Raw genomic sequence first — 121,896 nt, forward strand, 5'->3', positions numbered from 1 at the left:
AAATAAAAATTAGAAGATAAAACAGCAATATAATGGCTAAACAATTAGAAAATAATCTGAAGAGAATGGAAAAGAGGAATATAGCAATTGAAAGTTGGCAAAGAGATGGGCAATTCAGGGTTAGTAAAATATTCAGAAAGGGTTCTTTTCTATCATCAGTTCATGAAGATAAACTGCAAATGAGCCAAAATTTAGAAATTAAGGTAAATACATATGCAAAATACTAACTGTCTGATAAAATATACACTATATTAAACAAGAAAAGCTAAGAGTGATCTAACTCCTGCTCATCAAGTACATGAACTATTCTACCTTTGTACTAAACCAACACGTTATATTTTGATCTGCTGCACCCCAGGAAGAAACCTGATACAAATATAGGAATGATCCTGTTTGAATATTTTATCACTGCAATATGAACCTTTGGGGGGCTTTCCATTACATTCACTTCCGAATCTTAATTTAGAATTTATTCTGGCTTTGATTCAAGTGCAGTGCCAGAGCACTTGAAAAATTATCACATGGGAGCAACGACAGGGCTTCTGCCTACTGCTAAGGAAAATTCCCAGTCTGACCACTCAGGAGACTCCCTGGCAGCCACACTCCCAAGGACAGAGACTTTCACTGCTGGGACTGAAGCCTCTTCACAGCAGCGGCTCCAGTGGTCGGAGGGGTCCCCACTTGCCTCCCTACACACCCCACTCACACAGCCCAGGTTTCCTTACTGGCTCAAGTTTAGTTACATTGATAAGCAGGACGTGGAGTTTCTTGAATGCTTTTCTTTTTTACGTGGCTCTGGTCTTCATCTTTCCAGGCACGGATGGCCTGGCTCCATCTTTCACACACATTTATGAGATCCACCAAGCCACCTCTTCTCCAGAACAACAGTCCCAGCTCCCTCAGCCTTTCCTCATAGGAGCAGTGCTCCAGTCCCTTTCTTGTCTTTGTTGCCCTTTGCTGGCACTCTCTCCAGGACTTCTGTCTCCCTGGCGCTGGAGAGCCCTGCACCGGACACAGTACTTTGGGTGTGGCCTCACCAGTGCTGAGCAGAAGGGAAAGACCACCTTCCTACACCTGCTGACACCACTACTCCAAATGCAGCCCAGGATACCCTTAGTCCTCTATACCATAAGGGTACATTCCTGGTTCAGGTTCAGCTTGGCCCACCAAGGGCCTTTTCTGCCAAGCTGCCTTCCAGCTGCTCAGCCCCCAGCACATAATGAAAGTGGAAGTAGCTGTTCCCAGGATTTGCCTGGAGGTTATGACTGTTTAAAATTTAAGTCAATTTTCAGAGTCCTAAGTGTCAGATCTGAGAGGAAAGGTTTAATATTTTCAAAGCTTTTGTGTGTAAACTGAATTTGCCATTTAAAGCCAAGATCTTTTCTAGAGCTTCGTAATTAGAGAACTATATACACCCTAGACCTGTAACAAATGTGGATAGAGCCTTCCCAAATCTTCGTTCGTGAAGCCTAGCCATGATGACACCCTAGAAGAGTTAATAAGAACAGGCAGTATTATTTAGGATCCAGTTTCAAGTCTCTCCAGTCCTTACCACAGACTTTTGACCTTTTGGATCTTTTACTGCCCAGGTGAAAGCCCTGATCACAGGAGTTCTGGTCATTCTATCTGACCTTTTCCCCCAACACAAGCAAACCCTCTTACAAACTGAATCAAACTCAAGGAACCCGCTCAAAGGTCCATGAAACCCAACACGTTCTTACAGATGACACATTCTCCCAACCCACTCTAACCAGCATCACTGAGGATCCTGTCTGATAATCAACATTAGTTACCATAACTACACAGTAGAAATTACTCAACAAAGAAAAAAAAAATCCCCAATTGCAAATTACATTAAAACACAATAAAATCCCCTATCAAAGTAATTATCTGAACCACTGATGCAGTCAAGTGCAAGAGGCATCTGATCTGTAAAAAGAATTTGTTTATCCAGCAGAATTTCAAGCCTTTAAGAAAACAGCATCAGCAAGAACAGCCTGACAATTTAAACCCGGACACAGAAGAATCTCAGATCTTAAGTAAACATTTTGCCAACAATTTAGTTAAATTTGAAGAGGCGGGAATACAGAATGCGTAGAACTCTTAACTGTTGTACTGCCTCTTATAGCACAGAAGGCTTTTCAAAGAGTTTTTTCATTGCACTAATTTCAATCAAGTCTTTTAATAGTTTAATTTTGACAGGGCCCATGAATGTACAGTTCCCATTCTCTCCTTTGCCAGTCAAAGCAGTGCCAGATTTCACTGCAGAGCTTTCTGAAGCACTGAGGAGCACAGAGGAAAACATGCTCAGCTTAAAAAGATAAATGTTTGTCAAAAGCAACTGCATTTCCTTCCCATTGTTTCCCCCCCATTCATTAAACTTATTGCCCTCATTTTTTCAAAATAGAAATTCTGTCACTGCAAACATAGTCCTAAAGTCTACAGTTACCAGATGTGAAAATGTCTCATCAATATATTAAACACATGTGTACACAATGCACTAAGAAACTCCTGCCAAGCCACCAGGTTTTGTATTTCTTTACTCATTCTTTCTCTGAAAAAAATGTGCTCTAGAAAATTGAAGTGCAAATGAGAACGTGCAGTTACCAATACCACTAGAAATTTACGATAAGTAGCAAAAATGAGAGGTTCTCTTCACATTTGCATCCTGCAGAATTAACCAAATAAGAGGAAATCCATTTTATTCCTAACAGATCAGGTGCAGTCACAGGCAGGTCTGTTCACGGATATTTGCATCGTATAATGATTTAAAAAAAAAAAACCAACCACAGAAGAGTACCTGGGTTTATGAGTTTGATTAAATTGCAATGGAAAGCACCTTTTTTAAATACCTCAGTACTTCTAAATTAGAAACTCATATATTTACACTGAAGATGGATTAATTTTCCAGAAGTCTGTGTTGCCTTAGGTAATTACTTATTTACCAGAATGAGAAGCAGATAAACCATTGCACACATCTCCATGAAACCAATCAATGAAGTCTCTCCATTGACTTCAGTTAACTTGGGTTTAAAGTTAACCAGTGTTGGATGCATTTCTGTGTAGAGCACAGAATTCTCCGCCTGTCTCAAAAGCCTGAAGATGAGCGTTTCAGCATCAGTTTGGCATGCTTTCCAATTCAGGGTTGCTGAAGAAAGTTAATACACTCACTGGGAAAATTTCAAACCCATTTTCAGCTTTGAACTGAAACATTTTGGTCTTGGTTTTTTTCAAGTAAAAAATAACAATTGAAATGTATTTGCCCAAGTGGTTCCCTTTTCTCGGGGGAACAGACATTATCTGTGGCCAATGAAAAGGGGGGTGATGTTACAAGAGTTAGGTGGAGGCCTGTGGTTTTGTCAGGTTTCAGGCAAGGCAGTCAATCAGGAAAGTCTACACTTACAACACAGTTGTCTACAGCAGCAGGTGTGGTATCTCATTCTTTCAAGTTATAACTTCCCCTCACATTTTTCAAAGTGAGTAAAAAGAAAGTGAGTATTTTATTGATGTAACACATGAGATAACCATCTGAGAAATCCAATATGCTATTGAAAGATGACTATTACTGAAGATCGCAGCAGTTCAACTAGAGCCTTTTCAGAAGTGAATCTTGAAATTTCCCAACCTGTCCCTTTGTTCTGTAAGCGCCCATTGATTGAGACTATGACGTACATCCTCAAGCACTAAGGGTTAATTACTGTGTATCACTTTTACTTAAAATAATTTCACTAGAAAAGGCAGCTGTAATAGCCTATTGTGTACTTACCTTCGAGGAGTCCGAGCACATTTTCTTCAGAAACCATAGCAATTTTAATGTTCCTGGCAAACAAAGAAATAATTACCCTTGCAGTCACTGGAATCAACTATGTGCACACGATGAAAAAAACAACTAGAAAGAAAAATGTCCATTTCAGCCTACTCAGACTGCAATAAATTATCCAAACTTAAGGTATAGTCAACTTCAGCAACGAAACTTGACAACCTTTTCTCTCGCTCCCTCTCTTTCTTTCATTTTATTCATTGTTTGCTAAAATATGACTAAAATTTCTGTGAAAAAGCAAGGCTTTTTAAGGACATACAGGCATTTTAAAAGCTACCTCTCTGTGTATTCTGTGAGTCAGAGGTAAAGGAAAACACAAAAGGAAGATAGAAAAAAAAATAGAGAAAATGGAGGAAAATTGAAAGAGTAAAGTCTTCTGACAAAAGCCTCTCCACTGCACTTTCTATAAAATGTCTGGGTAGCTTGGAAAGCATTCCTGGTTGTCCATAGAAATGAGAAACTCCCCTAAATGTGGGATCAATTGTAATGAAATTCATAAATCCCACAGAGCAGTTCAGGGAAGACAGGGACACACTATCCCTGTGGTAGGACAAATGTTTGCAGAGTCTGGAAAACAATGATAAAAGTCATAGCAATAAATTATAGTCATTCCCAGGTTTTCTTGGGTTTATTCTTCTGCTCTGCAAACTTAGAAATACTGAAGACAAACGCTTAGCTCTTCATTAATTCATTTGCAGTGATTCCTCCAACCAAATCACAAAATATAAACTGAGGAGACAGTGAACATCATTGTCTCACAGAAATGCCAACAGCACAGAGAACTTGGTATGGACTATTGAAATCTAATGGAAATCCAGGCTTCTCCTACCACTGCAAAACTTCTGTTCACCCAATGTCCCTCTAAGGTGAGAATTTTCCCCAGTTTTACCCCAAATGGCCTTCTTGTCTGAGATGGAAGAAGAACCATTCTGCCATGTTAGCAAAAACTGCCCTGCTTAATGCTGATGTGCAGCATTCAAATCCAACACATACACAAGGCTTGTTACACAAAGGAGAAAGGGATTTGAAGAAATTATCAGTAAGAATAGAAACAATTTATTTTCTTAGGGGAAGCAATTGTGTGCAAATGATCTCCCTTGTATAATTAAACTTTTTTTTTTCTTAGCATGCTAATAAATGTAAAAGGATGGACATCCTAACAAAATGGTTAGCAGAGGGAATGGAGAATAATACAGCTTATTGTGTTTCAGATTAGCTATGCTTTCACAAAAAGACTGCTCCAGAAGGCTGAACAGAACACCATTCCCTTGTGGGTTAGAGAGGAGAAATTACCTTTTCAGGTTTTTAATTTTTAGCTTAAATTTATGAAACGCTAATCCACGATCCATTAAAGATAGAATTTACCAGTACAGCCAGCAAAGCAGGAATGCTTACAAGCTTTCAGAAGCATATTTTTAAAGGAGAAAAAACACTGAAGTCAGCCTTTTCCATTGTTCACGTACTTCCCTCTTTGGCAACACTTCAAAAAGGAATTGGCATATGAAGCTGTACAATCTGTTCTCCTTAAACAAGCCAAAGATTTTGCTTTTCTTTCCTATTCTTTGATATATAGGGACTTTTTGCAAAGGGAAGGGACAAAGCAGAAGACACTTTGCTTCTTTTCTTTCTTTTTTAATGTACAGGCAGAGGTAACCATAGACCAGACGAAAGAGCTCCCATGTCAGGCAACCCAGCCCAGTCTGTCTGATATATCACAGAGAAACTATACAGGCAGGACAAATGTAGTGTTATTTCCCTGAAGTACCCTTTCAGTCTCCAGCAAATTGCAGTTTGGAGATTTCTGGAGCCAGAAGCAATGTCTTGATATTTCCAAGTCCTCAGAGGAATTGTCCCACTGCTTTTCTGAGCTCTTGTAAACTCACAGCATGCAGAATATTCTGCAAGCTGTGTAATCTACTGCTGCTTTTTACCAGTGCTGAACTGATCACCTGCTGATTTCATTTGATATCCCTTAATTTTTCTATTGGAGAAGGAAAAAAAAAATTAACTAACTTTTCCCTGTCTCTGTCTCTCCATTATATTCTCTCTCAGACACCTGTTTTCTGACCTAAAAATCTTCCTCTGTATCACTGACTGTGCAGAACTTTCAGTTCCTCCTTAACACCTTCTTATGCAAGTTATTTCAAGTTATACCCAGAAGCCTACTGAGCAGGGAGAACCAGGGACAGGCACAGGATTCTGGATGGTTTTGATTCGCTCTATTTCTTCCACAATATACCCAGCATATTATTTGCTTTTTAGGAGACTACCGAGAATTGAGCTAATATTTTCACCACACCATCCATCGGGGTGCTAAAATCTGATTGCTAATTGAAAGAGACAGCTCAGAACCCATCATTTTGTATGTACAGATAGGATTTTTTTTTTTCACTTTGCATTTATCTACACAGAGTTTCATCTGCCATTTCTTTCACCCAATGACTTCAGCTCATATGATTTCATTTGAAGTTGGTCTCTGTCATTAATACCTTGGCATTCTTAGGACTGTCAATAACTATCATCTGTCTATTCACTCAATTTCCAGAATTATTTTGACCATGATCATTTTGAAGATTATATGGTGATCAGCACTGGCTCAAATGCAAGTTTCTCTCTAACAACACCAATACTTCTCAACTTTGAAATCTGATCATCCATTTCTGTGTTATTTTTTTTCCATGCAATGACAAGGATATGCAACTTATGGCAACTCAATGGGCATGTTCATTCTTGAAGTCCCTTTAGTGAAGGTTAACTGTCAAGCACCTCTTCAATACTAAGGTAATCTGCATCCCTGGGAATGCCCTTATCCACTTGTTTTCCAGCTACTCAAAAAAAAAATTGATAAATCTGTGAGACATAACTGCCCTTCACAAAAATGATGCTATTTCTCCCTCCTATTGAACCCATTTCTGGAGAGAGATCTCCTGTAGAGCCTTTTCAGTGGTCTCCTGGTCACAGGGTCAATGGCTGATATGCACTGGTACAGGTTCTGTTTGCCCATGAGACCCCAGCTAAAAAGCCACAGAACTAGGAAAGAGAAAACACTGCAAGCACTTAAAGGGAAAAAAAAAACCAACCCAAACCAAAACCAAACAGCAATTACAGAGTCTTTCAAATGTGATAAAATGAAAGGAAAAAAAGAAAGGTAAATCAATAATGTTTTGTCTTTGTACTATAACTTATACCCACCTCCACTTCTGTGTACGACACATTCATTAGTCATGACAAATCTTTGTTCTCAACCAACAGACAAAGGCAGACCAGTAGAGTATTTAAAGGACCCAGCTGGCTTCCCTGTAGTAGTGGGGATGGCACTTGTCCCTCTATTCCCACAGAAACTGAGCCAACAGCAATAATACTTGCGAAGAGTATCTCACCCGATTACAGTGTATGTTACCAAAAATCAATATTTGCAAAATATCTGAATATGAAAATCAATCTGGACAATTTCACAGGAACAAGAGATCGGAGAAATTTACTCCTCCCACACTGATACTTTAATGACCATAGTTAAAATTATATATTTATCTGCAAATGTATGCTTCTCCAACACATCCAGAAATTATCTCTATATTTTTATGACATGATTAAGTAGCTTCAGTCTGCTACTACATGCTCATCACTCTTTGATGAACAGCTGTTCAAAGAATATTTAGAGATGTTAATATTCTCTTAACTACTGTAGTAACATGGAAGTGGAATTGTGTATTTAGTTAATGTTATTTATTTTGCCATTAGTTTTAAATTATTTAACTGGTTAAGAATGATGCACATTATCTCTCCCAAGCAGTACAACTCCAGTTAAAGATTAAATAAAATCAGAAGTATCTACTTTGAGATGTAACAGAAAATGTACAGATTTTTTGTGTCTCCATTTGATTACTGCTTAGATTTTAAAATAAATACATAACTCATACCAGCATATAAAAATTCAGAGAGTTAGATGGTCCCAGATCAGAGATATGGGGTTTGGGCTTTTTCTAGGGTACAATAGCAGCCAGAGAAGGAAGTCTTTGAAAAACTGATTATTGTTCTTTTCCCCAAATACCAGAGAGAACATCTGATGTGCCAATAAAGCTTTCCAAATTCCTTTAAATGTTGCCTCCTTTTTTTTTTCTAATTCTGAACTTGATGCTTAAAATGAATGAGTCATCTTTTTAATAACACCAGTTGAAATATCCATATGAACTGTTGCAGAAGAGTATTTGTAAAATAGATGCTGGAGGGCAAGTGAGCCACTGGTAATGGTCTTATCTCGATGGCTTGGAGTTTGGGCTGAGGGCTCAGCACACTTTACCAGGTTGGTCAAATCACCCCATCTTACAGACTGAGCTGCTGGGCTGACACAGTGCAAGGCACTTCACTTCTCTGAACTGGCCAGGAAGGAAAGCCTTTGGCAACAGCACCACACAGGCATTTGCTAAACAAAGGTATTTGAGCTGCAGTCATTGGTAAAAGTTTGTCCCCAGCTTAGTTTAACTGGCTTTGGAAGTGAACAGACACAAACTGAACTAAATTTCAGCTGGTTGAGTTTGGGAGCATCAGCAAAAGTATTAATGTGAAGTAACTATTCCACTCAAGAAAGTAATTCAGACTTTGTCCTTTTGTTTTTGTCCTCACCAAACGAAGAAGCTGTTTATAAATCAACCCCCCACCCCCATTTAGCTGGACTTTTAAGAATACATGGTTTAGAAACACAAATAATTCCATCAACTCCAAGAAGCCCACCTCTGTGCTTAAAGGAGTTCACCTCTAAATTAACTAAATTGGACCTTATGCTTATTTGCATACTTTTCCCTTTGGCACACAAACTTTTACATTAGTATTCAGAGAAATTAGAGTAAGGATGTTCTGTATTTAAGTGTTCCATTCCAGGGAACACTATTCATATCTTGTATTATTACCAGCATACTCAAAACACTGTCTTTTTAAAAGAAATGCCCTAGTCAAAACAGAAATTAGGATTTTCTGCAGAGATTATTAGGAGAGATCCTTTGGTCTGTGCTGTGAGGAGGTCTGATCACATCCTTGTGGTCTTCCCTTCCAGCCTCACATCTCCAGGAAACCAGTGGAAAACGGTTATTGTTTTAGCCACAAGTTTCAATAACCAACCAAACTTATGGCAGCTGCTCTCTATTAACAATACAGCCTTTCTTAAACTCTTCCATTAAAAAAATCTGTTAGAAACCAGAGGAAGCAATCATGTATTTTGTGAGACATTAAAATAGAAGTACCAAGATGTCTTCAGATCCTCTTCTTTTCCCAAAGCTGGGGAGCAGAGTTTGTCAAATATTCATACCTTCAAAATGTATTTACTGAATGAGAAGCATGAGCCCAGAAAAAAAAATTCTAAATGCAAAAATCAATTTTTTAGTGAAAGAGAAATCAATCTGTCCAAACCCTACTGGAGGACACTGTTTGTAACAGTCCTGTGGCACATGGTGATCCTCTGATGGATCTTCCAGTTGCCCCTGTGTCCAATCAGCCCGACTTTCTAAGCTTCTAATCATCAATCCTGTCTGGTTGGATTGGTGCTCATCCTGCACTGACAGCTCTCAGATTCCCCTGGAGCCCAAGAGTCTGAAGGCACAGGCTGAAGATGCAGCTGTAACACTCGGATACTGCGAAACCATCTGTGCAGTCTCGCAGCAACTGTTCATCTAAATGTCTTCAAAATGCAGCACTGATGAGCCTTTTCACTTCTGCTCAGTAGGTGATAAGAGAGCATTTTACCCCAAGCCGTGGCCCAGATGTATTGGACAGTAAATACATTACTTCTATTTTGTTTTCATTTTACAGTGACAATTAATAAATACTCCTCATTGTAATGCATCAGCTCACTCATCTGTTAGTTGCCATGGAATTTTCTGTGTGGTTCCTTCTAGTCACTTCCTGACACTGAGCTACTACAGTCATTCATAAATCTCAGAAAACCTCCAGGTCACTTTGCTTATTTTATGAGTGAATTTTCTGTATGCATTGGAAGATGCCTGTACTGTTCCCTGCCACCTCCTCTTCCCCCTTTCTGTCCCTCCAAGCTTCCCAAGCTGACTTTGTTGACATGCTGTCCAAAAGAGAAAGCTCTCACAGGAAGTCACTGCTTCACTAACTGATATCTCTGTTCTCTCCTGATACTGCCTGAACAATTTTATTCTCATTTACATACTTATCTTCCTATTGCATGTAATTGTGTGTCTATCTAAGTGGTTAATGCAAGGGTAATGATGCCAATTTCCAGCCTACCAAAGTTATTCCAGGGATACAGGTCAGTGGCTCTCCTACTCCTCCCCTTCACTGAGCTGATTGTTATAAACTCACCCTAGAGACTGCTAAAGTAGGAGGAGAGCAAAGGTAAACCAGGCAGCAACTAAACCAGAAACTATAGAGAACAAAAAGAGCTGGGAAGGCTGGCAAAGCAGTTTTACATCATCACAAGATGGTTGGTTGCATAGTGAGACTCCATATCATTAAATATTTTATTCATTCGTTTTCACTCCACTTACTGTTCCTACTTACTCTGAACCTCAGAGCTTCCTCTGCCTCTCTGGTTTTCCTTTCAACAGTGGAGCAGAAGGTGAGAAAACAGTACATTGCTTGTGCAACTAGAGATAAATAGGTTATCTATCTGAATACTTGAGATCTGCAGTTTAAGCAGCAGCAAAAGGACATTATGTCTAGTTTCAGACTTTCTTCTTTATCTAGAAAGGCAGTAGAGGCTCCAGAGGAATGTTTCAAAGGAGTCAGGCAGCAAAAGCAAGAACATTGGGCTAGAGGAGCATGAGGAATAACAAGTTTGGAGACTCAACAGCATGTGGAAAACCTCCAGGGAGCATTTACTTCATTTACATGATGTTTGCTGACACATCATGGCACTTAGGAACAGTCACAGCTCCAAGAACAGAGGTAATTTTCAGGGCAGAGAGGAAGGACCATATGCTAGAGCAGAGTGTGAAAGGCAGATACATAAGGTAAGAGCTCAGACAGTACTGGCAGCCACAGAGAACTCCAAGTACTGCCTAGTACTCATCTGCCAACAGCTTAATGGCAACTACCTGTTCCGGGTAAGAACAACACATCCAGGTAGCTGAAGAAACAGCTCCTTTTGCAACCAGTCTCTTTAGACAGGTCTTCCTGCACTCCCCTGCCAGAGGGATCTCTCTTGACCATCTCAGGAGTCTTTCTTTCAAAGGATTCCAAGATTTCCCTCTGTAGATGAATCTCAGTGCAGTTCTTGTTCAGATCTAAGACACACATTTTTCATTTTTCCATGTAAGACGCCACAGGAAAAAAAAAATCTCTTGCACTCTATCAGAATTTAGGAATTGGAAGCCTGCCACATCTTCATTTGCACTAAGAGAAGTGCAAATGGTAACATCTAGTGTGATGGAGCAATTTTGGAAGATGTAGTAGTAGGTAAGGAGATCTTTGGACTTGGGTAAGACATGAGAGTCTAGAAGCATAAACAGTGTTCATGTTTTTGAAGCTGAAGATTTTGAATTTCACTCCCTACTGTTGACAAGATACTGCTTTATGAGAGACAATCTGTTAGGAAAGGTAACTCTTAGATACCTGTAGAGACTACAGGGACACAGAGAGTAGCATAATCAGGTTTAGTGTGAGAAGTTTTACTCTCCCTTCTGGATTATGAATGGGATCACAGCCCTTGTTTTGGGATAGGCTCAAGGTCTTAAGTCCATTTCTCAAAACTCAACCACAGTTCAGCCCGAGAGGAAGTTCAGAGATATCACTCAGGTGCTCCTACGTTGGCCCAAAGGACAAAGCTGAACAATGTCCTTTGTCTGCTGCTACCATTTCTAGCACTTTGCAAGGAAAGGACATGCTCCATCTGTGCTCACTTACAGAAACAACGGGAATCACTGCAGATTGATCACTACAGAATGACCAGGTGCCCCAAACTAGCAAGGAGCATAAAAATACATAGATAAGCTCAGTGTCCTCTACCTAACACCCACCTTTTGCAAAAACACACATTGCCATATCTTATCTGAGCTTGGAAGCTCATCCAAGACGCTGATTGGGAGAACACAGAAAAACACCTAAACTGATAGCTTCCTTCAAAACCAAAAATCCCATTAGCATTCATGCAGAATGGCCAGCAGACAACCCAAATCAGAGATCAGGACCCATATCACGTGCTCTCCTGAATCAGCCCATAAGAACGAGGGCAACATCACAGACAAGATCATTAAAAGCAGAGTGCTGGGCCGTGGCCAACAGCACAACTAAATGACAGGCTGCAGTTGACTGCAAAACAATTCAGTTTAGTTTATGGAAAACTGTCCCACAGCAAAGCCTTCCTCACAACAAGGAGAGAGAGAGAGAGAGAGAGAGAATATACAACGGTTACACTAACTCTGGGGGAAGTGACACCGTGCTAATGGGTTTTGCTGAATTCAAATGAAATGGCAGGATAAATCTGCTGGAAGAAAAGTTGTTCTACTCCTCGCTGATAAGGGCTTAGTGATTTAAAGGCTCATCAGAAGGACAACTGCTGAGGTCTTGAATTGCTCGTTTGGATATAAGTTGAGGAAGCTGTGATTTACAGAGACTCCAAGATTTGCCTGTTTGGGCTTGGTTTTATTGTTTTGGTGGTTTGCTATTTTTCTTTGATTGGCTTTGGGTTGTTTGTTTTAAGCTAGTAAGAATTTAGTTTTATTAGCTATGATAAAATAACGTTTCGGGGTTCTTTTTTTTAAATCTGATGCTGTGTGACTGGGGTTATTTGGTCTGTATCTTTGATTGGGTTTATCTCTTGCCTCCAAAAAAACCAGACAGCTATACTTTATGCTTTACACAGCCTTGTCTTGCAACCTAATATTTATAACATTTATATCCTAACCTTTTATACCAACAACCGTTAAGTTATCTCTCTGCCCTTTACTTGACTTTATTACATGCAGTGAGAACAGGGTGGATCCCAGGGGTATTATATGCTCAGTAACAAAAAATAAAAAATCACAGTATTTGACTTGTCACAGGTCCCATTTCACATCTCATGTCATGTGCAATGATTTGTGCATTTCTTATTTTTTGATTCCAAACTGCCCCAAGTCGATCCACTGATGTTCCTCCCCACCACCAGATAATTGCAGACTAATGGGTCTGATACACAGAGCGTGTCTGCTCAGCACACTGGCATTCCTCGCAGGGAAAAATGGTTTCTGTGAGGTTACTTTCCTTCCAGTTTAACTCTTGGAACCCAGCACATCACCTGAGGGAAGGAGGAGGAAATAGGTAGCTACACATTAGACCAGGTTGTGTCATCAACCTGCACCTCTCCCAGCAGCTTTACTCGAGGCACAGGGTGTCAGAAGACTCCACTGCACCTCCTGAAGGGACCCAGTCATTGAAAGTCCAGCTTCACACTGCTGTGGCTCAGAACAGCACCTTCCTTTCATTTGATGTGTTCACAGCCATCACAGGGAAGACAGCAAAGTGGCTAAAGAGATACCCTGAGAAGGACAAATACTTTGGTGGTATGACCTTGCTTATCTGTAGAAATGCATAGGCAGATTGTAACTGCTTGATTCCAAATGCCACCTGTACTAGCAGGAATGGGAAATAAATGGGATCTAGTAGTCCCAGTCTAACAGTAAGATTACATTTGGCATGAAAGATAATTTAGTGGAGTTTTGATCAAGCATTGTTTTATTATTTTATGTTTTATTATTATAGACATTACCTTGGAAAACTGCTAGATGGTGCTAGAATATATACATATTCAATACTATGCTACTACAGTAGTTTAAACTACAGTCCTTCTCCCTAGAATTAGTCTTTGATGCAATTGCCTTGTGATTGCTTGTTGTATATAAGACAGAAAGCTGTGTCCAGGATGGCAGAGCCTTATTTTCTCTGCGGGGGGGTGAATGTAGAGAAATACTCAGCTGTGATCACATCAGGGCCCAGGTCAAGGAGATTAATTGATCCATACCCTGCTCGGTGACAACATGCTGGTCACAATTCACACACATAACAAGCAGACAGCTGAATGGATTCTATATTCCTAAGCACAAGCCATCCTGCATAAAAAGAACATCTTTCAGACACCATTGTGTTCTTCCTCAATGCAAATATTCTTGGAAGAAGAAGAAACAAAACAAAAAAAAAAAAAAAGAAGCAGTGAAAGCAGGAGAAGGGGAAAAAAACCCCAAACAAACAACAAAACAGAAAAATCTGCTCCTAAGCCTGTCTACAGCAAAGGAGAATTTTGATACTCAACGTGTCTGCAACTCATGTTACCGGTCTATCTGATGCTATTAACTTTAGAGTGGTTTGTATGGGGAAGTTTAAACATGATATAACATAAATACATGGGATTATAAATGAGATGCACTTAAAAAGAAGTATGATAACAGACAGAGGAATTGTGTTACTCTGTAGCAATTGGGGTTACACAGCACAGACTTGGTCCATAATCTAGTAGAGGTTTTATGTGAAAAAAAGAAAAATAGATATTTTAAAATTATATTAGTACACTTGATTCTTAACGTTAATGGCTAAGCATGTGGACACTGAGGGAAAAGAAAGCCCCACGCAGACTAAGAGCAGCTTTAATTACTGTTAATCTGCAGAGACATTCACATCAGAAATATCACCCTGGCATTTTCCTGTTTACCAGCTGCAGATCAAGCTCTGTAACATTTAATCTTTGTAAGTACTTGCCCTTTGAAAGCCTCGCTTTCCGTCGTCTTTCTCTCGCCTCCTCAGCTCAAGCTGCACAGCAGTTTCTGTCAGCCCCTCCCTGACTGTTCCCCCACAGAGAGAGTCGGGGAGCTCTTCTTCCTAAACCCTCACCCTCTTTGTAGTCTTTCCTACTTGGAAGGGGATATCAGCTTTACCCTGGCAAATAAGCACCCTGGGAGCCCGGGACACACTCCTAGTGTCTGGAAAACAACCAGAATTTGCCCAGTAGAATGGTACAGCTGTCATTAAAGACAAAGTCAAGCGCCTGAAGAGCTGTTGAGATCAAAACAACACACTGTCCAGCCTAGAAGCACAAAAGCTGCTTGAGGAGGTCTAGAGCTACTTTGTTCCTAGATAAAGGCAAAGTTAACACTACCTCAGTTTAACAAACCTGTAATTAATTGGGTGGCAAGCACCATGGCTATAGTGGAACAATGTTTATCCTTCAGGCTGCCAACATCTGAGACGGCTAATACCTCTTCACATTCAGTTTTGCCAACCTACTATATCCAGTAAATTTTAGTATAAATTGGGGTTTTTTCAACTTTTTATACTTATGTGATTCTCCCATACAGAAGAGTTCTTCAACAGAAAATTTCAGAGCATCAGGTGCCCCTGAAATTGTTCAGAATAAGAAGTAAAATAAGAACAGAAATTATAAAGTTAATTCACTTCTCTGAAATAATTGTGCAAGACTAATCTATTCCCCAGGAAAGTAAACCTGTCATCATATACATCCTACCTCTTATGCTCTTTTAGAGCCATAAATAACTGGACATACCTCCAGAGGAATGCCAGAAATATCAGTTGTGTTTCATGCTTTCCAAGACCTAAATTGCATGGAACCACCTTGACCTTTCCTTTTTCAGCATGTTATTTCTACATTTTTTGAGAAGCCATGTATAATCATGATAAAATTATCTGTTAATACTTACTTCTGTAGGTCTTTCAACTCAATATTTTTTTGTAAGGCTGTGTGACATTTCCAAGAAAAAAAAATTACTAGCATTACATTTATCAACTTTTTTTTGTATTTTCAACATGAGGCGTAAGAGAAAATTTTCATTTCATGGAGAAGAACAAAAAAGAAAACAAAAAAGAAATAAAAATCTTAGCTGTCCTGTTGTTACTTGGACTGAGGTGAGGGTTTGTTCTTCGCAAAATATAAAAAGATGAAAAAAAAACAAATGGGGAGAAAAAGCCTATAAGAGTAGCTCAGTTTTTCTAAAACCACAATTTCCAGTTTCTGATCAAAAAGCATCTCAGGAGTAAAACAGCCTTATTAACTTTATTGACACTGTGGCACTATTATTATCTGCAAAACACCCACCAAGAAACATTTTAATAATTTTTCCTCTGAAAAAAATTAACCCCACTTGTTCAAACAAGTCAAATTGAAGATTCAAGCAAAGCATTCAGGCACATTTCCAGCCACTGTTCTTTACCTGTAATTGTTTTTGCAGTAATGCAAATATCCACCCATATCCAGCAATAGCTATTTCCCATAAACGGCTTTACCTTGAAAGAGAAGGTCCTTTTAAATACAGGAGAGAGCACTAAAATACCAATAAAACATCCAGATTTGGAGAACTACAGCCTCTGAATGGTCAACAGAACTTTCCAGAGACTATGAATGCCCAGGCCACACAGCTGATGAAATCAGCTCTTCATTACCTGGTTTTCCAAATCAACAGATGAAGTTCAGGTGACAGCTAGAAGAAAATCAAGATCACCTGTTTGTTATTATCCAAACAGTCTTCATACAAGGTTAATTGTTCAGCATTAATGGCAACACTTTCACATGTCATTCAGCACATATTTTTCCCCACTCACAGTAATAAAAAGACTAGGCAAGGAAGGGTGTCATATATTTTAACTAAAATTTTCTTGCCCCACTGCTTATGGCACAAGTGTGCTTACTGCCTTATCATTAAACCTTATCTTGCTGACAATTGTTTCCATAATAGCCATCAGATACACAATGGGAAGTACATGGTCTGAATGGCAGCAGCTCCTAAAGAGTTACCGAAAGGCCAAATCATCTCCTTCACTTACTGACAAAAGCCTGAGCTGCAGGAGGAATGCTGAAACAGCGAAGAAGCTCTGGGGGTGTCAAAGGATGGCAGGACATGTGGAGATGTAGCAGGAATATAGACTGACAGGAAGGGAAGGCTGAAAGCTGCTACCAGTGACAAGGAATAGCCTCCCTTGCACAGAAGAGATCCCATGGGGGCTGTGGACTGCACCAAGGGGACAAGCCTGCATTACTTTAGACCACCTTACCCTCAAAGGGAGGAAAAACGCCTGGAGGCACACAGGTAGTAACCAGGAGAGGTGCAGACTGAAGAGGGGCCCCAATCCAGACATTCACAGCCCTTGGGTCCTCTACAGCTTGAGCCCTTTGGTTCTGTGGCAGGGAGTAATCACGATGCTTTGATTCTGTTGTGTCACATGAGGGTCACCAAAGAAAAGCACTAACTCACCAAATGACCCCCTGCCACACACACATACCCCCTATTACCACTCACTTGGGAAAGGTAAGAGAACTCATCAATACAGAAATTAATTTGACCAGTAACCTTGAGAGAGTTCAGGAAATTCTTTTCCTTGCCTAATGGCTACAGAGGGACCTTTTGCACTGGGATTTCACGTAATCTAACTGTTTGCTATTTAAACAAAAAATAATCTTCTGGAGCCTGCAACTATCTCGGACTGAGTCCCCTTGCAATTACAAAAGTGATTGTGTTTGAATAGCTGGCTTTCTCCTTCACTGCTCTGCTTCTCTCTCCACTCTGGTGACTTCTATAGGGAAATTATCTTTTGGACATCACGGTTAACTGCTGCTCCAGGCATTATTGGATTGGCCAAACCTCAGTATCCCAGCCTTACTGCTAGTACTAGTCAGGGCAGAGGAGAAGTGAACTGTTGCAAAGAAGGGCAGTTGTTTAGATACCTTTGAGCCCTTAAGCACGTTGGATAAGTCTCCTTCTATCAGCACTGGTTACTAGGAGTCATTTAACCTTTCATTGCTTAACACAACCAAATTCCATGATATATCGGGTCGCCACTGCAGAAATAATTAAGGAAGACAGTGGAGGAAATAATAATTTACACTGGTATGTCTGCAATCCCAAGTTCTCGACACGTTTACAGCTGTTAATGAAAAATACGTAGAAGACAATGGGTTGTACATTATGTGATTAATGTTACAGTCCATCCCAGTGCAGAAATGTCATGGAGGGAGGATGACACATTCAAAAGGGAGAGTGCCTGGGATAACAGAATGCACTTCTCTTGTTTTAGAGATGCTACTTGCTTAGTTTTACTTTAAAGAGGAGCTAAAAGGTATGAGGCTGCTATAATTTCATGCAAGCTTGCAAAGTTGAGTGTCCTTATAAAAAGAGCAATTATACACACACTTTAAGCACGAAGCAGCACAATAATTAAATGAGTAATTACCTTCCCACTTTTAAGCTGTCATGCAATTAAACTTAATTAAACATTCTCTATACTTCACTAATCTTGTACAAACAGAAGAAGGTAAGAAGGGTGTGGCAAAGAAAGGGCGTTTGGCAGAAGGTTGAGCCTATTATTCTGTCTATAATATAAAATAACACTGTACAGGCAGCACTAGATTCTCATGTAATTGCCTTGTTCCTAGCCAGAATATAACCTGGCTTGAGCTGCAAGACAAGCAATATACTGAGGCAATACAATACCATTTAATTTTATGTAGCATTCTTCTATGTACTATTGCAAAGCACTCCTCAGAAGAAACTATTTCAAGGAAAGGGAAATGCAGAGGGAGCACAGAATTCCATGCAGAAAACCAGTGCAAATGTAAAAACAAAACTCCTAATGCAAACACAAGCCCAAGGTTTCTCTTTTCCCCCGGAGAGGAACATTTGCAGAGACACAGTAGAGAAAGGGCCAAGAAAAGACATGGGAGTTTTGTTGACAGGGAGACAATTGTGAACTTGCTCCTATCCTGGTCTGAAATACAAATGAGCTTTGTAGGGGCACAGCCTACATACTTCTGCTAATTATTTATTCATTCCCAGAAAGGCTGTATCACCTCTACTTTCTATAACTGCATGTTATTCTTATGTAAAATGATAAAATTAAGACAAAAAATTCATCCTTTCAAGTAAAAAGTTTTCTGTCTTCCACCTCTCCCTGAGGCAAAGGCCAAAACAGGCAGCAAAACAGGTACATCTGGAAGCAAAAACTGACCACGCTCACTCTGCAAATATAATTTTTATTGACTTCAGGTGTCCTCAGGATCTGGCCCACCTTCATGCCTACATGTGTATACACCTCTTCCTGCTCTTTTTCTCTTCTACAGAGTCCTGGTTCCAAGTGCTACAAAAGCAACTTGAGCACATCTCAGCAAAATGTAGCTGGGAACATGAATTTTGCCATTTTCCACCCTTATATTCTTCCGGCACCAAGAGCTGTTCTACAGAACTGGAACCTGCCATTAATATTAGCAGAAGGTTCCTAAACATGAGTTGACCCTATCAGTACAGTGATGGGACAAACACAGGCTGCTTGAAGACAAATGCTAGGTGTCATTATTAAAACCATGGGGAAAAAACCCAATAACAATACTGAGCAACATCCCAAAACACTGAGTGTGACTGAGTGCTGAGAAATCTGATAAACAGATGAAAATCACAGTGTTACACAGCCACCTTGCTGCCCCATACTAACAGAACTATTTATTTACCATTGCCTGATGATAAACTGCAACTGTGGTTAAAAAGTGTCAACAAAAGTTTTGATGTTTGGTTCTCATTCCACTTCCCACAGCAAGTAAAAAATTACAGTTTGATAAACTCTAAAATACAAATTATCCAAAGCACAGAATGGTAGCAGCTACTGAGAAGAAATTAACTCCATTTCAGCTGAAACCAGGACAGATGCATTTCTTTCTGGAAGACAACACTGTTTCCTGTGCTCTGTAGGCCAAAACAAGTAAATAAACATCCTGAAGAACACTGGAAATGCAGCATTTAGGAAAAGACTGCTGTGGCTACTCTGTGTTTGCCAGCAGACAAGAATGACAGCCCAGGGAACACTGCTTTTGGCTGCTGTGCGCCTGCTGTCAGCCCTCTGAGCAGGCAGAGCACACAGGCACACAGTGACAGGGCCAGTCCTCCATAGCTGACAATGATTAAGTGCTCTGTGATTTAAATTCAGAATCAGTGGCATAGAAACCCTATCAAAGTTATGGTTTCTGCCTTATGATTCATTGCCCCACCCACACCAGCACATCCAAAAAGAAATTCCATCAGACCAGAACTCATCCACAGCAAATATACCCTTTGTTTTCTATGATTTAGGCTCTGGTTTGGAGTTACCGGTTTTCATTTTTTTTCCCTCTGCTTCTTTTGATTCCACATCTTTGCCTTAACTCTTGCTGCTCTCTCACACAGATGCAGCACATCTCCTTCCAGCCTCATGAGCGTGACTGTCATGTGCCACTGAGGAACTTCATTCCTAGGACAGCTTCCACGTTACCTTATCTGCGGGAACAAAGGAAACAGTCATGTGAAACTAGCTTTCCAAATGGGAATACCCAAGGTAGTGCTATGGAACATCATGGTGAACTAACCCACACCATCCTGCACTGCTTGGCGTAGCCAGCCTGAGTTAGTTTTAGGATATCCAGACAGGATGTGAGAGGGATTGTTTCCATGCCTTGATTTCCTTTTTGAGTGGTTTCCATGATGGTCTTGACGTATTTTACTGCATATCTGCAAATATCAGAAAAAAACAACTCCTCTTGGACTCACAGTGTGCAAAGACATCCAGGCACAGGCAGAACAGGGATTCACACTAGATTTAGCAACATGCCTCCCTCTCTGCCGTGGCTGGTCCCTCAGGATTGCTCAGAAGGCACAGGTAGGTTTCATTAAAGATATTGGTGTTTTTCACCAAACAGGCTTTCACACTGCTTCTCCAAAAGGCACAGGAACTCTCAATGTGTGGTTGGGTTGTACAGCACAGTCATGGGAAGCTTAGAAGCAACAAATAGAGAAAAAGTAAGTACAGGAGGAATCTAGAGCTCTTCTAGTGCAACCCACCCCTCAATACAAGGTCCTCTAAGGTCAGGTTAGTCAGCTGAGCTTTACTGTCAGGGTAATCTATTTCGATATTTCACTACCCTCATGATCAATTTTTCTTTCCTAATAACTAATGAGGATTTCCCTTGTTGTCTCTGATGCCTTTCATCCTGTCATGAAACACCTCCAGGAAGATGTTGGCTCTATCCTTTGTACAGTCTCCCTGCCATTACATTGCAAAATAGCAAGTTCATAATTGAGTTCATAGCAAGACAGACTGAAACACCCCACATTTCCACTTCTACCTTTAGGGTACAACTGCCATTCCACCACCACCTTGCCTCTAATCTATCTCTTTTTCATAGCATACATAGGCAAGGCCTTGTACTCTTGACAGCTCAGACAACCTCAGGTCTAAGCAGTAGATCAAGAGCTACAACAACACATTATCCACCTTACATTGGAAAAACATTGTGAGTTCACGATAAATAACTGCACTAAACATTGAAAAAATACACAGACATGGATATGCCCTGCTTGAAACAGCCTCCCTGCCACACTGACATGCAGAAAAACAGAGTAATAAAAGACCCCTCTGGCTTCACTCTGGTGGAGTGGCACGTGTGTTAGCTGCTCTCACAATCTTTGCTACTGCAATAACAAATACAAACCTGAAAATGAGAAAGAGAAAATCCACTCAGCTCAGAGACTACTTCCTGGCAATCAATACACTCTGAATAACCTACGAAATTGTGGTCTATAAGAGGCAGTCAGTCAAGTCTCACTGTCCATCTTCCTTTAAACACTGATGTTCATAATGGCTCCTTATTTAGAAGTGTTCATTTCCATCACTGCTGGAGCTCGGCTTCATTCTCTTTCCCCAAAAGGGAAGGAAGAGTGAACAGACTGAGGCAGCCTTTGACTACACACTTTCACTTACAAGGCAGTTCTTACCCTTGCCTCTCTGAAGTCTCCTCTAAGCTGATTTGCAAAGATCTGGGGGTACAGAAAATGGGGCAAAACCTGCAGAATTACTCAGATAATTGCTAACATAGCTCAGTAAGGAGAGAAAAAGCTTCAGAGCTCTATTTTTTATAAACCTGGTAAATTGGTCTAGGGAAGAGTTCTTTCTTTGCAAGTTAGTGTGACTGAATCATGAACGTTCATTCTTCAAGCCCAGTTCAGGATGTTAGGACAGAAAAGCACACAAACTGAAATCAAATTCAAAATGAAACCCAAAGAGATTTACCTTTTATAAACAGGCATCCAGAAATCTTTTGTTTAGCATTGTTGGAGAAGGTGTTGTTTCTCTAAAGGAAAATGACCCCTTACTCCAGGAAGTGTTCACTGCCAAAACAAGGAGATGCAAGGGTTTAAAACACTGTTACCACTACCAGTCCTAGCACCACAGATTAGGACATGTGCACTAAACCTTCATGCCAAGCATAAGACAAGGTTTGTGAATGCTGTTTCATACTACCCAGAAATGGAGTGTTCTCTATTTTTATATACTGTGCTTCTAACTTCTCTAAAGTGCCTTCCTATATAACCCATTAGGCTAATAATGTTGTTTCAAACATCACTCCATTCCATACTGTCTCACACTGCACCTAAACCTTCAGTCCCACTGGCCCACATCTTCCTGAGGCACTCTTTCCAATCCTTCAGACATAGCTCTGGGTGCAGATTTCTCATCTCCTTTGGCAGTACCTCCCACTCAGTACCAAAGCTATGAAAGCAGCATTAAGCTCCCACACACGCTCCAGCAAAGCCAGAATTCCCTTGCAGCAGTTCCCCACCGCAGTCATCAGACTGTGGTCAGAGACAGAAAGCCAACCTCAGGCACAGAGCAGCTTCCTAGCCAAAAGAAACTCCCAAAGCACAGAATGTGTGTTGGATGCCCACATGTTTTAACAGCACATGTGAGCTGGAAGCTGCTTCAAAAAAGACACAACAAAGAAACGCTGAAGAGTCAGCTTAAGGCAAGGAGAGGGAATATTTTGAGAAGCTTCCAACAAAAAGCTATAGACAAGAACTCCCTCGTATCTCCTGTGGCCACTGGGATGTTAAGAGACTGTTCTCTCCACCCTCAGTAGGAGTGTGGGCGTCTGTGGACAATGAGTACTAATTAACATCGATTCATTAACTTGGAATTCAGGATGTTGTTCATCACAGCAGCAACGCTAAAGGCTGAGAGAGATCATACATTAGGCAGCAATTTCACTGATGAGAAAGACAGGTTTATACTGCAAACAACTGTCCACGAAAGGATCAGCACAGGTCATAGATCAAAGCAGCATAAGGACCCAGGTCTCATCCAGCAAAACAGATTCATTACTGACCCAGGCTCAGTTCTTAACCACTTAAGGCAGTAATCAAAGGGTGGCAAGTTTGGTGTATCACAGTCCTAATCCTCTAAGGCAGCTAATCCACAGTTAAGATTTACATTCAGGGGAATGGTCCAAAATGCTGTTAAGGCTTTTATTCAGTTGGCAGCCTTTCACAACCTAAAACTCATAAGCAAGCCTGGATCTCTGAGCATAATTTGGTCAATTTAGTTTACAGAAACAAAACTCAGGGAAAATAGAGAGCACTGGTGGAGGACTGGTGAAACACAGCTGGAAAAGGGAAAGCAGACCCATCTGAAGCCATTGCAGAGCTGTGTCTGAGAATGCTGTCAGCCTGGAGACATGGTTCAGCCATGACAACAGTAACAGGTACTTCCCAGACTGGAGAACAACCAGTTTATGCCACAGTCAGTACTTGGAACCAAATCCAGGACTAAAAAGCAGAGGCAAATGAGAAGCATATGTACACAGCTCACACAGAGTAAAGTACACCTCGCTGTTCCACAGGGTGATGTAGTGATAATGGCAGAGTAGTAAAGCCCTGCCCTCTTGTTGGGTTGGATGTTCAGCTCCAAGTCCCCCAACTCCCTCCCACGGAGGTGAATAACAATTTCTTCTTGTGAATGAAAGATCATGTCAGAAGCAGCTTGCTTGTAAGGGTTGATTAACTGAAAACTGAAAATGAACATTTCTCCTTTTGACCCTTTGACCTTGTTCAGGTATATTGCGATGACACAGTATTAAATCTCTATCTTATTTGTACCCATAATCAAGCTTGTGAAACCCAAAACCAGCAACAACACATTTTTTTTTCTTTTAAGAAATGTGCATGACTGAAAGATTAAAAAAAAGCTGCTATCTCTGTCTTATCATTTGTTATAAAAGTTCTGTTTATGATTTCGAAATGGCAAAGAACACACAATGCAATCTACTGATAAAATTTCTGAAAGTGTCTGAATTACTGGTAGCAACTGAAGTGCTTCAGCATCTTCCTCTTCTGAATATCCCCATCTTTGAGAGGACATAACATCTTAATTCCATTGATGAAGTCCATGAACAGAACAAACTGTATACATGTAAAAATACATCACCAAATGAGATGGAATAAGCTTCTAGCCCTTGTTTTCATTCCAGGATTGAGAATAATAACATATTAAAGACAGACATCACTGGAACTGCCTGAGTATTCACACTCTAAAAGCAAATCAGTGAGTAGATGAGAAGGTCAATCCCAAGATTTGAACTGCCAGTATGGAACTGACCGCTAATGAATCACACACAAACTGAAAAGATTCCCAATATCAGTGAGAGGGAAAATCCTATAAATATTTACTAGCACTTTGCAGGCTGCTTTTATTACCTTACATTAATAAGTACACCTCACAGGTTTAAATTAGTTATATTGCAATTAAGATGTCAAAAACAGCCTCTGAAATGGACATCTATTAACTCTTTCAATAGTCTAATTAGGATTACAAAACAAGGAACACATCACTAGGTAATATAAGTTTCAGCCAGCTAAAAGCAGGAGCTCGCTGAAAGTGAGATAATATTAAAATTTTTTAAAAACTTGGAGAAAAAATCTATAGGAAGAGTGAAATTTAAAGGCAATTCTTTTAAAAAACAGTTAGCAAATTAAAATACTTAAAGACAAAAGTTCTTCACTAAAGCCATCTATCTGACTTGACTCTTTCACATAAATTCCTATGAATTTATTTAAGTGCTTCTGCAACTAAGTTATTCCATGCTAATGAGGTTTGGATTTGGATTGTAGATATGGATTTGGCCTGTAAATATTCTAGCCATAGAAAACTTCTTTTCCACCTTATACCACAAAACAGTTTCTCTGCCATTCATCCAGTAGCTGAGGTCTCTCCAGCTCACTTCATATTTTGGCTAAGACACTTCTCAGTTAGAAAGCCAAGCTGAGAGCAAGTCCATGCCCAGCTGTTTTCCAAAGTGGGTATCAAAGATTGCCCAAGAAGTACTTGCTAGGGCCAGGCCCACCTGGATAAACTGGTGTCATGTATTCTCTTCCCACAGCAATCACACCAAGGCTGGCCCTGCAGGTTTGCTGTTCGGAGTAGCAGTGGCCATGCTAATCCAGGAGTACCACAGAGGCTCAAGGAAAGGCCCAGCAGACAGGTAGTTTGTGCACCAAACACAGTCACAGTTGCTCCTACAGTGCACAGGGGTGATTCCAGAACACCACATACCTGGAATTTAACTTCCTTTGACCTTTTCAGGTTTTCAAGTTCAGGATTTAACTGCTTGACTCCATTAGGAACAGCAGGAAGTGAGCAGTTAAAACCCATAAAAAGGCTGTGAAAGCTACTTGCTAAATGTTCAGGTGTCTCTCTGCAACTGGCAGGAGGGAGGGGAGGCTGAAGAATGGGGTAGCAGATAGAGTGGGAAAGGGGACAGGAGGAATATATGAGCAAAGTTTGGCTGTTAGAAAACCAGCAGCTCAAAAAAGATCTTGAGGAAGAGTCTGGTAGCTCCTCCTTCATGCTTCATTACACAGGGCACTATTCTTCTGCTAAGCTTCCCAAATGTGGGAAAAAGTACTGGAGCTTCTGAAGCAGCAGTTAATTCTGTTCTTCAAAGACAGTTTGATTTGGGCTTTTTGCCCCCTGCATCATGCATTTTGACACTCAAGCTGTAAAACTGCCTCTGCAACTTCAGTGGCAGAATGGATCCTCCAAACATCTCTGGCAGCAAATCAGCAGCTGGAAGTCCTGCAATGCATTTCTCGGCTAAGGCCATTCTGTGTGTTGCTTCTTGGGGTCAGTTAAGAGCAGGGAGGGATGCCTTCCAACATAACACTCATTAAATCCCAGAGAGGTGACATGTCATTTCAACAAGGCTGTTATCTCAGACTTAGAGAAGGCTATACACTGCCAGGCAATACCTACAATTCTCCTTCTCACTGCCTTGGAGCCAGATTTGTCTCTGGTCAGTACAGCTCAATTATTTACTTATCCTATTTGTAGATCGATTCTCCTGATTGATGTAGACTTCTGGATGCTGGGAACAAACTTGTGAAATTTGCATTGAAGGACAAAATCAGGTCGTTGTCACAGAAGCAGGTTCCTGGAAACATCACAGCAGAGACCCCACCATGGCCACTCCTGCTGAGATGGTTGGTCACCCTCTCAGTTAGTTGTTCAAGGACCTGCTGAGAAGGCGAGTAAAGGTTCCCAACACAGTAGCAATTTGAACCTCCAAGCTATAGGTCCTACAAACATGAGGAATTTGCTTGCCTCTGTTGCAAGAAGGGAAGAAAATCGCCAAAATATGCAGAATTAGGCACAAGTTTCATTATTTTATAGCAGAAAATTCTTTGAGTGTTCTTCTATTTACAGTGATTTCTAAAGTCTAGTTCAATCATGAGTGGAAGGAGACAGACGTCTCCAATGAAAAAGAAGTTCTGGGAAAAGGAGTCCACCCAGTTCACAGTTTTTCTGTCAACCTTGTTAGCAGGGTTACAGATGTGTGAAAGCAAATAACCACCCAGAGGTATGACAGACACTACAGACAGACTTGCAGAGGTAATTTATTCAGGGCAGCAACAGTTTAAAATCCATCTGCATTTCTGTATCAATGGGTGAGCTTTCTGTCTAAGTGAAGGTCTGTGGGACAGTAATCAACACAGACTGCTGATGGTGACAACTCTGGCCTCCTCTGAAAGACTAGTTCAAAATACTCCACTGTGGTTGAAAAGTGGAAAGGACAAGACTTTTGAAACCCCACAGAGAAAAAGGCCTGATGGAAAACATTCTCCCAGCCATGAAACAGAGAATGTGTGTCTACAAGAGACACATATAGATTATGATTAGTAATGTCAAAAAGCATTTTTATTTCAATGCTTTTATCACAAAATAAAGAAAGAAAAAGAAAAGAAAACATGTGGGCTTTATAAAAAGAAGGAGGATCGCTGGTCAATGCAAATACTGTCACTGTGAAAGTACAGATTTACCTGAAGTAAAGAAACTCATAACTGTTGACATACTGGCTATACAAGCCAAAGGAAGTACAGCTCTAGAACTGTGCCCAGACTACAGATAAAGGAAATCCAGCCAAAGAGGAGGGAATTAGAGATCTAAGGTCTAAACAGCACTGCCTCAATAAATACACAAAGCAGTCATTTTGCTCTAGCAGTGCTGGTGCAGATGCCACTGATCAGAAACAGTTTATACACATTTTTGTTAAACACAAACTGTGCAACTGAAAGCAAATCCCTGTTTGAACAGCAATAAACAGAAATCACACCCTGCTCCCACACTGTCAGCACAACACACACAGTGACCAGAGCAGGCCAGTTTAAGAGGCAGTCTGAGGATTTGCTGCTGCACCCCATTAAGGGAGCCTGGCTCAGCGCTGCTGACAGGCTGCAGGTAAGGGATGAGTCTCTCCATCACTTCTCCAGGTATCAGATGACAGTAATTTTCCTTCACAGCACTGTCCTTTGCAGTGGACTACTCACAAAGAAATGGAAGGTGTAGGACATCTGTAAATACATTTAATATCTCTCCAAATTTACTACTACACAGCTTTTTCTGCGAGAGTCAGCAAGGAGCAGGGTCTAGAATGTCTCTCCCCAGTGATGACTAACCATGGGAACCGCTCCTCCCAGTTCATAACTCCTGCAGATATTGTAAGACACAAGACAATGTTCTGCACCATCTTCAGCTTTTGCCTAATGCACAGGCACCAGTTCTGACCAGGGGACTTGGCCAGGGGGTAAAAGACAGCAGGTGTATGTGCTTGTTAGCACAATGTATGTGCTTTCAGCACAAAACTTCTAATGGCAACCAGTAGAGGTCAATCACCTGGCAGTTAAGCTTTTGCTAAAGATACAGGTAGAAACGGGTGTTCCTAAGGGAATTTCACTTTGCATATTATTCCAACTCACAGTCAAATCAATATCTTGCTTTATGTTCCTACTAGTTTTCTTCATTTCAGCATCCTTATGTCACTTCAGAAAACATTTCCTGTTTGTCTGATGGTAATACCTTCACATACCTGTATGAGTTTACTCTTGGCTCCATTCAGTATCACATCTATATAACCCTCTGAGGACACACATGCATACACTTCACTTCTGTCCCCTTAAATCCATTTAATCTGTTCTCATGCAGATATAAAGTCACTTCCCAGAAATACTTGCAGGATCTGGTTTTGTCCTCCAAGGCTCAACTTGCTTTACTTTCTCTGACTTCTCTCAATTTACTCACTCACTGCAATCTAGCAGTGAAAAAAGGGGACTTGAGTTCAGCTCCAGATGTTGTTCTCTCAGGGCAGGTACACTTAAGACAATCCACAAGAGAGAAAGGATAACATAATATTGCCACTGTCATTGGCCAGACTGTACAGAAAACTAACAGTAGCAATGGCTCTGCAACAGTCCTTACACTTGATTCTGAAGCTCCCTAAATATGTTCCAAGATGAGACCCATATAAAGCCCAGGAGGCAGCCATAATTTCACATTCTGCACAGGGGTTGAAAACCATGAGTCAAGCAACACCTGAACTCTCCATATTAAAGCAGTGAGACAGGCCTTGCAGCAGAGAAAAAAGTGCCTGAGATCAAATAACAGACTAAAGAGGTAACCAACTGTGGCACCTTCCTAATTCTGAGTGCTCTGCATTGCAGTCTTCACGAGTTTATTTTAATTATTCTTTTAGTGGGCTTTTCTCATGGCCAAGGAAATATCCATGTATTTAAATCAAGGATTCCCTCCATAAACGCGTATGTTCTTGTATCACTACAGTGGCAGTCTCAGATGTCTACAGGTAAAAGGAAATATCTGGGATAGTTAAAATACTTAATGAGTTCAGGTTTTTTCCCCTGGTTAGGCAGGGAGAGTGTGTCTAATGCAGCTGCAAAGCCTCACTGGCTGTTCACAGGGTCATGTACAGCTCTGACCTATGGAAGCTGTAAAAGAAAACTGGCTATTTGCTGAGTAAATCTTCATCACCAAAACAGAGCTCAAACTGACAGGTTCCAGTTGATTTCCCTCCCCAGTCTCCATTAATTACAAGCTCTTTTAATTGCTACATGCATGCTAGGGTTGGAAACAACTCTGTTGCTCCTTTGAGATTTAATTACCAAGCTCACACCAACAGTAACCCAGCTTGGCCTCTTGCAGCAGGAGCTGTTCACTCTCACAAATGCTGTTCACTAACACAGCAGCTGTCCAGCACAGCAGCAGCATCTTGTGGCACTCAACCCAGGCAAGCAGTCACTGGTGTAGGTGGGGAAATCTCCATGGCTGTTCCTCTTCCCATTGAAGCAGGAGGTTGGCACAGCTGGTCACCCACAAAGCTAGAGCACAGCTGATGGCAAGGAAAAACTTTGCAACTTTCTGGATGGGCAATGTCCATGCTGATTCTCTCCCCACAACTTCTCAGATTCTCTTCTTCTAAATCCCCAAAAGGCAGGGTAAAAAGTTCAGCTGGCTGCTGCATGACCCTGACTTCCATCAGCATGCTTGTCTCCTCCTGACATGCACCACGGTTGGTGTCTAAAGCAGACCTGGGCAAGAAGAGAGGCACTGATGGCAGCTCAGCACACTGGAGGCAGCTGTACTTGAGAGGGGGACAGACAGAACCCACACCATCTCCAGGCCAGCAGCCATTTCCCTAAAGGTCATCAGGCCCAGAGCCCTGGAGAGGAATGAGTAGCCCTGGTGGGTCCAGCTGCTCTGACTCAACACAGTCTGTAACTTTAAAACAGTGGAACAGGGAGACCAGCTCAGTCCACGTCAAACATATCAAGGTATCCAGAAAACAGAAACAATGCAAATAATTTCATTTTCCGCTTCACAGCATGCACATGCACACCCTGCACTCTGCAAGACCTGTCAGCAATACCACTCCCCCTACTTCCCCCCACAAAAAAGGCAGGGAATAGTATGGATTGAAACAAGCCAACACTGCTCAGCCCCTCTGAACAGTGCATCCAGTCCAACTGCAGTTCTGTTGAGAAAATCCTTCTCAAAAAGATCTTCAGGTAGCAGCTTTATGGGTTTCAAATTGCAGCATGATAAACAGCATGTACAGAAGCCACCACAGTCTATCAGGAAGGATATTAAGGCCTTCTGGTAAAGGAACTTCAGCAAAAGCTTAGTCAGCCCGAATTTATGATATGATCCTTCAGTTCCTGGCTCCATAAGTGACTCGCCCTTGGCTTCTTTATAGAAGCTGTACTCATTCCTGAGTGTGGCTTTTGGAAAAGACAGATGGGAACTCAGCTGAGCACCAGCTCAAAACACTTGGTTGCTGTTTTACTTACTGTTTTCTAGTAATTCTTCCATTAAAAAAAAAAAGTGTTAGCCTCCTACATAAGAGAGGAAAAGAACCAGCAGTAAAAGCTGATAAAAGAATAATTCAGAGCAGTGAACATGGATCAATAAATAAATTGCAGATCTGTTCAGTCACTGCCTTACAGAGCTGAGGAGAATTAAAAACCAATTAAAAACTGCACACCTGCCTCCAAATAAGTCAAATGGAAAGTGAAGGACAATCATAGGGCAAAGATTGTCAAGAGAAAGTGGATCTTTCTGGACCACCTTTTATGGCTGATCAAATAGCAATTAACTTACAAATAAAATAAATCAAAAGTCACTATATTATAAAGCAGTGGTTCCGGTTTTAGAAAGCAACAGACCCTCATTGATCAGCTCAGCACAGCTTGCATTTGATTCATGAAACTGTGCCTGAGGTTGCCAAGAACAGAGCTGCTCCTTAATTAATAATAATGAGCACAAGCTCAGGAGCCTCACACTTATGGGACCCCAAAGGGGCATCGGCTGAAGCAGGAATCTCAGCAGGCAACTTCTAGTCAGTCAGAAGCAGAGGCACAAAGATATTAGTAAGAGACAGTGTTTACAAAAGATGCATTAGTCATCTTTGATGTTTTTTCATAGTGTCTCTACCACTGCCAAGAATAACCCCTTTTTAGTTTTTAGCAAAGCACCACAGCTGATGAACCTACCTGGAAGGGGCTGCATCCATAAGTTTAACAGCCAAGCTGTTAATAAGCTATCAGAGAGTAGCGAGCAAGCTCACTGCTCCTGAGAAATAAAACACATTTGTTTTTCTATAGCAGATTCTTCTGGAGAGGAGGAAAAAATGAGGCCTTTGAATGACCAAATAACAGGATGTAAAAGCATTTACATGCAAATACAGAGTGAAAGTCCACTAAACGCCCACATTAGGCAGGAATCATTCTGCCTTCTAATTTAGGACACCCACCATCAGCTATATTGTATAGAGCAGGTCACTTGTTTGCAGAATTAAATCCACTGAGCAGAAGTGGCTGATGCCAGGTCAGAATTTTGTCTCCAGCTTCATCCGCAGGGATGCACCATCAAAAACTCTGAAGTCTGCCACTGAGTCTGACATTCAGTAGTCTGCTTGGCTCAAGCAAAGTGCTGGCACCCAAATGGGGAAAAGGAGCATCTTTTGGTCAGGACACTTATGCTGGTAAGCTCTTCAAGAGTACATAAGGTGCTGTTTAGCTGTTTGTGAAAGAAATAAAAGGTCACCTGAATTACCAATGCTGTTAAAAGTAAACAGAAGCTGAACTGGCTTCCATGAAGCATCTGAGGCACCAGGACAAGAAAATCAGAACCACTTTGTTTTTCAAAACTGAGACATCTTTTTTTTTTTCCTATTTCCTTCATTTGCAGGGGAAAAGTAACAGGCATTTACAAGTGCCAAGAAACCTTCTGTACCTTTCAGACCCTGCATGAATCACACCCACATGTAGCAACAAATATCACTAATCCTTTCCAAGAACCTGGATGGCCCAGCCTGGTCAGGTGCTGCAGCTGCACCTTTTAGCTAAAATCCTCTGCACAGAGCACCGTGTACCTTGAGACCACAGGCAGCTCCCCCAGGAACTCCCAGGTCCACCAGCAGCTGGTTATTCACAGCCCTTTCTTCAGAGCAGGGGGTTTCCTCTGCTCTCCCAAGCATCCCAAGGCTCCTGGCTCCTGCCCCCAGGAGTGCCTTCTGTGCCATCCCACTGTCCTGCAGCCATTGTCACCAGTGGTCAATGGTGCACACACAAAATGGCCAAAGGAGGGTAGTTGGGTCCTCTCACCTACCAACATAATGCCTACCAAAGGCAATTCCCCTTCCAGAAATCTCCAGAGATGTGGATATTTGCACCAGCCTTGACCTCACTCCAATGTGAAGTTCCCTACTGCTCTGACGTTCTCCTGAGGATCACAGAAGTCTCATGGCTGCCTTCAGCAAAACCACAACCTCTGCACAACATCAGCACAAAAAGTGTCAGAGAAGCATAAAAATCAAGAGGGACTCTGGGTTGAGGGAGTGAGTTTCCTTAATGCCTGGCACTGGCACTGCAGGTCACATTGAGCATCACGAGATTTGTCAGGTCAGTCAGGACAGGTGGCCACTGCGACCAACACAGAGCCAAAGCACTAGAGTGCATCCTACCTGAACATAACAACTGCTCAACAGGCAAATAAAGTCTGCAGGACATCCAACACTTGGGCAAAGGGCCAGAGATTTCCAGGTACCTCCCATCATGGCAGCAAGGTATACCTTAGCATTGTGCAGGTAAAAACCCAAACAAAACAAAAGAACTCAAGGAACCAAAAAAAAAAAAAAATCAACCAAAAAGACCATGTCTGAATAAATGGACCACTCTGGGAAATGATCTGTTTGACCCTTGGCCATTAGCTTCCAAAACGCAAGAACAAAGCAAGGCACAGCTCTGCACAGACCTGTCAGCAGCTGGGCCAGCTGCTCTTGGGGTCACAGCTGTGCCTTTCTATCAGATCTCACCCAGGTCCCCTGCCATGGCAGCAGGCTCAGCTGTAGGGAGTCATAACACAGGCAAGTGCCAAAGGTGTGCTGAGAGGTCATACATGTTTTAATGGAGTAAATTAAAGGGAGAAAACAGAGGTGGAACCCTTAGCGAAGCTGCAGCTTTCAAGAGACTTGCAAATAGCTGACTTTAAATGAATTCAGACAGTGTGTGCTTTGTTTCTCCACAAAACAACCCAAACCCCTGAGCTGAGGAAAATTAATTATTCTTATACCTTTGATAGCACAGAGGGTGACAATGGAGCTTTAGACATCAAGGAAACATCCCTGAGGAGCAGACTTGGGACTGAACGGCCATTTCCTTGGTTCCACTACTCAGAGGTTAATTCACTGTCAGTTTGCCATCTGCTGTTGAAAGGCTCGTGTCCTTTGTAGTTAGGCATTGAAAAGACAAACTCAGTAATGCCCATGGCTCACTGTGGAAGAGAGTAACAAGGAAGTAGTTACCAATAACCTAATAACTAATTGCCAAGACCAAATGTAATCTCTGACAGGAAAAGCAGGCAAATTGATCAAAAGTTGGGCTGAGAAACGATCTGCAGATGGCCTTAAAAAAAGAGAGGAAGACAGAAGATCTAGAATTCTTTAAGTTATGGGCCAATACATTTATTTATAACTACAAACAAAAGGAATCCACATATTTAAACGGCTCAGAGTACTGTTGATGCATGGCAGGTGGGAGTGAGTAGATGTATGAAAATATCCCAGACCCTCCACCGGTATCAGTTTGAGTGTGATACAGCTGGCAAGACAGAAGACATCAAAATGAACCTTCGATTACTCCTTTTTTTGTTAAAAAATACCTCTACACATACAGTGCTGTTCCAGCTTGGTGAGGTACCTCCTGCATCCTCATGCTTCCTTTGGAAGTTCAAAAAGGAGCTTTGTGAGCCCTGTTGGCTGTAATTCATTGTGTAAGGTTGGAAAAGGGAAACAGAGAGAAACAAGAGGCACATGTGTGCCCAAACATGATGGAGTTAACTGGTGCCTACCTGAGCTGATTTATTTTTTCAGCTACTGTGCATTTTCATTTAGTTGGGACAGGTAGAGTTATTAACACTGTTGTTCTGCTACTTGTCTTGAAGTTACTGCAGTCTCAGGTAAGTCTGCTCAGTATTCTGCTACACAGCAAACCTGCTGATTTTATGTTCATTCTTCCTCCAAGAGATTTTACAAGATTTGATATTACAGCTTTCTCATACAGTTTCAGTAACCCAGCACCCTTCCCGCCCACAACAGCTCCTGGTAAACCTTTTATAATGACATGAGTCAGCAGCACCTTCCTGTCCTTTAGGTTTAAGTGTTGGGTTCCAACAATAACTCTTACTGAAGCATCTGTGGGACACAGGAGAAAAAGCCATTGTTATTTTAAAAAAAAGATCAAAAAACTCCCTCTGCTGGATTCAGTCTGAAAAAAAATGAATTTTCCTACAAAATGGTACAAAGCACCACTGTCCTGAGAGATCACACAGATCGAGCAAGAACATGTTTGCTGAGTACTATGTTGTATTTCTACAGAGTTAACAGTCAAGGTATAAAGCTCTGGTTGCTCACTGTTAAAATTCACATAAATTGTCATTTAAGAGTGATTTGTTTGCTATCGGTTCAAATAAGAACACCGTCAGAGAACAGAAGCCAGGAAAAATTTTCTAAATAAGCACTATAAGGGTAAAGGTGTGTGAGAATGTGGGGACAGGCTAACATGGACTTCATTTACTTTAAAGTTCAAAAGGACATTTTCACAGTCACATTTTAGGGGTTATTAAGAATCTTTTTGTTGTGTATTGGAATAGAACTGCTACAAAAAAAATGGTTGAGTCCAGGGTTTCCCAGAGCTCCAAGTCAAACTAACAAGCAAGTCCCAGTGTAAAGCCCCAAGTCTAATACAACACTAATTTAATTCCCTGAAAAATTGCTTGCTTATATCTATCCTAATTCAGGGCAGCAACGTGTAATTCATATGTTCTTCTAACCTTAGTTAGTACTCACTCTACTTACAGAAATATCTTTAAATTATTATGATCACAGCAGGCCTCAGGTTTAACATTAATAAAATCCAAATAATTAAGTTTTGATCCCGAGTTTGTTCCACGTTAAATATTCTTACCAGATTTCAGTGTATCCTCAGTGGTAAACAACTTAAACCAGGTTCTCAAATGTGCTCGTATGTAGAAACCTCCTCTGCAGAAGAGAAGGCTCAGTGCAAATCACTGCTGTGACCCCTGCACACCACACTGCAAATCCTAACAAATCCTAACAGATCAACAGGCACCCAACACCACTGGGAAATGAAATGCAGCAGTATAGGCAGGTAACACAAGTGATGGCTTCCATTGCTGAAGGTCTGAGGAGGAAGTGTTACCTACTGTATCTTAATTTTTTTTTTTTTTAAAGATGTAACAGAAATATGCTCAAGAAATCAGGCTCATTTAAAGTACACTGAAAACAGGGCCCATTAGTGATACTGATTTCTGATTATTTAATCTGTGTCATGTATAGTGAAGTTTATATACAATTAAAAGGGAAAGTAAATACACACAGGTTCTCCTTATTTTCTGAAAGTGACCACCAGGAAAACAAATTGTGTCAAGATAGTGAAAAGACCACCTCTTCCCAGGCAGGAAGGATTTTTCTCTGTAGGGTTTGTGCACTGAAAGAGTGGTTCAAAGATTTCTGCAAGGGCTTGGAGTTGCCAACACATTTGCACATTTAGTCTTTATCTCCCACATCCCTTGTGGATTTCCAGCCTGAGCAATCAGTGAGCTTGAATGATAAATAGAGTTGGCTGGAACAAGACAAGCCTGTCACAGAGACCGAGCAGGAAAAACAACTAATTTATTCCAGTTCAAATTACACAGATTCTTCAGCTGAGGTTATCAATGTCTGTTTTACCTCCTCCACCTCCCAACAGATCACTGCTTCTTTCCACTGAAACGTTGCTCCTGCCCACCGAAAATAAATCAGTACTGTTTAATCTGGGGCTGGCCCATCGGAGCAGGGAGCGAGGAGATGGATGGTCTGTGCCAGGCAAAAAGTCACAGCCCCACCTACGGCTGGGAAGGTGTTCGGCAGGCAGGGAACGGGGCTGGCTGTGAGCGCCGAGTCCGGCTGCTTGCCTTGCACTGCCCTCTGCTGTCACAGCAGCCGCTCCGCCCGCACCGAAACCAGCGAGGAAGGGTGAGAGTGCAAGTTTTCGCTGTCCAAACCGATGGAAACACGAACGCGCTTTAATCTGACCTGAAGAGCGAAAGGGAGTAGTAGATCGAAGTGTTTCTCCATGGGATTTTTCCCAGACATAGCATGTCATCTGGCTCGTTCTTATCCACCCGCCTGCTATGCATTTACAATTAAATGCACTTACTTTAATAAACTTCATTCCTGTCTTTTTCTGTCAGTAGAGCTCCAGGTGCTTTACCGGGAAATTGCACACTATTAGACTTCGTTATTTACCCTACAGACACTGACTAAAACATGTTTGCTGAGGCCTGAGCAAGTGGTACTCAGCTTAGAGTTCTTAGCACAATGCTCCAACTTACAGTAATAGATGAAAAGCCCCTCTGTAACATTTATCCTGCAGCCATTAGTGTATTTCTAACACCCCTCCTCAAATTTCTTAGTTCCTACTCTAGCACATTCCAGGATATGACTGAAGAAAACACACAAAACACAGGTGATGCAGTGTTCTGTGTCAGCAACGTTAAGAAACGTAATAGAGCACTGAAAATTACCTCCATCGCCCTTTTTCTCCTTTAAAAGAAATAAATTTGTATGAAATCAAACAATATTACATAACAGAATAATAACTTTCAAAGATAATACCTTGAGAAAATTAACACCCTCAAAGCAGCTCAAAAAAAAGTGTTATTAGAAACACCTTTTAAAGGAAGTACATATTTTTCATGCATAAATACAAACTACAAATACACAGTATTTTTTCAGTGCCCTGAATGTCCCAGAAATGCCACACACAGAGCTTTCAACAGCTGTTAATATAATGCACACACAGAGACCTTAACTAATTCTTTTGAAGTCAGAAATTGAATGCCAGCATAAAAAGCACAGGAGAATTATTAGCAGAGAGCTTGTGTATCATTAGGCTTCCCTGCATGGTAATGCCAAACCTGCAACAGCTTATAAGCATATGGTTTGAACATCAGACTTTCTAGAAACATAAGTTCGGATCCTGGCAGATCAGCTCAGCCTGACAACCTTCTGCTGTGTGTCTTGAAGCAATAACTGCTTCCCTACCCCTGTGTGATATAAAGCATCTCACTCTCCACCCTGGTACAGGAAAACACAGCAACAGCCCACAGAAATTGCAGAGCAGAACTTGAGGGAGTTATAAACCAGGACTGAGCTCAGAGTTGCCTGAGTAGTCTGGGTGACATGGAATCACTTGGTCAAAGGTGAGGGGAATTAAAAGAAGTATTCCACAAATCCAATTTGTTTGTATAAAGGTAATGTACACCTCTGCATAAATGTGAAGTAGATCTTAAGGATTCTCCCAGAAGATGGGGACACAGGTTCCCACCACCCCACAAAACTGTCAGTGTACTGTTTGGGATACGGATTTCCATGAGAAATTCTTTACAGGGCTTCAGAGAACTTCTCCGCTGTGCTGCACGTAACTCACATAAAGAAACCATTCCCTCTCATTTACACTTAATGAATTCCTGCAAATAACTGCTGTGGAACCCTTTTAAGGTGGAAATTCACTGGATCTTGTAGTAATAAAATAGCTTCAGTGAGGTCCACAAAAGTTGCATGCAAGGGATTACTTATAACATTTTATTTAAAGACTGAACAGGTAAATGCAGGAAGATTAATATAATGTTCAAGAAAATAAGGGAGGATTTCCCCAGGGAATTGTTGTCATGCTGTCAGCATAGAATCTTGCAAGTCTTGACTTTGCTAACACTAGTATTATACTCCTTTTATACATGAGGAAACTAAGGCACAGAGATTAAAGGTAGCATGGGATAATTACTGCAGTTTGTCATACTGAGTAGCAATTAAAATGGAGTAAAGAATTGTGAGAATAGTTGGACTTTTACATTATTAAGCATTGCAATCTATCAAACCGGATGGTCCAAGCCTTTAAAGGCTCATAGATTTTATATACATACATTTGTTACATAGCTGAATTAGTGGTATTTACCATTCTAGGCTGATCACTATATACACAAAAGGTGCTCTACACTGATGAATACAGGGAGATGAGAGAAATTTGGACAGGCTTATTTTCAAGGGTGCCTCTCCTACTGTAGCACCCAAGACAACGTTATCAGGTCTCTTCAGAATAAAATATAAGTAATTGTTTTGACTGGAGAGGTGTTGAGAACCACATTCCGTCAGAACGTGAAGCTCCACTGAAATCTAAACGTTTCTCACAAATTGCCACGTCTATGGAATTTTCTGGAAAAAAAAATTATAAGAACACGTAAAGTAACTGTTGGAGTGTCCCATGTCTATAACTGGTTTTGAATGCCTGCTATCTTGAGCTATTTCAGGGGCTTTGCACTGTAATGGGCTTTAAAAGCCTACCTCTGTCATTAAACTCTCTCAGTAATTGAAGGGATTCTCAGGGGCTGTGATGGTGGAAGTATTTTAAATATCTTAGAAGTTTTCAGATTGTGCTCTGCTTTGGCATAACCAAATTCAAAATCATTCTTAAAACAGAGTTTCTGGTCAATTACTTCTGCCTTCAGCAGTTACTAAGAACTCCCACTGTATTCAGTGAGGACTCGGAGTAAGTATCTATTGTACTAGACCAGAGGGCTCTTACTGCCTGTGGTTTCAGAGAAAACAACTAGAAATACTAACAAAAACCCACCCTTTGAGCTTTCAGATTGAGAGATCAGCACTAAATACTTGAGTAACTCATTTTTAGAGATGTAGCATTTATGTTTAGTGCCCTCTGCTAAAAGCCAATTCTTGCTTGAAACAGCAGCTAATATCCATAACCCAGAGAAATCAGAACTGCATAAATCTGGTTGATGCTACTTGCGCTTCAATATTAACTTGTCTTGTGGTTCAGCTGCTTTCAATTGTGCTCGTAAAACCCCAAAACACTTCCATAGAAGGAAAGGTGCTGAGGGTGTGGATTCTGGCTTGCAAAAGAAGGGAAATGTCTGAAATTTCTCACCCTCTATCCCTTTCTCCTCACATCTAATAGTCTGCCCAGTGGCAATAACGCAGGTCTGCTCCAGGGTCAGGAGACCACTCCTCTCAGTCCTGTCAGCAGAAGATTGCTCACTGTTGCCAGGAAGCCTTTCCCTCTGGATGAGAGTGTGCAGGGAAGACAGGGAAGCTGTCAATCACAGCTTTTAGGGACATTATTTACATAGTCCTTGCACCAGCTGTTTAATAGCTGATGATCACACTGACAGGATTAGACATCACTGTAACACAGTCTTGTCCACCAAGTAACAAAGAGCACACTTACCCAGCAGAACAAGGCAGGAGGATCTAAAGTATCTACCTACCTTTTGGGGCCTTGAGGAAGGTACCTAAAATGTGTTTGGGCTTGGAAACCCTAGGCAGGAGTTCTCCCCACTCCCAAAACCCATGAAAATTTTCAAAAGTCATCTTGAAGCTCAAAATAAAACCTCAGGTTAAGGATTATAAGTGTCTGCCTGCATCATATTTAAAATATTCTTACTTCAAACTACAGGATTATCCTCCCTTTAAGAACTCTCAAATTTTGATTGTAATTTCAAAACTTGAGCTTCCATCCACTGAAACTTGCCTGATTAATTAACAGAGCAGATTTCCTTTCATCTCAAGAAGAGTAAACCATTCAAACCATGGGCAGAATACTGACAGACAATTAGGAGCTTACATGTATGCATAAATTGTACTGATTTGGACTTGTGTGGGGAAATAACATTCTCAAAGTAACCTCTTATAATAATGACTTTAATTAGTTAATTACATAAAAGAACTATTAAATACTCTTCTCAACTGTGCACTACAGGTGACATAACATACTTTAAGAACTAGCCACATCAGTCCACGCTCGTCTGGAATCAACACATTAAAAATGTTTAGTCTTTTCTCCTTTTCTTTTGTCTTTAATAAAAAGTCTCATGCTAAAACCCACAAAGTCTGTGGGAGAAAGACAATTCCATGAAAACACTATAAGCATAAGCATAATCTCCTTCTCTCCCCAAACTTTCTGTCTACATTCTGAGCAATGACTTAAAATAACACACAAGTGAAGAGTCAGGAGAAAGAGATACTTATTAGAATTATGACTTTTATTTTTATTCACTAGAGCAACATTGAGGAAAGAATTTTACATACAGGTTTTTGAATCAACTTTACAAGCAAATTCCAATATACAGTATTTACTCTGGCCTGGGTTAAAAAAACCAAAAACAAAGCAGATAGTAAGAGTACCTCTTGTTTTAGCTATTATTGAATTTAAGATCTGGTTACACTGGAATTATATTCGTTTGACGGTGGTGCTTTTACAATTAAGTAGGCAGTGAGCAGCTTTACCACAACAGTGACTGATTTTCCTTGATAGCATCGTTGTAAGATGACTATACTGAGACCTACCACCAGGATCATGTATTAAACCCACTCTGCTCAGAAAAAGCCTCTGTAACGAGATAAGGAATAGCTACGGAAGCCCAATTCAAGAACTGATTTCCATTTGTAAAGCAAGAAAACGTCCATATTAAGAGGATTATGTGCTGTGCAAAACCAGAAACACTTCCCCCCCAACATGCAACCTACCCAAGTATGACACTTTAGAATGTGCATATGGTTGTGACATGCAGACAAAGGAAATCAAGCAAATGGTACCCAGCTTTCCAGCATCATTACAACAAATTGGCATTTAGACCAAGGATGAAATGAAGTTTACTGAGCAATGATGCAGTCTACTTGCTATGTGCAGTCTCACTGCTACAAGATGTAAAGTTGAGGAACAAACTTTTTTTTGAACTGTATCGAAATTCAGCGTCGTTTCAGATTTTCAGGGCCTTTGTGATTATTTGGAGAAAGTCTGAGATAATATTGCACTTCTTTTCTCAAACAAAAACATGGGCTGGGGCCGTTATTCTTTCAGAGCTATGCTAGTCCTAGGGAATTTTAGCCATGGGCTTTGATTGGCAGTAGGAAGTGCTGGCTTCAGGGAAGGGGAAGGTAATAATAATCTGGCTGCATCTTCAGTGTTAAAATTCCACGGTTAAATTAAAGTCATTGCACAACAAAAACTCAGTACACTATATGAATATTTTTTAACATGCTAGAGTGCGTATCGATTCTGTGAAAGTGATGTGAAAATACCTTGGAAACAGCAACACTACCGGGGAAATTGGTTTCAAACAAAAGCCACACACAGCAGGAGGCATCTAGATTATTTTAGGCACAACTCCAAGCAATAAAGCTCATTTAAAGTGCAATTCTGTTCTTTTCTTTTGTGTTTATTCACTTGTTAAAACGCGTAATTGCCTCTGTACACACATACTGAACAGTAGTTTAATACTTTTGTGAATATTGCACAAAAGAATGAGAAATCAAAAACAAAGAAAAATGGCAATACATCAGTTTCATAAACCTAAAAAAAAAAAAAACCCTGAAGATATCGAACACTTAAATTTATGCCTTTTGGATAACTGCACCAGTACTGATGATATATCTGCACCTTCCATAAGGTAGATACGTTACCTGAAAATACTTAATCCCGTCTGAGAAGCTCTACTCAGCACCCTCTCACCCATCACCCCCCAAACCCAAGTGAAGCTCCAAACTTCACTTCACCACTACTCTTCCAGCTGCCCATCTCCTGACAGGCTTTGCTCATACTCTGGACTTACTATACATGCAACAGAGCCTTCCCTGGGAAAGTCTGAAGAGCCAAAACATGGAGTTGTCTTTAGAGGGATGCGAGGTTAGCAGCTGAACACAAATACAAGTCAGGCTAGCATCTGTCTCATCCATGAGCAAATCCTGCTGTCTCCAGCTCATCATCTCACTAATCTGTCAGAACAAAATGGGGAAATACTATAAAAAACCACTATAATCTACTTATGTTCCTTTAACATAGACACCCCCACCCTTGTATAAATATAACCTTTTTCTTCTGCAAAGAAAAATTAGGAACTATCTTTTTTATGAAAACCTTATCATCTCAATTTTCTTTGCTTAATTTGCTTTGATCGTCTCTCTCCTTAATTTTCAGTAAAGGTGCAGATAGATAAGATATCTATACTTTTAATGTAAACATAAAAATTTTAACATCACTAGATCAGGCTGGCGATACCTCCAGAATAAGATGCAAAAGAATTCAGGATGAAATATCTCTGTCAATACCATTAAATGAAAATCATATTTTTTACACAAAATCATATACATGTAACAGTAAAATCAGGTTCTCTTCAAGAAAAGTAAACTTAAAAAAAACCACCTTCCATCCATAGAAATCTACATGGACCAGAAAACAAACCAGGAATCTGATCATTCCCTCAGCAGTCTTTAAACTCCTGAGAAACACAGTTAGCTGCCAGGAGCTAGTTTTGGGGAATATAAGTCAGTTTTATTTTTTTTATTGGAAGTATATACTTACACTAAAGGACATCCAGTTCAATGCTTTTCAAGGAAATAAATTATTCCAGGAGAATAATTGTTACTGCACTCTCAAACTGTAGTTATTTTGATCCTATACCAACTGTAACAATTAACGTTACCCTCCTTATGTCTTGCTTACATTGTCTTCGTCACAGTTCCCAGAAGGTCCTGCAGGTCCCTTATTTCAGATTGATATAAGTAGTTCTGAAATGGAACTTCCCCCCTACTCATTTTCCCCCCAGCCTTTTAATTTTTCCACTTCATTGTCAGTTAAAAAAAAATTAGTGCGACAAATTCAAAAACTTTCTTGAATATTAACTATGCACTGAAAACTCAGATGAGTGCTTTTTTCCTTCACCGAACTGAGGTTTCCATCAGGATACCCCTGGTTAAAGGACAGAAAAAAACCCCCCCACCCAGCCAGTAACATCAAAGAGAGTCATGGGAAAGAAGGGAAGAATTGTAGATGGGACATAACATCAAATTTCTGGAAAGCTTCACTGGATATGTATATGTTTAACTAGCATGACATGTCATGGTCCCATAGTGCACCATGATGGGCATATATTTCCAGACTACTTTCAGAAAAAATACTTCTCCTAAAGAGCACAAAAATGTTGATTTTTTTTGCTTTATTTCCCCAAAAGGCTCCTTCCCAGTTATCATGCACTTCTTCAGAAATTACAAAAAAAAAAAAAAAAAACAAACAAATTACAGAAACCCAAAACCAAAATACACATCTCTGAAAAACTCTTAAGAGTACCAGCTCTGGATTAGAACATAATAGGATTGCTCAAAGCAAATAAGTGGGGTTAATTAATTTTTTTTTCCTTTCTTAAAAATAGTTGCATTTTTAATACAAGTTTTATTCTGTAAAATAGTTTCAAATTCTTACACATATGGCAAAGTTTGTGCAAAATTTCAAGTCAGGTACTTCAGAGCCTTTCGATATTAAACAGAACTCAATAAATACAAGTAATACAATAAAAGTTTAAAATATTAATTAAAATGCATGTTGTGCAACCTCAACATAGGTGTTATGGACCCCATATTCCCAGAGGCTCCCTACTTATCAATTCATAAGAGCCTGCATTGGAAGGTTTTGCACAAGTATCCTTTGCACTGCCTTTCAAGAATCTACCCGGTAATGTGTCCATTCAACACAATAAAAACATACCACAATCTTTTAACAAATGATGATGTTTAAGCGAGAAGACTCGTTTCACCCTGTGAAATCTGCTTAATGTCAGTGAACAGTGAAAATGGGATAAATAAAGAACAGAGCAACTTCAGATTACAGCAAAACAAAAACAACACAACCCACCCAACCCATCAGATTAAATAACATTAAATATGTCAGTCTTGAGATAATGATAAATACAAGGATTTTTGCATAGGCCTCTGGAATACAGAGTCAGAATTATGGCCGATAAAACATCTGCTAGTAAGTCTAACTTTCCACCACTCTGACCTAACGAGTACTCAGAACCAAGAAGTTAAACAGAACAGCAATTTCATCGTCTAATAACTCAAAGAAACAGAGGTAAGAAATAACTTCTGCCATCCTGAAATAGGTAGTGCAGCATTCTGGCATTTGTGGTCACCACAGACTTCAGCACTTCAGCATTTGCTTAATTACTAAGACCGCAATACAATCTTTATTACAGACCTACGAGAAGATAGAACGCTCTCAAGAGCAACTGCACAGCTCACAACAACAGCCTCAGAACGTCGCAGGGTGGAATGTGCAAACCCTAAAAAGAAGCTGCTGTTTTGAACGTGGACACGTGGACTCGGGATTTGCAGGCTGTGGGTCCAGCAGGCTTGAAGGCAGTCGCGACACAGGAAGTGGTTTGTTGTGTGGCATCGTTGGGGGAGATGTAGGTACGTCCTCAGTGCGTCTTTGGTTTGGGGAGGCGGGAATGCCGGCTGGAGGGCACGCTGTCCCCACAATGCAAACTGGTGGGGTGTGTTTGCACATTTTCCTTTCTCTGTACCAGTGGCTTTGGGATGTTAGACTTCAAAGAGGTGTTCTGAGGCTCCAGAGATACTGGTGTGGATTTCTGACCGCTCACTTGCTTAGCTCTAACAAAGGACATAGTTGGTGGGCGAAGTTTAGACACTTTCTGACTCTGTTTACCCTTTAGGTTATCCTGACCAGATGTTGGCTGTAGCTGAGTTGAACTACTTAGTGGTAGAATCTCACGTTCCTTGGAAGCAGCGGAATGATTTGCAGATCGTATGAGAACGGCCATTGTAGGAGGCACTAAAGCATTTGGGGGCTTTGCGATTCTTAAAGTCTTTGGCCGAGAAGCCTGGTTTGTGAACGAGGGCTGACCTTTCACAGGTAGTTCAGTCTGCACCTCTCTGGCATCAGCTCGTGTAGAGGTCTGAAAACGGGAACGAGATGGCAATGTACCTTCTTTATTACTCACCACCTCTGCAGGTTTTTCAGTGGTTTTGTTTTTCAAATTGTCCAAATATGATGCATTTTCATCTTTTATGTTTAACTGTAGGCTCATCAAAGAGTTTACATCATTCAGGCTATTTGGGAGAGAGACATTTGCAGCATTTGGATTCTGATGATTGCTACTTTCATGCAGATCATGTTTAGGATATTCACTGTGGGCCTCGATATGTGGCATTTTTACTAGTTTTCCCTGGGCGAGGTCTGTGGAACTGGGAAGGCTGCTGGAAGGCTGTAGTACTTGAGGCTGTTGAAGAGAAAATAATACAAGAATATATTAGGCCAAGAAGACACCAGATAACATTCTGAATCCAACGTGCGCTGACTGGATGCTTGACAAGGGCTGTACATCTGGTTTTTTTAAATCAAAACTTTGACTTTGGCAAAATAGGATGGTTCATGGGACGCATACAAATGGGACTTGTAACTTAAGGGGAAAAAAATATACCAGCACTGAAATAAACAACAACATAAAAGACAAAAAAGAAACCAATAAGCTTAAAAAGGAAACATGAAAAGGCATGGTTGGTGGTTTCACCTAAATCTACAGGACAGATCGCTGGTGCCGAGCAACTCTCACTGGAGTGCTCAAACCAACGCCATGGCTATCAGGTTGTATCCATCTTTTCATTTCTATTCAGGGCACACTGAAGTTAACTATCCCAACCCTTTTACTGCACAGGCAGGAAAGGTGTTCAATGGACCACATGAATTTATAGGGCACTTTTCTTGCCTTAGTGAGGCCAGAAAATTTGATGCAACAGTGTGGTAATCAGGCTACTGACTAGGCTTAGGGAACTGTTTTATCTTGAATTGATTTCAAATGGGCTGATAAAGGAATGGAGTACATGTGAAACTACAGATCACATACTACTGCACTGATAACCAAGGGATAAAGATAACTGAATGAAGTTTTTACATTTGATCAGAAGATACAATCTGATCAGACAAGCATCAGACAAGAGAACTGCCGGTACCTCTTCTGGGTCATTTCTATTCTCTTTGCTCTTCCCTGTAAAAAGACTTAAAAGATTAATGTGTGCACTAACTTCATAGTCACATCCTAGACCTGAAACTTGGATACAGATCTTGGAAGCTTTATTAAAACTTCTGTAATTCATGGCAAAACCCAAAACCTATTAAAACTTAAACTACAGTTTAAGCAGATTTGGATGATTTTCTCATTTTCTTTAAAAGGAGGGGAACAGAACTACTACAAATTGTCATCACTCAACTACTTGAATTCTTAGCAATTGACAGATTGCATGTACACAGCAAACAGGCTTATTCTGGTTGTTTACTAGAGAAATACAGTCAACAAAAAAGAACCAACGTTTGTGTTTGAGAGATTTGACTAACAGCATCACTTCAGTCACTTTCCTGAATTGTTCACAATTTCCAAATGAGAAAACCAATTATTTGTCTGGTCTTTTCAGCTCTTCTTAGAATCAGCAGGAGGAATGCAAAGATAGCTGTGCATGCCAGATTCCTGTTACATTTCTAGGGTCATAATATGTCTCAGGATTCTTTAAACATTTCATCTTTTCCCTGGCAGAATTATTACTGACAACTGAATCCTCAAAATTCCTCATAAAAAAAAAATTAATGGTAATGTGAGAAAAATCAACGTTTCTCAATCTACTTTTTATTTACTCAAAGTTTTTCCCTTTAGAACATATTGGTTCTACCTGTAAGCAAACGCAAAATCTAAGCTGAACCAGTGACAGGCACGTAAGTGCAAATATCCTGGACTGTCTGAACACAATTGTTTGGGAAACATGGAGAAGATTAAAAAAAAAAAAAAAGCAAAGAAATCTCCAAAATGGTGTCAAATGAGTATCAACACATCATTCCTTACATGACCCAGAACTAGCTTAGCTTTATGAATCCTTCTTAACCACGCGATCCTAAACGAAGGAAGTACTAAACACAAGGAATAATTCAATATATTGAGTTACAGCTTAAATAAAATTAATCCTCCAGATATTTTTGTCATTTTCCAGTGTTTATGTAATGGGTTACAGGAATTATTATGCTTCCAGCCTAGGAGCTAACAGGCAGATGTTAGCCAAAATTATTTACTGATTTGAAATCTCATGTAAAAACAAAACTGCTAATAATGAGCGCAGAAACCAAAGGAATATATACCTGATTGCCATACAAATACTTGAACAAATAAATCAAATTTTCTAATCCTACTTGAAGTAAAAAATTCAAATACTTATAGCAAACACATAAGTGTCAAATATGGAAATATGATTGTCAGAAACCCTTTTCCCCTCACCTAGAAAGGGTTTCTAAATGCCAGTCTTCAAAAACACAGACAAATATCTAATCTGAGCATTACAAATCCTAATTTTATATCAAATAATCCTAGTTATAGTGATCAACAAAATGAAAGAATGTGTAAGTTACAGAAGAAACTAAACTTGCATGGAAAGTTGAGTTAAACACAAACACATCTGAAATAGAACAAAGCAGCAAGCTTTCAATAATGCTATTTCGAGTTCTTTTGACAAAGACTAAGTAGTATTTGAGCTTTTCCCTCTGGGTAACTTTGCATTTTACATATAAAAACAGCCAAATACGTGTTTTACTCGTTATCCTTCATAACCTAAAAAAGTCTAAGCAGCTTAATATGCAGAAAGTTAGCAATCCAAAGGTAGAAAACAGCTACATGCTCTGAATTATGACACTAAAGCTCTGCTATCATCTTTGTGAAGTTGCTTTAGAAACACTGTTTTTTAATTTTGTATTTCTACTCTAGCTCTGTCCAATTACCATTAGAGATTTTAATCTTTTCAAATTGCTACATACATTAACATTCAAGATGACACTGAAAGCAGCAACATGCCACTTGCACAATATGCAAGTAACAGTTCATGAGGTATCTCACACTGACAACTGCACTACTGTCACCCACAGCTCACTTTGTCTTATACACAAGTTTTCCTTTTATTAAGGAAGTCTTAGAAATTATGTTTCTAGTAAAAAAACCAAAACCAACAAACAAACCAAGTCAGTTGAAGGACTAGTACTTGATGAATTTCATCACAAGAAGGAGGAGAAAAGATAAAGAAGCATTCTACCTTCCAGGCATAGTATTTTATTTCATGGAAGTCTTTAAAAAAGGTTGCCATCTGCATTGCTTTGAGTGCACTTCTGGCAATATTTTCAGGGTGGGACAGACCCCACGACTGCCATGCTAACCTCACTTCTTTTTGTGTCCCACAAAGAAAACGTGCAGATAGACAAACACCTGCATTCCTCTGGGATGCTCCTACTATGCAAATTTGGACTTAAACATTTCAAGTACAATTTAACTGAAGAAAATGAGTTTTCCCCAGCCTGAAAGTACATTACTGGAACAGGCTCCCCAGGGCAGTGGTCACAGCACCAAGCCTGACAGAGTTCAAGAAGCATTTGGATGGCACTCTCAGGCACAGGGTGTGACTCTTGGGGGTTGTCCTGTGCAGGGCTAAGGGTTGATCCTCATGGGTCCTTTCCAACTCAGCATATTCTAGGATTAGACAAAATGCTTTTTGCACATGCTCCTTTCTGCACAAAGAAACAGACTTTTCTGTACTGGTAAGAGCTTCAGAGCCTTGCAAATATTGACACACTAATCAAAATTACTCAATTACAGTCCCTACCTCAGTAGCTTAAGAGATTTTTCTATTATTTCTATCAAGTAAAACTGGCTGTTACACCATCCAGAGAAAAATGACATCCATGATGAGGATTACCATTACTGCTCAGTTATCAAACTACTAAGACTGTATTAGCTTTGTGTTGGAAAACTGAAACAGGTATTGTACTGAAAAAGAAGTTAAATCAACGTGGTCGGTCATGACAGCGGTATTCATTTAATATCAATACTTGAAAATTCCCTTCAGTTTTGCTTTGCTTCTCTCGATCTGCAACTCAGTTCCCTGTGCAATACCTCTGTAGAACGAAATAAAGGCATTTTCTCCCTGCAGTATCCTGAGGAACAAGGGAAGTGATGCAATGAAAAATCCGAGAACTGCATGCACATCTCCCACAGACATGCATCATGCACCGGGCAAAGGAAAAACCCAACAATGGAAACGCGTGGGGAGGAGATGGGAATAAATCTAAAGTTGTACTGTACCACGCTTTATCACAGAAGTAATGGACTAACTTCTCAACTCCTTGCCAATGGCATAATGGGAAAGCAGAGACAAGAAAAACACAAGGACAATGATGTCAGAGGACCAAGACAAAACAATGAGCAATTGCCATGACAGAACTGCAACTTTTCACCATTTCAATTGCAATTACCAGGTCCCCCCTCGGTTTTTAATCCTCCTTCAAGAAACAAAGGTAGCAATAGTGTTTAAGTAATGCAGTACAAATAATATTTATAGCAAGACCTGCATGGAATACTTTTGCTCTTATAACTTCAAGTTCTTTAACACAGTCAATCTCTTACACTCCAAATACTGTAACTAGAACTTGTGTGTATCCTTACAACTGTACACATCAGAAATATTTGCATCCACGCACATACATGTTAGATATCTAACAATGAACAACAACATCATAAGAACACTGCATTACATCCTCAGATCATGTTGCCCATACTGTCAATAACTCCTCTTTCTACCAACTCACAAGTTGGAAGAGACTCCCAACTCCCACGGTGTCTTTTTGGAGAGGGCCAGGGCAGAAGGGACACAAACAGTGCTACATAGTTTTTTCATTTCCTCATCAGTTCTGACATCCCTCATCTCACTGCTTTGGCACAGGATAAGCTGGCATTTCAAATGAAGGCCTGTGCAGACACAGCTCTACCGTAGGGCTGCATTGGAAAGCTCTCATTTTCTACCTCTGGAAAACGTCAAGATTTCACACCTTAAATCTGTAGCATTTGCCACTACCTTAATTTTCAAATTTTTTTTTCCTCTCCCTTTTATGTAGCTATATTATATGTGTAGTTCAACGTTGTAAAATAGGATTCTGCAGAAAGGAGTACAACTTCAAAGAATGATACAAAACAACCCTAACGTTTTTTTTTAAACCACCACTCATCACAGCATGAGAGTAGTAAAATAATCAGTATTATGTCAAAGCATATTTTTTTCTGCGTAGTCTGTATAGAAATCCCAACTTAGAGAGAAAGACTTTCACAAAGAAAAATTACTCCAAGTAATATATAACTCCATCAAGGCAAGTATTTCATCCATAATTACAGACACATTTGCAACAAGCAGACAAATACGACCATATGCAAAATTAAGTTTTGTTTGCAAACATACTTCATTAGGTACATGAGACATTTCTCTTGCAGTTGAATCTGCAAATACCTAATTTGGCAGAAGGGAGTTTCACCTAAAAGACATTTCTTCATAAAGCTGAAGACTTAACACTTGGAGCAAAAGTAATTACATATAAAAGACAGTAATGTAACGATTTCAGGACATTCACTTTCTTCACGAGTCATGTAACTTCCCTGCTAATGCTCTGAAGCAGCTTTGTTCTGCTAACACAAACACTTCATACACCCTACAAAGAACTTGAATTGGTTAATAAAGGTTTGGAAACATTTCAGTGTTGAGAAACCTTTTTTAAAAGAAAAGGCATGAAAAAGCACAGCCTGGACCTGATTTCTAGTCACCATGCATACAGTAGCTTTCTTTCTGGTGACAGCGAGCTATGTGTCACCTGCTAGAATTGCTTAGATTATCTTTATTTGTAATGCTTACACACAAAAAGTCTAAATGCTTTTTTCATGAGGTGCACAGTAAGCAGAGATGTGAACAACTGCAGTGCTTGAGTAACAGAAATGTTTTCATCAGCGTTTCTGTGTGGAGAAGCACTTGGGACAAGGGGCCTGGAGAAATTGGTACAATATTCTTGTATTACAACATGAGCTCATGACTAGTTCCTTACCAATGTGTATTCTAAGTGTTGTGCTTCTAGAGCTGCAGCATTAAAGCTCCAGAATACAAATGGAAAAGTTTTTAATTATACTGAACTAAGCTTGATATATCCTATAACCAAGAGACAAATAAAGGACCATTACCCAGGAGTTTAGTTCAAGACACATGGGAATTACAGGAACAAAATTATATGGTTTTTATTCCTGAAATGACAAAAATCATGTACTATTATCAAAGTGTTATGAAATGAAAAGTGCTGAATTGCTTCCAAGGCTAGTGAAACAACATGAAGTTCATAAATGTGAAAGTACTAAAAATTAATTGTCACTAAAATTGAAAAAAATACATCCAATTCTGAAGTGTGTTGAAGTGCAGTGACATGTAAGTCCCTAAGGCAGTTCAGCAGCAGGTATATGCTGACATTGTAAGTGGTGCTAATAGAGAAGAACCATAAGCCTACAGTAGTGTTATAATATTACCTAGCAGGGATATACGACCTGTCCTGTACAGCAGGAGTGAAATTATATTTAGTTGTTTATGTACTGTAATATGAACAGTTTACCCACTTATACCCCTATAACCTACAGTGCTTGTAAGTGATCTATGTGTTCATCAGCTATCAGAAACCTGCAGTATTCACAGACACAGATGATATTTTAGGTTGGGGATCCAGAAACTATAAAAGAAGTGCTTGAATTCCAAGTTCTCCAGACAGAAAACAGAACTGGACAAAAGCTGAGACTACACGTTCCCATCACCTTCTCTATATTACTGCAAAAGAACACTGACAGTGTTGTTTTGTGATACCCAGCTCACCACTCGCCTCGAAACCCCACAATTGGCATTTCTTACCAGCTCAAAAACCTGCAACCCAGAACCACTGAAACAAGTGGGAAAGAAGGATACTAGTGAGAATTCCAGTAGTGTTCTACTATATAGAACTCTTCACACAGTAATAAATCATTGATTTCACAAGAATGTCATTAAAAACGTCCAAGAAACCTCATAGTTTACACTGCATTTTTATTCCTGGTATTTATCTTTTAATTAAACCTAAGACTTAATGAAAAAAAGCTACAAACACTCTACTAGAAGAAACTTATTTTCCTAAAGAATATGTTAATTACAGTTTGGATTCATTAATCAAGGGCCCACTTTCACCTACTTTATTTTCTTTACTAGTAATTCATAGAATTGAATATATAAGATGTATACTAAAAAAATCCAACCTGCTTTTGTAATAAAAGTTTGCTGTGGAATACTGAATAAGAAGCCACTGCCACTGGTTGAGAAATGAGGCTGGGGCTCAGGGTAAGAGATCAACAAAAAATTTTCTCCTTCAGTGAATGACGTGACACCAGAGGCTCCCACCGGGCAGCTCAGACACCATCCTCTGGTCTGACTCTCCAACCACTAAGCCCCAAAACTATAACATGTATATGCTCTTCAGGTCTAAAACTATCTCTTTAAACTCAGTCTCTGCTGATAGGACAGCAAATCAGACAGGCTGTGCTACTGCTGGCCCTCCACTCAGCAACAGGTGAGAGGATCATCAGTTTTAGGGGTTTTATGTTCTTTACACACACAGAGTCCCACGTCAGACACCACAGGAAAATGAAGCACACCCCTTATTGAACAGAGAAAAGCCCATGAAATAGACTGTGCATTCCTGATGAGTTGTTTAAATGACATTGTCACAGAAATGCCAAGAGAGTATTTGAAACGCGATTTACAAAACATAAGATTTTTTTTTCTTGTAATTGAATCAACTAAGGATTATTGCAATCTGAAATATATGTAAGCTTTGTTTTCCAAGGTGCAGCTTACTCTTCAGATCTCCACTGGCCCTGGAAATCTTACCTTGTTTTCATAATTTTACTTTTTCCTTTATTTCTTGTCCAAATACACTCTTGGGCTTTGCTAGGCAAACACTGTAATTCTCAAATTACAGTACATTCAAAAAATATAACTTTAGCATTATGAAGTAGTTATATTTCTTCAAACACTTATCTATTTATAATGCAATACCAAAGCACAAAATAAGACTTACCATTTCTCTATGTCTACGTAAGCATACAGTTTTAAAATCAGCAATTGTCTTTTGTTTTGCAGATCCAAGCCAAGAGAACAAATGCATCTTACATCAGCCCACATTGTAGCTAGCACATAAGGAATGTTAATAAATCATGCAAGTTGTGCAACAGCCACTTCAATGTATTAAAAGCCTTCTTACAACAAATACCAAGAGAGGAATAAAAAAAAAAAAATTAGTTTGAGTGAAGCCATTCTGAAAAGTTAAGAAAACTTCTTGTGAGAGACAATGACACTTTCTCACTAATATTTTTACATACAGCCACGAGGTATTTACGTAAATACATCCACAAATGCAGGCGTGCAGACAGATGAGCAAACAGAACACACACACAAACAGGAGAGTGTATTACGGCCATGGAAAACAGGGAAAATGCAGCAAGCAAGACTTTTATGTTAAGACAAGACTGGAAACAAGGGCCTACTCAGGTTTGCCTGAAGAACTGCTGAGGTCTATCAGCATTTAATAACTGTTATAAAGCTATAAGTTGGAGCTGCTTTACGCTGGCTGAAGGATTGAAGCATGTTGGTTAGCCACAGACTATCGTGTGTGCCTGGAAATCTGCCTGAGAGAGGAGGATACTACGAGATGAACAGTGCGTGCAAAGGGGAAGCTTCTACTGGAACACGGTGAGGGAGATGAGTGAGAGGTACAGACTCACTCTGTCTGCGGTGCGGTGGAACAGTCCGAGGGATGCCCTGGAATGAGCCCTGCCAGGGAGAGAAGGAGGGAGCAGAATACCCACCCTGTGCAGAAAGAGAGAGGGGGAGAAGTATAATAAAAAAAGAGAACAGGGAAAAAAACAAGACACCAAAAAGCCACACCATTTTTTTATTTTTCCCCACAGAAAGGTATCATTATATTTCCCAGCTGTTCTACTTTGTAAAAGCAAATGCTGCACATTACTGAAGCCCAGAAGAAAAACAACATCATGATGTCCTAAACTAGTCATAAATCTTACAAGAACCCTTCCATTTTTATTCAATACATATGCACATATTTCTGTCAAAGATGGTTTTATGGGAAGAGTATAGAAGCTGAGTTTTTCACGTTAAAAATACATGATAAAAATGTTTTTATACAGCTTTCAAAAATATTTGAAAAATGCCTCACCAAGCAGTACCTTGCTTAGTTCTAATCTACTGGAAAACCAATCAGCTTTAGTTTACAACAAAAAATTTCTAATATATCAAAACAAATTTTCTAGCAAGTCCTGGTGCTTTAGAGTCCACTTCACTCCTATTTTGACAGTACTATTGAACGTGGAAGAGGAGAGGTGACATAAAACTGTTCTCCTTGCACTTTGCTCTTGGAGTTTTAGTCTTCCATTAAAGGATCAGAGAACTGTGCACATCTTTGGCACGCAGGGCTTGCCTGTCAGATGTCTTGGATCACCACAAGTGTGACACACTGTGGTTGCTGCACTCTCAAAACAAGAAAAAGTCATTTTATGCAGTGTATCCTTTTCTCCATACCCTTACCTTTGAAAAATCTACCAAAGCTGCAACTTCACTCTTAAATAACCATCTTGATTTCCCATTTCAGCAGGACAGACTTTACAACCCCTTTACTGTTTGAGCAGCTGAAAACTGCTTATATAAGTTCTGGAATACTGGTACTGACAGTGACAACTGCCATTGTCTCCTGGCCAAGAGCAACTAGTTGTGGCTACTGTTTCAGGCAGGAGGCTTAAGATACCTGAATGAACACCTGTATAAAAGGAAACAGGAAGCCACTTTGCCCCTCCTCTCCAGTTTCTCTGCTGTATATCAGCTGCAGATCATACTGCCAGGGTTGGACAAACAATAAAGTATTTTCTCTCCATGCTTCTTTTAAAATAATGTTAAAGATCACATTACTTCTATAAATAAATATTCTGCTTTTATTTATTTTAGCAGAACTTTAAACACGCCCCTGATCTTCCAGTTCTCCTAATCTAGTTAGGTATAATCCACCACTATTCCAAGCTTCAGCACTGCTAAGATGTAACTTCACACATTCATTTAATCAAGTTTTAGAATCAACTAGCCAGAACACTTAATCTAAAACAGAAAATAAAGGAAAAAAACTGACAAGATTGTTTTATTCTCCTTCAGAACCTGAGAAAAACCAATTATTGGAGCAAAATCTAAGGGAAAAAAATGAAACGAGTTCTTCAATTTGATTATCTCTAGATGGAAATATTGATTACCTAATGTCTTCTTCCAGTCCTCCATCAGTGGAGGACAACAGAGTTTTTAACATCACAGTATTTAGACTGCTAAAACAGTACTAATTTCAGTCAAGCAATATGACAAAATATTATAATGTGTTGCATCAGCTGAATAGGTATTAAATATAGAAATATTCCTGGGAACGAAATTAATCAATCAGTGATTGATGAGAAAATGATCAAAAGCTTTGGATTTTCACAGCACCATACCAAAGAACACTATATTTTTTCAGGCTTGTTCACATTTCATCCTAAATTGTGTCAGGACGGTAGAACAAAAAATTCTTTCCATTCTCAAAAGATAACTGAATCTCCACATAGTAAAAAGCACATTATCATCAAGAACAAGTCTGATTTTGCACAGACTTGAGTTGGCAACGGGCTTTTTCCAGATTTCTTTGAAATTTTTAACACATTAAGAAGGGAGGTGAAAATTTTATATCCTTTCCCTTCCACTCTTTGAAAAGAGAGATTGAGACAAGCACAAGCCAGCTGAGCTACATAACAGTTATGATACTGTTGTAAAAGCAATGAAATATTTACATGTCCTGATACATTCAGGAAATTTTTAAACATCCATATTAGCACTTCAAAGCACAGCACTAAGTACAGTCTTCTCAATAATTCTTCATGGTATTTTATCATCACTCTGACTGAAGAAGTAAATGAAGAAAGTACAAGTAACTTCCTTGAGTCTTTTGCCTGCTAAGCTGAACTGCTCTCCAGGCACGGTGCAATCCCCTTCTCCCAAATGCTACAGTTTACACTGCTTTGTATAGGCAAATGTCAAATAAATGCCAGATTTTTTTTTGTAAAACAGACAAAAAAAAAAAACCCATACCAAAAAAAAAAAAAAAGCACCAAAAAAACCCAAAAAAAACCACAAACAAACAAACAAAAAAAAAAGGACTGTTCAATTGTACATCAAATAAGGTAATTAAAATCAACATCAATTGAACCAAGTAAGAACCAGGAAATACAGCACTGAGAATTTATTGAGTGTTATGGCTTACACTGATTTTACAAATTATAATGGATGTACTGATCCCATTGATACAGCACATTAAGAGAACTATCTGCAAATAAGCCTGGTTTATGAAAAGATTACTTTTCCTTTAATAGTATTTATTGCACAAAACTCCAGCAAATTTATCAAGGTTTCTCCTTTAAACAACAATTCACATTCATCTTCTTATATTAGTCAAATGTTTACTGAGGTTCCCAAGAAATCCAAAGAAGAGGAAAAAAGAAACAGACTAATAAACACATAGCCTCAGACAATGGTGCGTCTTCAAAATACACAGATTTTGAATTTTTGAATTTTGAACTTACCTCAGCTTCTATTAAAAAAAAAAAATAAAAAAACCCACATGTGATGGGATTCCTCTGGCTTCTGAAGAAACTCTTTCCACTTACACTTTAATGTTAGGCAGTAGTCAGAACAGTTCCTCCCCTCGGCTGCTATGTGCATCCAGCTACTTAACTTAAATCCCATTCCTCTCATTTCCCAGATACTGGAATTGTGAAACAGCAAAAGTAACCCCAAAGGGAAGCGAATCACAATTTAAAAAAACCAGGAAACTCAGGAGTTGAAAAATAAGAGCAGCTGAAATAAAGCAGCCTCCAAACCAGCAAAAATGATGAATGCTCTTCAGAGATCCAGATGAGTTGTACTATTGCTGCCAAATGCTTTAGGAAGTTCTGACTCCAACTGCACTGGGAAAACCTGTTGGCTATTGTTTGTTTTTTTAAATGCTACTAGGAAGACTTTAAGGCCAGAATTTTCCATTGCTATGAACAAACTTCAACCTTAGAACAAGCAATCACATGAACAAAAGCAATTGTTCCTAGCAGAAAAGGAAAAGAGAAATATTTCTAAGCTAGTGCTGCACAGTAATTTTAGCCCAACAGCCAAATATTCCAGCTCTTTTCCCAGGGATACCCCAACATCCTAAACTGCTACTGCTTTAAACAGGGGGGTTTTTTGCTGCAGAAACACAAAGATCCATTTTTGTCCATACAAGTGGAGCCTTTGAGAACTTTGAAGAAGAGATGATTTTGGCTGTGTCTCACCTAGTACTGCCAGCTGTCTCACACAAACTCAGAGTTCCACATCATGAACAAACCCAGAGTGACACACTTCAGTGTCAGTGCAGACAAAATGTTTTTGCAGCAGACTCCTCTTGTTAGCCTAGCACCCAGAAAGATTATAAATTAGCAGTTCTGACATGCAGTAGTCTTTTTGAATGTATTCAGATAAAAAAAAAAAAAAAAACCAAACAAAAAACCCCCAATCCAGTCTTATGTGCTGGTTTACACTCAAGCAACAAGAATTGCTTGCGAAGGGTTCAAGGGACCTCTCTTCAGTGGATGTGCCTACCTGTCATTCACAGTCACAGCACAAGACACAGGTGCACAACATGACCACCTGGTTGAGCTACGGCTCCATCTCACCAAGGTGTGTAAGAATGGACCATCAAGCAAACAGCAGAGTACTGGACAATGAGAGCAACCAAGGCTGGATGTGAAGATGAACACTAATATACAGGGACTAGGCTTCAAAACCTGGAAGTTTAAATTCATAGTTGGGGAGTTGACACATACAGGAGGTTTAAGGCTAAGATGGAAAGAGGTAATAAGACCTAAAAGACAAAAGTACACAAAGACAGCCAAGGTATTACAAAAGTTCATCAAAACAACTGACAGGAAAGGCTTTGGAAGTATGAAGTGTAACAAATTTCAAATGGAAGGCAGAGAATATCTCAAGGCAAAAGGAGAAAAAAGATGTAGATAAGAACAAGAACACGCATGTTCCCATGAACAATGACAGGTTCTGTTGTCATTTCACCAGAGACAAGAATGACCTTGTACCCACATTTGGGAAGCAAAGGTTATTCTCATCACTGTGAGCTGCTCTGATACCAGGGGGAAATACTTTTACTGTACACACTGTACAGGGAATGGAAAAGCAAACATGAACTAGGAGTTGTGTTATGCTAAGGAACTGGACTCCAGGGGTCAGAATCCTTTGCAGGTATCTTCAGGTATCTTCAACCAGATTCAGGGCTTTGTAATTTGCTTGCTTGTCTTTTATTTCTCAGCATCTGCAAACAGCCTTTTCAGTTCAAGAAACGAAATCACTTATCAACAAAACCTTGACATCTAACCCCTTTACTCTCAAAGTAAATACCAGTATTTAGTACTACAGAAACAATGCTGCAAAGCCTGCAAGACAGTTGTGTCAATGGATGCTCACTTTTTCTTCCTTGCAAGCTGTCCAGAAACATTAATTTCTTCAGGTACTTTTTATCTTCTTCCAGGTTTCAGTTATTTTCTTCCATGATAATTAAATGATAGACATAAACTAATTGCAGTGAATTCTGTATAAGAGATCTGTAAGAAATCCTTTTAGGAATGTCATGGTCTCCTCTGTCAGTGAATACTTGTAAAAGCCTTTATCCAGAGCACAGTTAACCAAAACTAATACATAGTTAGAATTTACCTAAGTTTTGAGCATCGTTTCAGGACACTGCTTACAAGAAATGCCATGTCACAGACACAGCAGCTGGGCAATAGGTAGCTACCAATTAATTTGTAAGATGCCCAATTTCCAACACATTCTTTTTCAGCCACTAGGTTTTACTACATGAGCACTAAGTTCGAAAGATTAATCTAAAGTTACGTAGTTTCCATTTATGTACATATTTAAGTTTAAATACTAAAAAAAAAAACCCTAAAAGTACTTTAAAAATCTCTGGTCCCTAAAGAGAAAACCACAAGACAAAGTTGAGCATTACATCAGAACAGGTCATTTTCTAGAAATGTCTGGTAACAAAGAAACAGATACAAACATGACTTTTAAAGAAGAGTATGTTTAATGATAGTCACTTGCCTGTTTACTGGAAGAACCATGAAGTTAGCAGAAAAATTAGTGATTTCAAATGGCCAGTTGAATAGCAACAAATTGCTGCAACTCATATGGCCTTAAATTTCTAACTGAAGTCTTATAACAGTTGATTTCCACTCTCACTGTATCCTAGTTTATTCTAGCATCTATTCTTTATGAAACACTATTCAGTAAGCATTTAAAGTATTCCTTGAAATGTTAAACTACTGTGATCCCAGACTGCTATTTACACTTCAGGAAAAAATACGTTGTATGAGTTCTGATCTGTATAGAATATATTGAATACAAAGAATTTATAAACTGCCAAATTAATCTTGAAAGTTTTGGTAACTGACCTAAAGTAACTCCTTGATATCCACAATCATTTAAAGTGATTGGCAGGTCAATACTAATAGGAAAAAATAAAATAGTTTAATATTCATCAGCGTTAAAAACTATTACTAACTTAAAGAAGCAAAAAGCTTATATGCCTCAAAGGAGCTATTCTCTCATTGCCAAGACTTCAATTACAATTTAGTTTTAAAAAAAAAGTAGTCCCTATAAAAACTTCATAATTTCATAAACATTAAGAATGTTTCATGATTTATACCACATTTAGGACCAATAAGCTTTATACTCCTAAGTCAAGATCATTAAAATAAACTGAACAGGAATGCTAATAAAGCAGAACAATTTCTTTAAGAGCGTTTTTGTTGGTTTTTTTTTTTACTAGTGAGAATACATTTTACTCAGGTGTCTCCTTGTTTCTATTTATTGTACTCTTACCTCAAGAAAGTAAAAGCTGATTGTGTCTCCTTTCCATTACAAGAGACATTTTCTGATGTTGGGTTCTAGATCAAAACTGGTTCCATACATTTATACTTCTATTAAGCCATGCAAGGAAGCATCCAAATGCATATTAGTAGAGGAAGCATTAACCCAGACAGTTGAGGTCTGGTCATCAGAACCAAAACTTGGCTACAACAAACTATGGTCCTCCCACATTTAAGAGCTCCCACCAGTTTGTGCTGGCTTATAGAAACCCTGTGACTTACAGACATGCCAGTGAAGACATTGAAAAAAACCCCCAAAACACACCCAACACATTCTGCCCAAAATTTCGCAGGTATCACTTACAAATAAAAGCTCCTGAGAAGTAGTGTATTTTGAATTTGTCAATACTTCATGAATTTTCCTATGTTCTTTATCAACTTCATGAGAAATTTTGCATGTAGATAAAAATACTGAGATGTTTGGAATGTGCATCTAATGATCATAGGCCCACAACTACATATGTGTATCATGACATATATCCACACACACAGCCATAAACACAGTAGTTTTTATTTCTCTTAAAGATACTGCCCCTTAACCCAAACTTCCTCCTGACAAAAAAATGTGGCTTTTTGAACAAAACTACTAAATAGTTCAAAAGAAATATATTGACCAACCTGACCAAAACAGACACTTGTGCTGAGTGACTCCTGCTTGAGACAGCAACTCAAATTCCACATCTTCTCCAGTATTTTTGTCTTATCAATTAATACCACAAGTTGCTCAAACTAAAACTTGTGTAGTCAGCAACTAACTTTCTATGATTACTAATCTGTTTCTGAATTCATGTGAAAAATGAGATAGAAAAACAGGAACATGAAAACAACAGCTACTATAACAGTATCAGTGCACAAAAACATGACATGAACATCACACACATAAAATTAAATCATAGGAAAAAGAAACAATGCAAGAGCTCAAAAGCTCCAAAGTAAAAGAAATAAATGGGGTAAACAAAGACATGATGTGTACATTCTGGAGCAGAGGTGTCAAAGCAAATCAAAAGCTACTTAAGGTTACGATTTCTTTACACTGGGTTCTTATCAGACAGGAGGAGTTTGGAAAGCTTGGATAAAGCTGTTTGCCAGCACACGCTGAACATAAAGTGTGGTGGTATTTCTACCCTAGCACTATATACTTAAAAGAGTAATTTTAGAAGGATAGCAGAGGTGATTTGTCTTCACTACGGTCTTAAATCAGGTAATTCAACATAGGGTAAAAACTAAGAAACAAAAAAATCAAACCCATTTTTAGCCTTTTAATAAAACCTCTTGGGTTTTCTAGCTAGAGCAGTAGCTTCAAGATCCAAATGCTATTTGCTGGTGACTGACAAAGGCCTTATTTTGGATTCAAAGGTAATTTCCTATTATTACATAATATCAAATATGTTGTCCCTCTCCATCTTAAGTGTTCTATTAGTGTTCCATGAAGAATATAAGTTATATATAATGGAAGCAAATGTGAACCATGCAACAACATATGGGAATGAAGATGTCTTTTGTCAAAGTGATTTTCACCCAATAATCTTTTTAATGAGTCAAATTATTAAAATAAATTATCAAAATAATAATAAGAAATATTAAAAAATACTAACTTTTGCTTTTACATCTATGCACTGAAACTCAGTTGCTTTTCTGTAGCAAATATGAGAATGTCAACAATGAAAATCTGATCAGGAAAAACCCCAAAGATATACCTATGACTTTAAAGTCAGGATATAAGAAAATACTTTAAGTATGATTAGATACACAGCTTGGACTGACTGTAACTTAAATAGCACAAAGGGTGATTATTTAAAGAGACGACTTCTAAAATTTAATTACTTAATTTAAAAGGAATGTTCGTAACAAATGTTTAAATAAAAGGGCTGCAAAAGAATGCGAGGGATGCACTGCAGGAAGGCTAGAGATGTACTCCCACATACAGCACAGAATCTCTTAAAGAAGGCCAATTTGCGTGGCAGCAAAAGTACTAGAAGTGGAGAACAAACTGCAGGTGGTGGTAACCGGGAAGGAAGGGCACAGAGTACTCACAGAACTCCTCCTCCACGAGGTCTGCGTGAATTTATCAGCGTGCGCGCGCGATGCCCCTGCAGGTTTTTGACTGTCCTTCTGGCAGTTACATCTAGTGGCCTTCATCACCCCCAAAGAGAGAAAGAAGAAACAAGAATCAGTTAGAGATTAACCAACTAAGCCTCTTGAAAAGTACAGTCAAGGCCCAGCGTTCAAACATCATGCGTTAAGTGACTGTAGAGCACAATATGATTAAACTGTAGAAATACTCTTTAAGGTGCTACACAACTGCTGCTTTTCCCAAAGTGTATTTACAAGTAATCCAGAATAAATGCTGACTTTTGGAAAAAGTGATCTGGGATTCTGTTGTTTAAATGGCAGAGAAGAAAGCCCAGTCTTAACCTTTCATTTTCGTTTCAGGGGGAATGATCAAAAAGAGACAGGGAGAGGAAGATCACAGCTCAGCTCCAGTGCACTTATGTACAAAAGCACATGCTAGACATTTCATTAGGGTTTATTACCACACAACACTCCCTCCAACTATGATAAATAAATATGGTGTGAACCTCTTGGCATCTTATCTACCCTACCTGTAAGATCTTGCTGCGGTTTGAAATGGCTTGAACACGTGGGGCTATTTTACAAGAATTGTCACAGCAGGTGAATTTACCAGAATCAAAAGCAGAGATACACATTGCAAAATCTAAACTCAGAACAAGAGCAAAGAGGCAAAAGGCACACATAACTTTTGCTTGAGGTCTTGTTTCTTCCTGAACCTTTTATTACAAATGTGTCCCCATAACTTGTCCTTATTTGGCCAATTTAATCTGACTATTCAACATGCTTTTTATTGCTTTTTCAAAAAAAAAAAAAAGAATCAAATTTGAATACTAACTTGCTCAGCTTTAAATTGTATGGTGTAATTCTCTGTTAAACCAACAGACAGCAGAGGAACGGAGAGGGATAAAAAAACCACCAACAAAAGCTTCAAGAATGGTAAGCCCAATACTTGTTAATTTTTAAAACACTTTAGACATAGCCTTATCTTTGCCCATTGATAGTTTTTAGCAGCTTCTAGAACTTTATGTTCAAAACAGTTTTGGAAATTAAATACTTTCACTAGTGGTATTAAACATCCTTGCTTAGTGCCACACATACAAATCATGACTAGTCTACAGAATTAAAGATTTCAGGAGTACAACTGCAAACACACTGGGACATGTAGAGTCAGTCTGCTGCAACTGAACCTCTACAGATCCAAGAGCCAGGTGGGTCCAAGCAGAACCCAAACCTTCCTTTGTTATAATGAAAGTGCAGGAAAAAAAATTAGCTGTCTAGTTGCCTTAAAGTCTTCACCAGAATTGCCTAGTTCCACTCTGCAGTGCACTCTTGGGATTTTGCTAAACTTTTAGCATTATACTTACAAGCTGATGCTCTAATTGGCTGATTGTTTCATCCTTTTTCTTCAGTTCATCTTTGAGCTGCCTGATCTCATTCAGCAGATCGTCCATCTGCAACAGAACAGTGAGCACTATGAGGTTTTCTATAAGGACTACACAGTCTAAATCCACACCCCTACAGGACATACTAGATGAGATGTGCACGGAGGACTGGCAGTAACAACTCATGCTTTCCTCCTCCCATTGACATGGAGAGATGGGCTGTAGGCACACAGACTACAGAGTGAAGAGGCTTGACTGGAAGTCTCTTTAAGAGGCCATTATAATGAAGACATTATAATTATGCAAAGTTCAGAGACTAAAAAAAAAAGGTAAATATGCAAGAATTAATTTTTTAAAAACTCATTTTTCATCACATGAGAGTTTGCATATATTTTATAACTGGCCCATTACAGCAAGGCCATAAATTAAGGGGAATACTTTCATTTAGCAGCATGCATTTACTATTTCAGTTTCACTAAAGATGTTAATAGTTATTGCTTCAGGATGACACCTGATTTGTTGTGCAATTTTTCAAACCATATGCTAGTATCAATTAAAGAAGTGACAATTCAAAATGTCAGTTAAACCTCACAGGTTTTTGTTAAGTTAAAAAGCAGTGTTTTTTTCTCCAAGACTAAAATTGTAAGATTTTGAGGGAGGTGACTGTAGAAGGACAAGCACAACAACTACATATCATACAACAACTGAATGTTATCAATGTAGAAACCAGGGTTGCTAAAGGATGATGCAGATGGATCTACACCTTTGACAAACCTCTAATGCCCTGAAACCAGGATTTGGACAGATGACCTCTAAACAGGAACTAGATTTTAAGTGTTCTTCCTCTTCAAGAAGTATTTATAACTTCATTATACCTTCCTCTCCCATAAGTAGAGAATTAGTGATCTTTCTATACTAATTTTACAATAAGAGCCAGGCCATGCTATAAAACCTTACCACCTTAGAAAGCATAACATTACAAGTCTGTGACCATAAAAGATGATCCTGTTTCGAATATCCATTGTGACTTCTTCCACCTTTAATATCCATCATAAAACAATAACCTCACAACTCCCTTTGTGGGGTTCACATTGTTTTTTAGTTAAATCTGCCATACCTGCATCATCCTGGGGAAAACTTAACTTACATGAAAGATATTTTAAACTAAAGCCAACAGTAAAAAGTAGTGAAACAGAGCACGTAATTGAATAAGTATGGTATGACTACACTTCAACGCAAAAATTGTCTTTTCAAATTCTAGTACTCAGCAAGCAGGTAAAAGGTTTTTGGAAAAAGTTACTCTACAGCTCTTAATTCCCACTGCAACAAATTATTTTAATTATTTAATCTGCTACCATTTGTAAGTATGTATTTTCAAAGGTCAAATAAACCCTTCTATTTTAACAAAACTGAAAAAAGGAAGTGTATAAACATTCATTAGGCTTGCATTTAAACAGAAGAAAGAAGCAACAAGCAGTACTTGCAGAGTGACACACACTTTTGGTGTGTTTTTTAAATACAAACAGGTTTGTATTTCTAATTCTGTGGAGTCAGTCAGTGTCAATTACCTTAAAAGTGGACTCAGGTTCTTGTGGTTCTGGACTCGATGGAACTGAGAGGTTGATGTCCTGGAGCAACACACTGTCATCATTCTACCAGAGAACAAAACAAGGACACAAGCTTGAATCACTTGCTGAAACAGCTCCATTGCAAACCTGCTTTCAAGGATGGAGACACATCAGCTCTCTGCAAAACCTGCTACAATGCCTGACCTCCCTTACCCCTAATTTCCCCTTTTTATCCTTGATAGGAAAGCCTTCCTTGTGTATATGTACAGTGCCCAAATAAGGGCCATGAACAGTCTTCCTCTCCTCACAGATCTGTAGGAAAGCTGCAGCTCTGTCACACACTCGAAGTAAAGCCACAGATGGTCACAATTACTACAATTGGAAAGGAGTAATCATGTGAATGGAAAAAAACCACAAAACAAGACCAACCATGTCACGCAAAAGTACCTTGCATGGCTTTTAAAAGCTCAGTACTTCTGGTATACTTTTTATTGCCATTAAAAAGCATGTAAGTGGAGCAATAAAACATTTCACAACAGCAGATTAAGGCCTAATTTCAAAGAAGGTTAGTATGTCACATAGTCTCTGGTGATTTAAATCAGCCCTATGCCATACCTGACTCATTCACTGGCAAAGCAGGAACTAAGTTCATTTGCATCAATTCCCTTACTGCTGCCTTAATTATCTCAATACACATGTAAAGAACACAGGGCAACTGAAAAAAAAAACAGCTCTAACACTGTCAGTGGAAACTCAAGCCTCCCATTTGAACACATGCCAGGATTAATCTATGAAACTTGGCTTGACTACCTAACCTGAAATATGTAAAATGATGGAGGATTAACATTGCAGACTTTCACACTTAATGAGCTATGTAGGGATAATCTTCAGATAAATTTGATATAAATTTATATATATATATATATGTATATATATATATTCACATGCAATGTTTAATCCAAGAATATAACATACTCCTTTAAGAAACAGTCAAGTAATTGGGTAGTGACTGATCGTTTCACAGTCCTTTCCCTAATGCTCGTTACAGAAACCTATTTGAACCACTACCTTCTAGACTGATTTTCAACTCCATCACATGCACTGGAAAGTTTTTGCTGGACTTAAGTCAACAGAACACACTTCAGCTTTTGACCAGTTTTGGGGGGTCCCGATGTAAACTGAGGTAACCACACACCTCAAGACATGTTTTCAAGAGGCTTATAAAATTACAGCAAACCTTAAGTCAGAAACCATTAGAAAAAAACTCAAGCAAGACTTAAGAAACCATCCTAAATTTACTAATACCTGCATAAAGGGAGCATGTGGTTGTGGTGCAGAAAAATCCACACACACACACACACACATCTCTTCACTTTTGGAATACTCCAAGACTAAAAGCTTGCTCTGAGAAAACCTTTATGCTAACTTTTGAAGACAAGTATGAAATGATGTCATTTCCCCCCCAACAACAACATTTTAGTATTTATCAGCATAGTGCCTACACGACAAATCCAGAGAAATGTCTAAAGTTTTTCAGTCATGGCTATCAGAGTAATTTGGTTTAATGCTGAATATTACTTAAGCTTCATACTCCTTTGCAAAAGTTATCTGCTGAGAAAATAATTACCAACTCATTTTTCTACAAAGCGATTGATCTTACTGTTTTAAGACAAAAGTGAGAGTTACAGATACAATTTAAGTGTACACATAGGCAAATTATGTAACAATTATTTCTTCCCCACTGTCAGGCACTGTATTTCTCTGGACAAATAATTTCCTACACGTCAAACATTTTTACAAGCCTGCTCCCAAATGTTACAGTCTAACTGAAGCTCTTGATTACAGTCTCAAGTCTTCATCTGTCATTTTTAATCCATCTCAAGAAACACGAGCTAATATTCATTGGAATAACTCTTCACCATGGTTGTCACAGGGACACTGCAACTCATCCGAAGGCAGTCACAAATTGAACCTGTACTTGTGAGTGGTTGTACTTACCATGCTCTCATGCTAATATTTTACAAGTGTGAAATCTTCAGTATGAATGACACACCTGTGCTTGCTTCACCTTACAAATTTCCAAAGAACTCATTTATTGCTTTTTTGTAAACTGAACATTAAACGTTGATTTTTCCTTAGAGACAGATCACTATTTATGAAGAAGAGTATCAGATACAAGTATTTAGTAAAGAACAGACTAAAAAAATCCTCACTACCTTTCCAACCTACTGTGCTGATTATTCCCACCAGCAGTTTACCTCCTATGGATTCTGGGGCTTTGAGCACTGCAGTTTTTCTGAGCAGTTCAGTAGCTCAAAAATGCCACATTTGCTTGTATTTTCTTCTATCCTCTCAACAGTTACATGTTCTCATTTTATGTTGTTTATTTCAAAAATTAAAGATTAACACCAAAAATCAAGCTCTGTGACTCAATACACCATAATAGTCCTGGGAACACATTTGAACATCATAAACATGCACCTCTATACAGCATATAGCTGTTCTCACTGCCTGTCCTCTCCAGCTTCCCTTTTCCCCTTGCTTTCTTTGGGTCATATTACTTGCAGGCTTTAGTTAAAAGCACATGTAAAATAATGAAAAACTACAGAACTTCTAAAAGAATAAAAGAAACAAGATAAATGGTATTCTCTCTCAAAAGAAATCTCCCATACTGTCCGAGAGGAAGATATAAAGCTTAAAGCCAAAAGTTGCTCTCATTACACTAACATATTTTAAGTTCTTCTGTTGCAAAAATCAATTTCACTTTCAGCAATTATCTTGTGGTTCCCTAACAGCATATGTTGCCTTTTAATACACAGGATTTTAAAATACACTACTAAGATTATACAGATAATTTCATCTTGAGAATTCTTTGAACATTAGACTATCTATCTATATACTTATTACACTATCTATAGTGTAATAGGAAGTTGAAAAATGCTGAAAAAATGCTTCTGAAGTTTACTGAGGTTTATTAAATTTTTATCAAGGTCTAGCTTTCAATTCTCAATGCAAAGCTTCCTTCAGTATGAATTACTCATTTGAACAGTGAAGATGTGTTAAGTGTCCATCAAGCAGAGGGTGCTATTCACCTGCTGACTTCTTGGCCCTTCAAATGTAGTTCCATTCAGGTATCACCACAAACCACTGCCATGTAGTTTCCATTGCCCACTGTGGAATGCTGTTATTGTGACAGTCCAAAAGTTAACCAACTGCTGAAAGCTACAGTTTGTCAGTTTGATTTTGCTACTGTTTGTTGATTTCTTTCGGTTCAGTTTTTTTCAAGCACAGTTAAGTCACTGAGGTGAACTGTTCTGTGGCTAAGAAAAAACAGTAAAAATTGTAGGGGTAATTTATACAACTTAATACATGACACAAAAAGTCTTTGCATTTCATAAATCTGTTTCTTCCTTATCATCAGGTTTCTTATAAACAAAGATAAATCTCTCTTACAGATCTCACCAGATACAAAAAGAAAAGAGCACAATGAATATGTATTTCAAAGGTACACAAGTGACTCACTAATCTAAATGTACTGATGCATTTAACAATTTTGCACTCCATGGTTCACCTTTTCATTCACACCTCTTCATATAAATGTGCTGCTCATATCTGATAAGTTACAATGAAGATCTGTGCTTGAAAAATAGAATTTCATTTCCATTCATGAAAGGTAAGATGAAAAGAAACGTTCTTTATAAAACTTGCTTCTCACATTAAAAAGGGCTTCACAGATCTCACAGTTCTGTGAACCGCTTCGTTTCAGTCCTCCCTAAAACAGCAGTCAGGGCTGATCTGAGATAACACAGGGTGGTTGCAAGGCATTGCTGCCAGTCTTGAAGGAAGTTATTACAGAGGATGGTCAGTCCTTGCCTAGATCAAAGGCTCCAGGGCATTAGAAAAAGAACATCCTTACTTAAAATTGTATTTACACATTAGCTCTGTAGCCTCAACCCAGAGCAGCAAGTTTATGAAATTAATTGAGGAGGAGGAGGAAGAAACTTTTAAGATCAGAAGAAAATTTATTTACTATTAAACATGCAGATGAAGTACCTTAGTCCACATTTAAGAGGCATTAACATTTACAAGTCAATTATTACCACAATTAGACTTCCAAAGCATTTTCTTTCTTACAACACAAAGGCAGCACTCCAGTTAAAGATTAAAGAGAGAACATTCACCTGTAGTACATCTCCCTGTAAATAATTACAACTGCACTTAGTGTAAGAAGAATCTACATTTTTCACTCCATATAAGTAGCATAACATTACTGTGAAGTCAGAGAAGGTTTTACTACTGTGAAAATTTTTAAAAACTCTGCATGAGAGAGAGTCCTATTCCTGATTTCACTGTTTGAAGACACAGGGATTTGGCAGCACGTGAGGAGTAAGCAGACAGTACATGTACTGCTGGCATTGTTATCCTGGCCACATGGAGTTCAGAAAAGGCTGTATTACTCAAATAACCATTTATTTTTCCAAGCAGAACCGGGAATGCAACACCAAGCCCATGCTGCTGGTAATACTCAAGGTAATTTATATATGGTTATGTGAGCTACAGTCACAGCAATGAATCCAGTACAGCACATTAAGTCTCCCTAGGACTCTGCTAGGTACACATTCATTACATGCTGTGCTCTACAGTAAGTCACACTACAGATGATTAGATAATTGTATAAAACTGAATTTAATTACTAACTCTTCCTATTTCACTATAACTGTTCCTGTGAGACCTCATGCCTAAGTCCTGACTACAGCTCTATTTCTACCTATTCAAATATTATTGCTGAATGTCATAACTGGAGAAAGGCAAGACATACACTTAAATGTATAATGCTGGTGAAGCTAACAGAAGAACTTCTGCTTCCTTATTAGAGCCGGAGTTTGAAAGCAGTCGACTTTGTACCTTGCTTTTTTATATTTTGCAAGAAGAGATCTGTCATATGACCCAGGCTGAGATCAAGTTCAGAGTTCAGAATGCTGAAGTTCAACTAATTGTTTTCAAAAATGTATTTCTGTTCTTTTCAAGAAGTTTAAAAAGTTGCAATATTTTTACCCATTCCTGTTAGCATGGAGTTTGATGTTTACAGTAAGAATTTAACACTTTACACAATGAAAAGATATTTCATACGAGTTTTGCCCTAATTGTTTAGTAAATGAAGGTAGTAAAGATCTAAAGTTTTCCACTCTGCAGCAGGCTAATTTACCTTTACATTACTATTCATATTGTTTGATTAAAAGACTGGATAATACACAGGGGAGTAGAATAAACATTCAGAAGTCCAGTGATGAGGTTTGGAAGCAGTGAGTCAAAATAGGATTAGGTTAGGTCAGGAAAATAGAAGTATGCATGACAAAGTTTGATGGGAAGAGTGATACCTGTTATTACTAAACTCACTGCTACAGAGAGAGAGGGGGAGAAAAATCAAGTTTTTGACATGAGAAGGAGCAAATTTTGAAAAATATACTCATTAGGAGTAACTGTTTCATTTTGTGCATTTAAAGTTCTTTCAAAAAGCTTTATCTGAGCTTTTGAAGCCAAGGTTTTGTTCTACAACCTCTTTGGAAAGTCTGGCTATTATAAACTAGATCAAGATTTTAAATATGATATTCTGCAGGGCCACACACTATTTGGCTATAATGTGCATGCCTTTACACAATGAACTACACACACACACACAGAGATCTATCAAGTTGCCTAATTGTCCTTGTGTTAAAGGCATTAAAAGCTCTGGATAAAAAGTCCCCTGCTATCTCTGCATGTTGGGGACACAGTTTATGTAGTCCACCAACACTGGGTTCTAAGAACACACCTTCCCACTCTGACAATACATTATTTTTGTTACATTGTTTTTCCTCCGACAGAACCAGAAATACATAGAAATACATCTCAGTTACCACAGGATGCAAATGCTCCCATTTCTAAAAGGCACAGTCACACCCTTGAATTAGCCTCAAGGTTGATTTGCTTTTTGTTTTGCTATGTTTTGTTTTAGTGTCTTACTTTTAAGGTACAAACTTCTTTTCATTACATTATCCTATTAGAAAAGAAGAGCAATAAATCTACTCTTAAAAGGGAACATCATATAAATACTTCCCAGTGCTAATCTGTATATGCCTCCAAAGAAGGTCTCATGGACTGTTCATTATTTTTATGGTAACAAAGGAATTTTTGTAGCTGAAATGTCATACTTCTGCTGAGTCATTTAGCAGTTTACTCCCACAACTTGTTACATTTTGAGGTGAAATGAAAAAGCTCCTTAAAAGCTTATGACAATTCATAAAATAGGAAGGTTAAATTTGAACACTTCCAATAGAGATGACCCAGTAGGATTTGCTAAGCTTCTTGTCAAAACACACAGAAAGGATTAAAAGAATGAGCAAAACAGAGCCTTAAGGAAAAGCTCTTAGCATTGACTTGCTAAATGCAAGTTTGATCAGTGGGATCAATTTTAATATTTTTAAATTTTTTCTTAACTCCCAGCTTTTTTGTATCTTAGTGAATAAAAGCTGGTCTTCACATCCACTGATACTCTTTTTTAATTTGACATTTCCTCAGGCAAGTAAGATAACATTTATAATACTGCATTTAATACTTTTTGCAGTCAGTATAGCACTCAAGAAGCAGAAAAAGTACTATCTGAAATAGCAATAAAAAGGCCCACTTTCTTGAACACTGTAATTCCATGTATAAACGAAATGCCAATAGCCTAATAAGGTCAAAATGAAAAACAAACATAAGCCCACCTAGGCTCACTCTCCAATGTACTTTACTGCTTTTCTTCCATTTAAGCAGCTCACCTGGTGCAGTAACCTCTTGAGCTTCAACAGCTGAGTTTTGACAGCTGTGCAGTCCTGGACCATGTGCCGCAGGGTCATTTCATCCAGCATCACAGTATTCTCCGGTAAACCCCCCAGCTGGCGGGGAGCCTGGTACAAATTGGGTGCTCTGTAGCTTTCCAAGTGACCAACAGGAGATTCCCGGTAGTTTGATCCCCTGAAAAAGAATTCAAAACTTAAAAAACAACAGCAGTGACAAACTAGAGTTAGAAAGCATTTAGTAAAAAAGGAGGGCGTTAGGTAACGTGGGCTATACTTACATACTGTGGCAGAAAATAAATACATCAGAAAATGTCAATGCCATTTCACTTAAATGCAGAGCCTTCCTTCCCACTTGTGGAGACCTCTCACAGACTAACAACTACAGTACCCTCAAACCAGTTTGGGCATCAGGATTTCTACGAACCATCATTCAATCCTATGAGGACTATAGGATTACATTGAATTTACCAACAAATTAAAAAGTAACAAACTGTCCAAACTTACAACATGCAAGTAGTAAGACACTCTAATGGTTTTTCATGGAACACATGAGGTATTTTAATCAAGCTTTTATAGTATCACATCAACACAAGTAACAAGTATTTGGAATAAAAACAGAAGTGTAAGTTTTGTAAAGAAATTGTTACAACCCTCAGTGATGCTCCCACTCAGACATACAACTATTCTGAAAAGGTCCTGGTACTCAGTATTGCTTGAGACCCTTCAATGCCAAAAGGAATTTCTCATTAGTGATTGTTGCACTGTTTGGGAGAATAAAGACAAGTCCTTTACCTGTTCAAATCATTTTTACCATGGATATATTGATCAGTATGACCAAGATGATAGTGATCCTGTGCATTCCATCGCTGCTGCGGTGCTCTTTTCCAGAATCCTTCCTGATGCTGTCTAGCATTTCTGTCTTGTCTATCATAACGGCTCATATTTTCACATTCCTCTACAGAGCATAGAGTTAAAAAAAAAATTATAAAATTTGTTCCCAGGACCTTGCATATAAAATATTTACTATGTGCTAGTAACAAATGCAGTGTAAAATCTGGTAGGTTTGTTTGTTTAACTGATACAAAACTGTGTATTTTAGAAGTGTCAAGCAGACTTATATAATGATGTCACATTATTACCAACATATAAACTTGTTCCAAGAATAAGAGTAACCTGTAGCAGAAATTACAGAATCCAGCCTTAATAGTATTTCCAGTTCAAGTAGAAAATCATTAGGAGGAGGTAGAGCTATTGGGAAGAAAAGAAATCCAGAAATAACTGTTTCCTCTCTTTCTTAAGGACCGTATGGTCAAGCCTTTAAATAGTTCTAACAACCCACAAACACAGCAAGACAACACTGTAAAAAGAGAAGAGTACTGCACTCCAAAAGAGACCAGTTTCATTACTTAGAATACAGATATAGCTCACCCTATTCATCTTGTTTGTTTTTCAGTTTCAGAGGCACTTAATCTTTATTTACCTGGACAACCAGCATGATTTAAAACATGCTCTTCAAAACATAATCTCTTCAAAACACTAACTTCTGCAAAGCCACACAGATTCCACAAACTTCTTAAGGGAACAAATGCTAAATTTGGCAACAGCCTGCAAACGACTAGAGAGAAAGCCAAAACATCGGCTACCGGGCAGTCAGACAGGGCAAAACCAGTCAGGAATTGCTATTTTGCCACCACACTTTCTCCTTCACTTACCCAAGGAGTTTTTCCTCACATTGGCAATCCTTTGCTGGGAGAAACTCCACACAAGAGAACATTGTTTACTCGGCTGCCTACTCAGACAAGTTGCGCACAAGCCGCTCACAAACAGGCCTTCCTTCCTGCTCAGCTCCCAGCCTGCGTGTGGTTGGGAAAGGAGCCCAGCCTTACCCTGTGATTCAAAACTGCCGTCCTCGCTCCCTGCATACTTGTTGAGCTAGAACTGTTTCTATAAATAGTGGCCAAGCGGCATCCCAGACTCCAAAGTGAAACTAGGAGAGTTTCTGAGGACCTGGAAAGCCTTAACAGGCTGACGTCAGTGAGGCCGCACAGAATTGTGGAAAAAGTGTTGGCAAAAAGGGTTTTTACACATCATTATAACAAATACTCAGAACTACATAGTTTTTATCACATAGCTCAATAACCAAAAAATTACATAAGAAAATAAACTTATTCACCTTAAGTAACAGAAGGTTTATTTCCCTTTAGCAATATCCTTCTACAGGTCACAACACATGAAAATTAACAGCAAAATAAGTCCTCCTTAAGTTTATAAGTAACCTTCGGAAAATTAAATTAAGACACTGAGTAATGACATGTGGATATTAACCAAGAAGAAGTTTTGCTTTTTCAGGTGGTCAGGTTCACATAAGGGAAAGCCTGGAGGTGGCTTTCGAATTCTTCTTTTCAGACCCTATTTGCTAAAAATAGAGTGATTTCAAGAGAAGAAGCAGAGATACCCAGTTTATGCCACATTAATTTTATAAGGAAACCCAATGTCTAAAAAAATGCCAAAATTAAGAGTAATTACCCTTTAATGTTTTTGTGGCAAACATTCACCTTTAAAACACATGCCTTCCTAGCAGTTTTTAAATAATTTGTAGTGGAATTACTGATGCAAGTGCAGTGCATGTTTTATAAACAAGGAAGCTTATGAGAAATTGATCTACCCTTTAAAATCATTTCTTAGTTTTTCCCAATAGAACTAGAATTACCCTTACCAAAAGAATATGCCCTAGGTTGGGATTGTTACCCATTCTGGAAAATTAGAATAAAAATTTCACACTTGTCAGGGCTGAAAAGTTTCATACTGGCAATGTTGTCAATAATTGCCTTTCACACAAGTCCTTTGGAAGACTCATTCTGAGATTTACAAGACTAAATACTGCATTTCATATGTGTACACTGTTAAACATGATGTGCCACCATTGTGGTAGATGGAAAACTATGTGTGTATTTACTGTTATTTTGGTTTCATATCTAGCATATATAGAGGAGTCTTCACTCAAGGAACTCAGAAGTGCTCTCAAAACAAGCCAAATTTCCTCCAACTTCAGCAGGCAGCTGAACATTACACACAATAAGGAAAGCCTTCTTTCTCTCAGTGACTGTTTGCACAGGGTAGGGCATAACAGTGTTCCACGTTCAGTGCTTCTGTTCATTTGAAAATATATTGACCTCCACTGAACTTGGAGGTAAAGCCAATACCCATATTCACATGACAACAACAATTCCTATGAGTAGGTCAGGAATGCCTCAAAGTTTTCCAGTCTAGGATTTGAGAAAGTGTAGCCATAATTTCCTTTACCAATTTCATTCTGTTCTGGATTTGTATTTCTTCAATAGCATCTAGGTACCACTACCCTCTCGGTGAAGTTTGCCAGCACCCTCACTGAAAGTAAGAGTGCATAAAAGACAACTTGAAAAAATCACACCTCTTAAGCCCACGAAGCAGTTTCACTGCTGTAAGATGGCTTGGCTGATTTACTAACCTTTGTCACGAGGTGGGTCCTCAGGCAGGTCCACATCAAGCATAAGATCATCATCTTCAAGATCACATGAATCAAGATTATTCAAGATATCCTGCAGGACAGAAAAAGTGAGATAAAACTGTGGTATGATATTTCATTTACCCTGCTGTCATAAAAAGATTATTTCAGTGTTTTGTTACGTTTGTATTGTACACACGATGCTACCAGCAACCTCCTCTTTAGAGACATCTTACTTGAGACCATCTATACAAACAACAGTCATCACACCTCCAATGATATGACACAATAAAAGTGAGAGACAAAACAAAGACAGATTAAAACTTTTTTCTGCCTGACACCAATGGAATACTCCAGGTATTTTTCTGTTCATTAATATCCTGCCTTCTCCCCAGTTGGAAGCATGTTAAAACTAAATTACTTTGTTCACTTAGAATTAAAAAAACAGCTTTGTGAAAAGATGATGTTGAATCTCCTTATTTCAGCTCTCATACTATCATGACATCATTGAAAGGAAGTGGGGGGACCTATGTTATCTTGACTTTTTGGGCCAATAAAACTTCAAATATGCTATTATCAGTATTAAGTTCTGCTTCCTTTTGTCTTTAACACTGTGGCTCATACAAAGCTGTTCCTATAAGGGCTAACAGTCATATTGCATGGGTGTGCTAACAGCACAAAAAAAAATGCAATATAGAGTTAGTACTAAATGGAATTATACATATTCAATATAGTCAGTCAGGTATATTAAAGAATAAGGACTGTAGTGTGGGCAAGTCTAGTCTGTGTTAAAAAGACAGACTAACCCCTCTTCCTTTAAGAACACCAAGAGCAGGAAAAACTCAAGATCAAGGTCGTAGAACCCCAGCTCATGGCACAGTCAGACACTGCCAGCACCACACAGCTGAAAAGTCACAGCAGCAAATGAAGTGCAGCACCTGACCAGAGAACCCAGACAGTGTTTTACTTCATTATTCAAAGAAAACTAAACTTACTAATACCAAATGATTATAACACAAAGTAGGTCTGAGGAAACTGCTAATGGATATAGAGCTCTAACTCTTGATCTCACAAGTAAAGCCATGGCTTTAAAGCCCAAGGTCAGACTTGGGCACTTTACATCTGCCTTTTTTCTAATAGCAGAAATGCAGATTTTTCTTGGGTTTATCTGCTACCCTTAAAGGTGATTCAGGGGACCAATATTGAAAAAATTATCAAATACCAAGTTAAACAAGTGCTTTATAATTATTTATCAAAACATGATCATTAAATACTTCACAGAACACAAGACTATGAGCACACTACAAAACAATATTCCCTTGGAAAGTTATCCCTTTGCTGGTTGTCATTTATTAGATTTACTTTGTCACAGATGTATGGAAGATGTAAAGGAACAACATTAACAGGCATTTGTCTGAACTGCTGTTCCAGCTTTTCTTCAGCAGCCTTCCTACAGTGCTCACAAAGGACTACTGTATTTTATTAGAAATGGTGACAAAAGCTAAGTATATTTTAAGATTTTGGGGGGTTTTGTGATATAGAACATTAAACATTTTGCATTTCTGCAGGGCAAGTAATTTATTGACTTAGGAGGGAGAATGCGAGATTAAAATAGTTGATATGCACTTTGGAAAACATGAGCAATATAAAGGAAAGATGGAACACTTGAGACATAACCACCTGTTTTTGTTATATTTCAAAGTCCTACTGGAATTGTTTTGTTTACACATAGTATTCTGTGTATCTACTGGAAAAAACAGGAAACCTACATAGCAAGGAATTGTGAATAATAATAAATCCAACTATGGACAAGCTTCACAAAGAAATGGAATGCATTTAAAAGAAACATGGATTTAATATTCGAGAGAACAAACTGCCTGTAGAAATTTAGTTCTTTTTTTTTCCATTTATTTATGTTTTTCCCGGAACTAACAGATTTTTAACTAACCCACATTTTTTAAACAATTCTGTGTGTTTGAAAGGCAGCTTCAGTTTGTTAGTTGATAAATTGTTTCTATGCTATGCTTTGATCTTCAAAATTAGTATGAACAAGCATTATTTTCCTCTACTGCAGGAACCTTAATGAGCATGACAAATAAAGTGGAAACCACGGCCACAAACACAAAGTAGAAAACTTTTGCCATCACATTGAAAAATGCACAATATAAAAACATAGTATGTCAGAGTGTTAACCAATAAACCTGGATAAGTCACTTTACTATCTTTGTATCAGAACTTTGGAACTCTAATGGTGTCAGAGAAGGACAGCACTTGAGATTCCAAGCATACTTTTCTGTCAACAGCCCATTTCATTATGCTTCTGTAATTATACATTCCTCACCACACCGAGGAAACTCTGGGAAAGGAAACTCCATGCTGGAAAACACAACTGCAAATACCAAGTCTTTGTAATCACTGGACCATGTGTGAAAGCACTTGGAGCATTTCCCGGTGCCGGTGACTTGGGAAACATAATATCCAAGTAGATGTCATCTTGAAATAGCCATAAGATAAAGAGGAGGTTTCATCAGCACATTAGTACATAAACCCCCCTATATTTAAAGACTTCAACTGTTATTCTTTCTACTGCATAAGAAACTGCAGTTAACTACTTGGCACTGACACAGTTAATATGTGCTTAACAGCAACTGGCATCATCAAGTGATTTTGGGTAACAAGCTCAAACAGAACAGGAAATAAAAAAATTTTTTAAAAGTGCATCAACTCCAACCCTACAGAATAATATGTTTCAGCAATTATTACAAGTTACAGAAAAAGGAGAATTCCATTTTATTTCTATAGTTGAAAAGAATGATGCATATTGAAAGGGGTGTGTTTTTCACAAGGCTGATTTAGCATTAGATTTTCAAGATGGTACAACCTAGTCAGAGATTAAGTTTGGGACTGCAAAATTCCAAATCAAACTACAATGCTGGCCCTCAACCTCTCTCCACAAAGCTCTTCCACTGTCCACAGGCAGCAGTGCTTTGCTTGCTTCCTGTAATAGAACAGGGAAAGGTTTAGGTGAAACACAGATCTTTGAGTACTGGTATAAGAACTGAGTAACCCAAGAAACCCAACAGCAGGAAACCCTCATATTGCATAAAGAGATGGAAAAAGATTAAAAGAGGTGAGAATAAGGCACACCACATGTGTGTAATTACACCACATCCAGCAAGTTTACTTCCATGTTCTGCAAATTCTTTCCATAGTGATTGTCCTCAGGTGCTGTGTCTTACCACAGGCTCAACAAGCACCCAACAACTGCTCAGGGTTTTAGCCCAATTTGTTGGATGTGTGGAGTTCAGCACCTCTTCCTCAAGAGACATATCAATAATAAGTTAAGACCAATGTTTTGAAGACTGCGGTACTGTAGAGCAGGTACTTTTGCTGAAGCTGAACGACTTTAAATTCAATGTAAAACAATGTCAACCATAATATACTGGAATAGCAAAATATTCTTCTCATAAAGCTCAGTTTCCAAAAATTCCTCATGCAACATGCATCATAAGCTTTTTCTTCCACTGAAGAGCAGTGTTTTTCAGTCCACCAATTTGAGTTCCATTTAGCTTAACAGCCTAGGCAAGAAGCCTGATTCTCAGCTTTCTATTTCTCAAGCTAAGTATTGTGAGGTTATAACGCAGCCAAAAATAAAGCATAAAATGCCCAAGTTAGAAAAGAGAGATATATATTTACATTTTCTCCATATTAAACATAAAAAACGTGAACCAGTGAAAGTTTACAACACAATGTATATTACACTGGAATTAAGGAAAAAAAGGAAGAAGTCAGGAATTTGAGCTAGTGCAAAAATACAAAGTAGTTCCAGATAAACAGCCCTCAAATAATTTCAGAGTGTTCACAGAATTGAGAAGAGCCTGAGCTCAAAATACCAATGCCAAGTTATGATATTTTGCTTGAAAAGCAATTGCTTTGAGGTAGTCACAAACTGGTGGTGAATACTAGGAACAGTATTTTTACCTGTTTCCACAATTCATAAGCTCAGACCTCATTTGTTTGTTCTACCTTTAAGAAATAAGCAGTTAAAGGAAAATAACTAATTAGTTTTGTTACTGATTTACTGACTTAGGTGTTGCTTCCAGTGATGATGAAAATGTCCACAGCAAAAGATAAGCATGAGTAAAAGGAGAGAATAACAGAAGAATCTGGCCAAAAAACTCAAGAGAAGTGAAGCATTTGAGAGTAGCACAGAAACCAACAAAGCATCATTTCAGGTTCTTGAAGAATGAAAAATGGAAGTAGCTTTTAAAAACAAACCCTAAACAGACTGGGTAGATAAGTCATCTGAAGGGCAGCTAAAGGATAACTGCCAAAGTCAAACACAATTCAAGGCTGACAGAAGAAAAGAGGGAGACCTTCAGGGTCTTCTTCAGTGCTATTTTCAGCATTTGCAAACACCCCAGATAGAGAAAAAGAGAAAAAAAGAAACAGGAATTCAACACAAGTGTTCAAAAAGGCAATGTTTTATAAGAACTGAACAGAACTGTTAAGTGAAGGCAGAAAACAGAGACAGAAGATATAAACAGAGGAAAGCACATCCAGTATCATAGGGCTGAAGATAAAAAAACACTGTAAACAAAGTCCTTAAAAAAACAGAAAAACACTCAGAGGAGACAGGACAGAACTCTGCAGGATACCAAATATAGGATAGGAAGTTATTTTAAATGCTTTACATTACAAGTCACATTAAAGACAGTGAAGCAAAACATCCAAACAAGTAGTTTGTAATTTTGTCCATGCTCTGTAACACATTTGTTGTCACAGCAACCATCTAACATAAAATGTTTTGGATTTGCAGGACAAAGTTCATGTTTAACTGTTCAATTCAACGGTTTTTAATAAATATTTACTATTCCTGAAAACATTTTTATAGAGGCATTGTATGTTCCACCTAGGTTTACTGTAAACATACAGGAATTAATTATGAGCTGAAGTTATTATCCACTGTATCTTAAGCAGTTATGTTTGCTGCTCTTATAATTTTATTTTTTTAATTATAAAATCAGGTGTCAGACTGTGTAAGAAATCTGAAATTCAAGAACATGATGAAGTAAGAGAAAGAAGAAAACCAGAAATATTCATCATTCTCTTGAGACTTCACCAATTCACAAACAAGAGTACTTTCAAACACACAGCCCAAGCTCCACCACAAGCAGCATTCCTTGACTGCCATCTAGCCTCCAGTGATGAGCCCACAAGGAAAACTGAACGGGGGACAGCACTTCAACCATCCTTCTGCAGAACTACAGCAAAAATTAAGATTATTTTCTAATTTTTTTTTAAACAGGCAGATGCTTTTAAGCAGTGAATTTCCTGTTCACTATTAAACATGATAATAGAAAGCCATGAGCAGTGAGGAGCAGCAGAGGCAGAGGAAAAGCAGTCCCTCCTACTCACTGCTTCCAGTCTGTTTGCACAAAAACTAACAATACCAGAAGGTCAGCATTGCTTTTACAGTTTACCTAACCAACAATGGAGGTTTTTTTACACTATAAAGCAGTATGTAATTGCTATAGCTACTCTTAACTGGCAGAGTTAATTGTGAATGATTCTCACTCCACTGACTTGCATTTGGATCAGAAGAGCAAGGTTTGGCCTAGAGGAAAATAGGGAGGCTTCAAATAATTCCCAGTTGAGAAAGGAACAAAACAATAACCTCAAAATTCAGAGGATTTAGGGCACGAGCTGCTACCAGGACCTCAGTTAAGTTTGCTTGTGCAGTAAGCTTTAACTCCACCCTTGAGAGACTTCTGGACTAACCTGAACACACCACGTTATACAGCATTAATGTGTTCTACTCTTACACAGTCAGCTTAATATACTTGTTTCTATTTAAAACCAAAACAATCCTCAAATACCTCCTAACTACCTTGGAGTGATTCTATTTTAACCCATCTCTGAATGAACTGTTAACAACTCAGGAATCATCCTGCTGCAAAAGTGTATTCTCACCACACTTACCCTGATACATATCAACAGTGTGAGCCAAGGACACAAAAAGACCAAAATGCTCTTTACTCAGATCCACCTCACATGGGGGAAAGTGGTGCTTTGCTGACTCTCTAGTTTCAAGAAGGATGAAAATTAAGAGTTATAAGGTAATATCAGACTTCAGTTGGTATCAACACGGCCTGGATGCAACATCAACTGTTCTTCAAAAAACAAGAAAACCCCGTGTTTAGAACTGGGGGGGTACTAAGACTGAAATTGGGTGTACACACTTCATTCAGAGGGACCAAAGCTGTGTGTGTTGCAAAAACAATTCACCCCAACGTGTATAAGACAATGCCTCTCCCCTAAATTCTTCATGCCTCACAAGAGAAAATAATATACAGAAAGATTCAACAGCAATGTTCCAATAACTTATCAGGACATCATTTGAGATAAACAGGAAGAATAAAAGGAAACTGTGCATCAGCCCAGGCATTTTTAACCAAGTTATCTCTAAAATGTTCAGAAAACCATTTAAACGGGTTAGAGATATGTCTCAGTTTGTTCTACATATCTTTTAAAAAATGCTTTCTTGTTTATACCAGATAGATAACTTTGAAAAACACTCTAACTTGAAGAAGACTGTAATCTGAGCACCTGCTCACTGTTTTGAAGAGTTCCTAGGAGTAAGGAAAACAGCATGTGAGACTTAAAAAAATCAGCAATACAGTTCGATGAAGTACAGTAGAAAAAATCGGAAGGCCTTCTGCCATTGTAAAATTATGCTGCTTGGTGGAATAAATAAAAAAATTGGAAAGAATAGCACAAACTCACATTAAAACACAACAGTGGATATGCAGTTACCAACTTGTACAGGAAATGTTCCTTACAAGCTTATGAAGTAAAACCAGTGCTAACTTCTACAAGTACTTATTCTGATATTTCACATCAGCTGTTGCTCTCTCCCTTTCTCCAGCATACAAATCAAAAAGTGTCATTAACAGCTACCACAAACAAAACACAGGAGTATAAGTGAAGCTGCCTTACTTGGTTTTACCAGCCCAAAGAACATGAGAAGATTAACTATGTCAGTTTTGAATCAAGCAGCTCTCCGAGGCCTCCTCAGCCCAAAGGGAAAAAAAATGGTCATTTGCCATAAAAGGTTGTTCACAAACATCTGAAATCTGACATCTCAAACCAACATCACAAGAGGTCTGCACACTATAATTCAGTCATATAACCTCCTAATCATGTTTGACAGCAGGGACACCTACAGCACACAAGACAGACAGAAGAGCCATCTCATTAAGCAGTTCGGTGTCTCACTACCTCCCCTTGCTGTTAAGCTCTGAAGTTGAAAACCAGAGCAGAGGTAGGAGGGTAGATGGTGGCTGTTTTCACTCTGAAGGTAGTGCCTCTGAAATCATAGTCTCTGTTTTCATGACATTTCCTTTCTCTGCCATGAGCAGAAGAGTGCCTGCCAGCAAACTGAGCTGAAGGGATGGCTGAGGAGCCCTGCTAACACATCTGAAACCAGTTCATACTCTCAGCTCTGTACTGACAAACAATACAGACTGAGTTTTCCATAGCAGTTGCAGTTCTCTACTAAAAGCTTAACTGTGGACATGTTAATCAAAAGATGCTCTCCCATTAATTCAGTAAGTTCATAAATATTATCTGTTCATAATGAAGACTAAATGCAAAAAGTTGATATTGATTTTTGAGGCTTTGAAACCAGAAACAAGCACTCCAGTGGTCTTCCAAATACAAATTTTTAGGCATGCCAAAGAAAGCGAGAATATGAAAAACAAATGTCACAGATTTCTATACTTGTAATACTGGAAAAATGAAAACAATTACATTGACCTAATGAAAACTATGAAGTTAGAACAGTACAATTTAAGTAAGAATAATTTTCGTCAGATTCGGGAACATGGCATTGAGCTGTTGGGACAAAGAGTTGTGGAACTTGGACATGAAGTTATGAGCTTAAACAGAGGTTACCAACAACAGCAGCTGCTGCATGGGAATGAAAAACACCTTCAAGGCTGACATCTGCATTAGACTCCAATCCCAGAATCACTATATATCTGAGCAGGAAGTTTGACCACTTTACAAATTTTAGAAAACTGAGTAAGAGAAAGCTTTTTCACGTGGATAACCTAAACAGAAAAGGCAGCTTACTAGATTATGTATTTCCAAGAAAACCTTCCATATCAGAAGTAAAAACTCAAACATGGTGCTTGCCATTTTCTAGAATGCATCAGTAAAAGCTAAAATCTCACTGAAGACTTGCTGTGCTACTGTGATATCTCTTGCCAAGAAAAATACTGGCCTAGCCCAAAAGCCAGGCTTTCAGGTAAAGGAGTGTGAAGGACCAGTGAATTATTCAATTCTGTCCTGTAGGACAGAATCACCTCCACACTGCCCTTCCACATTACTGATGCTGTGTGCTATACAGCTTTATCTGAAAACGTTCTCCAGTTTGCTGGGCACAGAAGGAAATGCTGAAGGAGGTACAACACAAATGGCAAAGTATGTGACACCCTCTGGGTTTGCTCTTAGTCACTGCCTGGTAGGTTCAGATACTTCAGTGTCTCCACACCCCATCAGGCACTCCTGCCACTGAGACTTTCTCTTAGTGCCCATACACACCTCCTGATTTCTGAAGTGCCTTTACCATTGGTTTGTTTGAATGCTTTCTGGGTAACAGGCAGATAAAATTACCTCCCCTTGCACTGGCACTACATTCTCACAGTCGGTCCCATTACCTGACACACCAATGAATCCTGTTATCCATTCACTCACCTACAGGGAGAGACTGTCCAGTTTCCTCCTCTGTGGACCAGTTCTGTTACAATAGTGACCAGATAAACTTGGCAGCAGCAATAAAGACTAAAACTTCTGAGGTCTTACAAACTTGTTAGGCAGCATCTTCAGGTGCCAAAAAGGTAACAGGTACTGCAAAATCCAAATTACCCCAATATAGGTACAAGATTCCCTAAAACTAGAATAATTACACTTAACTAAATAGTTATACCACAAGAACAATGCCTTATCCTTCCTTTCAACCTCACACTCTCGCTAACGTGCTGAGCATCAAGTAGTGTCATCAGTTGTCACCGTACCAAAATCACTAGCAAAAAAAAATTAAACTAACCACAAACAAAATTAGAACTGCGTATTTATTAGTGTCATAATGAATTTTAGTCAAAATGGCACTGACTGAGGTGAAACCACCCTTTGCTTTCAGTCACAGAAAAAATTCAGACCCTTCTTAAGGAAGTGCCCAATTGCAGTGCAAAAATTACTTTTAGGAAGCATCATGAGAGCACAACATACAATTAATTCTCTATATTAACCTTTTGCCAGCCAAAAGACGCATATTCTAAGAAAGGAGGAAATGCAATTAGTTAACACTGTGCATCTCAGCAGACTGTCACTAAAACAAGACACATTTTTTGCTGTTCTCAGCTTTGAGAAAGATCTTTATTGTTCCTTGCAAGATGAAAAGCAGAAAAAAGAATCAAATTTTAACTACCTCATTGATGAAAACTGCTTTTTATGTGTGCTTCTTGTAACTAGTTTGCACCCAAAGGATTCATTTCATGACTGCTCTTTCGGAAAGTTATAGCAAAAAAAGAAAAGTCCGTGTAGAGAAAAGATACATAGTTTCACTACACCCTGTTAATGAATGAAAATGAAGCACAAGATCTTCTGAATACTCTACTGAATGCCCCAATAAATCAGCCACTGCTTCTTCTGAAAAATTTCCTAACAGTGCAACTCATTTTTAGTATACCACTTAGATTGTGTTCAACTCTGTAAACATTATTTCTAATTCAGAAAAAAATTGTGCTGAAAATGCTTCTAATGGCTGTTATATAGTGCTGCTAGCACAGAATGGAGACTCACTGTTTACCTCATTTGCAACTGGAATTGTACCATTTCCAAATTAACTTCAGCACTTCTATCATATTATTACATAGTTCCATAAAAAAAATCCACACAGGGCAAGGGATATCTTATCTCAGGTGGTAATCTCTAAGGGATCAGAACTGATAAAAACCTCCCAAATAATACTTTAAAAACAGTCCTTATGGATCTGGATAGCTGCTTTATTCCACACTTTTACATTATGTTAAGCTTACTTGCACTTTTATTTTTATTACAGCTGCAACCCAACAGCCCAGAATTTTAAAAGCCTCATTTCTCACAGAACAAGAACTAAGGCTTTGGCACTAACCTCCTGAAAAGAAAGTTCAACTAAAGAAAGGAAGATGGGTAGAAGACAATACCTAGAACATTTCACTCCAAGAAAATAAATGTACTAGAACTACAAATGCTACAAGTCTGAATTCAGGTAATAAATTACTCATTTGAGAAATCAAACCGGCAATTTAAAGCTTACTGTAAAGCCATTTTGAGAAGTGAATTATTAAAGAAAATTAAGGTAATTAACACTAAATTACTTGTAAATAACTTAATTACAGAAAGAAATTAGTGACTGAACTAAACAATTCTATGTTAGCAAGTTCATTTTCTCTTTCTCTAGGAAGTAGAGCACATTTCACTGTGAGTACCAGTGCTTCAAGGAACCAGAAAGCATTCTGACCCACCTGAAAAGAACTGCCCTTTCTCAAGTTCTAATCACAAAAGGGAAAAATATAACAAAACAAAACTTACAAGATTTCAAAAATGGCCCAGAAGAAGAGAAAAATGTAACTATTTCATACTCCAGCTAAAAGTCTGGCCACGTGTCAAAACAGATTCATTCCAACGAGATCCAGATTTCATCCCAAGAGCAATTAAATTCTCAGCAAAGCAGTTAAAACCCATCTGTCTCTTCAAGCCAGATTTCAATTATTATTCAGTAATCCTATGTCCTTATAATTACATTGATGCTCACTCTGCATATACGCAAAATACTGGCTTTTTTATTTCAGTAAGAACTAACACAGCACAAAAATTCAGATTTTCCTGGAGCCTACAGGAAAAAAGGGTCAGAGGACTCCATCTCTTTTGTCTTTTTGTAAGACAGGGTCTTCATATGATCTGATAATACAGGGAACACTCGCAAAACTTCCTGTCTAAACCTATTTGCCCAAAAGAAATTGCTTTAAGAGAAAAGAAGAAAAACCAAATCACATCAGAACAACTTGTTTGGTAGAGAATACTAAAGAAAGAACTAGTGAAATATTTTCAGTTTAAATTTTTACTTCCTGCAGACTATTAAGCACTAGAATAGTTTAAAAACAAGCACATACTTCAGAAGAATAACAGCTCTATTATCTATCCTTTTCTAAATGTAAATAAGGACTTGCACTTTCCAAAAATATTCAAAGCCTTACACTGAACACTTATTAAAGCTTATGTTTCTCATGTGTCTACTTAATGCAATGGACAGGAGCAAACACAAGAGCTCAAACCTCACTACAACAAGAGAGCGTCTCATTCCGGTTCAGTAAAGGAGCCACGAGACTCCAGTCAAGATGAATGTTTTGGGCTACATTGCTCACATGTATGGTGAACTGTATTTCCAGAAACTAAGGAAAATAACAGTCCAGCAGGGTTGGTATATTAGACTACAGTCCAAGTCCCCATTCCAAGAAACAGGAAAAAACATGTCTATGATTCCTGCACTCCGAAGTAAAATGACTTCAGTCCTAAGCAGCTATTTCCAAGATCACAGCAGAAATCAGACACAGTCCTGCAGATGTGACTACCAGACATTTACTGAGGAACTGCCAGCCCTCTCTGCTGCTGAATAGGCACTGGCAAGCAAAATACTAACAGTCCCCTCCTTCAGTGAAAGAGAACTCATCCATAGGAACTACAGAACTCAATCACTGGTTTCAGTTTGGCTCTGTAAATTGTGAAGTTTTAGTGTTTGCAATCATTACAATCATGAGCAAAATCCAAACTTAAGAGACGCAGCGAATGTGTAAATCCCTATTAAGGTTTGTTGCTTTGTTGTTTTTTTCCCTTTCTTTCTGCCATGTAACTCCTTATTTTGTTTCGAGGTTTTTTTGCTTTTAATTATGATGTAAGCTTCACTCCTAACTACCCATTCAGTGGCTGTGAAATGAAGCTCACCTTGCTAAGCAGCTTTCTGCCACACAACAGTGAAGTAGCTGGGTGTTACAGTCAGTGGCTGAAACACAGGACAGGAGCAAACAGCACAGCTAAACATGAGTGAGAGTACATACAGACAAATATTGTTTATGTTGCTAATTTACAGAGCCATCAGCTGCTCTGCTAATCATCAGTCCTCTTACACAGAACTGAGCAGGAATAGCATCAGTGATTTGGTGCTCAGCAGCAAAGACCAGCTGACAAAAAGAGCATAAGGAATACCAATGAAACCAATGCTTAGAAACCTGAAAGGAGTCCAGCAGTTAGAAAGTTAACCAATTCACTTGTTGCCCTCAAAACTGGAAATGGAACAAAAGTAGAGATAGTGGAATAAGTTATTTTCTGTTACATAATTAGAAATAATAACAATGTTCTCATCCTCACAAAATATCCACACATTTTCCCCCAAGCTGTAAGTCCCCACAGCATCATCTTATGATATTTAGATTTGTATCACTTTTAAACCTCTAAACCTGGATTGTACATTTTCTTCATAGCTGTCCACTCAGTGAAGAACAGAAGGACTGTCCTAAAAGAGGTCAAATTTATTTTCCTCTTTCCCCACTGTGTCCTTAAAACCAAGATGTACCGGGAATAGCAAAGTTATCTGCTTTTCTTCCCGCAAAAATGGAGCAACAAGCTTGAGGGGACAGTAAGCTCCTTCCACTGCCTTCCTATGCTGGTTGTCAATCCAGAAGCCCAGTTAAAACCCCCCGTGCAAAAGCTGCCTTTCTTTTCAAAGATGGTCCAAACACTCCGAATCTAAGATCACCCAATAAGAGCTGCACTGCCATCTATGGAAAAGTTTAGGAAAAGCATTTAGCACTTTGTATTTGTTGATACGAAGGAGGATACAGTTTAAAGGACTAACAATACAATAGCAGGATGGAAATTAAAAAAAAAAAAGAGGCAAATTACAGGACCAATTAGTCCCCATCTAGTTCCCTGAATTGCTACTTAGCCTCATTGCTTCTACTCACCCCAGTCTGTGCCACGGAAACTCCAGAACCAACGATCTGCTCTGGGGATTGTCCTGGAAATACTAAATCCAAGGGGCAGTCTGGCTGGCATTAGCTCCAGCACTCCAGACTCTTAAATCTGACTCTCATCAACTGGATTTTGACACACAAATATGAACTGCTTTTACCTCACCACATGAGAAACTGCATAATTTGATCACGTATCTCCCAGCAATCCAAACATGAGATGTGTTGACTAATCACGATAATTATTCTCTTTTTTTTCTAACCTGTCCTTATACTCCTTGCTTGCAGAGAAAAGGAAAACATGGAACAAAAGCTTACAGTAACCTACCCAAGAACCTAATTCTTCAGAAATAATGAATAACCGCATCAGAAATTCACCTGCATCTTCAGATTACAAATGATAATTGTTTAATCTTTAGGCTAAATAAATCAAATATATCATGATTCCTGCCAAAATCAACAAGCATAGGAAAAAAACCCACCAAAAAACACCACTAAAAGGCAACACAACACTTCAGAGCTACGTTTTCTCCCCTCAAATTCCAAGCTGACTGAAAATACGTTTCTGCCTCGTAAAAATAAAACAAGTATTATTGATGTTTTTCTCATTTAGATAAAAATTCACAGCACAGTAAGCACTGAAATTCTGAAGCACTAACAGGATCAAAATCAAAATGGGTGGAAACAACACACGACTTTCTAGATTCAACATCAAGCCTTACAACTTCTTCCTTTCTCCATCTCCTCAAAACCTAGTAAATACATTCTTCCATTTTTAAGCCCTCTCTAAAATATATTTAATTTCAATAAAGAAAGAAAGAAACCAAAATAGTGAACATCAAAGGATTCTAATGTACCTCTGCTCCACATGGCTTACAACAGCTTCTGTCAATCAGAACATTGATCCACTATCAATTCATACACATGCACAAATTAATGCATGGAGGTCACATGTATCAAAACCCAGATATATAGTCCAAAAGCATGGTAAAAGAACCATCTTCCACTTCTTTGTTAAATTACACAGTATGTATCAAAATATCTATATTTATAACTTACCAAGGGCAAAGTCTAAACACTTCTCTCTTTTCCTGACATATGCAGACGTTTCTGTGGATAAGGGTGTTTGTTTTTGCAGTGGTCTACATTAAACTTGTTTTTTTCCCTATAAACACCAATAAAGCTACAAAAACTCATACTACAAAAGTCTCAAACTGCTTTTCCAAGTTGGCCACAATTGCCACAAAAAGTTAATAACCATTGCTGAATTCTTTCAAGCCTTACATCCCAACATCATAATTTAAGACTGAGCAAACAATACCACATGCAGCTAAAAATATATCAGGAATTTGTATGTAGTTATACATAAAGAATATAATTACATATCTATTTCCAATTTTTAGGAGCAATCTCTGCTGTTCTGCTCTTGGGTTGCAGCAAAAAACCTTACTAAAATCACAAATCAAAGCCTAAGCAGATGCCACAAACTCTGTCCAAGCCTGAAAGGGGTATCTACATTACTAAATTGGCAGTGGTGACACAGTATCTGAAACACACATTGATTATACCAAATAGGTTTTGTTTGATGTTCTGATTGTTAATAATGTCTTATCAAGTTCATAAAATCCAAGTTGCTTAATTCTAAAGTCTGTGCAGATAAGGGAATATGAACAGGACAGACAGTATTTTCCTCAAGCCCACCAAAATCTCAAGGTTGGCTCCCTGATCTCAGCTGGAGGATCACAGCACAGCAACTCTCCATCCATCCCTCAGACTGAATGATGCTTCCTGCAGTTCAGCTTTAAGTTTAGCAACAAGAAAAAGGTTGTAATGCACTTTATGTATCACAGTTGAGATGCACATAGTTCTGCTACAGCCAGATATCTACCTGAAAGATTCTACGCTTGAACAAACTGAGAAATCAAAAATCATCTTCAGTTCACAGGGACCCTCTAGGCACGTAGTACAGAAACAACATTATGTAAGAAGTTAGAGAGGCAATAGCTACTTTCTTGCTTTTTCACTCCTGTGTTTAGAGATTGGTAGGAGATATTTAACCTATCATTTGCAAAAATTAAATTCCTTTATTTGTGAGCACTACTATGAGATTGCATAAGGAGTGACTTGTTTTCTCCTTACTTTAGAGAAAAAAAAAATGTATGTTAACAGCCTCATCAAGGTCACCAGTCCAGAAACAGGAGTTCCTAAACAAAAAATTTCAAAAAGCTATCAACTACAGAAAAAAGAGGAAACAATTATCAAATAAAAAAATGCATCGATATTTTAGAAATACACTTAATAAGCAATAAATTTAACCCACTATAATCATTCAAGTTCTGTGTATAAATACATACTATGCTGTTCATCTCCGAAGAGTCGTAACTTCCACACGGATGGACGCTTCCTATAGGTTCCAACCCTTCTTCATCCCACATATATGTGCCATCAGAGCTGTCAGATGGAGAAAGCTCAAAAGAGGACCCAGCTCTATAGTTCATCTCTGAAGAAATGACATTCTCGGTAGTATGTTTTGTGCTTTCGCTGTTGTCATCCACTGCTTCAAGAAACAGGAACAGTTAAGGTTCCAAAAACAATCCAATATTCAAAAAATAAATGGTACAATGTGTATTACTGGTATGTTAACTTTTCTGAAACTATACTGTAACAGAATATCTGAAAGCATTCTACAGTATTGTCTCCTTATCCCAGAGGGGAAAAATGCTCAAGCTGGTTTGGTAGCTACAACTAAGTATTCTTCCAACCTATATCTTTGCTAACCTTTTATGCTGCCCCAATTCACCCACAGTGAAAGCTACTTGCTAGAATTTTGTATCTCTTTAACATATTAGAAGGTGGGTCCAAAAATACATGATCTAGTCTTTCAATCGCAACATCTCTCAAAACAAGCTTTTATCATGAGCAGCCCATCAAAGACTTGAAAATGTGGCTTTCAAAAGCATATTCTGGTGTCTTCAGCTAATGTTTAAAGAATTAACATCAGGAAAAACAAAAAAACAGCAACATTCCTATTTATAATCTAACTTATTTAATTAGACATCCTACACTTATTTACACCACTTAGAAGCAGTTACAGCTGTTCTCTGCCTACAGAGGTGGAGGGAGGAGGAGTTGGAATTTTCTCAAAATATCACCATCCCAGAAAAATGAATGGCAAAGCAAGGACACAAGGAATCCCACAATCATATCACAGATGTGTTTAAAGGAGGTAACCTTCATTCTTATCACAAAGAGCTCTAATGCTTGGGAAAGAACTATTAAGCAGAAAAGGCATAAGAAAACAAATATGCCAGCAGAGAGCCAAGTTGTATTCTGAAACAATTCACAAGCAATGGGCAATTACATTAAATAACTACTGTCAGAGAATTTTGATTTAGTTCCTAAAATTTCAAACAGATCATAAAAAACAAGTATTTACCAGACACATTTATATCAAGCCACTCATCAGCATTACAGCGAGATCCTCCACTTTCCTTGAGAGACGTGAACGGCTCAATGGACGTGATGCTCCCGTGCTCTAATTCCTGAAGGCAGCTCTCCTTCTGCTGTATTTGTATAGTTCTGTTTGCATCTTCTATATCTATGAAGTCATCACTGAAATCTTCGCTCAAATCATTCTTTTCAGAGGACGACAAAGAAGATATAGATATTTCATCTCCATCATCGCTCATACACATGACTTTTGACCCATGTTTTCCCAGACTTTCATGCAGGCCCTCGTCAGATCCTGTTCTTTGAGCGCTGTTCTCTATAATACTGTTTTTCTCAACTGCTCTGTTAATATTTGTTGAAATTTCAGAGCTCTCCACGGTATGTGTGTCAGGAGAGGTACTTTTGCTGCCATCCACAGCAGTATTCCCAGCAAAGTGCTGCCTGGTAGGCTTGAGCAGAGAAGGACGACTTAATCTGTATCCAAAGGAAGGTGCTGACCCAGATCCATTTGACAGTGGGGGTTTCTTGGAACAAGGAGCTGCCACACCAGAGTATGGTCTGGTAAACCCATACTTCATCGGTTCATTTCCATTGGGTACATCCAACTGACACGCGTTTCTTGACAGCAAAGTAGACCTCTGAGACGTCCTGGCAGCCAGATTTTGACTATGATAAGGCCTTGTAAGATCCACAGCTTTATTAAAGGAATGTGACCTGGTTAGAGATGCAGTGGGAAGGAAAGAATTCTGAATGGAATGTGAAAAACTTTGTGATCTTACCATTTTTTCACAGGAAAAAGCCTTGCTATTGTCTGTAGATTGTGCTAGGCTTTCTCCTGAACTTGTCCTTGTGGCACTGGAATTAGCTCTAGGTCTCTGCAAACCTACCACCGGCCTGTTTCCATAAAATCCATTTAAATTTGATCTTGGAGCATTGAGTCCAGAATACGAGGTCCTTCCTGGCAGGGTACCTTTGGTGAATTTAGCTGAACCAGAGAGTCCAGGTAAAGACTTTGGGTTTAAGTCCTCGGTAGAAGATACGAACATATTGGTTTGCTTTGCTGCTTTTGACGCAACCGAAGCGGGACTGTTCAAACCCACCCTGAGCTCATCGTTGCCCAATGCTCCTTGAGATTGAGGATACTTCTCAGAATCGATTAATTTCTCATTGCAGTTGCGTTTAGAGTTGGCCTCTCTCCCATTTTGATCGTTAAGCTGATATCTGTTAGATTTTTTCCAGTTGAAAGAGAAGGAAGACACGCGGCCAGTGCCATTGTGCTTGCCGAAATTTTTGCCCCCATGACTCCCTGCTAAGTTAACGGCCGTCCCGTTGGGCACAGGTTGTAAGACACTCCCTAAAGTTTTCGTCCCATATTTCGGTAGCCTGGAAACCAAGGATGTTCTGGTTTGATTTTTTTCTTCCATGAGCTATTTGGGTACATTGGTCCTTAAAGGGTGCTTGAATCTAAGAAATAAAAAAAAAAAAAAACAACAAACATTAAACCTGGAGTACCCACACATTAAACAACATAGTTTTATATACATTTGCATCTGTGTGCTTCCTACATTCCTGTGCCTAACTGGGGAACTTTTAATACTGTGGGGATAAAAAGTAACCCCAGCACATTTTGTGAACTCCAGAGAAATATCTGCCACCAAAACATATTTGGCAGTTATATGTTCTTTAGGTCACAGCTCCCTCCCCCAGCTTTCCTTCTCTACATAAACTGCCTTTTCTTTTCCTTCCTTTTGAAATCCATAAAATAAACTTAAAAAGGGGTTGGGCTGGGTTTTTTGGTTTGGGGTTTTCTTTTTCCATTTACCCATTTTGACCAGGAAACTGCACTTTTCAATTGTGATACAATTATTAAATTACAAACTTTGATATTTAGGTGGTTTTTTTTAAAGCCACAAATATACATAGCACAAACCTGTGGTCAGCAATGTAAATCTGCAAAAACAAAACCAAAAACAAAAACTGAAAGCTAATTTTTTGAGATTATTTTCTGTTTCCCCAATGTCTATGTTATAACATCAGAAATAATCCCTCATATACCCTCACCACAAATTTTTTTTCCTAGACCTTACTGATATCCCCAAATCAAGATTAACATTCCTAGCTGCTTTTTTCCCTCTTTGTATGGAAACTGTTTTGGAAATCTACTTAGTCATGTACAAGACTTGAAGTACAGGGCAACAGTTGCATAAGGTCAGTGTTAGTGACTGTATTCCACAGTTTTACTTCTGTGCAGCGATGCACTGACACAAAATCCCAGCTAACAAAGTGTGAGACAAAAAGATCTTTGTAGAATTCATGCATTCCCTTGTATCTTGAATTTTGCTTCCATTCACCTGATTTGGAATACAGGGACTCGACCACACTCTTTAATTGAAGTTTTGTTATATCTCAACTTACAGTCACGTCATTTTCGTCTATTTTATATCAAACTTATTTTATAAAACCATTTCTGCTTTACACACATATCGTTGCCTCAAAAACTTTTGCCTTGAGAATTGTGATCTCCTTGCTTTGATGTACTTTTTGTTTCTTCCCCACTCACGAACATTTCCAGCCCCATGGTTTGGATAACTAACTATGCCTCCATCACCCTTTTGTACAGCACCAGTCTGCTGGTGTGCCTGGCTATACAATACAATCTTGTCTAAAAGCTATTATTAAAGACTTGTAATTCTGACACCACTACCTTGAGAAGTCTCCAAGTTTCAATGTTGTATCTTAAGACACGTTTTAGCCTTGTGTTAAATTCTGTATTTGCAAGACCAGGTTTCTGGTTTTTTTGGGTTTGTTTTTTTTTTTTTTTTCAGGACAGTTGTAAAAGAGTATCTTGTCTTTGCTAGTCTGGATTTTGTTTTTATCACTTCCACCCATTGGTCTTACAATGGTGTAAAGACAGAATTTCAGTCATTCATATGTTATTCCCTTAAACCATTACCCATATTTTTCTTTTCACAGACCTATACACATCTAGTAGACTGCAAAAAAAATGAAAATCTTTAAACCATGGCAATCACAATGAGAACCAACACATAGCAAGTAACATTGTACTTATTCAAAGTACAGAAATTATCTTGTGTAACCACAGCAAGCATCACCTTAAAGTGAGTCACTCCCCAAGCTGCAAGACCTCACTAAGAAACACTTTAGATAAAATCAAAGTGGCATTAAACTCATGCAAACTGAAGTGCGCTTAGGATTTTGTCAGTGAGTAGGATGCCCCAGAGCATCACTTCTGGAAGGAGATTCCCATTACAAAGACAGAAAGAGAAACGTACTGGAGACACAGCTTTTAGGGGCTCCTAACTTGTGAAGACATCAGAATCCACATCCTACAACTGGTAGGGCTTTTCTATTCTGAAATACACAAATCCCAAGCTTTCAAATACTCAGGGAATTCTTGCACATCGGAGACAGAACCCTCACCCAGGTTTACAAAGAAGCATATAAGTATTTCCTCTCCAGAAACAGCAGAATATTCAATTTATCACATATGATACCTGCCTCTATGTGGATTTAGGTGTTTAATGTTAGATTTTTGCCTGCATTGTACCTGCACACTTTGCAAAGGAAAATATCATTATGCTTTAAGAGCAAATGTCAAAGATATTTACTTTATGTCAACAATATACAGTAAAGGCAATAAAGTACACCTTTTTTTTAAATAACTCCATGAACAAAAAAATGGCCTTCAGCATCCAGATGAATTGATTCCCAGCAAGCATCAGAATCCTCTGATCCCTCAGAAGATAACCCAACTCTAAAGAAAAGGCAAGTCTTGTAAAGAAATCTTCCAAATTAAAAAAGTTAAATTAGAAAGCTGCTAATTTAACTTTCATGCTTTATGGATAATTCCCTTTTCACATCTGTCTACCATCTCTTAGGTGACTGCAAAATTTAAATGAGGCCATTTAATTAGATTACTTTAATCCTCCACCAAGTGCTGCACATTAAACTTGAAAAGGAGACTTTTCAGTTCTCTAGGAAGGGTGCTTGCTCATTTATCCTTGATTAGGCAAAGACAGCATATTACCTTCAAGAAAACTCTACTGACTGCTTAAAACGCTTCAGATAATTAAATTAAAAGAAAAACAATACTGTCTGTATTTTATTAGCTATTTAACTGTAACTGCTGTGCCACTTTTCCAAATTTGGGTTACATTTGTTTTGTTGAAATATAATGCCATCAATAAACACCAAAACTAAACAGCATCATGATTGGCAGATTTTTCCCAGAAAATGCGAAACTAAGTTCTCTAAAATATCCTTAATCTTGACAAATATTTACCGCTAAAGATTACAGTATCCTAACAAGGAAAATCCCTTATCAAGCACCACAGTACCTGCAAGTTATAGAATGATTTCTGCATCCCACAAAATTCAGGTTTAATGTAATTTAAATTGTAGTCTGCTGTATTATAAAGAAATCCAAAGTATTTTTAGACTTAAGCAATCTATGGATTTTTTAAAACAGACGTTTGGGCAAACAAGTTTTATATTCTTTGCCTTGGGAAATATATTATCTGGTGCACACAAGCCTAATCAGGAATTAAGCTAATTATAAGGAGCCTAGCCTTATATAATGATCCAGGGAAAAGGAATTAAAACTCACAGACCCTCTCTGAAGCATAATCTGAATTAACTGAAAAGCTGTTACATCCTTACCTTCAAGGATATTCAAGATCCTGGTGACAAGCAAAAGGATATTCATTCTCACTCTCCTTTGTACTTTCTCTATAGGATTATTTACACCTTGACAAAATCCTCCACCATTAGTTTCAACTAGAAAGCAAAACATTGACTCTCACTTCATTCACAGTTTGTTTCAACACCCCCAGCAAGGTGGTTTCCTACACATTAGCTTCTCAGCTAAGTTCAGCTTTGCATCTGAGACTCTGCCCTACCTGTTGCAGAATGATTGTTACAGCAGAAGACAGCTTAAGGTTCATACATTTCAAAGTTTGGGCTCCTTAAAAGGTTGTGATCCCTATGATCCATGCCACCAGAAAGCTAACAGTATTTTCAAGTTCCAGACTGCCATCAGTGGGACTGAATTCTCCTCCTGTTGCCACAGCAGCGTGGAATATACAGCTGCTGGATGAGGCATCTCTGACAGACTGGTGACAGGAGAGACCAATTCCATTCTGCAGACCCATTGCTATGCCAACAGCTCCAGATTTATGTTTTAGTCACATGAATTTAAGTGCACGTGCATTTCAACTCTGTCCTGTGCACGACTTACAAAACCACCTCTCTCTACATCTCTGGGTTTTAGCACCACAGCTTCTTGTTTATTTATTTGTTTTTCTATTCAGGACACACAGTATGAAGATCTTTTCACCACTGATTTGCGGTGAAACAAGCATAACTTAAGAACTATTTTTCTTAAAAATGTAACTAAAAATGCATTAGGGCAGTTATGTGAATATATCATATTTCCAACAGTGTAGGGAGGTATTGAATGTCGTAAGGGAAAAATCAGGGAGGTCCCTGCAACAGATGCAGCAAAAGGCTTCTTTATCACGTACTTAAGAACACTGCAAGATGAGGAGCACGGCTGCAAATCAGTTGTAGCTTTAAGAGAACCACGGGAGCTCAGCAGAATGCAAGAAACCAACAGGAGATCCGCCCAGCAAACAACTGCTCTGAGCAGGACAAGTGTTGGGGAATCAAGGATCATGAGTCCTGAGGAAGTTTTGCATGCTGTACGAATTACATTGAATCAGAATGCAACTAGAAGTTCTGATGGCTCCAAGACAGAACTTTGAGTATTCACAACTGTCATATATTTTATGTTGTTTACCCAGCACAGACTGGTTTCAGCTCAGTCAAAAACGCCACTACTTCTCAACTGCAAGATCCAGTAAAATTTACCAGCTCTGCAGTAAAATCCTCCAACCCTGCCTTACTCCTCCTCTCTTCAGTTTCTCCAAAACACCTCTCATCTTGAATCAATGCCCAATGCTTTATGAAGGCATCCATGAATTTTAGCCCCTCTCCCTTTCCTATGTCCAAGCTGCAGTGGTCAACACCAGCTTCCTTGACAGTCTGCTTTCTGAAGGTACCATTGCCATTAAGCATGGCAAGAAATTCCAAGACAGTGCTTATTGTTCTGTTTCTCTGCAATCACCTTGTTCTTCTGTGTCTGAAGTTGTGAGATTCTGTTTTCAGATCTCAAGACAGCTTAGAGGCAAGTCCTTTTCTATTCTTCCTCCCTCAAGCTTATGATGTTCTATCCAATTGTAAGGGTAGATCTATCAAACACCAAGCAAACCAGTTATCCAAGCTGCTCTTGTGCTGAATTTTACTTACTGTCAGTCAGAATGCACTAGGACAAAGAACATGATAATGAACAGAGATAAAGGGAGAAGAAAACAAGAAATGTGTCATGAAGAGATTGAGGTTTCTGTATTTCTAACACTGAACAACATCTTCAGTCAATACAGCAAAAATATGACATCTCTTGCCATCTTTAAAGGCATTGCTGTTATTCATCAGAACAGGGTTTCTTAATGCTTTGTAAGGCAAGAGGACACAACCACTTACTGGAGAAAAAGAAATAGCGAAATGCAGCTCTGTTTTGTAGAAGAAAGCTACCAAAATACTTCCAGAATAAAAAACTCTACTCACATCCCTAAGGGCCACACTCTCAATTCACTCTGCCATTAATGCTCTTTAGACTGAGCATCTCAAGGAAGCAAAAAAGGGCTAAGTGCTATCTGCACAGACCTGTATGCTTTCTAATCATTTGCCCATTTGTGCTTTGCATATTAGCAAAACAGAGACTAAACATTTTAAACCCCAAATCTTTACATCAAGCATTACCAAAAGGTTGAAACCAAACAGGATATGAGCTATCATAAACTCCTTAAGATTTTATTGAAAAAATGTCATATAAATTTTATCTGCGAGACAGCCGTCAAGGTCCAGATGCTTCACCAGCTGCAGCAAGGAGCAGCTTCAGCACAAAGAAAAGGAGATGGAACATGATACCTGGGGGTAGGGTTATATTACTCCCAATAAAATAGAATATCAGAGTCTGCAAAAAGGAAGAAAGAGAATTAAAAGTGCACTTTTGCATTCCCCATAAATGTTACTGCAGGTTATTATAGTTCATTCATAAATAGACATGAAGTGAAATGACAGTTTCTTCTGCATTAGAAAATGACAATGAAGCTTAACTGTTCTCAGGGACAGAGGTCAGCCAGCAAGTGGAATAAACCACTGGAGAGGCACCACTCCTCTCTGAAGCTGCTATTCATCTGATGCATCCTCTTTGAGGCAGTCTTCAATTCCCTTCTTCAAAAGGTCTTGTTAAACCTGGGCTACCAAAGTCAACTCTGCACCTGCATGTATAAACACCACACAGTCCCTGCATGACCAACTCCAAAACACACGACCCAAAGCACAGTGTGGCTGTCACTGGAAACCCAAAGGACACAAGGTGCAGCTGACAGAGCACTGCATTAGGTGTGCTGACCCTGAGAACACCACAAGAGGTGGGCGGGATACATTGTAATCTATCAGAAACAGCTGACATCAATTGATATAGTCATGACAATGTATCTAGCTCCAGTGATGAAACATAGCTGTTAAAGGGAATTAAATTCTGTGGAATACTTCATTTGTTATGTTACACAACAAACAGCCTTCTGTGAACTGAACCAATTCAAGAGATTCAATCTCAGTGAGCAAGTCAGGCTTCCTCAGTAGGGCTGCTTAAAAGCTCTTAAACTGCAAAAGACACATTGTTCACAACATCTTTGCTGGAGAGACACAAAGAGCCTTTATTTGCTTCAACTCTTTGATGACACTTTAAATTGTTACCAGATTTGCAAGGATAATAAACAGAAAGGGGAAAAACCAAAGTAAGGACAGACAGACAGTACCTGCCTGCCTGACAGATCTAATGCCCTGCAACCTGAAGACAAAATCACTCGGCTACAAAGAAGCAAAAAACTATTCTGTTACTCAAGCATTTCCCACCACCACAAAAAACCCCCAAACAAACATACTGTAAAGCACATCTATATCTAGGCTCCTCTCCACTGCTGTCTTAACACTCCCTTTTATTTGGCAAGATTTTTGTGGCAAAATAAGCCACAATTGTGTACATGCCTCTGTGTGCGTACATACATATTGGAAAGACTCTGATCTCTCCCATCAAAGTCTTATTTTTGAGGTTTCTCGAACAGAACTCCTGATTTTTGGCATTCTTACATGGCTAACAAGGCAGAAGGAAGTCAGAAAGATATCTTTCAGAACAATTTTAAAGGTGACACTCCTTGTTTATATCATAAAGGCAAATTATATTTTATGCTGTGGTTAAGACTTACTGAAAAACCCCAAACATCAATTGCAGTCCAGAATTAAAGCCTTCTACAAGTGAAATGGTGGATGTCGATCCCTCCTTTCAAAAATTTTGTGATTGTGTCAGCATCAAAGCAACTGAGAGCAGAAACAGGCCACTGTTTTTGCTGATGGTATTAGTCCTTCAGCAATAGCATTTCACATTGGTAACTTAATCTGCCTTGTAAGAATAAATCCAGAAAGATCACATCTGTCTGAAAAGCAATGTCATACTGCAAACCAGCAGGAATCACCTGCTGTTCTCTGGCAAATATTTTACATAACAACAGAGGAGCATCCTTTTTTTCCTCAGCACTACCCACTGTCACCAAATGATTCCAACACACCATTCCCACCTCTAAGTCTCCTTCTAAAGACTTCATCATTAATTCAGTAACACTCTCCAGTCAGCTTCCAGTTACCGTTTTCTACTACTTATGTACCTGGAGCAGGATTTTCTTGCTGATAAGAACAGGCAGGCTGAAAGCCCAGTGAAACTTGGAATGCAACTCATTTTAACTGGAAATATCCCTTCTAGACTGCCATCTTGTCCATCCTACCCCTCTAGTTTGTTTATTCAACTGATGCATCTTCTCCATGGAAAAACACTGAGATGCCTTGAGCTAGAACCATCTTACAGTGGTACAAACAGATATTTTTCAGTATGTATTTTGTAATGATTAAATAATGACTAATGACAGAAACAATACTGCCTGTCTGAACCACTGCTGAACAGTTTATCTATGTGGGTATTTAAAGATTAAGAATTTCCACTAGTTTAAATCTGCAAGGAGGTTGTGCTTTCCACCAATATAAAAGCTTTTTCCCCCCTGCAGCCACATATGATCATTCTTTCTCCTCCTGCCTAAGAATTATAGTTATAGGTTAAGCTGAATGACAAGTGGAATAATTGGAGGAGACTGCATGTAATTCATAGAGCCACTGGTACTGAGATATCTTCTATAAGCTGGAAGAGGTTCACAGGTAATAAGTGAGCAAGACTAGACAAGATGAACCAGAAGGAAGACAGAAGAAAATAGTTCTGAGATCTTCTTTTCTACATACTGCCAATGCTATTTCAGCATAGTTTAGCTTTTTACATAAGATCACAATCTTCAGGCAAGAACATGTCAACACATAGCTACACATCAAAAAAAAAAAAAAAAATCATACTGTTAAGTCAGCCACTGCTGGATTAAAAAAAATACTAGAAAAAGGACTGCCAAAGAAAATCTTCAACACTACTATCATGGAAGATAGACAGTGAACCTTGGATAAGCTGGAAATATTATACAAATCATGATATTTCCCTAGGTTTGGATCATGACACTTCAGTGCCCAGATTCAATTCTCCATATAGTCCTGACAGTCAATTTTATTTTAAAGGTGAGGAATACAAAAATTCCATTGTCTCCTAGAGTAGCCTTAAAAAAAAAAAATGTACCAGGGAAGGGATGATCAGAGCAAATATGCAATGTGGCTTCCTCAACATTCAGCTGCTTTCAGTTAATAGGATGTCTTGAATTTGATGCAGCTTGTTTAGGAACCCTTCACAGATCTCTTGTCCACTATCTTATGTAACCTGTCCTTGAGCCCCCAAACTTTCCATCCATGAATGCCTTAAGCAAGGAGTTTCAGAGCCCTACTAGTAATTCTTTTAAAGGTTATTTTGCTGTCTTGCAGAGATTCCCAAGGAAAACTACTAAAACTACTTGTAAACTCCCTACATTGCAAGAAAGGGTCACTGATTTCTGCTCTCCTTGCTAACAAACACAGCAGTTTGTTTCACATCCACATGCTTTCAAGAAGATCCTGTATTATTTGAAGTTTGACTTCTCTTTAACATCCACCCTTAACCAAAAAACTGCTGTATTACAGCTTTCAGTTGAAACTTGTTAATTTTTGAACCACATGTTCTAACTATCACTTTCTTGCTATTGAATTTAATTTCATTAGTGCTAGACACATCCAGCTTCTGGCTATTCCACTGCTATAAATCAGTTCCCAATCTCAAAACCAAACTCCCTAAAATTATTTGAGTACCAAACAACTTGGCATAACAAACACCAGTATGTTTTTCCCACAGACTGGCAGACTGTATTTTGTGTTTTCCTACCGATTTTCTGACACAGAGCTATCCTGGAATGTACCCACCTAGGTCATTTTCCTGGGAAAAAAAAGATTCTCCAAGAAACTGACACTTGTAACATCAGTTACCAGCAACAGTTTGTCCACAGGATTAGTTTCAGAGTTACTCCTCTATGCTTACTGTTTCCTAAAATTTACAGGAAGGTGATAATTTGTTTTGGTTAATCAAGATCTCAAATTTAGTCATTGTAAAGTTTTATTTTTATAAATTACCATTTCAGAATGCTTTCATGATTAAAGGATCGTTTTTTTCTCTTTTTAACTCTACTGATGGACAAGGCTATGCAGGTTGAAAGACAGTGGCAGGAGACTTGAGGAGAGGAGCACAAACAGCAGCAGCTTGGGCCTTGCCAAATTCCCACCTATGCAAGTCTGCCTTACTGAGATGAAAAAAAGCCATAGCATCCCCCAACTCATCAAAACTACATATCAAGATGTCTACATGATAATTTTAACATATAAGACTAAAAAAATGCATTTAAGTAAAGCCTATCTTTAACACAATTTACAAAAAAAAGGAGTCGGTTTTGTATCATAGTAATCCACATTGTAGTGACAATCTCTGTATCTATCTAGAAGAGATTCTTGAGCGTCCAGCTTAAAACACAAGGTATTTTTAAGTAAAGAGAAACCAGGATTTTCAGTTCTCCTTGGATGCTTCCCTTGTGCACAGAATTTCTTTGGCTTCAGGGAATAAATTATTTGCAATTTAAGGGTTATTCCTGATCTATACTTGTTCAACCACCTCATCAAAGCAAATCCTCATCAGCCATTTCCTCTGGCTAAGAAGCCAAGCCTCCCTGCAGCAAGAGCCTTGCCAACATTGCCCACATTTCGTCAGTCGAGGCCATTAAAATGCACTCTGCAGAGCAGGACCTCAGCTCAGCACAAAGTGCTCATGCAGAGAGTCATTTTACTGAGAACTTGTGACATCAGTTCCCCATGTGACCAGGGCTAAGCACTCCCACCCTGAGAAGACTTTCTTCCTTCAATTACTTTAGGATATTATCAGCAGAACTGCTGCAGCTGAGATCCTCCTTCTAGGACAGAGAAGAGCTAGTGAGCAAAGTCCAGATCTCTGCAAATCCAGCTACTTTTGATCAAGGAGGAAACAACATTCTCAGAATGTCTTCCAAAATGCACCTATTTGATAGCAGTTTAAGAGTGAACTGGAGTATGTGTCCCAAAGCTATGAAGAAATGCAAAGACCTGTCTTGCCCAGCTAAACTTCAACTTTGTGATAATTATTTTAATGCTGTTGGGATTTTACCGTAACATACATGTGTTCAGGTACCCAGAGATTTACATAAGCTATTTTTTATTTACAGGATTTTAAACCTAATTATTGAAAGCACCATTAGTATTTTGATCTCCTTAGTGTTCCTGTTGGCATGGAACTTAACCCTGCCTGAAAGCTTCTAATTAAGAAGATGGTGCTGCTGTTTACACTTCCAAATAGTGGCTAAAAGAGAACACCACAACCACTGCTCTAACTGGCTACGTTCAGTTAGAAGAGTTCCTTCAACTCTTATCCATTTTGAGACACCAACACTTTCTAACAATTTCAGTGTTCATCTGAAGATTGATGGCATGATGGTTTTTTATCCAGAGAGCCCGTGCCAACACTTCTTACTAACTGGTTTATTCCAAATAACCAATCCCTCTTAAAGGATGATCAGGTCCAAAAGTAATGGATTTTACTACAATAAGCTTTTACATGAACAGTTCCATTAAACAGGATTACTCATTAGTATAACAATACATTAAATGAGATCATTATGTTAATTGAGACATTTACTATTCATTTTTTCCTGTATTCATATACAGGAAATTATTACCTCAGTTCAAAAACATGAGGTGTTATAGTGGTCAAAAATATTAAATATAAAGTCTTCTAAACCTGCAACATTTCTACAGTTTCAAGAGCTTTACAGTTAGAAGACAATACTGGGCAGATTTTGGAGCCAAAATATTGATATTTCTATAATGAAAAGTACTGTCCATGAGGAAAAATTAAACTTTGACTTCAAAATTAATTTTTCTACACTAAGTTGTAATTCACATAAATCCTTAATATTTAGGTAGCTGGTTATTACTAATGTTCATTTATTAGGCAATCACTCTTCAGCTTGGAGGCATTTAATTTAAAATGGGCCTGAGTTATGTGATCATTATACACATGAGAAAACAACTGGCAATTTTCAGTCACTATCACCAAACAATGTAAATATTTACTGCCTCACACTAACCCGACGAAGAGTTTTTTATTTCTGATTTCCTCAAACACAAAATTTTTAAAGTTTCAGAGAATATATAAAGTGGTTCTCAATTACAAAAATGTAACAAAATGAGACCTTACGTCCAACTTCACTTCATTTTTAATACCTTCATAACCTCTGCATCAAACTGAGGCTCAAAGCCCGCAGACACTAAACCCAAACCTGCTAAAAAAATGAAGTACAGACCCTGCAAGTTGAACCAAACCTCCTGAGAAGTGGTTAACATCTTTATGTGGCGTACCAGACAGAGAAACAGATCGACAATCCTTACCTTAATTTGTTGTCTGGCCTGGACACTAACGTTCTGCTACAGCACAAAGTTCCCATGCAGTTTTGCTTTCTTTAACCGAAGATAAACAGCTCGACCTCCTCCAGCTCAAAGTTAAAGGCTGAGGTTGCCTACGTTTCATTGTGTGCCAAAGTACATCTGACAGAACGCGATGTGAACAGCAGGCTCTGGGTGACGAAAGCAGAGTCTCAGTGTCATTAAAGCAATATCACCAGAATGTACACAACACCCCCTCGGTACAAACCTGAACAGCTAAACTGGACACTCCATCATTACTATTATTATTATTAATTTCCACCGTTACTATCCTTTTTTTTTTTCGCTGTTGTCATTGAACAACCACACACTGGATACTTTTGCTCCTTCCCCTTTTCGGAGACGCAAAACCTCGAGATACACAACCTCGAGCCACCAGACCTTCGGGGCTCGCAGCAGCTGTTCCTGCAGGTCCGTGTCACCCCACACGCACCCAATTAAAGGACGCACAAACCTCCGCGGGGCCGGTACCGAGGGCGCTCCCCGGGCCCGCCGGGACAGCCAGCGGGCCGGGACAGCCAGCGGGCCGGGACAGCCAGAGGGCCGGGACAGCCAGCGGGCCGGGACAGCCAGCGGGCCGGGACAGCCAGCGGGCCGGGACAGCCAGCGGGCCGGGGGCGAGCGCTGCGGCCGCGGGGACGCGCAGGGGGGGGGACGCTCAGGAGGCCACCCCGCCCGCCCCCGCCCTTCCCCGGCCCCCCGCGGCCCCCGCTGCCGCAGCATCTCCGGTCCGGCCCGGCCACAACCCCCACATCGCAGCGGGCCAGCGGCCGCGCCCCGCAGGCGAACAGCCCCGGTGAGCGGCCAGCCCCGCACTCACCGCCGCCCCACCGCCTCCTCGGGCAGGGCCGCTCCGCGCCCCGATGCCGCCGGCCCCGCCCGGCCCGGCCCGCGCAGGGAGGGGCGCAGGGAGGCGGGGACACGCAGCCGCCCCTCGGCCCGCCCTGACGTCAGCGCGGCCGCCCCGCCCCGCCCGTGGCGAAGCGGCACCGCCCATGGCCGCTGGGCTGCTCAGCCCGCCCGGCACCCGGGCACCGCCCGCCGGTCCCCTGTGCCGGCCCACCCGAGCCATCACCGAGCCCGCCGGCACGGCCGAGGGCAAGCGAGCGGGCCTGCGGGTGTGCCGACCCTGCGGCAGGGAATCATCGAGTCATCGGGGCTGGAAGAGACCTACCTTTAAAGTCGTCGAGTCCGACCGTCAGCCCAGAACTACCGCTGTGACCTCTAAAACACTAAACCACATCACCCAGCGCCAGATCCAGGCACCGTGCTAATAACAGCAGGGTTGTGGGTTTGATCCCCTCCCGGGCCATTCATTTAGGAGCTGGACTCGATGATTTTTGTGGGTCCCTTTCAACTCAGAATATTCTGAGAAACCTCCAGGGATGGTGACGCCACCACCTCCCTGGGCAACTATTCCAGTGCCCGACCACCCAAACAGTGAAATATTTTTTTTTTAATATGTAACCTTAATCTCCCCTGTCTCAGCTTAAGGCTATTTCCTCTTGTCTCACTGCAGGCACAGCAGAAGAGACCGACCCCCACCTCACTGCAACCTCCTGTCAGGTGGTTGTGAAGAGTGATGAGGTCCCCCCTGAGCCTTCTTGAGACTAAACAACCCCAGCTGCCTTAGCCCTTTCTCACAAGATGTGTTTTTAAACCTTTCACGTGCCTTGTTGCCCTTTACTGGACTTGCTCCAGGACCTCAATGTCCTTTTAAAGTGAGGAGCCCAAAGCTGAACTCAGCACTCGAGGTGCAGCCTCAGCAATGCCAAGCACAGGGGGATGATCAATGCCCTGGTCCTGCTGCCCACACTGCAACAGAGAGCACTCGCAGGGGAAAGGCCTCACAGATGACTCAGCTACATGGAAATCCCAATGGACTCTTGCAGTCAACCACGGGAGACCAGGCTTTCTCCATGCTAGTGCTCACAGAATGAGCTGAGACTTCAATTTCCTTGAATTTTCTGCCTGTGCTGGGAATTAGAAGGCACTGACAGAAGGTTCAGAAGTTCCATGCTGGTGGTTACATTAGATGGATCAGGGTGGTTTCACTGAATTTAACACCCCACTGAGGCCTGTATTTCTGCACCTCCCCCAGTTTGGGACCTTCAAGCATTTCATCATCTATATTGCTGTGCTTCAACTTCAGGGATTCAAAGTTTCTTTTCTTTCAAAAGTTTTTCTCTCAAAAATTTGTTTAAGTTTTTACCTGCCTGCTTCTCCAGGCCTCCCAGAAGGGAGGAAGACGAGCAGTAGCTTCAAGCTACATTTGTGCTGGAAAAAAAACAACACCCTGTAATTGATAAGCATCGTTCACCACAGCCTCCTCAGTAGAAATTGGGCACATGTCAGCACAGGCACTGCAAGTGCCTCCTCATCTTTCTAGACACAGGGCATGAAGACACCAGTACATTTGCCCCATAAGCAGCAGAAAGACCTTTTAGAAAAAACAAGGAACAAGAACTGAAGCTTTTGTATGTCTTTTTGCCTAGAGTTAAGTGTACCAGCCACACTAATGCATTTATTCTTAGAACAGTCTGAAGCATAATGACTCCCCTGTGGTACAGGAAGGAGAGAAAAAAAAAAAAGGCAACCAGAGAGATTAAATCTCTTACTCAAAGCTGAAGAGATAGCAAAGCCAGGAAATGAACTCAGATTTCCTCAGTTGGGCATCAGTCCTTTAACCACACAATCGTCCTTTCTTGCAGTCCTTCTCAGCTTCTGAGCATCAACTGCACTAGCATAGGTTTGATTTTTCTCTACTTTGTTCATCAAAATGACTTCACTGTCTCCACTAAAATTTCTTCCAACTAACTTTCTTCTCTATTTCCTTCCCAAAAGTAAAAGCAATTATATTACAAACTCACTTAGGGGGTGAAATGATATTACAGATTCACTATGAGAGTCTTAAATTTCCCACTGCCTTTCTATAGGCACTGGCAGGTGTTTCTTCGATGCCAACACTTGAACATCAGCTCACAAAGCAATTGAGCAGCATCCATGTGCATCTCTGAGGCAGGTACCCAAAGGCACAGTGGAGGAGATCAAGGAACAAAGATCAGGAAACTGGGAACGGTTGTAACCAGCGCAAAGGAGGCACATAAGCTGTGTGTGCTGACCTGGAAGTGGTGATATAACTCATATGTTATTATCTGGAAATGATTATGAAACAGAACTCTGAAAGCAAAATAGATACATAAAAGAAGAAAACACCTAGAGATATTTTAGGACAGATTTGAGAACCTCCTCTATTTGTTTAGACACGTAACAGATTTTCACATGTTTATACAGGCTCTTCAGATTAAGATCCAGTCTTGAAGCAGAATTCATAGTTTTTGAAAATTAACTTCAAAAAAGGGAAGCATTACATACACAACTCCAGCCTCTGACTCAGAAGATAGTGTTAATCCTTCTACTGACAGACTGCAAACTGAGACCTAGCCATAATCAAGTGCCGTATCTTTTCTTGCCAGTTTAATATTTGATGTCTTCAGCTTGAGGTCTTCACCTTGCATTGATTTTATATTGAATTGATTTAAATGGACCTTATATTACGCTGGGAGATGGACTAGAAGCTTATTATCCCCTTCACTCGCTGGCATTGTGCTTCTTCCAAAACCCAGAGACAGAGCAGTGGGTAACACCAAGCACCAACCACACCAGCTGCTCTGCTGGATGTGCAGTTAGTCATGTTCACATAAATATTCTCCTTGGGGGGTCTAGGTAGACTTTTGATTAAATATATGACAGCACATGAAGTTGGTTAGGGGTTGAAGTTGTTCATTTCAAAATGCCTCAATTCTGTAAAATTTATTCATCGACAAGTACCAAAAACTGAACTGTCAGCTGCCTTCTTAATCTTGTCTCTATCAATAATTCTTTCATTAAGGAACACATCCTTTATATTTTCCAAGTTTTATTTTGACACTAAGGAGTCACTGTCTCCAGACTTACCTATTTAGTTTGCAACTTCTTGTACTTTTTACACTAGACAAGTAACTTCATTTTTGTACTACCTTAAAAATTATGTACTAAAATTAATATTTCAAGTTGATGAACTTGTTTGCTGAGATAATAAAGAAGGAAAACAATGGGCTAATGTCACATGCAGAAATACTTACCTGAGTGTGTTCAGATGTGTGTGTATGTATTATTTACATGCATGGTGTCCACAGTTAACTAAACTTTGTACCATTCTGCAATAAGTAATTGTATAAGAATAAAATAATTAATAGGAAATTCTACTTGATGCAAGTTGAGGTCTTTTTAGTGGTTTCCCATCACTGCATCTTCTTTTGTGTACATATGGGAAAACACAGAGATGAGCTCAAACTCATTTGGCTGAAATACATATTCACCTTGTCGCATTTAAGACTAAGTCATTTATTTTTCTTAGCCTTGAAAAATTATCCAAATTAAGTACTTGAACATTTGATATCTTTTCAGGCCTTATTGATATCTACCACTTGCTAAATGTTTAGGTAACATTTAAAGAGGGTACTGTTTAAATGAAGAATTGTTCATTGCCAATTGACAGCTGCTTTGTTATTTAAATAATTGGCTCAGATGCCTACCTTGGATGTGCAAAGGCAGTGTTGCTATATCTATGGGTTTGGTGAGTGAGTGAAAAAATTCCCTGGGAAAAACAGGGAATTTACACCAGCCTAAACTGCTTTTATTCTTCAGTGGTGCTGCAGCAGAAGAAGCCTGGACCACTTCAGTAAAATCTGCCATTGAAACCTTAGGCAACCTTTACACCTTGCTGCTGCTGTACCCTTTCTTCTGGGGGCTGACCATGCATGATGTTTCAAAACACTACTTTAGTCTAAGTAATTTAGACCTGCTTAGATCTAAATTATGTAAATGGAGTGGTTAAACTATTTAAGAAGTCTAGTTAAAGCTGCTTCTAAAATACAGGCATTTTTTTGCTCTGGATCTTCAGAGGCCACACTCCAACATTTCCAAACACAGAAATGCTTTTCTAGGCAGGGAGTAAAATCACGTTGCACATTTCTAAAATCCACATGTTCTGTCTTTCATTTATTTTTAAAGCAGATAATGCTTCTTGGTCTGTAACTGTTAAAACAAATTAGGGTATTATATATTTCATGTAAGTCTGATAAGGTTTCTTCTTTACGTGTCATTGCAACTTAATTTGCATTCACATAGGCTGAGGGGCCAGAGGAATACAAATACCTAACATTTCCATTATTCAGTGGGATTTTTGAGGATTCTGAAATGTAAGTAAAAGGTCTTCTTTCAGCTTGATTTACAGCTGTGGAAATTATTTCCTTCTGTATAATTAGAAAATATTCTAAATCAGGCCAGATAAAAATTTTTATTCCATTTCATTACTGAAATGTTGGCTGATAATCTCAGAACTCAAAAAATAGTCTTTCATTAGTGACGTTGCTAAGGGAATTTATCTAGTGTGATTTTTTTCTTTGCGAAGTCATTCAGGTGCACAACAAATAACATACTTATGTTACTAATAATGGCCTCCAAATTTAACAGAATGAGAAAAGTTGACTGGAATTCCATGAAATCTCAGTAGAATTCAGTAGAAACTATGAAAATATATTTGGGATTGTATGGCTTATCTTTATGTAAACATTGTTAAAAAGGATCCTGTTTTAAATGAATGCTAATCCTAAACTGGCTAATGTGGATAATTTGTGGGTTTGCTAATTTCATTATTCAATAACAATTTAAATACTACAATCCTTAAAATGTTTAATGAAGATGAAATGAAACCTTTCCTGTTTGTATAGCCAGTGCCCTCCATTTTCAATATCATTACAGTATTTAATCCTGAAATTTGCAGAACTAGTAATCTTCTTATAATCAGCACAGACCACAGTGCATAGTGGAGCAATAGAGCTATACATATTTATAAATAAAATGTAGAAGGAAAGAAAGCCTCTAGGAAAAGAATACCTACAGGAATACCTACCGTTTTCATTTGACTGCTCAAAGTACAACATTCCTGTTAACATTCATTCACAGGGAACACTGTCTGCATCACTCACAGTTGGAAATTAAGAGCTAAATATGATTCTTTTGAGCCTTGTTCAAAAAATATTTAGAAAGCACAGGACACCTTGATGGTGTGGTGAGCAAAGATTCCTACATGCTGTTAGCTCACAGTTAAATGTGATATACAGAGTGCAGTTGTTCCTTTTTACCCCCACTGATGAGGCTGTACCTTGAACTGACAGAGAGCTGAGACACCAGTTGGATTCTTGGCAAACTCAGTGTTACCCTCTCTGCTACAACACCCAGTCATTTCACCAGCCCTAACAATAATTTGATTATATGATGTTCCCTCAAATCTCTTTAAAATAAAATTCCTGCATTTTATCTGCATCTGTTTCATTGTAACACTCGATATTTTGCTTTAGAGGTTTAAGGAGTTACCTTTATAAGCTATAATTTTATTTCTTTAGGTACTGTTTTTACCAATGTCATATATTCTATAACATTGTGAGAGACTATATAAGAATCATAAAGTGATATCACAGAATGGTTTGGGTTGGAAAGGACCTTAAAGATCATCTCATTCCAACCTCCCTGCCGTGGACAGGGACACCTTCCACTAGACTACATTACTCCAAGCCCCACCCGGCCTGGCTTTGAACACTTCAGTGATGGAGCATTCTCTGGGCAGCCTGTTCCAGTGCCTCAACACTCTCATAGTAAAAAATTTCTTCCTTATATCTAATCTAAACCTACCCTCTTTCAGTATAAGAAACCTAAGACAGATATATATGTATTTTGCATATAGCAAGGAGGCATTAATGATCACAATATGTCCTCTGATCAATCTAATTATCTACTTATCAGTGCCGATGGATAACAGAGATCAGAGGAAAGCAAACAGATCCTACACTGTAGCTGTACTTCACAGGGATTTTGTCCACAGCAACCTGAAATGATGAGGCTACAAATCCTCCCAGAGAGGCACAGTGACAGCGCAGTCTCTCACCTGATAGATGCAAACCATACTCCACCTCCCTGATCCTGGCTCATCTCTCAGCCCACTCAGGAGTCCCTGCTGCCTGTGCACCACAGGACAGTCCTTGGCTGAGCAGATGGTTTATGGAGCAGCTGGACCTTGTGCAGGATTCCAGCTTACCAGAAGCTGGCACAGGGAATACTTCCCACTTGCTCAGATGAAACATGAATATATTTTAAGAGCAATCATACATTTTCCAAGTCTTGATTCATAGCTGAAGCAGACTGCAGAAAGGAATTGACTCAAACAAAATGATATTGTTTCCATGAATGCTACTTCAATCATGCTATTTTTTTTTTTTAGTATGCAACTAATTGGTTTAAATTAACTTAGACATTTAAAGGAAAATACAAGCAGACTGTACCAGTAGCAAACAGCAGTTTCAAAACACAGGTCAGGACCTTAAAAATAGTTTTGTTCCATGTATGTTCTTGACCCTAATCTTTCTTGTCTGAACATGTCAAAGCATCAGAAGATAAAAAAATGAAAGCTAAAATTCCATTACATTTGCAGTATTAAATGGCAATGAAAAAAACAGAGCTCAAAGATACAGATTAAAAGATGCAATTGCTTTTCCTCTGGGCACGTGGCAGTAACATGTGCACTGAGAAATGAGTTGACCTTATCCAAAATTATGTATGTGACCAAGCAGTAATTAATGGAATCACAATGTTTCAGAGCTCCACAGGAACATCAAGGACATTATATGCCCAAAATCACTGTAACTTGGAAAAATCATGAGATATTATCTCAAAAAATGCCTTATAAGACTTTTTCTCTTTTTTACTTACTCCATCACTCCTATTTTATTAACTCTAGTTACTCAGGAAAGCAATGTTTGTATATGCGTGTGTGTACAAGTAAAAATATATTTCTATAAAATGCAACTTTTACATAAACCTTGATATACATGTATGTGTATATATATAAAAATAAACAAAATTGTTCTAGGTATTGGGAATCATGTGGAGAATGCTACTGGATAATTAGATGATTGCTAGACAGCGACCCTGGGCTGTTGGAGATACAATTTACCGGGTCACTAGGGATTGCTCCTCCTTGTGGGGTTGAGTAGCCCAGCCTGGCTCAGGCTGGACAATAAGCCATCAATCTGTCTCCAGGGTCCTTCCTTAACATTGAATCTTTCTGGAAACTGCTTTCAAGGTCAAACAAAATTCAGTTGCAATGAGTGCTAAGTACTTGTTTCTCATAAAGACAAGTGGGAAAGCTGAATTCTCATAAAGACAAAACAGTAACTTTATTATTACAAGCTAGCGCCTGCCTCTGATATATTGACTTCCGAAGACGTTATCCCAAGAGATTCTGACAGTTTCCTGAAATACTGGCACCAGAGATTCAATCACTGCTTTGTCTAGTAAGGGTTCTGCTGTGCTTTTAAACCAGGAGGTGTGGAAGGTGTTTTCCTCTGAGTTAGTAATTGCTATCTGTAGATAGCAACAAGTTGGAAACAGACTAAACTATTTTAGAAATGTGTGCAATAAATAATGCTTTCCGTGGTTGTCACAAAGCTCAAGGACAAATTCTAAACAGCATGACTCTGGCGTTTTAATGGCTAAAAATATGTTTTCAATTTACATTGGGAGATAGAAAATGCTGGCACACAAAAATTTACATGCAAAATCATGAGAAAAACTACTGCTCTTTCAGTCTCACTATCAAGATAGTTATGAGAAATATTTTGTGCTCTAGATCCCTTGAAATCAAGGAAATCCTGGTGCTCTGCAAACATGAATGTATCCTCAGAATTTGCTTTAATAGAATCACGGAAGCTGCCAAGTTGGAAGGGACCCACAAGGACCATCAAGTCCAACTCCTGGCCCTGGACAGGACCATTTCCAAGAGTCACACCACGTGCCTGAGGGTATGAACCAAATACTTTTTGAGCTCAGTCAGGCTTGGTGCTGTGACCATTGCCCTGGGGAGCCTGTTCCAGTGCCTAACCACCCTCTGGGTGAAGAACCCTTTCCTAATACCCAACCTAAACCTCCCCTGACATAACTTCAGGCCATTCCCTTGGGTTCTGTCACTGGTCACCACAGAGAAGAGATCAGTGCCTGCCCCTCTTCCTCCCCTCACGAGGAAGCTGTAACTGCAGTGAGGTCTCCCCTCAGTCACCTCCAGCCGAAGAGACCAAGTGCCCTCAGCCACTCCTCACACAGCTTCCCCTCAAGGCCCTTTACCGTCTTTCTTGCCCTCCTTTGAACACTCTCTAATGGCTTAAAATCTCATATTGCAGTGACCAAAACTGCCCCAGTATTCCAGATGAAGCCACTCCAGTGCAGAGCAGAGCAGGACAATCCCTTCCCTTGGCCGGCTGTGCCTGATGCCCCCCAGGACATAGTTGGCCCTCCTGGCTGCCAGGGCATTGCTGACTCATGTCCAACTGACCATCGACCAGGACCCCCAGGGCCCTTTCTGTGGCACTGCTTTCCACCATCTTATTCCCCAGTCTGTCCGTACATCCAGGGTTGGCCCATCCCAGGTGTAAAAAACAGTACTTCCCCTTGTTGAACTTCACGTGGTTGGTGATTGTCCAGACCTCTGATTTGTCGAGGTCTCTCTGCAGGGCCTTTGAGGGAGTCAACAGCTCCTCCCAGTTTTGTGTCATCTGCAAATGTACTCAGTATCCCTTCCAGTCTGTTTATTTGATTGCAAAGATGTTTTAGATGTCTGTTGGTTGTTTTTCTATTTATGCTATGTTTTTAAAACACAAGGCCATTCTTTTCCAAGAACAGTGCAATACTCTGGTAAAATGACTCTAAGTTGCAAGAAAAAGTGAGGGCAAATATTCTAGAGAATTAATCAGTAACATAATGCCTCAGTAATATATTAGCTGCTATTAAATCAGTGATATAAGCTGCTGGATTTGAATACAGTATCTATGGGGAACGAAGTATCTTGGTGAAAGGGGAATGTTTTAAATAATTCACTTACCAAAGTGAGAATGGTACTACCTGAACTAAAGCTTTTCCAGTGCATGCAGTGACATGCATTGTTATATGTTTATAGGATTTAATTCCTACAAAGACTCATGATTCTGCTGCTGTGTGAGTGACACGCAGTGTTACACACCTTTGCATGGAACATAATTTTCTTGTGTTCATCAGAACGCACTTCAGAGGAAAAAGTTTCCTTTTGGAGCCAGAACTTCTAATCATAATTAGCTCAAGATGCACTGTGGTGTCCAGAGGGAAAAGGGGTTTTGAGCCATTTTTATTATAAAAGAGATACCTTATTAATCCTGTGAAAATCTGCCAAGATGACAACCCTCACTGATGGGAAAATTCAGCAACTGAAATTCTCTTACTGATTCCAAAATACTTCAAAAGAGAAAAATTAGATGGAAAAAAAGATGTAGTGTTATATTTCTTTAGGACAGAATTCTTTACAGGTACAATCACCTATATAAATACCTACACCCTTCATCCCTGTAGAGGCAGTGTGAGAGTGTGCATTTAAAGTGAAGTATTTCAATACTAAAAAATAGTAATATGTGCTCCTGATGCATCTAAATCACGAGAAGTATTGCAGGCTCTAGCTAAGAAAAATGAGTCTTAGTTTTCCCTGGAACTGTGCTTCTCTTATAGTCCCAGTGAAAGGCTTTTGCTTATGGAAAGCATAGAAGCAGCTGCAGGTAAGAATATGAAGCATTATCTCTCTAGATGCAGATGACCCAGAGTGGTCCAAAGGTGGGAGAAAACAGGGGGGAATAAGAGATTAGGAAGAAGGAGAATCAGAAAATTACAAAGGAGACAGAAAAAAGTTTTCCAAATCAGAAGGAGACTCTGTTAGTAAGAGAAGAACAGGTCTCATGAAGTATTGAAGAGAGAAGTTAAAAAAAAATAGGCCTGTCATTTTTCCCTGGAGGGGTGGAAGCCCCTATTTTGCACTCACTCCATGATGCTTTTAATACCTGATGTGGGATTGCTTTAATGAGAGAGATAAACAAGGGTATCACTGGGGAGACACAAGTACAATCTGCAAAATTTTACACCTGAGGCCAATTTTAAGTACTTAGCTAAATATACAGTTTGCATATTCAGTGAGTGAATTAAAATGTATGTGTCGGATAGAAACATGATGGTCCTTAGATCTGCTTTCTAAATCAGTGTTTATATGAATCTCCCTTTGCCACCGAATGAATAGATACCATTTCATGAGTGCTGGAAGTCCACTGTAGTTTTAAATGCAGAAATGCTTACCCGACAGTGTTAGTACATTAGTAACCAAGGTTACTGGCTTTTTAAAAAAGCTCAAAAAAGGATCTGCAATCCTGTGACACTTCTAGTTCTGTCCTGCTCCTCCACGTACAAATTGTAGGTTCAGTATCAACCTCAGTAGTATTTTATTTCAAATATTTTATTTTCGAATATAATTTCAATGAATTCATTCTAAACATGTATTTCCTGTACATGCATGATGGATATGGAAACATTTCCTCATAAACTTTTGGCTTAGAAACAATGAACATACAAAATTATTGCTTAAAATAATGTGCCCTCATAAATAAATTTTAAACATTAGGATTTTAGTTAAGGGTATATTTCATTTTTCCTGCATCCTCAAGAGGATTTAACAAGAAAATTATACCTAATCTCTCACTACTGTTAGGGATCATAGAAATCACTGAGCTTCCTGCTCTCTTCCCCATATTGTTTCCCAAAAGTATGTTGATTCCAGCTTCCATGCACCAAGAGATCCACAAGGGATCCACAGCTGATGACAAATGTCATCTCTTACAATAAAAGTTAATATGGATGAGAAACAACCCACAGATATACTGATGGTTCTTTTCAGATCTTTCCATGATTATTAATTCAACAGAGGATGATTTTAACTTCTTACAAATTTAGAAAGCTCTGATGATAAAGGTACCAGATTAAAGAAGCTGAAAACCATAATCCTGTAGTTCTACATAACTTTGAAACAGCTTTAGGGAATACATATTGCACTGCCAACATATCTCTCTTCTAAGCTAAGAAATCCTCTTCAGCATCCATGTCTAATTAGTCTCTGGCCTTTTTGCCCAAATACTAACATAAGATTCGACCTTACAGAATAAAGAGCACATGGTCACGAGACTGAAATGCTGATAACCACTAAGAATACCAGTTTCCACTGGCAGTTTGATCTCCGAGGACTGGGTTGGGACTAAAACTTACTCTGCTGCTCTTTTAATAGCCATCAGACCATATTGTCTGTCAGAAATAATACATCGCCTGCACTGAGATGTGACCCAGTTGGTGACTGTGAATTAAATCTCTCTGTGTTCCCTTTACGGCTCCTTTGAGATAAAGATCCTATTATCCATTACCTCTGTCTTTGCAGAGCATGTAATTTCATATGAAATCTACTCATTTAAAAGCTAATAATATGTTTAAAGCTCTGTATTAGATGGTCTTTGGTCACTGCCAAGAGGGAATGAAGCTGGCAGTAAAAGTTCATCCATGTGGATAGTAAACAGAAAGAATAAAACCAGATTAGAGAGAATGGGGTTTATATTTTCTCTGCAACACTGAGTTCTGTAAAATAATATATACAAGTCAGAGTGTATTTCCATATCAAAATGCAGTCAACTGCAGGAGACTGTATTTTAAATAGCATAGTAAATTCTGTATTGTTTAGCTTACAAATAAACAGGCGAAGAATAAGAAGGAAGGAATATACTGGAGACCTGTCTACAAAGATGCTTCATTTCTTACTGACAGGACAAAAATTATCATTATTACAGGCCCCAGTGCTTCTTGTTTGTACTTAAGAATAAAAACTAGTTCCGTATTTTAGTTTTGTGTTTATTTTCATCATTCATTTTCCTGCCTCCATTTTTTACATCTATTTATAGCTATAAGAATATATATCATATATATCTATATATATGATAACCTTGGCAGCCTGTTCTTAGAGGAATGAGTTCAGTCCCAGGCTACTCAAAAATTTGGCAAAGATAAACCATTGCTGAGCCATTTCAGGCATTGCTTTTAGCTGCTTCTCAGGCAGCTTATGGAAATACTGAGATAGAGTAACTCATGTCTTGCCAATGCCCAGCTTTTTAAAGAAAGAGATGGGAGAAGAAAATTAAGGCAGAGAAGAAAAAAGAGGTCTTCTCAGGTTTTGTTTGCTCATGGGATGAGACCACAATCTCAATGTTCCTTATCTCTGGCTTACCTAATTAGTGTATATCCCTGGATCAGGCCCAGTAATGATGCAGTTTTGAGGAGGGTGTGGGGGAAGCAGGTGTGCTTCTCCAAATCCCAGGGATACTAGAGATGGCAGAGATGACAGTAAAATTCCTTCCATCCTCCCAGCTTTTTCTCCACGGTCACTTCCCACACTTTTTAATCACTGCAAAAAACATAAGGAGCAGAGTCATCCCCCCATTGCCCTGCCTGCCAGTTAGTTCTAATTGCCAGCACATCAATTATGTTCCATTAATTTCTGGTTCCATTCCTCCCTTGTTTACCAGACATGATGTCAACGCAGTGCTTGGGTGGTATCAGTAGCTGTTTTTGTTTCCCTTCCTTCAGTAAGCACCCTCTCCACAATCTCTCTCATCCACCAACTACTGTTATAGGCAAATAGGGACATTTTATGAAATGTCTCTCACGTAAAAATGCATCTTACAGTTTAGTTCTAGTATGTGAATGTCTTCTAAGGATTGATCATCTTTACTCTATTTAAATGTTAAAGTTAATGCCATTACAAATTCCAATTACCCTGCCCTCTAGACCTGTAATAACATTAAAGTAGGAAAAGTGTTATGCTCCATGTTCACTCTGACAACTGTGTCACTCCTGAGTTTTCCTGGTACTAAGAGTATTTCCACAAGGGTAGTATTGGTTTTATTCACCCACTTTGTGCAGCATGTCAGGTCATTCTTTTTCACATTATGCACTAATTAAAAAATAAACATGTAGTAAGACAACTTGGGCTCAAAAACCTCTGAAGGACAGACCTGCATACAGCAAACCAGCTGATACTTTGTGCCCTCAACTATGACTTATTCCCATTCTCTTAAATTACATTCGAGTGGCTGATCAGTTCATAAAGTAAATGGACAGCTGCAGCACAGAGCAGCCATTTCAACAGCAGAGTGCTGTAGACGTGGCCACCTGCCAAAGAACACATTGTTAAAGCAAGCAGCATAAAATGAAAAATTAAGATATTGGCACCAAGACCTACTGGTAAGAGCTGAGGGTCGGTAAAGGACACAGCTATAATCTAAAAGATTTTTTCCAATAGATTAAATTTAGGACAGGCAAAGCATCCTTGTTTTGGAGAAGTGTTCTGCAGTGCCGGGAACTGAGGCGAGTCTCCAAACAAATATAAAAGCCCCTGTTGCTCTCCTGGCCACCACGGCTCCTCTGCTTGGCAACTGGCAATTTGGTACAATCCTTCTTTATAGCACAGCTGTCGCAGCTGGACATAACACCACCTCAGAGCGGTTCTGAAATGTACCTTCTCAGTAATCAATACATGTTTTAGAGTGTGTGTTTCACTTACTACTCTGTTTTGTTTATTGTTTATTTTGTTTAATTGAAAAAATGTCAACAATTTATTGAAATTGCCTTTTGCCTGAAACAGATGCAGAACAACAGCAGGAAAGGAAAAGAATGTATTGAGATACTCCTTCCTCGGTGGCTGTCACAGTTACCAGCAGTTAACATACATAGCATATAAAAATGTTTTGGAGAAATTCTCTAGTTAAATGGCTGAGCATCCATTATTCAGAAAACTCCAAGCATTATGAATGCACATCCCTTCCTCTGGGTACACACACTGTGCTCCAATCTTTACTTACTTATCATCATGTACTCTTAATAGAATCATGATTTTTTTATTGCTGTCCTATACAATGATTATGGTACAGCCTGTGATGTGTCTTTATTCCCCTTAGTAATTCTACTGTCACAATGACCTACTGCCTATGCTTTGACTCTGATTTCTTTACATAAGCTGTATTTTACTCCACAGACAAATTTAAATGGTTTGTCAGGATCTGTATTTCACCCCATTTACTTCTGTGCCTGAGAGTACTCTTTCCTTCGGAGCAATTTAGAGCTGAAGCAATTAAGCAAACAGCTAAAATTGAGATGGTGAGACTCTTCAACAATATCTTATAGGACCTGTGATAATATTACAGTATAAACTGAATATTTTTTTTGGCTTGTTTGTTTATATGGAGTCTGTCTGGACTAATCCCAGTGGTCCCTGGAGAGTACAACTCCAAATTGAGTCTTCTCAACCTGTGGCTGTTCATCAGCAGCAGGCAATCGTAACTACAGATTTCATTATTTGCAATCCAAAACAAAAGATACAAAATACAGCCCGTGTGTACACCAGGAAATCTTGTCAGCTTGATGCAGGAAGAGTTCCTCTTGCAAAACAGAGCATCTCTGAAATTTCTAAGGTGAATCATCAAGAGTGCCCTTTGGTGAATTGTTGTAATAAAGCAGGAACATTACTGACTCTTTCAATGATTTACACAGTGTGCAGGGATTGAGCCTGAACATCTCCAGCACGGTATTCATTATTCATCCATGTTAGCTGAGCACAGCTCAGCCTTCCCTGTGTTGCACTGAGCAAGAAAGCAGCGTGTCTGTGATTATCTGCCAAGCCAGAGCCAACCGTGCCACACAAAATGATGAGAAGAAGGAGAGAGAAGGGGATATTTGCTCAACCACGTGATGGCAAACACATCGTAGGACATGGGAGATTTTGAGCCAAATCCCACTGTGCCCACGTGGGAGAATGGGATGTGTAAGCCTCCCTTGGTTTTTTAGTTTCCTCTTCACCCTGCCCAAATCCAACATATTTACCTGGAGGTTCAGACTGTCTTATTGCAATTCTTACACTTTAAGGTTAGGATTTTAATGCAAGGTATTTGTCTGACCTTGCTCCAGATTATTTTTACACATCAGGAATGAATTACTGTTATGAATAATGGTGTTTTCAGACATTTTGGATGAGGAAACTATATAGAAGAGCTTGGGAAACTGATTTCTTTTCAGTAGCTTAGTAGAAGCAGATGAAAATGGAAAAAAAAAACCAGCCTTTTTCCCGTTACACATTTTGACAGGAAAGCGTGTGACACTTGTACCATTATCTAATTTCTCTTATGCAAATCATCTCAACAGTGCATAAAATGAAGAGTGGTAGATTCATTCTCCTAAGCTTCCTCCATGGAAGTTTCAGCTTGGATAACCCAGTGTCTGACACTCCAATCAAAAGGTGCTTAAAAACATAAGCCTCTAAGATACATAACCAGATATAGATGTTTTATAACTGCATCCATATGGATATTTTGGGCTTATCCACACTGGCCCTAATTGATTGTGACTGTCGGCTCACTTTGTTTCAGAGCAGTCAGGTAGGCTGGCTCAATTTCTCATATAGAAAATTGAATTACGTTTGCATTATGTTAACAGGGAATGATGAAACAAGCCGAATATAAGGTTAAAATCTGGCACAGAAAAATCAGACTCTGCTTATGCAAAACTTCCTTGTCCTGAGCTGTACCAGTGAGGGCTGCTACAAATGCAGATATTAAGCTTCCTTCCACTTTAAGCAGCGTTATTAAGAAGACCTGAAAAAGTGGGACAACTTAGCAGCTTAATATCACTCTCACTCAACTCGGAGGCTAATCTCTCATGTCTTTATTCAGGACGCTCCTTCCCTGGGTTCTCTGCCGACACCGTTCCCCTCAGCCGTGTGTCAGCGAGGGAGGATCTGGGTCCCGCCGTGATTGAGGTCACTGGGGCAGCCGAGCCCCCGCGCTGCGATCCCGGCGCTGCAGAGCACGGGCGGCTGAGCCTGCGGGGCTGCGGGGCCACGGCCGCGGGCTGACCCACAGCGCGGCACGGGGGCACCCGGGCGGGCTCACAGCCCAGCCACACATCGCACAGGGGCCCCGAGGCCTGCGAACAACGCGATTCCTACACCGATCCTCAGCCTCCGTGAGAGCAGCAGGCATTTTAAGCGTCGTTTGTCACCGTTATCTCTGAACAGAGAAACACCACTAGTGATAGTTAAGTGGCTACATTAAAAACGCTGCAGCAGATATTCCTTTCTGAGGGCTGCATGGAACAGGCTGAGTCTTAGCAGGGGCTGA

General features: G+C 39.2%; 1 protein-coding gene across 8 annotated transcripts; it reads right to left on the bottom strand.

Moving 5' to 3' along the window:
* Positions 1-40,048: 40,048 nt before the first annotated feature.
* CCSER2 (coiled-coil serine rich protein 2) lies at positions 40,049-105,634 on the bottom strand. 8 transcript variants are annotated; one of them, XM_032694321.1, is made up of 13 exons: positions 105,570-105,634; positions 104,696-104,880; positions 91,620-93,097; positions 90,538-90,740; positions 75,114-75,204; positions 72,419-72,581; positions 71,606-71,801; positions 64,806-64,889; positions 63,220-63,306; positions 61,817-61,915; positions 53,513-53,597; positions 48,989-49,028; positions 40,049-45,103 (listed from the first exon to the last, which is right to left on the bottom strand). In XM_032694321.1, exons 3-13 carry the CDS (start codon positions 93,055-93,057, stop codon positions 45,040-45,042), a joined length of 2,550 nt encoding a protein of 849 aa, XP_032550212.1. In that variant the 5' UTR covers positions 93,058-93,097; positions 104,696-104,880; positions 105,570-105,634; the 3' UTR covers positions 40,049-45,039. The 8 variants fall into 8 exon arrangements, 7 of the variants coding, with proteins under 7 accessions (XP_032550212.1, XP_032550211.1, XP_032550208.1 ...); XM_032694323.1 differs by having other exon boundaries at positions 44,933-45,103; positions 90,538-90,737; positions 105,570-105,629; XR_004358205.1 differs by lacking the exons at positions 48,989-49,028; positions 53,513-53,597 and having other exon boundaries at positions 40,049-41,801; positions 44,063-45,103; positions 105,570-105,629.
* Positions 105,635-121,896: the final 16,262 nt, after the last annotated feature.

Source organism: Chiroxiphia lanceolata, chromosome 8 (genome assembly GCF_009829145.1).
Source record: "Chiroxiphia lanceolata isolate bChiLan1 chromosome 8, bChiLan1.pri, whole genome shotgun sequence".
NCBI classification, from domain to species: domain Eukaryota; kingdom Metazoa; phylum Chordata; class Aves; order Passeriformes; family Pipridae; genus Chiroxiphia; species Chiroxiphia lanceolata.

Bases quoted from the DNA above. Each gene is read 5' to 3' on its own strand.
- CCSER2 (XM_032694317.1), bottom strand. From the start codon at position 93,057: ATGGAAGAAAAAAATCAAACCAGAACATCCTTGGTTTCCAGGCTACCG. The intron at 64,890-71,605 runs GTGAGCTGCTTA...GTTCTCTGGTAG, and splicing joins TCAAGAGGTTACTGCACCAG to AATGATGACAGTGTGTTGCT. The intron at 61,916-63,219 runs GTAAGTATAATG...GGGGTGATGAAG, and splicing joins GCCAATTAGAGCATCAGCTT to GCCACTAGATGTAACTGCCA.